Source organism: Tiliqua scincoides, chromosome 1, assembly GCF_035046505.1.
Source record: "Tiliqua scincoides isolate rTilSci1 chromosome 1, rTilSci1.hap2, whole genome shotgun sequence".
In the NCBI taxonomy this organism is placed as follows: Eukaryota; Metazoa; Chordata; class Lepidosauria; order Squamata; family Scincidae; genus Tiliqua; species Tiliqua scincoides.
In genome coordinates this window covers 121,476,733-121,598,628 of record NC_089821.1, presented here as the reverse complement: position 1 = coordinate 121,598,628, position 121,896 = coordinate 121,476,733, and the positions used below count along the sequence as shown (strand labels likewise).

Sequence of the window (121,896 nt, the reverse complement as noted above, 5' to 3'; positions counted from 1 at the left end):
GGACTAGATGGGCCTATGGCCTGATCCAGTGGGGCTGTTCTTATGTTCTTATGTTCTTATGATGTTAGCTGCAATGCCACCCCTAGGCGAGGGAACAAATGTTCCTTTACCTTATGGACGCCTCCATAACTACCCTTCTATCACAGGATGCAGCGCAAACCCCATTGGCACAGCTATACCAGGGCAGGAAAGTTGGATAGGATTGGGCCCGAAGACTTGTATTGCTTTCACTTTAGCACTGGGGCATTTGTGGAATTCGGCCTTAACTAATGCACCAACCCCTGCCTCTCCTGAAATCTCTCCAGTACTGGTTTGTGTTTCCAGATCTGTCAAAGTCCTGTGAAAAATGAAAAGAAATTGGAGATCATATCATTGCACAGTATTGGAGTACAGGTGCAAATGGTGTATGTACGAAGCTTGCATGGGTGTAAGTTTTGGAAGATTAGACTTCTGTTACTTTGAAGAGATGCTTACTAGATATGGCAAATTACGATTGCTGTATGAACCGGGTCGCGCCCCAGCATTCCCTGCTTCCCAGCTTTTCGCCAAGCAGCCTCGTGCTTGCAATAAAAGCACTTTTCTGGGGCCAAAATAAATTTGTTAGCTAAATAAAATTATGCTTTGACACTCCTCTAGTTTTTTTAATTTCATCCATGTTCTGGTCCCTAAACAGATGAAAATGCAAGGTATTTCTGCCTTCCAGTAGAGGGTGTTGCTGGTTGCTCAGCTAAAACTGATAAAAGGCGCTGTGGCCCATGTATGTAATATGGACCTCCAGAAGCAACATTTGATCCAACAATGTCTGCAACCTATGAACCTGAAAATGTCCAAAACAGACATTTTCCCCAGGTAAACTATCTACTCAGTCCTCTTTCCCTTCCAGCACTCTTTCTATCACCTAGGATAAGTTTAAAGTTAAATCTAGTTCTTTAAGAACAAAAAGAGTAAAGAGCAAAACTTACAGAACAAAAATTGTCTCTTGAGCTTACTTTTTCTATGATAGTATGCTGTGTACTATGAATTACCTTTATCAATCAATTCCATGTTACTAAAGCATACTCTAAGCTTGAATGGATGTGGTTGTTTAGGTTTTGTTAATTCTAACATTAATTTTCTATGCAGTGGAATAATATATTTTTCCACTTTAGCTGTTGGCAGTAAAAGGATTATTGATGTATCAGTTCAGAATGAGAAAATATTTGCATGTGACTGAGCACGGGTTAGTCAGAGTAAGCCTATTATCAGCTATCAGGAGATTCAATTCATATGACTCTAATTAGATTAACTGCATGGTGGAATTTTGAAAGCAAAAAATTATTTCATATGATAAGCACATGATCACTTTAGGGCCTGCAATTTTCATCTTGAACTTCTCTCTCACATGTCCCAATTATGACTGGGTTGCCTTCCCCCATACAACTATTTTTAGCAGAAAGACACACTTCTGGTTGGAAGTATGCCTCCCTGGCTTGTGTCTGCATGTGCACCTTACTTAGCCCTAAGCCATCTTTCAACCACTGTCTTTTTATCTGATGGAGACACTTCAGAAAAGGTTTTTTAAAAAATGGCTCTTTTCTCAGATGATAAGTTTACAAGCCATTCCTAAAGCCTGGAAGTATCTGGTAGCAATACTGTTGGATGCAATGTTTTGCAGTTTCTTTAATATGGGGCATTGTTATCCCCGCTGCCTCCTTCCTATGGGGGAAGCACTACCAGGGGTATTGAAAAACAGAACTGGTCATCCTTGGGGATTTGTTTGCACTTGAGTCTCTTAAGATTCAATAACACTTAAGATGCAGCGAAGATGGTTTACCAGAAAAACAGGGAGAGGTGATCTTGTCAGTTTACCTCTAAGTAGAGGTCCATTGTCTAAGAGTAGCCCAGGGTAAGTCCTGTGGGTGTGGCCATGTAAGATCTTGCACAATCCAAGATGGTGATGCCCTGAACAGCCAGGAAGAGGCTGCCATGAAAAAGGATGTCACGAAAAAGGGTGCCATATACAGTATTGCCCCTCGAGGAGATAAAGCGAGATATAAATTTGTAAATAAATATTGCCCAGATGGCTGGCTCTATAGCTCTGGCGCCTTGTCCAAAAGGGGACTTATATTGGGACCCTGCCTCCACCCCCATGGCTGTGTGCCAGAATGGAGCCCCCTGGATTGCCTCGTTCCCGAGTCCTTCCCAGTCTTTTTCCAGATGCCAGTAGCTCCTCTTCATTCCTCTGTCCTTCTCTTCCTCTCTCCTGTCTCTGAATTCTCCCTTGTCTCTTCCAGCCAGCTCTCTCTCTTTCTCTCTGCTGCCTTCCAGTATATCTTGCCTCCCTCTTCTGGCTGCTTCATGTTTTCTCAGCTTTTCTCTGTTCCCCATCCTGCTTTGGTTGGCAACAGCTCTCTAAGGCCTTGGCAGTAGTGTCTCCTGACCTGATGCCTCTAGCTTGCTGGGATCGAGTTCAGGACCTCATGCATACATACTACTGACCAGGACTCCACAAACTAGTTCTAAATGGCAGCCATTTTTTCTTATGGTAACATTGCCTCCCCTTGATACTCAACACAAAACCCCCTTCCCCAAACATTAAAGAGTACATTTTGTACTAGGGTTTGAAGAAGATAGAAAGGTAGGAATCTCTTGTACTGCTCAGAAGAGGCTCTTGCTGTTCTTGTCTCCGTCTTACCTTCCATAGTTGAGAGGAGATCCTACCTCTTCCCCTAAGCCCAATAAATACTCCAGAAAACTCCAGGGGCAGTGCAATCGCAAATAACAACTGGCTCATACCTAAGCTAAAACTTATGGATTCCTGTCATTGAATGAGGTTTCAAAAGTTTTTCTTTAATAATGGTTGATTTTGCAAAGACATTACAAATAAACATTGAATTGTGGTTATTTAGTTGCTGAACAAAAAAAACGCTGGATTTTGCAAAATAGTGTTTATTTTATAAAAAGAGAAACAACTTCTCTGAAGTATAGTATCATGCCATTTAAACTGTCAACTTATTTTTAAATGTAAGTCTGGAATTTTGTATGTGCTCAGGTGCTCAAGAGATAACATCTATGTCCATATTCTATGGTATCATAATGTCAGATCAACAATACACAAGGCCACTTTTCAGCAAAGGCAAGAGTGCTAAACCCATTGAAATCAAACGTGATCTGATTGTGGCTACCAGCACTTAGAGAAACAGCAATAACATCACAAATTACTTGAACCTGAGAGTGAAATATCTCAAGTTTTTAATCTGTAAAATAAAAATCATCAGAAAAAGGACTCACAAGGTTGAAAAACTAGGCTGCATTCAATGTATCTATAAATTCCAAGTTGAAGAAACAAATAACTTACCCAATCTTATATAAAGCACAGAAAAAAATTAAATATTAAGATGTAGTTTGCTACTTAGCATTTGATTGATTTTGAAGATTGTTTGGGCTATGAAATTCGGTCACATCAAACAGAACTAAGAGGTTTGTTCTGTACAAATAATTTAGAATTCATATAATTTGAAAATAGTTAAGATCTTTACATGAGCACAAGTACCTCAATTAGAGACAAACAATAGGATTGACATGATATTTTAATTTCCTAATACTGACTGTCTGACAAATGACAAATTGGACAGTAACAACCATGTGATATCTATATTGATATCTTCCTGCAGTTTATTGTTTTTAACACAAATCTGTTTGCTCTACTAAATACTGGCTAACTAAAAGCTGCATTGTTATGACAAAAATAAAATTGAGTATACTGAGCAAAGCCTTCAAAGTACAAAACAAGATATGGTTAAGAAACCTTTCTGTAAATTTGGTTTACCACAATGTAATATTTTTCACAAGCTATTTTTGCTAGCATTTCAAAAAAGCACCTTTACTGAGAAGCTAAGATGAGAATGCATTAAATTTGCCCATTTGTCTTTTTCACTTCTCAGGCCACCAAAGTCACAGCTGGCACTGAAAGGACAGGAGCATCGGTAGAGGCTTCTATTCTTGGAGGGCATAAATTGCACTGAGAAACCCTTGCGATATTGCCACAGAGAGGTCTGGGCTCTGTTGGACCAGGCATAGGATACTTTCGCCGTGCTTTTTCTGGGTATGTTAGATGTTCCATGCTTTTGGCAGGTGTAGGCTGCTCCTGAGTTTTAACAGAGCCTTTGTTTTTTGGCCTAAAGCTGTTGTGGTGTTGTCTTCTATATTCATGTCGGGAGTTACTCTTCATGTTTTGATCTGTCTCGTTGCCGGTGCTTTGTGACTTAAGAGATCCGTTGAGTCGAATGTCATGATAATGTGCATGAAATCTTCGTTTCTGATTAGAAGAACCATTCTATCAAGAAACAAAATAAAGGATTGTTAACTTCAAACGGAGCCTGGGATACTGACCTCTCTTAGGGCACAATCCTAACCCCTTATGTCAGTGCTTTCCAGTGCTGACATAAGGGCAATGCAGCTCTGAGGTAAGGGAACAAACATTCCCTGACTTTGAGGAGGCCTCCGTGAGTGACACCCAACTGTAGGATGCAGCACATGTCCCATTGGCATTGCTATGCCAGTGCTGGAAAGCACTGATATAAGGGGTTAGAATTGCACCCTTGGAAACACACTTCAGAATCCAAAGAAGCATACCACTTGGGACTGCATGACCAAGGGCTTTTGTGTGCTTCCACTACCACAGGCCACAAGACAAACAGCTTTCAAAACTGTAAGGAGTAATTTGGAGAGAAACTGGGCATGCCCAGTTTTGGGCATGATTAAGGGCACAATCCAGCCCTTAACTTGGGCCAGCGCAAGGCCCAGGAGGGTCACAAACATGATGTAAAGCACATTTGCGCCTCCTCAGGAGCTAGCTAGGCCAGCGCGCAGAGGTGCACCAGCCTGCGGAGCCTGGAAGAAGCCTCCATGCCAACGGAGGCACTGAGGCTTGTGTCGGCCCAGCTGGGCCAATGCAAGCCTCTGAGGTAGGTGAGGAGGGGGTGGGGAGGAGGCAGGAGGGAGGTGTTCATGGGCGGGGAGGGCAGATGGTGGGCATCCCATGGTATCCCTGTGAGTTCACCACAGCACCCAGTGTGGGAACTACTGACGTAAGGCACAGGATACAACTCCACTGTGCTAGGATGTGGGATTAAGAAAAAATTATGCACCAAAGGCACATACCAGTTTTAATTTGTATTTTTATACTGCAGTTTAAATGTTTTAGAATGGATTAAGAACGCTCTAAAATGTCATTCAGTGAATTTAACAGACCTCTACAGATTGGACTTTGGAAATAATGGACTCTATTGCCTGATATCTACAGAGGCCCCTTAAACCCCTTCTTTAGAGAGACTCATTAGCACTCTCTCAGGCTGAAAGCCTATGGACACTTTCGTGGGAGCAAGCCCCACTAAACACAATCGGACTTTCCTCTGAGTAGATATGCATAGGATTGTACTTTAAAGCAGTTGAGGATTGCAGTGGGCTTGAGGGCAAGCTTACCTACTTTCCAGAACTCCACTGGTGCTGACGCTGTCCATTCCTAAGACACGCTGAGGAATGGAGGAACACTGGTCATCAGCAGCACCAGTACTAGCAGAGCCCTGGAAGAGAGGCAAGCCTGACCTTGAGTCTCTTCCCCCACTTACCTGCCTTAAGGCCCAAGACTATTCAGAGGCTGTGCCGAAGGTGCACGGCTGGTAGCATGACATCCGTCATATTTAAGCCCATCCTGGCAATGCCACACTGTTGCTGGTGCAACAAGGGTCATATGATAAGTCTATACTGGCACATAGCCTGGTATCCATGTTAAGGTTTCTTGCTGTCACAGTTGGAGCAGCAGTGGAGCAATCTCTGTGTGTCATCAGTGTGATATCCAAGGAGCTAGTCACCACATCCAGTTAGCCCTAACACTGGTGGCCAGAAAAGTTCTGCCATGGTGAACTAAACAGGAGGCAGAAGCAGCCACAGGGCCAATGAGTGGCCAATGCTGGGGGACACCCTCTCCAGCCACTAGGAATCAATAATGTAGCCACAGGCACCACCTCAACCATGCGGAGATACCTCAAGGACACCACACACACCACAATGCAAGGATGCTGCAGCACATCCTCTGCCCCACAAGAATCGCAGTGGCATCAGCAGCAAAAGGGCAAAAGCAAAGAACCACTTGAGGATTCCTCCTACCCAGGGTCCAAGTCCTGCAATCTCCTCCATATAAACACATTCCTCTAAGGCAGTGGTTCCCAAAGTTACCTGGGTCATGATGCCCCCACTGCTGCTCTTTCTCAGCTCAGCCAGGCTCTGCCATCTTGGCACACCCAAATCTTGCAAGATCCAAGATGGCAGTGCCAAAATCTCACAATATTTTGTGAGATCCAAGACGGCCGCCATCTGGGATCTTGGGAGATTTGTTTCCTTACATCAGTTGTTCCCTTCACTTGGGGCTGCATTGGTCCTGGAAAGATGGATAGGATTGGATCTGTAGTCTTCCTGGCAGGAGCTTTAGTACTGAGGTGGGTATGCTATGATTGGCCGCCAAAGGTAGTCTGTATCCTATGCTCCATCATAGAGAAGTGGGCAGGGCAAAGGGGTGGCAATTTTGTGCTTTTTCCCTTCACTATTGTTCCTTATAGAATTACTCCTACCTATGCCAGCTCCAATGTTAGCATAGTGTTTTTCTGGCATCATGGTGGTGTCCACTATTTGAAGGGGGGTTAGACTGTGGTGTACATCAACTCCTCCTTATCCCTCCTATGTCATTCTCCAATCTCCTCCCTAGTTTGGCCTCCCACCAGTGCGGTTGCACTGGTGTCCAAGAGATGTCTGAGTTAATGTTGGCACAGTGTTTTTCTGGTGTTGCACTGGTGTCTATGGCACATCTGTCAGTGGACTTTTGTTGCACTGGTGTAAGTAGGGCAACACTGGTGTATCTTGAGGATAGAACTGGACCTTTAGAGAGCTTCCTTGGTGCTGCTCCACTCTCCACCATGGCCCTCTATTCCTAGCCTGTCTTGGTGGAGAGTGGCAGCCCTCAGGTTGTTCTCTAAGTCAGACATTTAATGGACTAATGGGGGGAGAGGTGTCCAGATTTAATCGACTTTCAGCATTGACACACCTTCCCCCCTCCAGCAGAGGGTTTGCTGTAGTGGTGAAGTGCTTGCACTGTGATGCAATCTCCAATATTGGAGACCTTTAAGAGCAACCCAGGTGAGCTTTTGCTTTAATTGGATTCAGTCTCTGAGGCAGGAAGATGAACTGGAGGACCTCTTAAGGTCACATATGAAAAGCCCTGCAGAATCAGACCAAAGGCCCATCTAGTCCAGCTTCCTGTAGGTCACAGTGGCCCACTAGATGCCTCAGGGAGCACAACAGGATACCTGCATCCTGTTTCCACTGCTTTGCACTTGGCCTTCTGAGGTAGCCTACTTCTAAAGCAGGAGGTTGCACATATCCATCATGGTTGGTAACCTATAATGGACTTTTCTGTCACACAAAGACTTCAACCAGATCCCAGAGTGACCATGAGCCCTTTAATAAGGATTGCTTTGAGATGGATTCCTGCATCTGGCAGGATAATGCACTTGAACCCAAGGACCCAGGAAGTCCCTTTCAGCTCCAAGTTCTTAGGACTTAATTTTGACATCCAATTTTTAATCCTTGCTCTCAGTTGCACCTAGTGAATCACTGTTCTCTTCTGAACCTCACCTGTTTATTTGTTGAAATGATCTGTGGTGATGATTCTGTGGCATTAGTGACAACCTGGCCTGAGGCTTTAGGCATCGTTGCTTTACTGTCAGGAGTCTTGGCACGACTAGAAGGTTTCCGAACGTATGTATTTTTTATGCTGGTTGCTGTGTGCAAAGTTGCTGACTGCAGCAGCGTGCTAGGTGGTGTTCTTGAAGAATAATTGTTCTTTGGATGAAAAACTAGAAGAATAAAAGTGTTCAGGGTGAACAACAAGTGACAGCACATACTGGCATTTGTTTCAGAGTGGCATCATGGATCAGAGAGCATAAGTGGCATCAGAGAGAAACCATCATGGAAGATATTCTCATGAACTGTAAATTTTTTTCCAGGTAATTTATGGTAAAGCTACATGTTATGTACAAGAGACACGAAACTGCTGCCATTCTGTATCTCTTTCTTCCCTCTTCTGGATAATTTATAGTGTAACAGTACATGTTACATGACATAATTATGGCTGGCAAAAAACACACAGCATGATGGCATCATGTCACATGTTAACGTATCAGGGTTAGAAAACAACCCGGGGAAATTTGGCCTGGATAAGGTAGGGCCTAAGCTGTGTAAAATGCTGAGTCACCAAGAATCAGGTGAAAAGAGAGCTCACTAATAATAATATAATAATAATAACTTTATTTTTTACCCCGCCTTTCTCCCCGAAGGGACTCAAGGTGGCTTACAACATATTAAAAACATAATTTAAAAACAAATAAAAACATATTAACACATCATAAAAAACAGCAGTCAGAGTAAAAAAAAAATAGGTAAAAAGAGCATAGAGCAGCAGCAAGTCATAAAAGAATCAGGCCTGTAAAAAATATTAAAAGATGTTAAAAAGATGTTAAAAGGCCGAGAACTCAGAAGGCCTGTTTAAACAGAAGGGTCTTCAGGCCTCGCCGAAAGGTCTCAAGAGAGGGAGCCATTCTTAAGTCAAGGGGAAGGGAGTTCCATAGCGTTGGTGCCACTACTGAGAAGGCCCTATTTCTTGCAGCCGCCCCACGTACCTCCCTAGGCGGCGGCACTTGTAAAAAGGCCTTCTCTGATGACCTAAGAGGACGAGCCGGATTGTACGGGAGCAGGCGATCTCTAAGATACCCTGGTCCAGAGCAGTATAGGGCTTTAAAGGTCACTACCAGCACCTTGAATTGGGCCCGGAAACGAATGGGCAGCCAGTGCAGCCGCTGGAGAAGCGGACTGACAGAGTCGAACCGCCTACCTCCAGTAACCACACGGGCCACCGCATTCTGCACTAATTGCAGTTTCCGAACCGTCTTCAAGGCCAGCCGCACATAGAGCGCATTACAGTAATCTAATCTAATGAGACAGGTGATGAGCAAGCATCAGGAGGAGGAGATACCACCCTTCCTGATGCACGCACAGGGCGTATAAAAAGACTGTAAGAGCCCTCATGTGGTAGAAGGCAGGGGAGGCTGGTGGTCATGTATGTAGCACGTATGTATGCTACGTTGTAGCATACATACGTGCTATGTATGTTGTGCTGTCTCTATTTTCTTTGCTATGCTGCTGTTATTTCCATTACCTTGTAAATACAGACTGAAATAATGAAGGATTTGTGTCTGAAGTGCTCTCTATCGTGCGGGCTGAGTCTTTGAGGCTGCATTTCGCAGGCAGCAACAGACAAGAGGCTGCTCCCTCCTCGACATTACGTTAAGCTAGACATTACCAAGAAGAGGAGAGACAGAGCATGACCGTAAATATATAATGGCCAACTTGTAGCAAATTTGGGGAAGTTTGTTTCTCGGATATGTGGTGAAGTGCAGCAATACAGAGACTGTGACTGGCTTGACAGCATTCTGTGGTTGCTGTTGATCCACCTCCTGAGTTCTGTGATTGTGAAGACCTACTTATCCCTCCATGCATTGCTGCAGTATTTTGTCACTACTTCCTGGCTCCTTGCTTAGTTGGTTGATCTGTTCTTAAACATTTGACCAGACTGACACTGGTATTCTTTCAAAGAGATAAAGAAAATAGTCTAGAGCAAATAACTGCTGTGGGGAGAGGACAATGTTCAGTGTGAAGCTGATGCACAGGAAAAGAATTATAGGTTGAGCCTCATTATTCATGTGGGTTCTGTTCCAAGCACTCATGTGGATGGCAAAAAACACGCTATAGCAAATCAATTTAAAAAACAAAGTTTCTTTGCTCCAGTGATTTAAAAACAGCCTTGCTGACCTTTGTGATGTAAGATAAGAGTCATTAAGAAGACAATCCATCAATCAGTCGTCCTCCAAGAGCTTAGAAAGGAGCTTCACTCAACCCCTTTCTTCACCAATGCAAAGTGACCACCTTTCTTTCACATGCTCAGGGGGAAGGGAGGGGTCTGCTGGAGAGAGAAGGATTGATGGATTGTCAGCCAGCTGCCCCACTCTCTCTCATTAAGGAGGCTATTGTTAAAGCACTGCTCAGTTTTTTAAACTGCTTTTAAAGGGATGTATTTTTCCCCTTCTCCAGGGATCAGCACATTCCTTCTCATTTGCAGGGGCCATTCGTGTTGAGTCAAATCCATGTATAAAAAAATCCGTGTATAAATAGTCTGGACCTGTATATCCACTCTTATCATGCACAAGAGTCCTGGACTAGATGGGCGGGGGGTCTGCAGCAGATTTTTTTTTTAAGGTAAAACAAGAACTTTCAGTCTAAGATGATCAACCAGTGAAAGGTGTAGTTTGGCCCTAAACATGTTAAATCAGATCTTAATTAATTTAGGACATTGGAAAATGTTCCAATCCAATATTTTCCAGGAAACCGACATCACTGATTGTGACGAACATTTAGCTTCCCCCTGGACTGGGGGCAAACTTTAGCACTGCTGTTTCAAGTTCAATTCTACAGGGACATGAAATTTAAGTACAGGCATTCTTCATTACTTTGCCTTTCTAGCCTGCCTTACAATAGCTAATAGAAGATATTCATATAGCAGGTTTACAGGCCTCTGCAACAGGTACACCACTTAGAGAAAACAGTGCAAATATCCTCATTGTATTTTCACATTTCCTCATTGGTAACTGTTTTAGCAGTAGGTCAGTTGGGATGGAGGGCCATAACTTCCACCCACTCAGAGTAACCTGTGCAGAAGGCTGCAAACCTCTGTGTTCCTTCGCATTTCCTGAAAAAGGGGAGGTAGGTGAAATGAGGAAGAACATGAAACACACCTTTAGGAGGAATATCTTTCCTCTACTGATTTCAACCCCCCTTTTCAACTAGCTTCTCCAGGAAGAAATTCATGCAGGAAGGCACAGGCTGGGCCAAGCAATGGAGGTCTTATGTAGTTTGTTGTCCTATAAGGTTTAGTCAGAAGTACCATGACTTACTTTCTCCACACTGCTGAATCTGAGTCTTGAGCTGTTCAATATCACAGGAAAAGCGGGCTGATCTACCCAGTTCTTCATCATATTTACGTTCACTTACAAAGTGCTACAAGGAGAAACAAATACCTATTTATATGTTGGGTCTGTGACTGTAAATAAAGAATGATGATGATGATACCTATTTATTAATTGTACCAAGTGATAAAGTAGATGGCAAAGAAACCTGGCCAACCAAATCATTATAAAGCATCACCTGCTGAACTGCAGCATTTTAGAGAGATGTGTACTTCAGTCTTAACAGACTTTGGGAACATTTTATCATTTGTGCAATACGCTACAGGTGCTGATTCAGCACCAATATCATGGTCTTCTATCCCCACATACTTGGGGGGGGGGACTTCTTAAAAAACACAACCAGATACATGTATGTTCCAGTGCAGGGAAGATGGAGCACTGACCCTTAGAATAATAATTATAATAAAAATAATACCAAATTAATAGTAATACCAAATTATTATCAAAAAATTAGGGGGGGGGGAGAAAGTCTTTTTCTTGTTTCTCATCATGAATGACTCTGCAGGCAGTATACAACAGGTGTTTGTGATTCTCATGCAACATTCCATGTTTTATTTTTTATGAACACTCCATCATTGTTTCAGCATGAAAGTTAGTTCTTTACAAAGACAGTACTGTATTAACTTTATTGCAATTGTACTTCCTGGTAATTTGAAGAAACACTTTCATCCCCCTTACCCTGGCCATTACAGTACTCAATCTTTCCACCATAACCAAAGTTTCTTTTTCCGAAGAACTTACTAACTGTGTAGAAGTTGACCCTTTCATCAATTCTAGGGATGGACAAATCCAGGGTGGCTTGAGTCACTAGTCACTGCCCCCCGTAACTTCACTTGAAAACAAGTCATAATGGGGGCACTTTCCCAATTGCCGAGTCACCTTTTCGTGACTCTAAAAAATTCGAGTTGAGTCGCCCCCTTTAAAAAGCCCACCTTGACTCCATAGAAAAAAATGGAGCTGCTGCCGGGTGTGTGTGTGTGTGTGTGTAAGTGAGAGAGAGAGAGTTCTCTTTAAACACTCTCCTGCTGCCCTGTCTCATCTGTAAACAGGACGGGAGGGGGTGGGAGAGATTGCGAGAGAGCAGGGGACAGAAGTGGCAAGCAGAGACAACAATGGGAAGCAAAACAAGATTTTGAGAATTGTATCAAAGGCTGTGCATGCCTGGTTTGGAAAACATTCCTCAGTCTAAGGGTAAATCTCAAGGTGCAAAAGTCTAAGGACTCAATCCTATCCAACTTTCCAGCACCAGTGCAGCCGCAATGCAGCCCCAAGGTAAGGAACAAATGTTCCCTTACCTTGAGGAAGCCTCTGTGACTGCCTCCCCACAACAGGATGCAGTGCATGCCCCATTGGCACAGCTGCACAGGCATGGGAAAACTGGATAGGATTTGGCCCTAAGTCTTGCTTTTCCCAACTGTTGCTGGTGAAACCAAAAAAGATTATTGAGATACTAAGGAGGACAGATTTAGACTTGGTTTTTGAAAATTCAATTATGATTTGCAGTGTTGAGCTCTTAAATGTCTGGCCCTATTATTGCTGTACAGAGGCACAATAGAAATGGCCTGACAAACCAACCTTAATTTCAGCCCTGAGTTCAGCCAACTGTGTCTCGGCCATCTGACTAGCCAAATCAGTTAGTCTCTTCAATTCTTCTGCTTTTTTCTGACGAGCAGTTAAGATTTCCACTGTTAAACAAAAGAAGATAATAATGCAGAGAACTTTGCTGTGCTCTTGATATCTGGACATAAACACTTTATATCAGTAAGCAGAACAGACAATGATAACTTTACAATTTCACCAAGTGTTATCCAAACACTTTTAAGCTACCCAGTAATAGTTTCTGGATTTGAGTAGTGTGAATGCTAAATGCGTGGCAACATTGATTGTTCAACACTGTTTGAATTTTCAGGGTAAAATGCCTGACTCAAAACTTAAGTGCCAACGTGTCCACAATCCAAAACTTGTACATCATGTAATACTTAGTTCTTCTTGTGAATGCAATAATTTTGTTTTTATTTCTGCTAAAGCAGCAAGACACAATGCTTTCCAATTGCTGCAGACATAAAATACACCTTCTGGTTCTACTTACTGGCTTCTTCCTTAACTTTATCAACTTCTGCCATCAAGCCTACCTCTCTGTCTATGATGCTGAAAATGAAAAACAAAATAGTTGAGATCAGGATCATAGGAATATAACATTTTAAGTAATAATATTCTTTGAAAAGCATTCTAAACAATAGTCTTGGCAGTTCGGGTAGAAACATTTCTGGAAACTGATAAATGGGGACAAATTTAAGATATTAGCATGGCTTGATTGGAATTCATCAAAATATACCATTAGTTTAATTAAATCATGCCTGGTTAATGCTTCCCCCCATCCAGTATTAAGTATTATCAAACTTAGGGCACAATCCTAACCAGGTCTACTCAGAAGTAAGTCCTATTTTGTTCAGTGGGGCATACTCTCAGGAAAGTGTGGTTAGGCTTGCAGTCTTAGTTTCCTGTAACCAATTAAACAACCAAAAAACAATTAAAATGCTATCTGGCTAGATTCTTAAATCTGATTCAGAAACTAATCAGACTAAAGGTGCAATCCTAACCCCTTACGTCAGTGCTTTCCAGCACTGGCATAGCAGTGCAAATGGGACGTGTGCTGCATCCTACAGTTGGGTGTCACTCACAGAGGTCTCCTCAAAATAAGGGAATGTTTGTTTCCCTAACCTCAGAGTTGCATTGCCCTTATGTCAGTGCTGGAAAGGGGTTCGTCAGTGCTTATGTCAGAAAGCTTATGTCAGTGCTTCGAAACCCTAAGGGGTTAGGATTGCACCCTAAGAGTCCAATTTTATCCAGCACAGGAGTAGCGGCGCCAAACAGCTACTGCTGTGTCCTGTGCTGGAGTTGGCAGGTCATTCGTCCCCTTATCCTAAGCAAAGCCCCAGCCTGCTTAAAGAGGCTTCCTGGGGCAGCACCACCTATTAAGCTGGTGCAGACTCAAGAAACCCTTTGTCAGGCTTTTAAGCTCGGGAGGGGGAACAGGATTTGGTGGAGAAGGCCTCAACCTGTCCCACCCCCTCCCAGGCCTATCCCACTCTCGTTCCACCCTCTCCTACCCAGGAACGCCTCCCCCATGCCCACCCACTACCTTCCCCATGCCCCCATACTGCCCTGAACTTACCTGGTCTCTGCCAGCAGCTGGAGCTTCAACTGTGGCATTGACAGGGTGGCACAAGCCTTTCCACCAGCATTGTTTACTCCCTGGGTGGTGCAAATGTGCCTTATGGTGTGTGACACCAGCACTGGCGCTGCAGTTGCAGCGCCTGTGCAAGGGAAGCATAGGATTGGGTTGTAACATTTTAGCCACTTCTGTCCCCGAATTGCAGTAAAGACCAATCCTATGTTCCACCTCACTGATGCAGCCATGTCAAAAAGGCTCATGCTGCATCCTGCTTGGGGGGGGGGGAGCACTCCTGGAGGTCTCCTCTAGGTAAGGGAACATTAAACATTTGAACATTAAATTGCATTTAATTAAACTATTCCCTGGAAGCAAGGTCTCTGGTTTGTGTCCTTAATTTGATTTAGGAATGCCACTTCTGAAAGAATTTATACAGCTGCAGTGAATTTCCCAGTAGATGGCACTCTACACCTAGATTCTCTAGATGATGTTGTTCAAGATGTTGTTACCTATCAGGCATGCCCACAAAAATTTGGAGGACCGGAAGCTGTGACCTAAATAAACTACAGATAGTTTTAGGATAAACATATTGTTTTTCACCACAGTCGCTCTTCTCATATAACCCTGATAAGGCTGAATCTTCAACATACCAAAAGTACAGACATTCAAAACTCTTTGCAGAAAGTAGGACTTGTTCAGTCTTGAGAAATGATTATTTGCAGAACTTCAGATCCCTAAATATTGGAGGGCATTTATTTTTGTATGTTTTAATGTGCTTCTATCTACATGGTTAGATGAGAGATTTGGAATGATGCCCTATTCTAATAGATTCTTTCCCTGTGGAACAAAAGAAATTGAAATACTAAGTCACATGGTTATTTCTTCCTAAGTTCTATACTGACGAACCCTAACCCTAACAAAACAAAAGTTGACTGACAGCCCAATTCTATCTAGAGGCAATGCCAGTGGAAAGTGTGTTCCACGGCCACAGGCTGCCACAAAGCAGCCGTAAAGTGCTTTGTGGCAGCACAAGTAGCTGATGCGTTAGCAGGAAGCCCAGAAACTTCCCACGTGCTGGCGTATCAGTAGGTCTCTCGACCATAAGGAACTTTATCTTGTTGAATTTGAATTGACCCTTGTGTACTGTCAAACTGAATGTGGGAGATGTCCCAAGCGTTTAATTAGTGATGTTGACAAAGTTCACAAACTAAGAATCAAGTCGCACAGGGCGCAATCCTAACCCACTTTCCAACACCGACATAAGGGCCATGCAACTCCAAGGTAAAGGAACAAACATGGCCTAACCTTGAGGAGGCTTCCATGACTGCCCCCCCAACTGCAGAATGCAGCACATGCCCCACTGGCACAGCTATGCTAGTGCTGGAAATTTGGTTAGGATTGTGCTCATAGAGTCACATAGAGAGCAGACCTTTCAGAACCTTTAGACCAGGAATCTCCAAACTCCGGCCTGGGGGCCAGATGTGGCCCAAGGCGAGCCTCTATCCGGCCCGCAGCCAGCCTCTGATCAGCTGAGAGCCTCTGGCCCAGCTGACCAAACACAACCAGAGTTGTGCTTGTAGGGTGGCAGAATGGGGGTCTGTTTAAGTGTGTGCTTTGGGCTATCTTGGTGTTTGGAGAAATCCTGGACATTTATTCATTCATCTAAGTTCCATCTGTAATGCATTTATTTAAATTTTATATTTAATTATTTTTTTTTGGCCCTCGACACCGTGCCAGACATTTGATGCGGCCCTTCGGCCAAAAAGTTTAGAGACCCCTGCTTTAGACAAATTAAAGATTAATAAGTCACCAGGCCCAGAGTTCTTAAGGAATTTTGGTGTGAAAGTACTGATCTTCTGATTAAAATAGGATTAAAACTCCTGGATCGCCAGGTCATGGCTGTAGCTTGGGGGGCCCAAGCTTGGGGGGCTGCTTTGGTCCAGCTTAAGCTGGTGATGACTTGTATGTTATTGTCATGTTTTGTGTGTGTGTATATGCTATATATGCCATTTATTTTATTTATTTATGAATATGTTTTCTTGAATGTGATTTTTGAGCTGTGGAGCAGTATGATATGAATCTTTAAAACAAATATTGCATTATAAAAACATCCAGGATTTCTGATCAGAGCAACAGAAAACGTAGGAAAAGTTTTTATGCATTTTTGGAGCTAGCTGTTGCCCACAACCCATTGAGATAAGCTTGTGGGGAAGGCTGAAAAATATCTGCACTGGCATGATGACTGCATGTTGATTGAAAAGTAGAATTCAGGAAAGGCACTAACTATACTCTAAATGCTTAGTACTGGAAATGCTTTTTAAGATTTTCTTAAGATTCTTAAGATTTTTAAAGATTTTTCTTATGTTCTTATGTTCTTAAGATGTTGTTATTTAATCATCAAAATGGCATGTGAAAAACCTCTATGTGACAAAGCTATTTTTTAAAATCATGAGACAAAAAGAGGTACCTTCAAGAGTACAAACTTTGCATCTATTCAATGAAATGTACAGAGGGACAAAGAATTACATGTGTGCTTAATGCAATATATGAATGATTGCAGACCTAGTAAAGTGATAGAAGCTTTGTCAAATTACTGATGAATAGAAGTGTTGCCTGGCTAAGAAAAAAAAATGCAGGCAGACTTTCTTTTCAGCTAAGATCCCAAGAGAGTAGTAGTTGTTAAATTACATCTTTTTGCAACACTTCAGAATAAAACATTGTCTTATAATTAACTCAACTGTATCCTATTTGCATGGTTTGCATACCGAGCCAGATTATATCTCATTCTTATTCTAGTGGAAAGACGACTCAAATATAGAATATACAGCAACAACTGGACTGAAATTCAGAGTAAACTACTTGGTAAATGGTTAAGGTGGGTGAACACAGCCAAAAAAACAAGGGAACCAATCCTAACAAAAACATGTATGCTTCATTCAAAAAGTTAAATGTCAGACTTCACCTCTGCCAGGGAAGATTGGATCTGGAGCTCTTCTTGGTGACTGAACCTTAGGGGAGGGACTTACATTGGTGGTAGGTCAGCAGTTAACCTCTTTCCAGCAGTCACAATGGCAGCTGCCATCATTTTTTTGTTCCAGCAGTTACCCCTCACAATGCACAGGAGATGACTGTGCATAAAAATAGATGGTGGCCTAGAAAACATCCACTGCTGCCACCCCACCCCACCCAAGACTGCAAAATGCTGCCCCTCCAACAGTTGTGCCTATAGGCCTTTGAAGGGCTGGAGAGGCTGCATGTGGCCTCTCCGGCCCTCAGAGGGCCTGCTAAGGCCTTCGGAAATCTTTACAAAGGTACTTCCACTTTTTGCGGGGGGGGGGCAGAAGTACCTTTCTAAAGCGGGGGGGACAGTGCCGCCTCCTCCAGCTGTGCTACCCAGGAGTGCTTGCACCCATGGACCCCCCCAGGTACACAGCTGGGTTGTTACTCCACTCCTGGAGACTGCCGGGGGGGCATCATCTGGGTGGCCGCTCATTGTACATGCCACTGCCACTATCCCCTGCTTGGTTCACTCCAGAAGTGCTTCTCTGGCTGCCAGTGTTTGGCTGGGTAGCTTGCGGTGACTGGCTCCATGCATGTCAGGCCAATGTTGGTCTGATACTGGGCCAGTGTCCCATGATTAGTGAGCTGTGTTGGGGTTTCCCAGGATGCTGGCAGTTACTGGGAGGGATGTACCAGTGTGGAGCTGACCAGACTCCTGCTTTCTCCGCACCCTTAGTGCTGGATAGGCTTAGAATAGGATGGATGTTGCACTGACATAATAGCAACATTGGGATAGGATTGCATTGAAAGAGAGATCATATTTGGCTCCTGGACCCCCTCTTCCCATATTCCTGTTTGCATTCTGTCAAATGTGTGGTATGATCTTGCAGCCCCTTTTCTCCACCTTTCCTCTCCCATCTAGTAATAGGTTTTTTCTCTCTCCCCTGTTTGCCCTAGAGCCTCTTATTCACACATAACCCAGAAAATCCAGCACTCTGCATACATGCTGGCTCGTACAAGAGCCCTCGTGCTAATTCCCTGCAGACAGAAGCAATGCCTGTCTTATACCACAATTCCATATATTTTTACTTAGAAGTAAATACCATGGGGCTTACTCCCAGGTACGTAAATAAATTTCAGTCTTAAATCAATTTTTTTTCAATTCCATTAAGAACTATTATCTTTCTCCAGCTGAAAAGGACACAATGGGAGATTTATTGCTCCCAAGCAACTTTAACTTGAATGACTCCTACAAACAGGATATATTATATCCCCAAACCAGAGTACCTTAAAAACAAAAAAGACCTCCTGGAGTAATCTGGCAGTAAAACACAAGATGTCTATTCAACATAAAGCAACACCAGAAGACTGGCAATATATTTGAAGCAACTGACGAATGGATGCACTTTCCACCTTAGCAATGCTTCTGTACAACTTTCCTGAGCCTATTGCAACCACAATCTGCCAAGCAGCTGGTTTCATGAACATGCTCAAGTCTCTCCTAGACTGGAGCACCATTCTCAGCAAAACCAGACAAAATGGAAAAGGTGCATTCCATCTTGTTTTGAGTATCACAATAAATGGTTGTTAAACACTCTCTCTTGCTCTAGAATTCTCACAGCTAGCAGCACAACTTTCCACCCAGAATTCTTAAGGTGAAGCCTTAAGAATTAAAGCCTTGTTTTAATTTTTTTTCTCTTCGTGTATTTAACTGAAACATTCTAACAACACGGCCTTTTGCTTTCCATCCACTTCCTATTCTTTTATAGCACAGAATTTCATTCAATGAGTTTTTTAGAACTGATTATGGTGTCTGGAATTATTTTCTCCTCAGTTTTACTCTGGAACCAATTTTTTTAAAGCTTCTGGGGAAGCTATTAAGTGCTGTCTGAACATTTTAGAAGTTTTAAATATGCTGGCTTTAGTGCACAGTCTAAGCTTTTGCGCATATGAAAATATTTGAGAGGAAAGGAGGGGAAAACATTTTTTCAAAACAGTTTTGCATGCAATGTAATTAAATCAAGGCCATACTATTTTCTACAGTTTATTTTCCATAGGTGGTAGAGAACAGACCATAGGAATACATAACAGATGTTTTCTTTTAATTCTCCACATGATGGTGTCAGTATGCATTTGATATATAAACTTAAGTTTCTTAATGAGAGGTGTTAGAAGCACCATGGCTTCTTGGGCAACCCGATCTTAAGCCAGGGCAGCGCCAGCAGCTCGCACACGGCCCTGGCAATGGCTGTCACAAATGTGCTTCTAGGCATGTTGCCTGTGGCGGTACACCTGCAGTGCCAGCACAGAAGCCAGCGAGTACAAGGAGGACATGCCAAGGATCTCCAGCGGTAAGTTTGGCCACTGGTCAGCAGTGAGGCTTTTTGGGATAGGGGAAGGCAGAACTGGGTGGGGGGAGGGGAGGGCCCATGAGGGGGGTGGGAAAGTGGCAGACTGCTACTGAATCCTATGCCCCCTCCTAAACCGTGGAGATTGGCATGGATCTCCTTGCTTCTGCACCCATTAAATAGCGGATGCAGAACCAAGTAGACCAGTTGGGGCTGCCAGGCATTACACTGGGTAAGAGAACCAAGGTTCCCTTATCCTGAGTAGACCTCTGGCTGCTTCCCTGGCCCCAAAGGATACAGCAGAGACCATTTCAGCACCTCTAGACTGCTGTATGCTAGGGAAGTATAGTATCCAAATTTCCAGCTCTGGTGCAGCCACAATGCACTCCCATGGTAAACGAACACATGTTCCCATATCGTAAGAAGGCCCTAGTGACTGCCCCTCCACCACAGGTTGCAGCACACACCTCACTGGCACAACTGTACCAGCACTGGAAAACTGGATAGGACTGGGCCCTCATTCTCTGTACATTTTAGGATATTTTCTACAGTTTATTTTCCATTCAAGTTCCTCAATCACAGCCCAATCAGAGCCCTCAGCAGAGCCGCTGAGAGCAGTGGCACCAAAATGGCAGCTACTATATCCAGCAGCCCCACCGAGGCCACCAGAGGTCATTTCGGGCAAAGGGGACTTTTGTCCCCTTCACCCAAGGAAAGCCCCAGGTCCCGCAATGGGGCTTCTCAAGTCTGCACAGGCTATTTGGCCAGCGCAGATGAGAGAACCTCCATCTCGGGCTTTTCAGATAGGTTCTGGCAGAGCAGGGCTCCGCTGGTCCCACCCTCCTCCCAGGTCGGTTCCTTCCCCTGCCCTTCCCCCACCCCAAAACCCTGCACCATTCCCACGGTGTCCTCCATCCAACACTTGGCCCAGTGCTGACTGACACGGCCCAGCGTCGGCACTCCCTCCTCACAGGTTGCTGTAAACATGCTTTACGGCATGTTTACAACACCCAGTGCTGGTGCTCAGTGCCAGAGCTAGGGCTGGATTGGATTGGGCCCACAGATATCTTAATTAAAAAGGAAACATATAGCATGGCACCTTGGCTTGGAAGTTAATTCCATCTTTCTCATTCTATGATGTGAACATTCCCAACTGAAGTGTAAACCTTTTAGATGCAGATACCTTTGTTCAATTGAGATCCCTTTCTTTGCATAAAAGGGGGCAATGCAGAATAAATAAAACTGCACAACACCCCCACTAGGTAAAATCCTAGGTAAAATCCTTGTATCAAAGATTCCCCTTATTTGGCAACTGTACTGCAAAGGGCTGTATGGTATGGACTACATTGGCATCTTATCCCATTTTCCTGTTTGTTTAAAATATTTATACCCAGCCTTTCCACAATCAGGCAGCTGACAGCATCAATGCAAACAATTTATAAAACAACTCCATATAATAAAAGAAAGTACACCTAAACAAACATTAGGACCATAAACATTAAAGCCTCAAATGGCAGCAAGACCAAACACGTGAGCACATTCCACCCTCCATCTAATCAAGGGCCTTCCAAAACCGATGAAGCTTACAAAAGCTTCTTAAAACCAGGGGAGATCAACATGGATTAACCCTCTGAGGGATATCATTGTACAAAATTGGAGTCACCACTGAGAGAGTCCTCTCTTTATCACTGGCGACTTAAATTCCAGGCAAGAAAGTACGTAAGACAAAGCTCTTGATGGTGACTTTAAAAGGTAAATGAGTTCAGCCTAACAGGACTTTAGACCTAAGCCCAGCAGCCAGCGTTAGAACTTGATGGTTTTGCAGTAATTTTTTACCCTTTTGATATGCTGTACCCAGTTCCGCTCCCTGATCACAAGGCCTGTATTGGTATTTCTGTGGATCAGATGATTGAGATATGGGAGACTCCTGTAGGGTTAACTGACTACTTAACTCAACTGTACCAAACTCATATCTGGTCATCAGGAGCTGTCTGCATTTTAACACTATCTGTTTTATTAGGTACCATCAGTGTAACCTGCTGCTGCATGCAGTAAGGTTTAGATCAGGGTCACTATCTATAATGGCATCAAAAACTCTCTCTTTCTCGGTTGTGTATGTGTATAGCTTTTTATTCTGGCAAATTTTTATTTTTAAACATTTTCTCTGATTCAGAGATGGAAGAGGGCAGGTGATTATTTGCAAAACAATAGTACAGGAGGGAATCTCAGGAAAGCACATCCAGAAATAATTCTTCCTATCAGAAGAACACAGTGTGAATGAGAAAGCCAGCTGTAGCAACAAGAAGCCAGGGTCTCAGGATGAAATAACATGCAACAGGCAGCTGACTGTGTTTTCATGATGTTTTTTAAAACCAAAAGCGGCTGTGGTGGGCTACAGACTGTACGCATGAGAGAAGGAGGAAGGTTTAAGCAGCCCTGCCACCAGTCTTCAGCTCAAGATTACAGCTTCACGCAGCTGATATTGGATTTAAAAAAAAAAAGGGAGAAAAATGCATGCAACTGTATGCTACATCACATTTTAGCCTCAAAATATATGGGGCAAATGTAACATTCACAAAGGTCCCAAATGCTCTAGACCACTGGTTCCCAACATGTGGTCCGTGGATCACAGGTGATCTGCAAGACCCTGAGAAGACTGTGGAAAAAAATCACTTTTGATCACTTCTAGTGGCTCTCTGACCAAGCCATCTCCCAAAGACTACCAGAGCGGGTGAGGAACGGACTGACCACAGCCACTGAAGTATCTGCTTCCTCTCTGATGCTCCATGAAGGAGCACTTGGGAGATGGACCACCAGAGAGGGTGGAGAGCAGACTGTCCACAGCAGCATGTGGTCCATGATTCCAATTTTTTCCTCAGTGGTCCTTGGGCACCTAAAGGTTGGGAACCACTGTTCTAGACCTTCATAGAACGAGCATCAATGAGATGATGGGGTTCTGAATTCTAAAATGTCTACTCTGGCTTCCTGTTCCGCACCTACGTACCAGCTATGTAATTCAGCGAAGGCAGCTTTGATCTTCTTCACTGAATTATCCACCTCCTCCTTAATCATCATACGATATCTTGTTAGTGAAACAGTGCAGCGCTGAAGATCCTTTACAGATTTTTCAATATTTGGACCTACAAACACAAACAAGCATCAACCACTGTTTCTCTGTCAGGTGTGGGCTAAAAGAAAAAAAGGACTGCAGCCCACCACACACAAGGACAAAGCATATAGTGGAACTGGGAAAGGTGCACAAGAGAGTGATCAAAATGATTAGTGGATTGGGGCACCTCCATTATGAGGAATGGTGGCACCATTTTGTAACTCTTCAGTCTAGAAAGAAGGTGCCTGAGGGGGAACATGATTGAGACATATAATATTATGCATGGGATGAAGAGAGTGGATACAAGGAAGTTCTTTTGTACAATGCCAGACGTTCACTAAACACTGAGTGGTCAGAGAGTTAGAACAGACAAGAGAAAATATTTCTTTACCCAACTAGTAATTAATCTGTGGAACTCTTTGCCACAGGATGTGGTGATGGCACTGGCTTAGATGCCTCTAAGAGGAGATTTGACAGATTTATGGAGGAAAAATTCATTTCAGGTTACAAGCCACGATGACTGTATACAAACTCCCAGTTTTAGAGGTAGCCTATTTCTGAATGATGGACGCAAGGGAGTGGCAACAGGATGCAGGTATCTTGTTGTTTTGTGTGCTCCCTGAGGCATCTTGTGGGCCTCTATAGGATACAGGAAGCTGGACTAGATGGCCCCTTGGCCTGGTCCAGCAGGTGTTTTCTTATGTCACATCAGAAACCACCATTCAGCTTGCTGTGCAGCAAATCAATTCCTACATTTGGACTTATCAGTGCTGACTGTAGCGTTGCCAATGCTGTGCTGCAAACTACATTACTTCAACACTGCTGGGGCACGACGGGCAGATTCTGCAGCATAAATGGTTAACAGTGGCCTGCCAGTCAAGAAAGCAATGTTCAGTCATAATCTATTCTCATGTCTGATCGTTGATGAAAGGAATTCAGAAGAACCTAGGCAAGTCAGTTTGGTAATGCTATGACCCGATCAAATGATCATTCATTGCCCTTGCCAGAAGGACAAGTTTAGAGTTATTTTTATTTTTAACATTTTTATTCCACCCTTCCTCCAAGGAGCTCAAGGTGGTATACATAGGTCCTCCCCTCATTTTGTCCTCACAACAACCCTGTGGGGTAGGTGAGGCTGAGAGTGGCTGACCCAAGATCATTCACGAAGCTTTGTGGCTGAGCAGAGAAACTTTTAAAAGTTGATGTGATACCTCCTTTACAGCCTACTAGAACTGAATAGCTGTGTAACACTTACATTAATGTTAATAAACACTATGGAAACAACAATAAATGTACGTATATTGGATTGCATTAGCAGGCAAGCAAATCACTGTTACCTCTTTTCTTGACTGAATCCCCTGGTTTTATTTCAAGATGGGTCGCAGAGACAGGTGACTTAACAGCAGGTGGTTTTGCCTTCATTCTGCCTACATTGCACTGGGACTGGAGAGTGGTTTGGAAAGTATCAGGCAGCTCTGTGCTATTTACAAAGTTGTGGTCTGCATCTATAGATATTTTCTTGTGTCCTTCCTTTTTATCTGCAAAAACACCAGAGATCCCATAAAAGAGTCACTGTTACGAGTTTAGGAAAATAAATGAAAGGCTCTTCTCGGAGAAAGAACTACTAAAGCATGAAAAGAAAAGAATTACAAAATTTCCAGGATTAAAAATAAATGTCTGTGTTTTACAAATTGCCTGAAAGAAAGATGAGGGCTGACACAATGCTAAGATTAAGCGTGTATCATCCAGGAAATTAGCACTGCATTGGTCTTTCAGTAGAGGCGTTTGTTTCTGGTGAGCAAGATAGAATTATAGCCCAAGTTTTACTGAACCCAATGGGCTGACTTCTGAGTCAAATAAATAACACCGTTTTCAAACACCACTGTCTTTCAGCAGTCAGGATACCCTTCAAGAAGACAAAATAAGGTGAAATGTATTGCAGTGCTTTATTAGCACTAAGCTTGATCTAGTGTCATGATATCTCATGCATATGTATGCAAGGGTATCACTTCTTCCTACAGCAGGGGTCTCCAAACTCCAGTTCACAAGCTGGATTAGCTGGATCAGCATAACATTCTTGCACTCGGTGCAGCAGAGCCTTGTCGTTTTGGGCCGCATCCTCCTTCCTTCGAGGCTAATCTTTGCAAAGCTTAATGCCAGGCAGCCACTCCCAAATCCCAGAACTCTGGGGCAATGTGCAGTGGAAGCAGCTGCCCGGCACAAAGCTCTGCAAAGATCAGCTGTGAAGAAAGGAGGCTGCAGTGCAAAACAGTAAGCTAAGTTTTGGAGCATTCACAACACTCATCTGGGCATTCATATTGATCGGGGCCCATAGTTATATTCTCATAAAAATGGAGTCAAGAAGTGGAAAATCAAACAGTCCTGTTTAAACTTACAACAGCAGGAAATTACTGTTATAAGTAGAAAATGGTGTTTGGTTCAGGTCTGATTAATGACGGGAAGACATTTCACATGTTAGAATACCTAAGGAAAACTGAAGTGGGGAGGCAGGGAGAATACAGGCCTTTAGAATTTCAGATGTGCTGTTATTGCTTGGATTTCAGGCTAATGCTGTTGCTAAACCTATTGCTCATGTTTAAAGCATTTCAAGGTCCTTTATTTAGATGCAGGATAGTACAATATTTATTAATGAGATTGGCAAACATAGTTCTAATTACATAGGCCTACAAAATTGAGGGTCAGAAAAGTTTTTCCCAAACTTTATGGTGGTTTGATATGAATTTGGGGCAGGGCCGTAGCTAAGGGGGACCAGGGGTTTTTTGGCCCCCCCCAGCCAGCAGTTTGCCCCCCCCGGCATTTTTTCCACACTTGTCATGTAAATGTGGTTGAATGTCCTCCAATTTAGCTCCTGTTCCTTGAGAGCTCAGCCCCTCCCTGCAGGCAGCCTCCTCCAATCAGATCAGGCTGCTGATGCTTACTAACTCACCTTAGGGGCCAATCATAGCAACGTGCTGATAGTCACAGGACACCAGAGAGGCAGGCATGAAAAAGCCTGGAGGAAATGTGCTCAGTGCCTTCAATCACCTTCCTGGGAGCTGAGTGGCTGTGCAGGCACTTTGCAGGACCCTGGAGGCTGCTGCTGAGTGACTCTGACATCATTTGGGGGTGAGCAGGCAGGAGATTTTGAATGGGCCATTTCTGCTGTTCGGGTCTGGTAGGGCCTTTCTCTTTGGGGGGGGGGAGAGAAAAGCATGGATCTGGCATCTGAGATTTTAGATGGACTATTTTTGCTGTTTGGGTCTGGTAGGGCCTTTCTCTTTGGGAAGGGGGAGAGGAAAGCAAGAGTCTGGCAAGCAAGAGACTCACGTGCAGGCTATGTTAATGTGGTCTAAAAGAAACCAAAGAACTGATTCAAACACATCTATTTCAACTCTAATTAATGACAATGTGCTTGAAAAACATAGGTATTACATTTCAAGCACTGCTGAAATCATTCAGTTTCTTGTAGCTAATGAGCTTCCAATGAGGGGAATATACAACATTGAAGAACTTGTGGAGGAAAGTTTATTTAAAAACCTTTTCAAATATACCCTCAAAAAGGACCCAAAACTAGCTGAATCTTTTAAAATTATTCCACAGAATGCCACTTACCAATCCCCAGAAATTCAAAATGAAATAGTTAAAGTAATGACTGATCTCATTCAAGAGGAAGCTTCCAATGACATAAATAATGCAGATGTCCCATTTGGGTTAGTTATGGATCTTTGATGTTTCTCCTTACTTAGCCTTCATTTTGCACATCAGTATAGATACCTGACATAATTGCCCTCCCCCTGAAAAAATGGTTGCCCCATCCCACCTCTAGAATCCTGGCTACGAGCCTGATTTGGGGTGCCAATTCCAAAAATGGCATCCGTTTTGCCCTATCACGTCTAGTCTTGGAGATATAATATAGCCTGATTAGTGAATGGTTCAAGCAGCTTCCTCATGAGGAAGCCACGGTGTAGGGTTCCTCATGAGAAAGCTGCTTGAACCATTCACTAAAGAGGCTATGCCGTGTCTCCAAAACTAGATGTGATAGGGCAAAACGGATGCCATTTTTGGAATCAGCATCCCAAATATACCCAGGAATTGGTGTAACGTTTAAGGAGGCAAAATGTATGTTGGCCTGTGTTATTGGAGTCTTACAAAGGGCACAGTCCTAACCAGGTCTACTTAGAAGTAAGTCTTGTTTCATTCAATGGGGCTTACTCTCAGGAAAGTGTGGTTAGGATTGCAACCAAAGAAAAGTGACAAAGTTGGTTCTGCACTTCAGACCTGGTCATCTTACTGAACACTTGAACAGAGGGCACCTACATGGGATTACTGCTTCCTGAATGAGAAGAGGATAGGAAAGGGAGAAGTGCCAAGTGCTGGGGTAAGTTGCTCGTACCTGGCTTATTGCTGGTATCTCTCTCGATGAAAAAAAATGAGTAATCCAGGGAAATGCAACAAAAGAAACAGAAGGGATAGAGGTTCCTTTGGGTGTATAGATGGAGACTGTAATGGATTTTAAAGGAGTGAAGGTGGTAGGATAAAGCCATCATTGCTGTGTCCATTTTTTTTTTTTTACTAGAGCAAGAGTGTCAAACTTGTTTCATACAGAGGGCCAAAGTTTGCATTCATGGTGCCTGCTGAGGGCAGGAAGTAACATCATTAAGCAGAAAGTGACATCATCAAGCAAACAATGGCCAGAAATAAGCACTTGGTTCTCACATAGAAGCTCATTAGCTGCAAATGACAGAAGAGAAAATGTGCAAGTCTTGTTCATGTTTTCAAGATATGAGGGAGCCCACTTATCACGGTGGGAGAAGCCAAGTATAATGGGGACCAGATAAAATGTTTCCAGATAAACATTATTAACCTCTGTATATTGTTTTTACAATCTCCAGGATGGATGGCTCCTTGTGTTCAAAACCCCCTCCTCCACCATCTCCCCTACTTGCTGAATAAAATGGCTGCAACGACTTGTCTCCTCAAAGCAGAGCAATAGGATAACATTGCTAAATGCAGGTGGCCATCTTTTTCTAGCTCCAAGCTCACTCAGAGAAATTCTAGTGTGGCTAGCATGCTAGAACCTAAAAAAAGAAAGTGACCTTAACATGCTGGAACCTTTAAAAAAAAATGCACCCCTAGTCTCTTCAGGCATTCAGACTGCCTGCAGCCTGTCTGTATGTTGCACTATAAGCTTCCATGCTCACAGCATCCTGTATGCTCCACTGGGTGCTCCAGGATTCAGCACTGGTGGGATGCTGCAGGCCTTCCCACCAGTGCTGCCTACTCCTGAGTTGTCACAAACATGCTTTAAGGCACATTTGTGACAGCTAGCAGTGGCACAACAGCCACTTCGCTGGTACTAGCAGCTCTTAACATTAGGCCTTACGTGTCTGGTGGGAGGGGTCGCACCTGCTCTTCTACCATGGGAATTCATAGAAAACATTGTGGTGTTTATGATGAGCTTTGAACCAGGTTGTTAGCTAAGCTGAATATAATTTATAGAAAAGTGGAATGAAAATATTCTGAATATAAAAAATAATTATCTTATCAATCTCTCATCTCAAAAGTGAATCAGAACCATTAATTTTTGCAATAGGAAATTCAATCTCCATTTTCAAATTTTACCAAGGCACAATCAAAATATATAGAAAACTGGCAGCAAAAGAAGGCTTAAAAGTAAAATTAGAAGACATCAGAGATGCTACCAACATTATAAATATCTAAAAAAGAAATCAATTGCTTGTGTAACAAGTGCTAGAGTATGCTTTATGTTCTGTTTCACAAGGGGCTGAACACTGACTGAGATGCTGATTTCCTGTGGCTTAAGGGCTCATCGTATCATTTTAGCTGATAATGGGATGAGCTCAAACATTCTTGCTATCAATCCCAAACTGCCACATGTCAAGGACAGGATGTTTTATCTTTTAAATACCTTGATATTTTCAAACCCCTAAAGGAGAAGAAAAACTTGCACTGAAACGGAATCACTATCTTTGAAAATCTACCTTGAAAGGCCAGCTAGAAGTTGGGAAAGTTGTTGATTGTCAAGGGGAAAAAAAAACAACCTGTTCAAAAAGTGTGACCTTCAAAAGCTACCCAGAAGAACTGTGAGCATTGAGCTGCTTTTTTTCTATATGCTTTTGTATAGCAAACTATGACCACCAGGAACATACCCAGAGTAGTCAAAATCCAAAACAGTCTAATGATGGATAATTTTTTTCAATCAAACAAGTACAGGATGGACAGCTATAACATTAGTAGAACAATGGACTAGTTTGAATTTAAGAATCATTACTGTGTTCTTTCCAATTGGTTCTCCAGAGCTGAGTGCTGGGAAAGGAGAAACAGTTTTGTAAAATTACAGAAAAATCTGTATTTTCATTCAATGAAACTGATTCAGTACAGACAAAAGGAGGTACTTCTTAAAACAAAGCATAATTAGTTTGTGAATTGCCTCAAGATGTTGTGGTGGCCACTAGCTTGGGTGGCTTTAAGAGGGTACTGGACAAATTCATGGAGGACAGGTCTATACCTCCAAGTTCAGTGACAGTATTGCCTCTGAATACCAGTTGCACAAGGGCAGGACAGAAATATGCCTCCTCTCATGTTGTAGGCTTCCCAAGGCATCTGGTGAGTCATCCTGGGAAACAGAATACTAGACTAGATGGGTATCTGGCCTGATCCAGTTGGGCTTTTCTTATGTTCACAGAAAAGATGCTTTCGAAACAATTTCCACATTAAGCTCTTTCTTCTATCTGTGAGCCAGTGGGTGGTTGAGATCAAGTAGCATTCTAGTAAAGTTCAGGGGTAGTGACACCTTCGGTAAATACTGCCACCACTCAGGTCACAGTGAGCCAAGTCATATGCCAGAGATGCAACACATTAAATCCAACAAAAAGATTGCTGGAAGGAGAACTGCAGGCTGTTTCTTGGACAAGAATAGCAAATAAACAGATGAAGGACTGTACTGTTCTGGTTCATAAACCAGGACCCTGAGAAGCTAACACCAACTATTTGGTCATTCTTCTGCTGTCACCACTTTGCATCTTACCAGGACTCCACTCTCTAAAAGGTCTTGAGGGAGTACAGATACCTCACTTCTGGATTCTCAACCCCTGAGTCCAGCTCACTCTCTGGTAATCTGGTGCTCCACAAGAATTTAAGGCAGGAATGAAAGCAGAATCAACATAGTTTTTTAAAACAAAATTGGGCTTGGTAGTGATGTTCCTCTCAATTCAACAATGTGATCTGGTAGTGATCTGGTTCTGTGATACAGCTCTACTCTTCCAATTCCAATGTCTCACACAGTATGGTTAGGAGCTGGCCCTTAGATGCTCTATAGGGTCACTTAACTCCTCCCCCTTTCAGTTAGCTCTTTGAGAGGGAAATGCAAAACCAATTGCCTTTCCCATCTTTTTCTAAACTAAAGGGTTTTGGAGGGAAACTCATACTTGGACTTCTAACAATTCTTTAACCTTATCCGTGACAGTGTTCCTACTAAACGGTGCAATGCGATGAACATAGAAGAATAGCACCTTGTGTACATCTAGGGAGTGTAGAGTTCGCTCAGCATCAGATGAAGGCAAAGAAAGAAAATAGGGAGAATGAGGTCCTGGACAAGGTGAAAGAAAGAGACAATCTTTAATAAAAAGGCAACATCTGAACATGGCAACCGTATCTTGATGGAAGACAAGAAATGGCGAGTTGACTTGCAGAGCTTGCAACTCTCCTACTTTCCAAGACAAAGTAATCACCACCAAAAAGTCTACTTTAAAAAGGAACAATCACAAATAACAAGAGGTGAGAAGTTTGAGGATCTGTACATCAACTGGGACAAAGCCAACTGAAGGTCCCATGCTGGAGGCTGGCAAGAAACAACTGGAGATTAAAAAAAAAAAAACCAGACTTTTGAAAAACCGCTTAAGTAAAAGGTCTGAGAACGTGGAAAGGTCCTCAAAGGAAAAAATAGCTAACACAGCTAGGCAGACATGGAGCAAGAAAATACTGAGTTTTTCCGTGAAAGCAGGTAAGGGCTGATAAGAGCAATACAGCAATCATCGGCTGGCCATCATTTGCTGTAGCTGGAAAAGAAAAACAAGCTCATGTACTGGCGTAAGACAACTTTGTGGAAGGTTTGTGTGACTTGAGATGAATCCAAGGGAGAGTTTGAAGTAGACCTAATAGTGTTAAACAGGAAAGGAAAAAAGACCAATGAAGAAAAAGTTAGAAGAAAAACTAAAAGAAAGCTAACTGGCCAGGCCTATCTGCTGTGCTAAAGAGACCAGACAGATGGGGAAGATTCCTGTGGATAATATTGCTATAGCGGCTGAAGAAGAACTGAGCATGTAAGCATGGGCCAAAACTACAAAGGCATGCTCAGTTGGTCCAGCTGGGTAAGACTTGCACTAGAAGCTTTGAGCTAAAACCCTAGAAGGTCCTGAATGAGACTCTGCATAGGCACAGATCCCCATTGGTTTAAATAGTTATAGAGCCTATTAAGTATGTGCCTATCTGCCACTCCCATTAAAGAGCAGGAAATAGTAATAGAGTCAACTAAAAAGGAGTTGGGATTTGGGGGTCCTGGTTGAAAAAGATGACATGCCAAACAATAGACCCACATAAGAGGAGGAAGAAATGTGTGAGTCTAACCTCGCTTTCCTCCAGGCCAGTGTTTCCCAAACTGTGGGTTGGAAACCACCAGCGGGTTGCAATCCGATTTTTGTCTAAGCAACTCCTCTCCTACAGCGCCCTTGTACTTTCCTCTCCTGCCCTGAAGAAGAGGACAGAATGAGGCTGAACAGTTGGGCTGTGCTCAGCCAAGGTGTCAAGGGTACACACATTGAGTGCAACTAAAGCTCGCTCCCCACACCCTCATCAGAGGGCACCAGCCCACTTGCCATGGCAAGGGTGGTAAGCCACATTGTGGGTGCCTGCTCAAAAGTAAGGTCTGTTTAAGGGATGGTGGGAAGAGAAGCAAGCTGTTTATCCCCTAGACCAGGGGTCTCCAAACCCCGGCCCGGGGGCCAGATGTGGTCCACAGCAAGCCTCTTTCTGGCACGCAGCCAACCTCTTGTCCCCTGAAAGCCTCTGGCCCACTCAACTGAGCATAACCAGAACTGTGCTCTGATTGTGACTGGAGGGTGTTCCGAGGGCCAGAGAGGTGAATGAATGAGCCGATTCATTCATTTATTCACTCATCTAAGTTCCATCTCTAATTTATTTAAATGTTATATTTAAATTTTTTTTCCAGCCCTCCACACCACGCCAGATATTTGATGCGGCCCTCTGGCCAAAAAGTTTGGAGACCCCTGCCCTAGACAAAAAACACTGGAGCACACGTGACTTCTGTAAAATGAACTGACCTGTAATGTATGGTTTTGTCTCTCTCATGTCCTTGCATTCCAAGCTTTTCTCTTCTTTTATCCTTGATTTTTCGCTAACAGGTTTGCTGGGCAAAGTCTCTTTATCACAACAATTCATCAGGTGGCAGTCATTTGGCTCTTGAGATTCTAGAGACACCTTCTCTTCCCCATCATCTTTATCTTTCATATCTTTGCTACAGTGTTGTTTAGATTTGCTTCTTTTTCTTTTGCTGTTCTGCACAGAAGATTTCAAGGATGGAGGCATTATTCTGTATAGGTCATATTACAAAAGAAATAAAAATCCTCTGCCACCCATATTCATTTTCCAAAGTGAAACACATATTCTATTCAGCATCTTTGCATTTTACTAACCGTACATCACAGTACATTGTGTACAATGTAGTGTACACTATGCACAATGTACACTTAACTGCAAGAAGTATCTTTTCTTAAAAAAATGTAATATATTTTAACTCTTTTAAGTAGCTGTTTTGAATTCTAAACACAAATGTTTACTCTCTCAGAGTAGTTTTTAGACATTGGAAGTGCATGCAAAAGGGAACTGTGAACTGACCTTGAGGTCAACATATAAAGAGAGAAAAGTTTATTCACTGGGCTGAGGGTAGGCTTTCAGGAGCATTTTGGTGCATTTGGAGATCTCTTCGCTTGAGATGGAGGCATCCTCCACGCTGCCCATATTGTTTCAGAGACACACACGCTGTACTTTGGAGAGCAAGCAATAAACATCCATAGCAACTGAATTTTGGACTGCATACACACTCAGCTGAATACTAGATTCAGACGAGTTTTATTTCTCTGCCAAACACCTGCCATTTGGCCCACTCAGGAGAATTTGTAGGACAGTAATCTGGAACGCTTTCCATACCTGAAAATTGCATATTGTGTGCCCCCAGCACTAATTGCTTATCTATTCTCTCTGCCTTTTTTTCTTTTGCTTCATGCAGATACCTTTGAGCTGACAATTGTGTGAGTCTTGGATAATGAAATTTTTGAAGAGAAGACTGATTTCTTTGCAGTGACTGGGGACTGTAATATAAGTGTGTTAAAACCTACATGGTCCATTTACATGGCCACTTTAGTACTAAACAAAAATGGTGAGTGCCATGTTGAATCTAGCATCAACAATCTCAGAAGGAGAGATTCAGACTGGCTTGAAGTCTCCAAAGTGGGAAGCAAATGCTTGGGGATGTGCCAGGACTGTAGATGCAGGGAAAAGGGAGGGGCAGACCAACCCACTTTGGGGCCCATTCAAGAGGTCTGGGGGACACAACAGAGTCACACATACACATTTTCATTGGACTGCTGTCAACAGCTCTCTACAGCTGCCAGTGGTAGAGACAAAAGATCCAATTCTGAACATGCACAGACATCACAAAGCAGTAAAGACTGCCAATCCCGAGGATGACGTATGCTTCTGAATCCTAGATAAAAGTGACACATACACAAACCACCATCAGGTGCTTCATTATGTATAAAAGCAGAGCTCCTGCTCTCTGCACAGGTCCCAAAAGAGCCTGGGGAGAGGAGAGAAGTATGGATACTAAGCTGTCACTGTGGTCCCGTACCTTAAACTTGCATTTCACATGCCTGATAAGGAAGTCTCAGAAGCTTGAACATTAAAAAACAGGTTCTTGAGGTTAGGCTGTAGAACAGCAGTTCTAAAACTCTCAGGAAGTTTGAGAACCGAGGTACGTTGTAGTGGGGGAGGAGGGAAGGCAACAACAAAATCCCCAGGATCACACTGCTGCTAGGGACTTTTCATTTATATTGCAAACGAGTGGGGTTTGTTTTTTTTAACTTTTTCAAGACATCTGGAGGTTTGGGGAGCCCTGCAGAGGGGTCCCGAGGCTCCCCGGACCCCCCCGGAAGCTGCTGCAGGTAAGTGGAAACCCCCCCCAACCCTGGCAACAGCACGATTCCCAGGACTGCGTTGCCCCTTCTCCACCCTTTAAGGGGCCAGAGACAGGGCTTCACAGGCTAGTGAGTCTCACCTCTTTGCATCTCTCTCTGAGATAGTCACTTCTACACATGTGAACATGCACATCTTCCACATTCCTTCAGTACTTCACCCCCATCAAAACAGCATATTTGTGTCACATATTGTGTGCACATATAATAATCCTTAGGCCAGTGTCTTCACTCAAATGTTTCAGATCCATAAACCTGGTATGGGGCTTACTTAAGAACATAAGAACTGTCCTGTTGGATCATACCAAAGGTATATTGAGTCCAGCAACCTATTTCCAGCCAGATGGCACTGCAAAACTCACACAGAATTAAGACAGTAACCATCTCCCTTTCTCTGTCTTTATTACTGGCTGCTTAGAGGTATATAGCCTCACACACAGAAGTTCTATTTAGGTATTATGATTAGTAACTATTGATAGATCCACCTCCATTAATTTGTCCTTTTTAAAAGCCATGAAAGGGCTAAAGCAGATAAGGCATGGGAAATTTGTGACACGACAGCACCAGTAAACTTAGGGCCCAATCCTATCCAATTTTCCAGCATCAGTACAATTCCCTCTGTGAGGCCTCTGTGACTGCCCCCCTCCTCAAGATGCAGCGCATGTCCTGTTGGCAGGACTGCATCAGTACTAGAAAGTTGGATAGGATTGGGCCCTGTGTTTCTTATTAATTTTTTAAAAATCAGTTGCCAGGTCCTCCAGTATTGTGGAAGAGGTTAACCTGTTCCCTCTATGCTGTTTTCCTTATGTGACTGCCATAACCCTCCCCCCAAGCTGCTATGTGCTCCACTAGGGAAAACCTATGGGTTGCTCAGACATTTCCTCTTATGGGGCTGACAGCTGTTTTGGGGCAGGGGTGTTAGTTCAGAAGAAGGAGCAGGAGAAAAGGATTAATCTCCTCTTCCTCCAGCACTGAGATTCTGACCCAATTACCTCCCTGGACTGCTTCGAAAGAAAGAAAGAAAGAAAGAAAGAAAAGATCTCAATCATGGATTTCAAACATCTCATCTACTTTGGCTCTGAGCTAGTGGCTGTCAGTCCGTATTGTTGGAGTGCGTTCTAAAAGTTAATTATGCTTTGTATGATTTTAATCTGTTAACCAAAACTCAAGCCAGTGAAAAAGTTCATGCATATTAAAACTGCTATAATATCTTGAAGAACAGTTTTGTGATCTCTAAATAAATTCTTTAGGGCTCAATCCTAACCCCTTATGCCACTGCTTTCCAGCACTGGCATAGCGGTGCCAATAGGGCATGTGCTGCATCCTGCAGTTGGGTGTCAACTCACGGAGTCCTCCTCAAAGTAAAGGAATGTTTGTTCCCTTACCTCAGAGCTGCATTGCCCTTATGTCAGTGATGAAAAGCACTGACATAAGGGGTTAGGATTGTGCCCTTAATTATTCTGAACAATATGGCAGGATAGGAAGCAAAACCGGTGGATACAAAAACAGCAACAGCAAAGCAGGATTAAACATAAAAACAACTGTGTGTTTTGAAGCCTCCTGGACGTAGGTTTGGAGCAAACTGTTCATAGTTGTACAAAACAGACACCAAAGTATGGCAACAAAGACGCTGCTGTGCTCTAGCAATTCTGTGCTGACAATGTCTTAAATCTTACTCAGAAGGAATCCCTTACCTTCTTTTTCCCTGTCATATTCCATTCTTTGAGAACTTGATGTGCGCTGCCTGGAGTAGAGAAAGATGAAAAACACGTAAGTAGTGTTCATATCTGATAACGTGTAACACTGGCTCAAAAGTAATCCCTTTCCTCCTAGGCTGGTGACCATTTACTGAATATATTTTTATTGGCTTAAAATAAAAGCCTCTCTAGTCAGATGAAATGTTAATTTCCTTTTAGTTAGAAAGATGCAAGCTTTAATCCTTATTGTATAATTGCATCACTGTCATATCAATCAGAATTTCCCATTAATGTCAAGTATACACCATTAAGAAAGATGCAGAGAACAACTAAAGAAAGTTGTGCATAAATGTTATTTCTAGTGGAACTGACTACCTAAAATTCCATTGGTTTCATTCTATTACAGTCTATTTGAATGGGAAACAAAAACAAATGGAAGTTGCACAATAAATGAAATAATAACGAATGAATAAGAAAAGCAAATGTGATTTTCCCAAATGAATAATCAAATGAATGACGTTCCTAAGGGGGTAAACATGTCAGCAGCAAAAACAACAAACAGATTTGTGACACCTTAAAGTCAAATACAGTTATTGTAGCATTTGCTTTTGTGAACAAATGAAATTCTTTCTAATGAAAATGATTGGAATAAGTATATTTACAAAAATGTCTTGCAAAAATTCTAGTTGACAAGGATTTATACATATATACTATATTTTTGTTTAGCTGACCCAGGGCCCAATTCCATCCAACGTTCCAGCACCGGTGTGGCTGCAATGCAGCCCTGAAGTAAGGGAACAAATGTTTCCATACTTTGAGGAGGCCTCTGTGAGTGCCTCCCCACCACAGGATGCAGTGCACACCCCACTGGCACAGCTGCACTGGCACTGGAAAATTGGATAGAATTTGGCCCATAGGTAGTTACACAGAGGGGATGGTTTTTATGATACAGGATTTCTGTTACCCTGCTCTCAGATACTCTAAGAGTCATGATGGGCAGTAAGATGAACTTCAAATATAACAACAATTGGTTTCGCAGACTTTGTGTACTCCACCATATCTATGCTGTGAAACTGCTTTATTTACAACCCAATCCTATCCAGGCTTTGCACTGATGCAACTTGCACTCAGTGCAAGTTCTATCCCGCGCAGCTGGCCCGGCAGCTGCTGCAACAGCTTGTGGGCTGGGCCAGTAGCGCAATCAGCTGGCAAGATGCACACCAGTGCTAATCACTACTGTAGCAGGTAGGTTGGCAGAGGGGGCATTCCAGGGAAGGATTGGTACAGGGATTGGCCTGGGCAGGGAAGTATCGCAGGTAGGCTGGGAGCGGATATCGGCAGCAATGGCAGAACCAATATCCTATGCCCCTGGCTTGGGCTCATCACCCCACCCTGGACCCACTCAGATTTGTGCCAGGCAAATAGCTGGCACAGATCTGAGTAGGCAGTGGCAGAAAAACATTTTTTACTTACCTCTTTATGCCTAATAAAGGTTTTGTTGACTGTTGACTGTTTTACTTACCTCTCTGTCATTGTCTGATCCCTGGCTAGCATGTAGCATGCAACAGAGACTGCACCAGCACCAGTACTGTTAATGTATATCACAGATGAATTCACCCTGAGCATTTTAGACTCTTCTAAAAAAAAAATCTAGACCTTATAGCTGACGGGACACCTCAAAACACCTCTAGACGGTACACCTCAAAACACATGATAACACCTTAGAGATCTCAGATAAGTACCTAGATTAGTCAGTTGCAGTACAAATGGCCTGCTGTATCTTTAAAGGATAATTCGTTTTATTATACCATGATCTACCAGCTGAGTAGATCTGGGTTCCTGATTTAGCTTATGGTCTCTGTGGCCAAATAGACTTGGGCCTGGGCTTGGAGCCCAGATCTACTGGCTGGGTAGATGGGCGCTCCCACCCAGATCTACTAGCTGGTTAGACCTGGGCTCCCATTCCAGACAGTACCATTCTGATTCCAGCTCCAAGACCAGGCAGGAGTCCAGGTCGAACTGCCCAGCGAACTTCAGCCATGGAGGCCATAAAATCAGGAGCCCAGGTCTACCTGGCAAGTAGTCCTGGCAGAAGAGCAGGTCTACCCGCCCAGTGAACCTCAGCCACGGGGCCATCTAGTTGACCTGGGCTCTGGAGTTGGTAGTGATGATGCCCCCCCCCCAACACACACAAACACTAGAGTAGCACTCTAGATTAGCCTGGTTAGGCATGTGTGAAATTTCAGCTTTCTAGGTGGTCTCAGACTACTGTAACCATCAGGGCAACACTTGATTTCCCCATTTTCCAGGAAAGTTGTATGAATGTCCTTTTTCAACCTTTTGTAGTAATTGGAGTGTCTTATAATACACACATACTAATGTTCTGGGTTCTTGCTTACAGAAATATATTTTAACAATTTCAGTAACCATATGAGTGTTCCTCCCACTCCATACATTGAGACATGGGACCAAGAGGGCTGTTTCTTGACAATCTTGGTATCTTTTCCTGCAGCAAAGGATTTGTTACAAATTCAAGGAAGAAAGATTTTAATGGGAATTAAAAGTTACCAGAGCTATATTTGTAGATAGAGGTGAGTTACTTCATTTCACAGCTTTTTCATAGTTTTCATCATGGATCTTCAAAATTCCAACCTGGCCTGAGTACACTAATTATTTTGACAGAGAGCCCAATCCTGTGCTCGGTGCAACGGCTCCGTTGCAAATGTGGCAAACCATTGCCAAAGTTGCAAATGTGCTGTAAGGCACGTTTGCGGGGCTCACTGCTGGGCTCCCACGGGTGCTAGCCCAGTGCTGGGCTAGCACCCGGCGGAGGCCCAAGTTCCATGGCTTGGCATCTCCTGGACTGCAGGGCTGCGGAACGGGAGGCGGGGCGTGGACAGGGGTGTGGGGAGGCATTCCGGGCAGGGGGGAGGCTGGTGGGGGCGGGTGGGAGGTGTGCGGGTGGGCGGGCAGTTGGAGGATTCGCAGAGCTGAGCTCCGCAGGATCCCAGGCGCTCGTGCAGGGCTGCGAGCCCTACACGAGCACCTTTACTGCCGACCTTTTGGTAAAGTGAGTAGCCCCACTGTGGGGCTGCTTACCTTACTCAGGGGAAGGGGACAAATGTCCCCTTCTCCCGAGGAGCCTCCTGTGGTAGCGCATGAGGCGCAGGATTTGGCGGCAGCCCTTTTCGGTGCCGCCAAGCCTGGGTGCTCCAGACAGCTCAGGATTGGGTTGCCCGCCCACTGTGAAAAATAAGGGCCATGTGGCAAAACTTCAAAATGAAGTTGAAAGCATGTGCATTCAGCTAAATTCCTGTCTGCTATCCACTGCTGTTTTTCCATGGGTATTATCCTCTGACATCCATTGATGAACACCCATGAGGCAATTCAGTAATACAGAAGAGGCTCCTATAGTGGTCTGTCACATTCATTCATTCATTCGGTTTATATCCTGCCTTTCATGCCAAAGGGCACCCACCACCTGAAATATTTGCTTTCCGGTTTCTATCTTGACTTTGGCGCTAGCCTCAATAATGTGAGAAATTGCATACAGAATCTATATAGGGCTTGATTGTACCAACTTAAGATATTAAGAAGGAAGAAACCTTTATGGAAACCAAAGTTTGGACAAAGACTTCTAGAACTAACATGGACATCATCGCTTTCTCAAGAGATGCTGGAGACCTACACTTTAACAGAACATAGTTGTTCTCTTCATGCCATGACAAACAATGAGCTATTTGGTGCTTAGTGCTAATGTCTGAGATGCCAGTAAAATGTACAGACCGTCCATAAAAGCTTGTACAGCCTTGTCTATGTTGTTATCAAACTGCTGCAGAACCAGAACTATTTCATTGTTGCTTTTGTTAGGAACGATTGACCGCACTGCACTGATCTGCAATGAAGAAAAATGAACAGAGACATTTTAAAATACAGGCAACACCACTACAAAAGAAACACGTATTTTAAACAAATGGGTTGCAAAATTCTAACGGCCTGGTTGTGTGGAACAACCAGAGCATCTTAAGTATATGAACACTACAAGCAGTTTCTAATGACCGATACTCATAATAAAATATAAAAACATATCCTCTTTTATTTGCAATTGTCCATTCCAGATCAAATAAATAGAATCTGGCCACTGGATTCAATTCCTGGCTATATTATTCAGCGGCTTCTCTTACCTTGTTTATATATCTGTAAAATACAAAAAATGCTTCCTCTCCACAGTGCTACACTGAAACTGGATTCAATAACATATGGGCATTCTATTAATAATACATTATGTTTATATCTTGCCTTCACAATGGAATACAGTGTGGCTGGCATACATGAGCATGAGTTGCCAAGCAATTTCCCACTGAGCAGACCAGACCCAGACCTGCTTAATTTTACCCAGGTGGCTGCATCCTATGCCCTCGGACCAAACCCTGGCACAGAGTGTAATCCTCACTGATCCTTACAACAGCCCTATAATGTGGATTCAGCATTATCACCTCCATATAATAACTGCCTTAATTGACCAGAGAAATATTTTTTCTCATAGGGGACTGTACTGTGAAAAAAAAAAAAAAAATTCTGGTACACTTCAAAGGAATCTGAATTTGGACTACAGAGAAATCTGATTATGATTTAGTCAGGTTCTGGCATTAGTTCACTGAGGTGAGAAAAACCATTTATCAGACTATCACAATGGCGTTTTTGCTCATTTACAACACATTCTGCTGGGTCCAGTCACCAGTGGAACACACATTCTGCTGACAGCAACTGTTGCAAAGCAGCCGTAAAGGGTGCTCTTGCAGCATGCAAAGTAGAGTGCTGTCCAAAAGCTGGCAGGAAGGTGAGAGCCGTCCTTCAGAGGATGGCAGGTTACCCACCAGAGCAGGTAAGACAGCAGGCATCAAGGGGGTGGGGGAAAGCAGAACAGGGGCCAGAAGGAGACATGGAACAAGATGTTTTATTATCTGTTTTTTAAATTATGTTTTTAACCTTTGTTGTAAACTGCCTTGAGTCCCTCTGGGGGGAAAGGTGGGGTAAAAATAAAGTTAATAATAATAATAATGGGGAGACCGCAGGAGGGATGGATCCAATGGCAATGGCATGCGCCGGATCCTGTCCCCTCCAGCAGCCTCCCCACTCCCTTTCTCTCTGACTTATGCCAGTGAAATCATTGGACCGGGTCTGAGGACACCCACTGTGGAGTTCAGTGTGTGGCCTCCCTAACCCCTCAGAATACCGGAGGTGATGAGAGCACAGCTCCCCTTGCACCCATGGAGAGAGGTTGCAGGAGCTGGCTGGAGGTGGTGAGTCTGCAGGTGGAGAGACTTCAGGACTTGGCTGGAGGAGGAGAGCCTGCTTTGGACAGGTTTGAAAGATCTTTTCCACACAGACTCCACAATTCCCCTCCGTTTTTCAAAGTGCTTTTGGACTGGTTTGCAAGATCTCTCCCCCCCCTTTCCCTCTGTTATTTTGAGAATGATTTGGATTGGGAGGGAGTTATGCCTCTGGGGGGCAAGACTTTTTTTTTTCCCAGGAGAACCTGTATTAAGTACTTTGGGCTAGTTTTTCAAGAGATCTTTGCTTCCATCTCTTCCTCTGTTGTTGTTCTTTGGTGAATTGTGTTCTAAGAGACTTATTTCTTTTCATTTAAGTAAGCTGCTTTGAGGGTGGGGAATGGGAGTTCATTTAAGTGTGTTTTTTATTTCTGTAGTGTATGCTGGGGCTTGGAGAAATCCTGGAACTTTGAGCCCATTCGTTTATCATTCATCTAAGTTCCGTCTCTAATGTATTTAATTATTTAAATTTATTTTTCTGGCCCTCCACACTGTGCCAGATATATGATGCAGCCCTCCAGCCAAAAAGTTTGGACACCCCTGTCCTGGAGCAATAGCCCTCTGCATCTGCCCTCTGTATCTCTACATTGTCCTCTTGGTTTCCTCTGGGCTTCTCCTGGCTGCCAGGAAGTGCCTGAACAGTCCTGATCCCTGAGTGGCCCGTAGATAAGGCGAGGAGATGATTTACACTTGATTTATTGGCAGAAATTTCTTGCCTTATAGGCAAGTATCTATGGTAGCTGCATCGCTTTGGCTTCTGATCCATTTCTGATATGACCCTCAGCACAGTATTAATCTTCACTGCAGTGTCCTCTTTTTGAAACAACTTTTCCCCTTCCCACTAGAAATGGTGCTGACATTTCCAATTATTTGCCTCCTATAGGCTGCCTATTAAGTCAGACAATGGTTCATGAGCAAAGCTGTTAATGCATACAAACTGTGCCAATGTGGAGATGGTTTTGACATTTCAGATCTGCTGGAGCAGCATTTTCATGCTGTAGATTTTCTACGAAATTAGATGCACCAGGGGGCCTGTTCCCCTGCTTTGCTTCAGCTGCCCAACCTATTATGCCCCTCCTATTATGCTATGTGAAGTGCAATGTGGCAGATTTAAGCACTTGGAAGACCTCATCTAACCTTCAGGTGCAGTCTCAGGACGTGATCTCTAATAACCAACAGCTGACTCAGAGATCATTGATGAAGTGGTTGCGACTAGATTATTCAGCAGCACAGGAGCAAAGAACAGAATATCACAGTTGGTATAAAAGGTTAAGAGAAGGTACAAAAAAGTGGAGATAGTGGTGAATGGTAATAATCAGTCTGGCGATTACATATTTGCTCTTCCTATATCTGCCATGTCATTAAAGAAAAATAAAATATGACATTTGCCTTTCATTACTAGAATGTTTCATTAATTTTTCACAATGAAAAATTGTTGTTCATTTTGGTATCAATCATTACAATATCAACAGTCTTGGTATCTTGATTTGGTATCAATAGTCTTTCGAGACTGAAGGTTGCCAACTACAATCATTACAGTTCAAAGTATGCCCGTCAATATGTGACCCAAACCAAATGCACAAAAACCCATGTGGAAACGAGCATTTCTTATGGAATAACTGCACACTTGGATGCAAAGGCCATGCGGGCTTCTTATTCACAGGTGCTTTCCCATGGGATACGCCAAGTACCTTTTTCACTTTTTATTCTGTGCGTTCTGAGTCTGCCACGTGGGTTTTGAATGTACGATTGCAAAACTCTTGTGGTAGCCGATATCTATGAGTTTTGAATCCTCAGAGAATGTTAGATGGTGCCCTAGACCAGGGATGTCAAACATGTTTCATACAGAGGGCCGAAGTTAGCATTCTTGGTGCCTGCTGAGGGCTGGAAGTGATATCATTAAGTCGAAAGTGACATTATTAAGCAGATGTTGGCCAGAAATAAGCACTTTGTTCTGGCGTAAAAACTCACTAGCTGTAAATGACAGAAGAGAAAAGGTGCAAATCTTGTTCATATATTCAAGATATGGGTGAGCCCAATTATAATGGGGTCTGGTTAAATTGCTTCCAGGGGGTGCATTTGGCCCACCGGTCTTATGTTTGTCACCCCTGCCCTAGACTGTCTCTTGGCAGAGACCTTTACCACACCTCATCCTCTTCTTGTTTTTGGCTTTAAAAGGTAGTCATCTCCTCTCTTTTGCTTGTAGAGAGTAGGAAAGGAAAATGCAAAACCAGACTTGAATTTTGACTGAATTGCACTGACCTGTAAGGACTTGCAGTGGAGGAAACCAGTGTTCCAGCTGCTTCAACTAGTCCTTTCAGTGGCAAAGAGTTTCCTCACCATCTGAGAAATTCCTCATGGGGTTAAGAGGAGTTGAAGAGGAGTTTGTGAGAACAGCCTAGAAGATGTCATCCAGGCAGTTCTTGCCAAAGTTACCAAAATGTGGAGCAGTTCCACTACAATTTGGAGAGGCTCAAGGATAGGGGTTACTGGAGGGGCCCTGAGGCAAGCAGGCGTAAATCTGAGGAACTACCGAGGATGTGAACTACAAACTGGTGAAGGACGGCAACAGCCATTTTGGGGGTTCCAGGACAAGCCTGCCCATCTCTAACACAGTTGACAAGTTTATTGGGGTGGATTGTGGGGTGGCTGTATCTAGCATGAGTGGTTTAGGGGTACTGCAGCACAACAGGTGTACTGCTGCACCAAGGGATGGGGGGAGCAGATGGGAAGAAGAAGTGGTTTTGAGCAGGGATTCTCAAACTTCTTGGGAATAAAACTCCTGAGTGTCGCAAACTTAGGGGGGTTTGGGGTGCTCAGAGTTCTTGGTTCTCAAACCCTAAAGCCCTCAAGGCCCCCCCCGTCCAGTAGTACTGCCACCACCCTGTATGTGCCAGTGCCTCAGTCCAGGGACACTGAGACCCTCTAGGCTTAACTCTATCCCTTGCAGGCACTGAGCGCTTTCTCCAATTAAAGCTTCAGTCCTCAAGTTACTAGACCTCAATGAGCACTTGGTAGCTTGCTGAATGGCTAGGGAGGTAAGTCTTTGCGAGGAAGGGGGCGAAAGCAGTGACGCAATCCCCAGAGTCATGTCCCTAACGGGGACAACAGGGGTGTTTTTATTTACTGAGAGCTGCTGCAAGCTGCAGAAGTTGCAGGGAGCCCCACACAGCCCTTTACAGGGCTCCCCGAGTCTTAGAATGTAAAAAATAAGCTATCGCAAACCACTTCCAGTTTGCTATTGTGAAACCATAAGTGGTTTGCAATCACTTTTTTCAACATTCTAAGACTCGGGGAGCCCTGCAGAGAGCACATGCCCATTGATTTGCATACAGTGTTGCTTGTAGGCTCCCTTCCCTGGTTCTCACTGGAGTACATCATCCTGGATGACCAGCAATCAGTTAGCTGGCTCCGCCAATCAATTTATGGGGATCCTCCCTGCTTTCAAGCAGGGAGGGGAACTGAATTTTTTCAGTGATTGAAATGAATTTTTAACTGCTTTCCTGGTTAAAGAAGAGAGCTAAACAAGGGAGGAGGGGGAACCTCTATGAAAGTTGGAGGAGCAAATCACATGATATGCCCAAACCAGGAAGTTTTCTGCCCTCTGAATGGTAAGTCCCTATGGGGGGGGGGTTGCCCCTTTTGGTGGGCAAGTGCTGCTTGGATACATGCAGACAAAAGAAGTCTGCTGAAGGATGACTGACAGTGCTGGAGGTGGGACTAGCATGGCTTTTATCACAAAAATACCCCTGGATTGGAATGAATGTGTGGCTGCAGGTTCCACTTGCATTGACATTCAGGATTTGACTCACAGATGCTTTTTTCCATAGACTAAGTGCATGTCTCGTGAGGGTCACAAATGTGCTGTAAAGCATGTTTGCACCTCCTTGTGTCAGCTGGGCCGGTGCAGGGATGTGTGTTGGCCCGCAGAGGCCAGATCCAGCCTTCATGCCGACAAGGACAGGTAGGTCTGCGCTGGCCAAGATTGGCCAGCTCGGGGTTGGGGGGCATGGGGAGGAGATGTTTGGGGGCGGATGAGTGGGTGGGAAGTGATGCCAGGTTCAGGCAATTATACCAGTTCCTGGAAGGCACGGAGTGGCTCCAGACTGCTGCTCAGATATGCACCAGCTCTTTAGGTGATGCAGATCCAAGTAGACCCATTGGGGCCACTGTAGCTCTCTCCAGGGTAAACGGAACTTTTTCCCTTTGCCTCAGGCCAAGCTTCAGTCAGCTTGAAACTTGTGCTGGATACAACACAGATACTTTCCTGCATGTATTACCATTTTATTTAACAGCATTTTAAAAAATGCTGTGCTCTCTTAAAGGATCTCATGTTTCAAATATCTTATCAACTTGCTAAAAGATTTTCTTTTGACTTTGGCTTCTTTTTATTCCCTAAGCCTTCATCTCAGTTTATTTTCCTCTATTCTGTATTTTATGTTTGCAAAATGTGGCACCTCTGCAGGTGGGAAGTGATGAGGGAAGTGGAAGCAGGCAGATCAGGAGAGAAAAGAGGGCCGAGCATATCCCGCCACCCTTTTTGCAGGGGCCTCGCTCATGGGGGAGGGTTGACATTGCACCCTGACCTTCCTCCTCAAGACAGGCCAGACAAATTTCACTGGAGTAACTGGCCTGCTCTGCCCAACTGCAGGGAAGGAAGGGTCCTATAGCTTGCCCTCAGCTTGTGCGTCCAGTTGTTCTGCCCAGGTCATCATCAGCCAGCATCAAGATGCTTATGCCCTGAGACCAACCTGTACCACTCCCTCTCCCTGTCCCGACCCTCTCCTCCCACATGAGACCTGAATAGGGTGTCCCTGTCGCTGTGCACTCCAGGTGCACTGCTGCGTAGGAACGCAACCCCTTCCCACTGTGCCATGAAGAGAAGCCATGTTGTTTAGGGCAACCAGCAGGTAAGCCTTGGCAGCCCATCATCATTGGAGCAGAATATGTCCAACACACAATTTCAGTTCAATTTGGAGGGTACCAAATAAAACACACACAGTCTAAGAGGTAACCAATGAAGTGACAAAGAAATTGTTTGGAGAATTAAGCAGAATTGGGACACAAATTTTAGCACATGGAGTAGGTTCAACTGAAATAAGTAGGAGTTTTTTTTTTTTAATAAACAAAAGGTAGTATTGAGCTGTCACCGAATTCAGGAACACTGTTAGCTGAGGAAGAAGTGGGATTTGTATGTTTGGGTACTACAAGCAGGATTGCCAACTTGAAACAAGTTAAATTCAGGAAAAATATCCTGAACATTGATAGGAAAATATTGCGCAATATATGATGTAGACAGCAAGGGCATGTGTTTGTGAGTGTGGTTTTCCCTTTATGGTTCAGGCAATTCCAAGCTTTTTATTACAATATGGTCATAAAAAAGAAGGGAGGATGAGTTAGCTATCAATAACAGAGAGTTATTGTGCCAAGAAGCAATTTTCTGTCTCTTTATTGAAGCAGGAACTGAGAGTAGGGTTGCAAATTCCCAATTACTTATACTGTATCTAATAAGGATTAGCTGATAAAATATCTAACCTTCAGGAAAGCTGAAATGGTCAGTATTAAGTTATCTGTAGGAGGTCTCGGCAGACACACAGTTTATATGGTATACCATATATAATTAGGGATCCTACCTTTTCCTTGATGTTTGCGGTTGAGCAGATTTCTGCCATCTCTTGTGTAAAGTGAATAATATCTGCAAGCTAGAAAAAAATGGCAAATTTAAGCATCATTTCGGTTGTTAAATTGCTTTCTTATTAGGGTCCTATATCTGCATTTGTTGATGTAAGTACATTTTTAAAATGCACTGTATTGTCAAAGAAATGAATAATGTTTTATATTCAGCTCCTTTAAATATTTCTTTTTTTAGACTACTTCAGACATGAGTTACACTTTAGGTAACACACTAAAGATCCAATCCTGAACTAGCAAGAAATATGGTTGCCAGCTTTACTATCCGTTGATCTTGTGCCTCTTACAGCAATCAGAACTGCAAGTGTTATGATTTCAACACTGTGGAAAGATTCATCTGCTTGTTCTTGCAGCTCAAACTGCTTGTGAAAACGCAGGAGCAGCTGAGTGAGTTTTTTTTCTGGTCTGCTGGCAACCCTGGCAAGATAAGGCATTTTTAGAGACTATTGGCACAATCCTATCCAGCCCCTGCACTGGCGCAGACTGTCACAAACATGCCATAAAGAACACTGGGACAGCACAGTCTCCACAACCACTGGCAGGAAGGCCAAAGTCTTCTCATGTGCACCCACACAGTGGAGGATCCCCACCAGAGTGGGTAAGTGCTATACTGTGTAATGCAGGGATAAGGGAGGGCAGGGAGGGATGTACTGAGGCAGGGTGGACAGATTGGGCCCAGGAGGGGACAGGATCAACGGCGCCAGTGCACACGGTATCCTATCCCTTCTTGGGCCTGGGAAATTGTGCAAACATCACTAATTCACCAGCAAGCACTTCTGTTGTAATAAAACATTATTTCTTATTTTTAAAGAATCAGAAAATTATTCATATCAATTCTTTAAAAAAACTGAAATAATTAAAAAAAGGAATTGAGAATAAAATGACCAATATTATTATGCCTTTGTACAAATCAACGGTGAGGCCACATCGGAAGTATTGTGTCCAGTTCTGGTTGTGGCATCTGACAAGGAAATAGTGGAGCTAGAAAAGGTGCAGACGGTTCTGAAGAAAGCAACCACAATGATTACAGGGCTGGGACAGCATTCTTATGAGAAAAGGATGCAGAGTTTAGGGCTCTTCAGTCTAGAAAGAAGGTGCCAAAGGGGGACACGACTTATAAAATTATGCATGGTATGGATAGAGGAAAGTTCTTTTCCATCTTGAATAACACCAGAGCCAGGGTCATCTACCAAAATTGACTGGGAGAGATAGAAGAAACAAAAGGAAATATTTCTTTACCCAGCACATAATTAATCTGTGGGACACCTTGTCACAGGATGTGAGGGTGGTGCCTTGCCTAAATGCCTTTAAAATGAGATTGGACAGATTTATGGAGGAAAGGTCCATAACAGGTTAGAAGTCAGGTTGACTGTATGCAATCTCTGGCAGACTATCTCTGAATGACAAGTGCAAGGGAGTGGCAACAGGACACATGTATCTTGTTCTCAGTGTGCTCCTTGGTGTGCCACTAGAAGATACAGGAAACTGGACTAGATGGGCCCAGGAACAGGACAAATCTGCCTTGCTATCTTGCCAGCAGGTGGGTGAAGGGAATAAGCAACAGGGTTTCAGGTTGGAAACATGGCAACCCTATCTCCCACCACAGCAGCAGAATGAAAGTTAAAAGGAATCATCTGGCTGGCAACCTAAAAACCTTACCTGCAGCTCTCATTTCCAAGCATTTTAACAGAAATAAAATTAGCATTTCTGAAACCATAGCTGCCATTAAAAGCACAAGTAGCCAACAGAGTATATATTATTTATTACCAATGAGTGTAAATCTTTGGAATTTAGGAACCTATGATTTTTCATTGGAATCTTTGGAATCTTTAGGAACCTATGATTTTTCATTAGACAGTTAGTACAACCTATATTACATACTGCTAATTTTATTTCCTTTAGCAAAGCAGAGCAGGGATGTTCAGCAATTCATTATGTGGGATAGAATTTCTAATGGAAAGTGCATCAGAATCAGGCCTTTAAAACAAAGCCTTTTAAACTGACGGCAACAGTGGAAACAGAGCCTGCCATGAAAGACCTTGAGCTAAAGATTTTTCCTCTTCAGAGAAAGAAGACACACCATTCCATTTAATTCAAGCCCTGAATACTAAATGCACAAAGTATAGTGTATGTATAGAAAGGTTGCCTGGGAAAAGCTTTTCAAGCCTGAATGTCAGCTTCAGTGCTTTGCCTCTTTCTTTTGCAGCACCTCATTCCTGCTTCCAATTCTGAAATGTCACTGCATGCTTAGGCTTGTGTGAAGGGAAAAGAAAGAAAATCTTACTTAAACAGGGCCTCACCTTCTGATACTGATATTCAAGCACATGTTTCCTGAGATAGGAAAATGCTTTCTATTTATTTTACATAGCAGGAACAAGAGGGCAGCTGATTGTAAACTTTCACATTTTGTATATTCTCATTCAAAGTATCCACCTTGACCTTGCAAAATGGAACTTGTTTAATATAATAGCCATATATTGGGAAAGGCTATAGAAAGCTTTCCCATTTGGTGACATTTTCCTCCCACAAGAAAAGCGTGGCCACTTTCTCCTTTCTCACAGAATAAGAACAAAGACATTCAATGAATGGTAAAGTGGCAAACTCTATACTGGGGGGAGGGGGGAAACCAAAATGGTAAACAATGTTGGAATTTTTCAGAGGTTGGAAGGGTGACAGCAATTTTTTTTTCAAAAGGAAGTCAGATTTATGGATATCTTTTTAGTTTAAACATGGAAATGTTTGTACTCATACCTTTCTCACAAACTGCTTAAGAAATTTGATGAAGTAAGAAATATTGAGAAATTCAAAGAAACATCAGAACTGATGTTCTTGCCCAGAATTATTAACAACAATAATATTTTATTTTTTTTTACAAGAATGGCTCACCAGACACCTCTAAGGTGCTTAGAAGAAAGGCCAGAAGATAACAAGCTTCCTCTGTCCCCTGAATCTAACTGCACACTTCTTCTGAATAAGCTTCATTTCACATCACAATTCACTTTGCAAAATTAGAAACTATATCAGATGTCATCGTTCCAGCCTCATTTAGTGACTTACAGTCCAGTCCTGAGTTTCCTGGTGCTAATGCTGCAGCAATGCCAAAGCGACTACCACTGTATCCAGTTGGTGCCAGGAACTGGCCAGGGGTCTCTTTAGGACAAGGGTGTCCAAACTCTGGCTTGGGGGCCCAATTTGGCCCTTGGGAGGATTTGATCCGGTCCCGAACCTCCCCAGCCTCTCAGGACTAAAAATAACTCAAAAGACACACTTCCTGGTATATACCACATTCAGGCACTAGAGGTGCAGAATATAATGTAATGGAAAGAAATTATTCTATCTATTACATTACATTACGTTCAGCACAGCTAGTGGCTAAATGAGATATATAGCGATGCTGAGACACCTGGAACATATATACAGAAATATAATGTTAAATTTAAAACGGAGCAGAAACTGAGACAAAGTTTGAGGTTTGTATCATAGGTTGCTTGAAGCTTCTTCAAAATCCATTCCCCCCTTTTTCTGGGCAAATCAATTTTGCCCTCTGCTCCCCTCCACATTTCCACCTCACCCACTTATTGTATTCAATCAAACTCTCAGCACATTGGTCCTCCATGTACTTATTATTTATTTTCTGGCCCTCAACACTGTGTCAGATACGCAATGTGCCCTCGTGCCTTAAAGTTTGAACACTTCTGCCATGGGGAAGGGAACTTTTGTCCCTTTCCTCCAGGGAAAGACAACACTGACTCATGACCCAAATAAAACAGATTCTATATAAAGGCCAACAAGCCTGAACCCCTCAAGGAACACATGTCCCCAAAGCATTTGTGGTAAGGCATAGCAACTCCTTTGAGGAAAATGTTCTCCCCCCCCCCCACCCACCCAACATGCATGTTTTCTTAATCTTTGACCATTGGTTGTGATGCATTGGTTGTACATGCTGGTGCTAAGAATGGGAAGGGGAATAGTGGACGTCTGATTAATAGTGAAAGGCTGATTAATTAATCAGCTCAAAATGCTGTTATTGTGTGGAATTACTATAATTAGCAAGAGTGAAGGGAAAAAAACATACAAACTTAAATGACAAACACGGTCACACAATGGTGCCACATATGGATGGCCCTGAAGGTAAAGGAATTTAAACAGGCCAGATGGATTGACTGGCTTTGGGGCAGGACAACAGAAGGTAGGTGGCCTGTTGGCAAAATCACAGAAGAAACTGGCAAGGTGTGCAGCGGGAAAGAACAAGTGGAAGAGATATAGCACACATGCAAAGCATAATTTCTCCCAGGAGTGACTAGGGCTCCAGAGTGAAGCTAAGCTTGAAACAAGGAAAACAGAAAAGGGGGAGTTTGGGGTGACTCACATGAAGGGACTAACAGCGCAATCCTAACTTACGCAGCAGCAGGCAGAGTGCAACTTTGGGGCAATCCCAAAGGCAATCCAAGGCAAGGAGAAAACTTTCCCCTTACCCTGTGTCGTGCTGCACTGGCCTCAACGGGTCTACTTGGGTCTGTGCCACCTGATGAGGTGGCACAGATCTGAGCAGAATGGAGCAGCCAGGGGCTACTCCATGCTGCCTGAGAATGAGGTCAGGATCCGGAGTAACCTCCAGATCCTGGCCCCGCCTCCTGCTCCCCACCCGCCTCAGGGAACACCTGCCCTCCCCCACCCCAAAATGCCTCCTTCCTGCCTTCCCCACACACAACCCCAGACCGCTGCATTCCTCATGTCCATCTTTCTTTGATTGTGAGCTTGCAGGCAGGGTCTATCGTTAAAAACAAATTATGTAAAAGTACTTAGGTACAATCTCTGGTACTGCAACTTGTCAAAGTAAAATCTGTTACCTGGGAGCTGTCCTTCGTTCTGCAGATCCTATCTCTTACCTCCTCTGTTCTTACTTCCTGACCTCTCTTAAGATACTTCCCTGCTCTTTTCTACTGCCTCCTAGTCTGCTGTTGTGTGGGTTCATGTTCCGACAGGCTATGACTAGTTCATTGTACCTCTCTCTGTGGTTCATCTGTGTGGTATTTGCAGACTAGCGTCCCAATTCTATTTCCAACCACATTATAGCATGCATTTGTGCCACACAGAGTGTGTGCTGCATGCAATAGGGGGCAAAAATACTTTGACTTACCTCTGGGTCGGCCTCTTGACCACTTATGGGTCTCCTTGGACCCATGCAAGCTACATAGCTGGCATAAGTCCAAGGAGAGGAAAGGGACAGGACAGGCTGGAAAAGAGGGTATAGGACTTTGGTTCAAATTGCTACCACTGGGATCTGCCCCCGTTCTCCCCCTTCCCACCCCAAATTTCCCCTTCCCTCTCCTTCTCCACCCATAACACCCCCCCCCCACTTTTGACTTATGGGGGTCAGCACAGCCCAGGCTTTGCAAAATTAGGTGTGCAGAGCTGCTACCAAAGTGGTGGGATTCCAAGAGGCCTGGCAGCTATACAATGTTCACACATCACAGGGCCTTTTATAGATGTATAGGGCAGTGCTTCCCAAACATTTTAGCTCCAAGACCCACTTTTTAAAATAACAATTTATCAGGATCCACATATCTCTACTGGACAAAAAAAGAAAGAGATCTACGTAGAAAGAAATATTTTAATTTATTAATAGTAATAAATAAAATTTTAATTAATAATAACTGGGGTCCTGTGATCCCGAGGCTGCTAGAGACCATACATATAGTATGCATATGTAGTCATTTTTCTAGATTCTCCGTAGAAATGGAGTTCAAAGATTACTCCCCCAAACCTTTACAGTAATTCCAGGGTACCCAGAAGGTTGAACTGTAGAGCAAGATGTGCAGTGAGGGGCTCCCAAGTCAGACAAAAGGCTGAAACCGGGTTAACACTAATTACTAGAGAAATTAGGAAAATGTGACGTTTTAATTTGGGGATACGAAGAAGATCTCATAGCACAGGTTAGCATTCTAACCACAAGAGCAGTCTCTCCATCTGGATTGTATGCTGCTACAATTTTCTTTTGCAAACTGGGAAAGGGTGCTTGCAAGGTTTTTGTAAATATATGTCACAAACTTTTCATGATCCACCAAAAACTGGCTTGTGACCCACTGGTGGGTCCAAAGCCACAGTTTGGGAAACACTGGTATAAGGAGATACAGCATTGTAAAAAGCCCATAGGATTGAGTAATAAATGAACTAGATAAAAACAAATATATGACTTTGTACTCGTTATAGGTCAACAGAGGTTATGTTTTGGTATTAATTCCCAGGTCTAGAACTAGAAGGAGCCAGCTTACCAGTAGTAACCAAATTTCCAAATAAAAGTCTAGGGAAATACTGGAAGGCTGGCATAGAAAGAGGAGAGAATTAAGTTTTCAATTGTTCGCTGCTTGTGTTTAATTATATTCCACTCTGATAATACATTTTAGTTATGAGCTGGTATTTCTTTAGTGCTATTTTCAAGTCTCAAGGGCTAGAACTCCACCATTATAAGCACTTAAACTTTTTGTGTAAACCCAAATACTGTAAACAAAAATGAATCAATAAAAGTCATTTTCATGAGCTTTTGGCTCAAGATATAAATCCCATTATATCCCCAAGCCCAGGAATTTTCAATCATGCATGCAGAATATTTGATAGGACAGGAAATAAAAGTTAATAAACAGCAACATCAAGCCTGACTCTAAGCTGTTCATTGCTTTGTGTAACTGTTTTAGGAAGAGTACTGGCTCAGAAATCACTCTCATGTTGAAGAGTAAAACCTTATTTAATAAATCTATGATATATATAAAACACCTTGATTCTCACTTGTTCAATATCAGTGTAACCTTGTGCAAACTGAATTTGCCAACACTTGTGGAAATACATTGGGCTGCATGAAACTAGCAAGATTGTACTATACTTGTTGATATATTCTTATGGTCCAGTACTATGAACCATTTATGTCAGCAGATCTATTAATCCACTGTTGTAAATGCCATGCAACAGCAGAAACATCATGCTGCCATTGTGTGCAACAGAGCCAGTAGCTGAAATGGCTTGCCCAGATGCTCCACCTGTCCAAGTAAGGTGACAGAGGGGTGGTTCGTGGATGGTTCAGGAGAGATTCAGTATGGGAAGCAGGCTGGAGTGGGTGAGTCTTGGTGGCAAAGGTACCCACTGAATCCTATTCCCAATTTTTCAACATGCCTTGCTCTGTTACAGCCCAATCCTGATCTACAACACAAGTTCTGTCAATGTGGCAGAATGGTGGAAGATGCTGGGGATAGGATTGGGTTGTTAGGGCCTGTTTAGATGCTATTTCTCCCCAGTAATTTTATTCAGGCTAAATTCTGAGCAGGGCACAGATGCGGGTGCTCCATGCATCACAGGGAGAATGCAACAAATAAACTACATTATGCTGGATCTCCATGATAACCCTGCAAGACAGGATCTGTTGGAAAGATAAGTTCAATCTTGTGGAGTCAGAGAGGTAAAATGTCCAAATAATGTAAATGTCCCCGGTACACCCATTACCTTATATTACAATGAAGATAGCAAAGGACAGAGCGTAAGAGTCTGACACTTCCTCCCTAAACTCTTCTCAAATCAAATTGTGGCTTGAAGCAGAATCTGGGGCTGGGACAGGCTCTGTAATGTGGAAAATAAGTTTCAAGAAATGGGGAAGATGGGCAGGGAAAGTGTTCCATGATCTTTCCACCTGCCTCTCTGAATGAAATTTTCCTCTCTGCATTTTATATATGTCAAACTGCAGCCCATATTTTAAAACATTGTTCTTATCATGTCCAGATACATCCGTAGTGAGAAAAATGCAATGAAAAATAGCATCAGTCAAAACTAAATTATGAGACCCCACAATCATGTTTCTACTTTGTCTCTCTCATGAAGGAGGAATACTCAGTGTTCAGTTCTTACAACCTGCCATGTTATCTCTGCTTCTCTTTCCAGGCACCTGAATCACTCAAAAGCATTCACATGGGTGTTGATTTGCCAAAAGTCCAGCTGTAAATCAATTTGTCTCAGTTGTTTCAGCCCAGGTGTATTTTTTTTAAAACTGACATTTGATTGCAGCTTGTGAATCTAGGGCCAAGACTGTCTGACAGGATATTTTTGCCTATTGTTGCAGTTAAAATATACATAATAAATTTCACCCAAAAGCAGAACACCTCTCTCCCCACCACACAATTATTCTTTCCTCTCCTTCCCTCACCCATTTAGCTGCTGTTCCAGTTGGCCTGCTACTCCCTCTGCCCCAGTGCTTCTACAACAGTGAAGCAGGCACCACAAGCACTGGGAAACATAGTTCCCAGCAGAAATATAATTCCCCCATGCTCCTGGTTTCTGGCTTGCTGCTGATCTGCCCCAAGGCTAGGTTCCTGGGACAAGGGGAGAGAGAGGCCCTGTGTCAGAGCAGGAGCAAAGTTAGCAGGCAAGCAGATGGGAGGGGATTGGAGAGAAGCAGGTGGGGCTGGAGGTAATGGACTGAAGACAAGTAGGTGAACACGTCCCATTGTGCTTCCATTAATGTCACTGAAAAGTGTGTCAGGGTCTTACTTGGTTCATAAATGGGCTTGGAATAAACAAAGCTAATTTTCAGTTTTTCAAAAAAAAAAAACAGGTCAGTTTGCCAAGCCCAGTTATAAATTGAACCAGTGAAGAGGGGTTGTCCATCATTAAAATATGGTCTTCATGTGAAACCAAAGTATTATTCAATACATAAACATATGCCACAGTGTTTCTACCTGTTTTGTAATTAATTTGTGTTACATGTCATATCCACTTTAGCCAGTTTACATGGATTGCTTCTACAGTATCTGCCAAAAGCTGTTCTTTTGTTAAACAACACTGTCAAATCACAGGGCACAGTTGCATTTTTCCCTGAGTACTTTTAAAAAAAGCATTTGTTGAGTGACAAACTTAACTGAATTAATTTAAATAACACTTTCTGTTATGCTGAGAGAACAGTATAAAAAGGAAGCCAGGACTTACTGGGGTGCAGACCTAACAGTCAAACCAGTTTTCACTGATGCGTAATTTGGTGCCCATTTACCATTCTCATCATGTAAGCCTTCATTGTACAATATGTTTGTGTAAACCAAGCCATGGCTTTGGCTGCTTTCTTGCAGTCATGTACAAATGCCAAAAAGGATATCCTCTTAGAAGTCAGAGAAGCAAAGAGACTGCTAAAAGATGGTCACAAACCAGGCTGATTCTGGCAACTGAAACAAATATTAAGTGAATTTTAAACAGATCTTTGTGAAAAAAAATGTTTGGTATGGAATCCTAAAGTCAGTGACTCATCAGTGTGGCGTCCTTTGTCATCAATGTTATGTCTAAGGGGCCAATCACCATATTTACCCAGGTCTAACTTTCTTAGGATACAGCCCAGAACATTTCATTCTTAGCAAGAAAAATCAAAATGTGAAGAGGACAATCACCACATGCTTGGCCAAAATCTAGAAATAAAGAACTTGGTTCTGTACTGGTTCTCTTCATACCATCAGGTTTACGAGATTTATGTTGTGGCCCACACCAGGGGTAATTATTTATAGTTTCTGGATTTTCAGTCATGAACTTTTTTAATAATGGGAGATTCTGTACACAACACAATCTCTTTTTAATCATTCATATGCAAATCGATTTGGATTTTTGCCATGCAACAACATTGTTTAAGCCTGTCAAAGAGCATTTTCAAAGGAAAACACCACTGAAAAAGCACCACAGGTGATTTCCTTTTATGGCACTTTTATGGCATAATTAAAATTTGTCAGGCTTCTTTAACCATTGAAGAAAATGAATATGTTGGCAAACACGCCAGAGAAACAAAGTTGGGTTTAGTTTCACACAATTAACACACTGAGCTGTAGGCATACATTCTGTGGATCTAAATGGGAGAATATTCTTGAAGAACACACATAATTATAAGATATAAAATGTTGTATTCTAATGTATTATTTATTACAAATAGAGTGTTGTGAGCCAAAATGGGATATGATAGAAATTAGAAACAAAACTTCATGTTCTGAGCCACACAGCTCTGGTTTTTGAACTAAAAAAACTGAAGATTTTGTTGTTTCTTGCTGATGGTTGGTGTAGTGAAAGGTGCCAGTGTTGGTGCTGCTGCTGCGCACCTGCCAAAACTGCAGGAATAATCGAGTCGCTCACCTCTTTACTTCCGGAATGATCCTTTATGACAGTGGTTCTCAAACTCTGAGGGAGCTTTACTCCCTCAGTAAGTTATTGCGGGGCTAGGGCTAAGGAGGGGTGAGGGGGATGCTTGTGACTTACTTGTGCTTGTGAAGGCAGGGCTGCAGCAGGCTGCAGGAGGTGCGGGGAGCCCTGCGCAGCGATCCCTGAGGCTTGGAACTTTCCCTGAAAGCAGGCGCAAAGCACCTCCTGCAAAATGGAAGTGTTTTGTGCCCGCTTTCAGGGAAAGTTCCAAGCCTTGGGGAGCGCTGTGGAGGGCTGCGCAGGGCTCCCCACACCACCTGCAGTCTGCTGCAGCCCTGCCTTCACAAGCAGAAGCACAAGCAAGTCACAAGGGGCACCCCCCTTGCCCCCACATATGGATGCGATCCTGGGGGTCGGTTCCCTTCCTCTCCTCTTCCCCCACCCCTTAAAGGGACGGGGGAACCTTTATGTGAACTGGTGGGTCCATGACCCACCAGTTTGAGAACCACTGCTTTGTGACAAACATAATTTAAAGGGACCGTACAGAATGAGCAAGGTGAGTGGGGAAGGAAGTAGATTGATATGGCAGCTGGAGGAAGGCAGCAGCAGACTTGGGGCAAGGGGCAACCCAATTCTGCCGTTCCCCCTGCAACTTGCCTCATCAGCTGGCCTTCCCACCCAGCACATGCCTGACAATTTACATGTTCCTAAATTTTAGAGTGGAAGATAGGAAAGAGTCTTGCACAGAAGTAACTGGGAACATCTACTCTCTTGCCCAAAGATATCTTCTCCAAAGTATCCCATCCCTTCTTCTCAAAAGGCACTTCTTATTTAGGAAAGAAAGTGGTGTTCAGGGGTGTGGCAGCAAGCATGTCAGGACAAATGAGGCCCCGGGTCAAGGAGAATCCAGAGCAACCTTATGCACCTCTGCCATTCTCTGAATCAAGGAAAACAGCGTGTGACTAATGCAATGTATTCATGTGTTAAATCATATGTGTAGTCCTATGCTTTGACTAAGGGCGCAATCCTAACCAACTTTCCAGCTCAAAGGTAAGGGCAACAAACATTCCCTTACCTTGAGGAGGCCTCTATCACTGCCACCCAACTGTAGCACATTCCCTAATGACACAGCTGTATCAGTGTGGGAAAGTTGGTTAGGATTTGGGCCTAAGTTGTTCAGCATCCATGGGTTTGTTCCTGCTTTAGCTTCACAACAACTCTCTGAGATAGGTTATGTTTAGACATACTGATGAGACAAAGTCACCCAATCACTTTCATGAATGCATATGAATTTAAATTGGAATCTTCCCAGTTCAAGTCCAATACTCAAGTGTACAGAGAGAAGGGGGGGGGGTAGGACTCACTGCCAGGTGTCCAGGCAGCTGCATTTATCCAGTACATTGACAATGGTTCCTATCAGATGGCCTCTCTTTCTCAGGAAACCCCTGGCCTGAGTCCTACAGAGAGTTGAACCCTAAAGAAACAACACAGATATCCTGCACCAATGTTTCACAATCAGGATGCCAACCAAGGGCAGGGAAGCCACTAACAGCAACTCATTACAGATTTCTTGCCCAGTATAGGACTTCTCATATTCAATAACGTTAAAGTTCAGTAAAGTTATTTGGAAGCTGAGAAAAAGGCCGATCTGCCACATACATAAGCCTGTATGATTTTTTGACTGAAGGAGAGCAAACAATTAGAAAGAATGAAAAAACAAGAAGGGATGACCCTCAACAATGAAGGCATTTTTGGTAAATGTTGTTAATGCATCAGAAGGGAGAAATAACCCATACTCGACCAACTCTTAAAGCAACCGATTAATACTCAGAGTGTCAGAGTTTTATAGTGTCAAAGGACCAAATCCTATCCATCTTTCCAGCACTAATGCAGCCACAATGCTGCCCCAAAGTAAGGGAACAAATTCCCTTACCTTAAGGAGGTCTCCTTGACTGCCCCCCCCCCACCATTGGATACCACACATTCCCCATTGGTACAGCTGCATCAGCACTGGAAAGAAGGATAGGATTGGGCCCAAAACGGGTAATTCCAATTCGTGTTCAAAGGACAATGTCACAGAACTGCAAGCATCTGCTCTGTGATTTTTCATCCTTCATTCGCCATCATAGCCTATGTCTATTTGATCCTGTATACGTGTTCTGTTTGAATTCTACTCTATTTTCACATGAGACATGTTCCGATATCATCTCTGACAGATATGCATGCTGAAGTGCACATAAAGTTCTCTTTTGTCAGTCCATGTCCAAAACCAGGCCCTAGAGACATTTCCAAAATGCTACAAATACCAGTAAGTAACAAAACATAAGACAGATACTGGTTTTATATATATTCTTTATATGTTTAGGAAAAAAAAGTGTGTTCCTCAGAGAGAAAAATACTGGCAGCAGGTCATTTTTAGCTTTTAGTACTTATATAACCTCAACTTTCCCAAATGTATTGCCTGATTTTGTTCATTTTGTCCTCTTCTAAGCAGCTGGCACATGTCTATTTTCCCAAAAAGCACAAGAAAAGCTTATAATGCAAATACAGCACATCTCCCTGAAATAGAGAAGATTGTGCTGGGTACAGACAATAAAGCAAAGGGCAATTGCTTCCCACTTCATCTAAAGGCGACAGGTATGGTGGTGGAACTGACAGATAAAACTATGAGAACAAAAAAATAAACAATGAGACAAAATGAGAACCTAATAGATCTGAAAATTGCTCAATCCAGCTACACTACAGCCATAACAGGCAACTGAAATTCCTGATATGAACACTTTTGTGTGGGAGTATTGAGTGTGAGAGAGCGGTTTGCAAAATGAACTACCATGACCATTTATTTTGCACTGCTATCAGCATACATACATTGTATGTACATAGCTATCAGCCCACTAAACAACCAGCATCAACACTCATATAATAAACCCCAACACCCTTGTGTAGGGTGCCACACCCTACCCAGAAATCTCCAAAAGCATAACAGAAGCACTCCTACGTGGGTCCTCACGTATTCTTGTATTCTGAATACAGAATCTTGTATTCTGCAACAGCAGTGGAACTGAAGTCCAGGGAATTGATTCATGGATGGAAGAGGCAGAAAGGCTCTGATGGAGGACACTGCAAGGACCTGAATGTTGCTGAAAATGTATATTAAGAATCCAAAGATAGTTGATCTCTCCAATGCAGTTGGACCATCTTCTTATCAAACAGTAGGTAGTAGCACATGCAATTTCTGAAATACAGTATTCAAGTTTTAAAAGTCCTGCCACACTACATCATTCCTACATGTTTCCCCTCCCTCTAAAACACTTCTGGCATTTTAAGGCTAGGTCGTGGGCAAAAGAGTACACATGCTGCAACCATGCTATGGTTGCTACCAGTCTCAGATTTCAACAAATGCAATTTGCCAGTTGGCTACCCATCTCAGGGCAATTGCAACTTGCTCCTAATGAATGGGGGATCGCATGCTTGGTTTCTAGGCACTAGGATCCTTGCCTGCTGCCTCTAACTATCACAGGCCAACACACATTTTGCTTCCTTAAATGTTACACCAATTCCTGGGTATATTTGGGGTGCCAATTCCAAAAATGGCATCCGTTTTGCCCTATCACGTCTAGTTTTGGAGACACGGCATAGCCTCTTTAGTGAATGGTTCAAGCAGCTACCTCATGAGGAAGCGTACACCATGGCTTCCTCACGAGGAAGCTGCTTGAACCATTCACTAACCAGGTTGTACTATACCTCCAAAACTAGACGTGATAGGGCAAAACAGATGCCATTTTTGGAACTGGCACCCCAAACTCATATCAAACCAACATAAAGTTTGGGAAAAACTTTTCTGACTCTCAATTTTGTAGGCCTGTGCTATCAATGGGATCTTTTGCTATTAACTTACTCTTCTCTCTACGACCAGGCGATCTGTTTGCTCCCAGCTGTTTCTGAGCAGCAGAAACATTGACAGCCTTGGTAGTATTGGAAATGTAAAACCTTGACTGCATACTCTTTCACAAAAAGGTATTACCCCTTACAAAGTACTGCTCTGCCAGTTGCCTAGGACCGCGTAACAGTAATGCCATCTCCTGCTTGAAACTCTTGGAAGCAAGAACAGATTTAAGGCCATTGTTCCATAGTGAAATCGTGAGGTTTCATATTGATGAGAAATACTATATGGGAGGTGAATTAGCACATCTGCCTATTTTCACATCCTGCTTTGTAGTTGTTTCCTTATGGACATCTTTTGCACAAAGTCTACAGGGAAATGCTTGGTAGAGAAGACAGAAATATGCCGAACTCTACATCTGCAATACGCTTTGTGCCTAATGCTGCAATCTAGGCACATTCCTGGAAGTATGCCCCACTGAACACAAGGTACGTACTTCTGAGTAGACATGCATGGGATTGTGCTGTCAGACAAGTATATTACAATGAATAGCATGCTGCACTGGTACTCAAACGGGTGGGTCGCAACCCAACAGCCCATGTAACACTGCCCCTTTCCCTTTAAGAGAGGGGGCAGGGGGAAAGCAGCAACGCGATCCCCAGGGGAAAGGGGGGACTTGTTTTAAACTTACTTTACCCACTGCTGGGATCTGGGGGGATGGGGGAGCCCTGAAGGGCACTCTGCAGGACTTCCTGCAGCTTGTAGAAAGTGAAAGTTGCAATCGCGACCCACTTCTGGTTTTGCGATCGCAACCAAGAAGTGGGTTGTGATTGTTACTCTCACTTTTTACAAGCTGTGGGGAACCCTGCAGAGCACTCCCTGGAGCCCAGCAACAGGAATAGCAAGTTTAAAAATTGCCTCTCTTCTCCTGCAGCAGCACAATCCTGGGGATTGTGTCGCTATCTTCCCCTCCCCCGTAAAGTCTTATCTCAGAAGATTTACTCCCGAGAAGTTTGAGTACCAGCGGCATACTGTACATGTTTCATGTTTGCAAGATAATGTGTCTGAAAGAAATGGTCTAGACTCCCTAATCATTCTGTGAAGATTAAATATGGGAAATATAAACCATTTATGTATGTTGACCACAACAAAGTTATTAATCACTCAATATGGAAAACCAATACGATTCTTTCTCGTTTTTTAAAGTATGGGCTTAAATGTATTCTCCTGACTAAATTCAAAGAACAGAAAGTTCTTTTTACTGATGAGTGGCAGGAGTTTAGAACAAAAAAACAAAATGAGGCTATTGATCAAGACTTGGAGGTCTAGAGTTAAATCAGAATTGTTCTTCTTCTTGAAGTGCATGCGGGTGCATAAGTGCGTGCTGCTGTACAATTCTGAGTACAATGAACATTTTAAATATTTAATAACATTTTAAAAGGAAAATACATTAGACAAAGATGTCCAGGTTTTCCTATCTAGCTATCACAGACACCATTAATGTCTCTCAGTTCCTTTCAGAGAAAGTTAGGCAGGATTGAAGTGGACAAGGTTGAGCAATTTTTTTGGTGAAATGGCAAGATATAAATATTTTAATTAATTAAATAAGGTGCCTTGTGTAAGAACATGAAGGGAACTCAAGCACAATCTGAATATAAATGTAGAAGGAAAAAACCACCATTAGCAATTCAAAGCTAAGATATGAGCTTGCAAATATGTCATTTTACAAAATGACATGTATTAAAAAGGGTGACTTTAAGATTGTTTATGCTGCATAGAGGGTAGCAATGCAAAATTACAGTAATTGCATTTTACAGTATTATTATATGTGTTGGTAGTGCTTTTCCATATAAGACATTCTGCATTAGAGCCCCAATTTTGATCTCTATGGTTTGTCCTTAACATTTAACAGGGTACCGTATGTCAGCCTGCTTCATTTGGGCTTTAATGAATTTTTTAAAACACTGTTGAAAAAATACACTGGGCAGCACATTTTAAAGGATCCAGAAATACTAAGGGCACTGAGAGTCACTGAAACAAATTAAGGCCTCAATTCAATTGTTCCCTAGTGCCGCTGAAATGAGTGTTCCAACAACACTAACCACTTTCCAACTGTCGCAAAAGGTGACACACAAGCAAAGTTTCTTAAGACATCTGGCTTCTTGGATGCTGCTGATATATAGTGACTGGGTGAAATAGTTATAAAAACCTTTGTTCTTCTTGAAATAATAATAGTTTAAGCCTTCATAAGATTATAGTCGTCATCTCCAAATTAAAATGGAGATGCAAGATTTCTTATGTATATTTCTTGCAAACTTTGATTCCAGTGTACTTTAAAAATAGTGTAGCCACAACTATGTTTTCTCTTGCAACCTTTTATTCCATGTTTCCACTTCTCTTAAGCTTCAGAGAACATCCAGTCCAACATCCTGACTAAGGTCCCAATCTGACTGGGGCTTTGTGCTGCTGGAACTAGCATTCTCCCAGCACAAGGTCCATTTTGACAGCATGAAAGTCAGGCTGCTTTGTGCACTACTGGGCTGCAGCTGCTGACAGCGAGAGGTGCAGCACATGCAGCAATGGCACCAGGAGACTCTGCAGGCACTGGAAAGATGGCACTGGGAACAGGCCATGGGCAAAGAGGGGGAGTAACAGGTCATGCTGTAGGAGGAACCAGGGGTATGTTTGAGGAGGAAAGGGGTGGATTCAGTGGCAACCACACACACCAAATCATATACCCTATTTTTCTGTCTGTCCTGCCCCCTGGCTCTCCTTAGATTTGTGCCAGCAAAATGGGTGGCGTAAGTCTGAGGAGACCCATAGGCAATCTGACAGTCTACTGTGGGATAAGTAAAAATATTTTAACTGCAAGCTGCAGTTAAATTCTACTGCAGGCTGTTGAAATTGCTCCCTTCCTCCCCCAGCATAGCAAGCACTGCAATGCAGCCTCCACTGGCATAGCTGCATGCTGTAACATGGCAGGGGATAGAATTGGACCTAAGACAAACTTTCCCTCTATCCAAACATTCTAAATGGGATGGGCCAACTTAGGTCTCGTATTTTTGTTTCAGTAGAACCCTTATGATCCAACGTTATACTGTATTTAAAATTTACAAATAAGTGTATACTTAGAGTTTCTTTAAGTTAAGGCACAACTAATCTGCTTAAGTACTTGAGAAGTACCTTCATATATCCGGGCAGGGTTTATCTATTTCAGCACTCTCTGCCAGAATCAGATGGCAGCAAGCAAAAACTGGTTCTCCAGGAACTAGCCAGCAGTCCACGGATGTGGTCTACTTTCTAACCCAGCCATTTTCAACCACTGTGCCGTGGCACACTGGTGTGCCACAAATGGTCCACAGGTGTGCTGCAAGAGTTTGGGGGAAGGGTCATTTGTTAATAGGGCCAATGGGGATGTGAGCGCCCCATCAACAGCATGGTGTGCCTTGACAATTGTCAAAAAACTGATGGTGTGCCTTGACAATTTTAGGACCTTGTCAGTACGAAAAAGGTTGAAAATCACTGTTCTAACCTCTAACATCTTAAAGCAGTGTTTCTCAAACTTTGGGTTGGGACTCACGAAGTGGGCCGCAATCAAATTCCAGGTGGGTCCCCATTCATTTCAATATTTTGTTTTTGATATATCAGACTTGATGCTAAAATGTATGTGACTGCATTTGGGGAAATGTTACAGATCTGTACTTTTAACAAGCTACTATGTATATACTTTTAGCAATGATAGTAAATGGGACTTACTCCTGGGTAAGTATGGTAGGATTGCAGCCTAGGATTGTTAAAAATAATTTTCCTGCTTGATGATGTCACTTCCAGTCATGACATTGCTTCTGATGGGTCCCAACAGATTCTCATTCTAAAAAGTGGGTCCCGGTGCTAAATGTTTGAGAACCACTGTCTCAGGGCCCATAAGAACATAAGAAGAGACTCACTGGATCAGGTCAAAGGCCCATCTGTTCCAACTTCCTGTATCTCACAGTGACCCACCAAATGCTTCAGGGAGCACACAAGACAACAGACACAACATATGTCCTGGTGCCCTCCCCTGCATCTGACTATCAGAGGCAGCCTACCTGTAAAACCAGGAGCTTGCACATAACTATCATGACTTGTAACCTGTGATGAACTTTTCCTCCAGAAGTTTGTCCAATTCCCTTTTAAATGCATCTAGGCAAGATGCCATCACTACTTCCTGTGGCAAGGAGTTCCACAGACAAGCTACACGCGAGGTAAAGAAATATTTTCTTTTGTCTATCCTAACTCTCCCAACTAGTGGATGTCCCCTGGTTCTGATGTTACGTAAGAGGGAAAAGAGCGTTTCTCTATCCACTCTATCCATCACCTGCATAATTTTGTATACTTCAATCATGTCCCCCCTCAGGTGCCTCTTTTCCAGACTGAAAAGCCCCAAACACTGTAGCCTTTCTTTATAAGGGAGGTGCCCCAGCCCAGTAATCATTCTGGTTGCTCTCCTCTCCACCTTTTCCATTTCCACTATATCCTTTTTGAAATGCAGCAACCAGAACTGGACACAATACTCCAGGTGTGGCCTTACCATCGATTTGTACAAAGTTCTCTCTGCAAGCTACTTCGCCCAGCTCACAGGGACATAATTCCAAGTGTGACTACTGAAGCCTAGCTAAACAAATAGTTAAACATTGCAACATATCTATCAGACTCACTAAATATGGGGTAGTTATCATTTGGCTGGCTGGAAAACATTAACAGCACAATCCTATGCATGTTTACTTGGAAGTCCCACTGTGTTCAATAGGCCTTACTCCTAGGAAAGCAAGCATAGGATGTGATCCAAAGAGTGACAATGCCAGGTGAACCTCATCAGCAGTTATAAGGTAGAGAAGGATTTGAAGCTGTTGGGGGAAGGCTTAAGGAAGTGAGAGAGAGGAGTGGAGGTGAAAGAGCAAGAAATTGAAAGTGGCAGTGAGAGGCAATGAGAACATGAAGCTGGGAAGAAAGACAGAAAGAAAGAATGGATTGAGACAGCAAGAGTATAAAGCCAGCAAGAGAGACAAAGGAATGGAAGCCAGCAAGAAAGAGGCACATGCAAGAGTACAACGTCAGTGAGAGAGAGTAAGAAATGAGTGGAAGTGAGGGAGAGAACCAGAAAAGGGGAAGCAACAGAGAGAGAGAGAGAGAGAGAGAGAGAGAACATGAGTGCAAAGAGGCCTGTGCCTCCTCCAAAGAGGAGGGCAACGGGTGGCCAGGGGACAAAGGAGAATGAAGGGGTCTGGCAGAAAAGCGGAGAAAGAATAGAAGACAACTTCAAGAAAGTTGGGGCAGAAACCACAGTGAATAAACCTATCAGGCAGCAGGATTGTGTTCTACTTTCCGATGTTGTTACTCACTTCCCCATCTTTTCCCCTTATGGCAGTGGTACTCAAACTTTTCCAGCCAGTGGCTCCCTTGACCCCCGTGGCTGTTGGTCATGAATCCCCATCAGGTTCCTGAGGGCTGGAAGTGACAGCATTAAATAGGAAGTGGCCAGAAATATTAACTATATTAATATTAATTATATTAATCATATCATTAATTAAATGCAGATCTTAAAAATATATTATTAATACACAGCAATATACGTGCTTTATAAATGATCAGCTGCTGATCACTGTTGGAGACAGGATGCTGGAGTAGGTAGATTTTGTCTGGTCCAGGAAGACTCATTTTTTTAACTTTGTAAGCATACCAATAGAATGGTTTTATCAAATGAACTTTGTGAACAACTGGTCTGACCAACATTATACACACACACACCCCTGTGGACCCCAATCCAACTAGTCATTTCTCCCGTTCTCCTTGGATGGGATTGAACCCTTTATTAATTTAATGAAATTAAATTTTTCCAGCAGCTGGTGGGAAAAACAAAAATAGACCATGAAAATATATCAGAGCTAATAAGGGTTTGCTTAGGAAGCTGATTTGTCTCCTATACTAGGAGATGCACAGCTCAAGCCTATGCATGTCTACTCAGAAGTAAGTCTCATGAGAGTCAATGGGGCTTACTCCCAGGAAAGTGTGGATAGGATTGGGCTGGCAATCACTTTATCAATGGCTGATAAGTATTCCCTTCAAATAGCAAGATTCATCACTTTAAAAATAACAGCCTTTCCTCTTCAGTCAAACAATAAGGTTAATAAATCATTTTCAAAACATTACCCTTTTTCTGCTCCTGGCCAAGTAAAGTGTGTGCTTGTCTCTCCCCTCCAACTTTGCCAACTGCATGGAAACAACTTTAAGGGGAGGGGGAGGAAAGCAGGAAGGTTTGGAGATCGAAAGGGGGGAGTGGAAGAGGGAGGGGTTGAAAAGAGAGATTTCACTTTGATGAGAAGTGATCCCAGGCTGGGAACTAGGAACCAACCAGACAGGGATCAAGGAGAGCTTTGCAAACAACATGCAGTGAACACAGAAGGCAGCAGCCTTGGAGTGGAGGGAGGGCGGCGCAGCAGCAGCCACTCTCGCAGCTGACGGAGAGGGAGAGCTGACTGAGACACAGAGACCAGAAGACGGGCTCGTATTCTGCCCAGGGGTGTGACTGTATCGCTGCGAGAGGCCATCCCGTGCCTCCCCTTTCAGTTCCTGGAGCCCCCCTAAAGACCCGCGCTGCACAGTTTGAATAACACTGCCTTACAGACTCTAAATAAAGGAAAATAAAACCTCATTTTGGTCTTCAGCTCAGTCAGTAGAGCCTGGGGCATCCACTGTGTGACAACATAAACCCCCTGAGACAGAAATGCCCTTATGGGGGAGGAAGAAGAGAAGACCAAAAGTACAGTGTGCCATTCAAAGAATATGCTTAAAATTTTCCGAATGTCACCAGACTGTGTGCTTAACTGTGCTTCAGAATAATTATATCTTTTCTGGATTGTACTCAAAATTGTCCAGTTGAAATCAAGCAATGTCAGCCTTTTTCCTTGTGTTATCAGACTTTATTGCCAGCAGCTTCTTTTCGTAGCGCTTGGGGGCTTTTCAGGAGGATATTACTGCCTTTTTTTCCTGTCTCCCTCACAGTGACAGAACTGTCTGGTCCCAAGTTACACCCACATTATTGCCCAGTTCTGTTTGTATAATGGATTCTTCTGTTCCAAAACCAAGGAAGTGCATGCATTATAAATGCGCTGCCTGATAAGAATGTCTCTAGACATGCTAGTGTACAAGAAATAATCAAAACAGAGGGACAAAGAAAAAACTTATCATGTTATACACTTTTTCAAAAAGCGAAGCATTGAGCTGAAACTGTATTGTCTGAACTGATCAGTAAACAGAAATGAATACTGGAACAATTATACGTAGCAGCATAAATACAGTATCAGACTTTTGTTTGAATTAAGGAAAGCAAAACTACAGTAGGAATTTGGTTGGAATAGGTCATAAGTATAAGAAAATACATTTCTGTGTGGCCAACATTTTACATTCGAAGAAACATGAAACCTCACACATAACTTTCTGAATCCCAACCAGAGTCACTATGGAATAATAATAATTTGACCATCAAAATAGTAATTTTATGGGAATTATACACAAAGAGATTGGAGCAAATTTAAAACATAACATTACCTTGATATTTCTCAACAGTTTTGCTGTTTGAACACCATTCCTAAAAGTCTTTGGAAGATTCCCCCCCCCCCCATGCAAGCCAATAGCATTATACTACAGATGAAGTAACTTGGATAAAGTATGAGTTAAACTTTCACTCTGAGAGGAATTTTCCAGAGACCCTTTCCCTCACTTGTCACAAATAAATTTTTAAATGTTAGAAAGATCAGATTAGAAGATGCATTATTTTCTTTAATATGACAAGTTATAAGATATATGAACTTTTGGAGAATAAAATTAATATTCAACCTCTAATATAAAAAGAGAAATGATAACTGGATAGGAAATGTTTGTGTAACCCCAAAGATTTTTTTGATATGAAATGAGACAAGAAAATCACCTCAAAGTCAAGATTTCAGATTTTGGTTAAGAGGCTGACCCCAAGACCTCCTGTGGTTTGAAAAAGATCATTTCACCTATTTCTTTTGTAAGTTAGGCAGTCTCCTCCTCCCATACAAATGACATTACACAACAGTTATTTTAACAGTTAGTTTAAAACAGTTGAGTACTATTGTTGCTGTATCCAGTGGGGAAGGGCAGATTGGGAGCCTCTGGAGAAGAGATTTACCTCTCTGTAAGCCTCCTGCTTTGTAATGGGTTTCCTTGGAGCTGCACCAGCTCTTTAGCTGTCTTAAGTCAGAAGACGAAAAGAGAACAGAGAGGCTGCTAAAAGAGATGATAGGGTCTGGCACGTGTGATTGCAGCTGGATCCATCCCCTCCCACAGCCTCCCTGCTCCATTCCTCCCTCCTTCCTGCCTAGTTTCTCCCCTGTTGCTTTTTCACCTGCTCCAGCAGGTGCAACAAGGTCCAGCAACTGCCAGGGAGTGCTGCCGCCTCTTGTGGCAGCTATCTCAAAACAGCTGCTGGCGGACCACTCTGCGCTCCATTGGCAGCCATTTTCTGACAGTGGAATGCTGTAGCGCAGTCGCAAACTGCTATAACCAGCAGCCCGGTCCAGCATAGGATTGGAATGCCTGAAACACTTACTAGGCCTCCTGAAATGCAGACCATTTCTTGTGATTTATCACTAATGGTAAGACTTTTAAACAATTTGCAGCTCTCACTTATTATTTGCACCTCTCACTAAGTCAGTCTAATGAATTAATTGGGCTTACTCCCATATAAGTGTGCTGAAAATTGTGGGCTAAGGGCCTAATCAGTTGTCATTTTGAGCAGCAGAAGAAGAACATGGGATTGCATCCAGGGCTTCTAGCACTGATGCAAAAAGAAGTCTATTTCTTTTGCTCTGTCTGGGATATATTTGGCACAAAATCCAGCCAAAGTTAAACATATGCTTAGCTCTACCATTGGAAAAAAAACAACTTGAAAATGCTTGACTTTGGTTGAATCACGCCCTTAATTCTGAAACCCAAATTTTATAAAGCCCATGAAAAAAGACCTAGAGCAACAGGTTCTAAGGAAAATTATAGCTTGACTACATAATCCACAACACACTAAACAGGACAAAGAGCCTGTCACTTGCAATGGTCACCCACATCACAATTGCTGCATTTAGTAACAAAGAGCCACAAGCAGGAAGAAGTTTTTGATTGCAGATTTCCTTTCCATGTACGTAAAGTATACTGAGGGAGAGGGAAGAGACAGCCAATATCCTAGGTACACGCAAGAAAACAGCTGTTGGTCATCTGGTTATTTAAATTTAGGCTTTTAGGTACATTAAGAAAACTTTTAAGGGCGCAATCCTAACTGCGCCTTATGCCGGCCCAAGTCCCTTGGGTCTTTATAGGAGGGTCGCAAACATGCCGTAAAGCACGTTTGCACCTCTGTGGAAGGAAGCTGCATTGGTGCATTTAGATGTGCTGACGTGCGGAGGCTGGCAGAAGCCACCACGGCGGCTTCTTTGCTGCTGCCTGTGTCAGCACACCCGCGCCAACACAAGCAGCAACGGGAGGCATGGGGGGTGGGGAGGAGGCGGGAGAGGGTGTTTCTGGGTGGGGGGAAGGCAGGCGATGGGTGGCCCCAGGGGCTGGTGCGCGGGGTGCCAGGAGCAAAGCTGGGACCCAGCAGTTATGCCAGATCCCAACCCCCGTCCCCATGGAGAATGGAGCGGCTTCAAGCTGCTCCACTCTCCTTGGACTTGTGCTACCTCCAGAGGTGGCACTGGTCCGAGGAGACCCATTGGGGCCAGCAGCCCTTGCCCAGGGATAAGGGGAAGAGCTTCCCCCTGCCCCTGGCTGAGCCACTGCAGCCAATGAACCTGCATTGGATGCAGCGCAAGCCTCCTGGCTTGCCTGCTCTAGTGCAGGTTTGGATTGCGCCCTAAGTGGCTTCCAATAAGCTTCCAATATAATTGTCATAATCAGTGCTTTTTTTGTAAATAAAAAGGTGCAGGAACTCACAACTTGTTAATCTTTTTATTTAATTTATTTATTTATTTATTTATTTATAAACCATTTTTATTGGAGAAATAAAATATTTTTTATGTGCTTCCCCCCTAAAGATGAACTTACTTCTGAGTAGACATGCATAGGATTGGGCTGTCAATCTCCACATCCCCTTTTCCCCTAGCTATTTTTTCTACACATGGGGAAAAATACTGTACAGGTGCACTTGTAGCGTGTAGTATGTAGTGTGGCACTACTTCCAGGAGAGGAAGCAGTAATGGATTCTGAAAAATGGCCTACATGAGTTCCATGTAATAAAATTACTCTAAGCAACTGTGGGAGTAAGAACAAAAAAGGAATTCTTACAAGAGAGGTGTCCTTAGGTGCACATAGAAACAGCTACGTTTGCAAACAAGCGATTAAATATGGTTTAATTCAGGTATCAGAATACTCTGTGTCTTTGGGAAGGCGCTTGGCATGCAATTGTATGTTCTCTGTTGCCCTGAGCAGCTGCTGTGCATTGCTGGAGAGGAGCTGCAAACGCTGGGTGGCAGAGGGCATGCTTATGGGGGAAGGATGAGGAGGCTCTCTGGCAAGGCTGGACAGCATGTTGTACACAAGTAGAATCCCTTTTCACCTGCCCTTAGCATGTGAAAACAGGTGCAGATATATATCTCTGCCAGGCTTAAGAGCCCAATCCTAGGTATGTCTACTCTGAAGTAAGTCTCATTCTAGAGAATGGAGCTTACTCCCAGGAAAGTGCCTAGGATTGCAGCCTAAGAGCCCAATCCTATGCATGTCTACTCAGAAGTCCACTTTAGTGAATGGGGCTTACTGTGGATAGGATGGCAGCCTCAGGGCCCAATCCTGTGCCTGTCTCCTCAGAAGTCAGTCCCACTAGAGGCAGTGGGGCTTCCTCCCAGGAAGGTGTGGAGAGGACTGCAGCCTCAGAGCCCCTCCTCTGCCTGTCTACTCAGGCTGCAAGGCTATGACACTTTCCCGGGAGTAAGCCCCATTGAACACAATGGAACTTACTTCTGAGTAGACATGCATAGGCTTGGGCTCTCAGGCTGCAAGGCTATGCACCCTTTCCCAGGAGCAAGCCCCATTGAGCACAATGAGACTTACTTCTGAGTAGACACACCTAGGCTTGTGCTGCAGATTGGCATGGGGGCTGCACCAGCCAGCTTCCTTCCCCTCCTCCTCCACCAAGCCAGTACCTGGGCATTCCATGGGTGCCACAGCCTGTTTCCCTGGCTGGCTGGCTGGCTGTCCGTTGTCCTCCTCCTCGGCGTCGGCGCGTGTCCCCCGTGCCCTCCACTGGCTTGGAAGCTGCGCTGGGAAGCAGAGTGCGGGGGGAGGGGAGGCAGGCTGGGCTCAGGTGAGAGCTTGGAGATGGGGGCAGGAGGGGGTCGTTGTGCAATCAGGCAGGGGCCAGGCGCCCGCCCACCCTGCACCCCCCAGCACCCACCCAGCAAATGCCTCTGTTTTGCTCCCCCCCCCATGCCTCCAAAGGGGAGGGGCCCCTGCAAAAAGGTGCCAGAACTCCGTCCCCCCGCGTTCCATTAGAAAAAAAGCCCTGGTCATAATGCAGCAGTTCCCAAGCTGTGGGTTGCAAGCCACTGTTTGGTGGGTCAAGAAAAGCCTGTTACCCAAACCTCTGCTTGGCTGTCTTGACCCACTCTGAGCCTTGTCACAATGATAACATGATGCAACAGGGCCTGGAGAGGGCCAAAGACAGCTGAGCGGAAGCTCCGGAAAAGCTCACTCCCAAGCCAAGCAGAGACTGTCTTCGCCCGCTCTGGGTCTTGTCGCGATGATAACACAATAGGCTAACACAATGATAACACAATAGGCGATATGCTTCTTCTGAGCCAAGGCTTGTCAAACTATCTTCCTGAAGTTGCTTAAGACTTAGCATTTGTTACTGATGCCTGCAATGCAACACAATGCAAATAGAAAAAAAAAAGTTTGTATACACTGAAGAAGAAATGTTTGTATGCACAGAAGCTGTTGGCCTGGTGTTGCCAGCTCACAAGTAGCCAGAAAAGTGCCTTATGAACTGATGCAGAGGCAGCTGTGCCAGCTCAAAAAGAGTTAGGATTGAGCTGTTAGTTGCTTGAACACAGACCCTTTCCTGATGGAGCAGGAATGGATGGTAGAGAGCTTGCCTGCATAGCTGAGATGCTCTGATTGCCTTAGAAAAACAATGAGTGACCAAAACATTTCCAGACTTCTTCTCAACCACTGAGCTGGAGAGAGAGTCAGGATCATCTCACATCTGCCAGGATGATCTCCACCTCCAGTGCAGGGAAGAAAGTTTAGTTTTATTACGCTTGCCACATGACAGTGGCTCAATCACCATAGTATGGTAAGTGAAAAAACAGAAGCCTGCTCTTAAGGAGCTCTAAAGTAAGAATCACTATATGCAAACATGACCAAAATTGACTCAAAATATTAAGATCAAACACACAACAGGAACTGTATTATGATAATATAAATTTACTGGCTTTTATTAAGTAGTCTCTAGATGATGACAGTTTGTACAAAAATACAATGGAAAACATGCTAGATCACAAAGAACTCGGTGAGTTCCTCTTTTGAAAAGAATCTGTGCCAGCCACTTTTAGTTCTCAATTCCCTTATGTTCAACAAGAATATCTGGATTTCTCCTTTTGTTCCAGTCCCTTTTAAACATAGAAGCTAGAGATTTAAGTCTGATCTGACTGAGGGACAAGTATCCTATAACTTTTTGTATTTGGATATGGGGTTCTCAGTTTGGCTCATTTCTGGTTTCACGATACCAGTTATGAATTATACAAAATTTATACAATTATACAAAAATTACCAATTAACACCAAGTAAAACAACAGTGCAGTCACTTAGGCAAATGTCCTGTCTTGAGGCCAGTAGCTTTCATTGGAAATTTTGCCTAAGCTCTAAGCAAAGAACCAAGCTGTTATATATTTGTATATTTTCCAGTATATCATATGCTTTGGGGATCTTAAATTTCCTGAGGAAAGCACTTCCCTGATTGTGCTTCCAAAATTTCAAGTGACAGATGGTGTTTATGGCTGCTATGGAGCTTGATCCTAAGGGGACCTATATGCTAAGTACTCTTGCTGGGGTAGTGAAATGGATCTGGGCTTTCTGCCAATTAAAGGTGCTTTTGTGTGGCCATGAGTGCTGGTTCTAGAGAAATGAGTCTCTGTTATTTATAATGGCTATATATGACCAGGTTTAGAGGTAATACGCCTCCGAATACCAGTTGCTAGGAGTGGGTGAGAGAAGGGTATTCCCTTCATTTCCTGCTTGTGGATTTTTCAGAGACACTAGTCACTGTGGGAAACAGGATGCTGGTGTGATCCAACAGGGATCTTCTGATGCTAACAGCCTTGTAGGATACTTAAAACCCAACAAAAGGTTGCATGAATCTCCGTAATGGAGAATCTCTGGAATGGTCTGGAATCACCATGTATTTTTCATACATGATGTTTTTCCTAAACAATGATGTCATCTGTGGAGAAAGGGTGGCAGATACAAAAGACCTCAGAGCTGTTTTTATCTACTAACTTTTGTATGTTTTTATTTTTATTATTACTATTGTTATTGTTGGTTTTTGGTTTTTAATGGAAGCCACTTTAAAGGCCAACATAGGTGGAAAACCAGCCTAAAAATAACTAAGGGTGCAATCCTAACCTCTTATGTCAGTGCTTTCCAGCACTGGCACAGCAGTGCCAATGGGACGTGTGCTGCATCCTGCAGTTGGGTGTCACTCACAGAGGCCTCCTCAAAGTAAGGGAATGTTTGTTCCCTTACCTCAGAGCTGCATTGCCCTTATGTCTGTGCTGAAAAGCACTGACATAAGGGGTTAGGATTGCACCCTTAGTCACAGTTAGTTGTGATTAACTCCGATTGAAACTAGTGGAACTAATTCAAACCCTACTTTTGGCCTCACTATCACTTTTTCTACATCTGCCAGCTGAGGATAATACTGCATAGATCTCATGAAACGGGTTCTTATCCATAAAAGCTTGCATTACAATAAATCTGTGTTAATCTTTGAGGTGTCACACAGGACTCTTTGTTGTTTAAATCTCACTGTTTTAAATGGGACTCAGTCATGACTGACTAGCTAAAATTGCATTGAGTCCTTACAGTAGGGGAGGGATGCTAAAAATATAGTATATGGAGAATTCTGCCCTGCGAAGTGTCAAGTATATGTCTTTTTTCCACCATGTGCACATCACAAAAACAGGAGCCATGGAGCTGGAGCTCCTGCAGCTCCTCCATTCCTCAGAGTGCTTCTGTGCTGTTTGGGAGTAAGGTTTTTTGTTTGTTTTTGTTAATGCAGGCAGCCATTCTTGAAGGTAGGTAGCCAGTTATTCCAGAGACAGAAATGGGAAGCAATTCTATTGCTTTCTATGTATTTTAACATGTGCTGCCCACATTTTAGACAACTTCAGATAAACAGGTTAGTTTGTAGATCAAAATAAATAAGACATTGGGCCAGAGCATTCTACCTAGTAGCTGTTGACAGCTGAAAGCCTACTCCTTTATATGCAATCTATGCATGTCTGCTCAGATGTATGTTCCATTGTATTCAGTGCAGTTAAAACCAGGTTATAGGATTGTATCCTTGAACATCCTTACACTCCGTCGCAATTCTCATAAGGTGTGCAGCCAAGTCAATGGAGGATATACAGCTGACATTCCTATACACAAACCTGAGGACACCTTTCATCAATAACTGGCCCAGAACCACTTTACTTTCTTTAAAGCATGCTTAAAAGCATGACAGCAATACAAAATCTTATTTTGACAGGCAGCATCAACTACTTCCAGTGAGTGAGAAGGAGAAAGTCCAATACAAACTACAGCTGTAACTGCTCTCTAACAGCAGTCCCAGCTGTAGCCTCACACAAAGTGAGCCAATTGTGTCATACCCTGGATGGAAACAGACAACCAATTTTGTGGTAACTCTTATTTTGACCACATGGCAAATTATTCTGTATTGCTACATGATGTGAGGCGTGTTTGTTAATGAAGGTGGGTATTGCTAGCCTAAAATTGCATGCCCAAATTTCACTACAGTAACTATGGTGATTTTAATGGTTCCTTACTGACGTATCGAACACCAGTCAAAGAACTCATCTTTAAAGATTTTTCCCAAGTTTTATTCTTTAAAATGTAGACCAAATTAAAAGCTAATAATCTCATGAGCCCAGAGTCCCAGAGTGAGGATGCTGCAGATGTTGGAAGCAGAGAGGCCCCTCCCTCTGCAGAGCCCTTCTCTGAGACCAGCTGAGGTAAGAAACAACTAAAATGGGAAGAAAGGATCCCTGTCTGCTAACAAGGAACACGGAGTGTGATGCAGTCAAGGTTTTATTGCATGGTATAGCAGTATCTGAAAAAGAAACACACAATTGGGGTTGTCAACCATCTCCTTCCAGCAGAGCTGTTGTGCTATTGCAAATCATCTGACAGCCAAGTAACAGTTGCCAGAGGCCTGGCTGCAGCAGTTGGTTAGTTTTTTCAATCATATGCACCTGAGTCTATTATTGTATAGATCAGAGGTTCCCAGACTGGTGCATCACAATGCCCCAGCCAGGAAAGCCCGGTCTCTGCCCCCTTAAGGGACGGGGAAAGGGCAAGTCAGCAATGTGAACACTGCAGTCATGCTGCTGCTGGCAGATAAAGGATTTTTCCCCCTTACCTTGGACAGTGCCGGCTTCCTGGGGAGCCTGCTGACTCTCTGTAAGGCTCTCCATGCCTCCAAACTTCTGAAAATAGTAAAAAAAACTGGCACTTCCGATTTCATTATCTTCTGTATTGTATGAGTTTGGAATAACTGAAAATTGGTTACACTGAATTTGCTTTCAAAAGGCTGAACTAGAGAACAGCACAGAGAGCTGCCTTGGAGAGATGCCAACTGAGCCATGATGACCAAAGAGACTCAAACAATGTGAAAGGAGAACTTGCTTTGCTTGATAAGGAATACCTGGGACTACAGTATCTTTAAAAATTGGAATGTTGACACTAAGAGAACCTACTTACCTGTAGGCCTTTATAGACAGAGTTGGGAGAGGGTCAACTAGGTAAGGCAACAAACATGAGGACAGTCAGAGAAGTTAACTAGCCAATACTAGAAAAAAGTCCTATTCTTAAAATTACATCATTTTCAGGGACTATAAAAACAGCAAGCAAGATCCAAGCCAGAAAGAGAAGCCTACCATCAGCAATAAAGAGAAAAGTTGCAATGTTCCACCAACTTCTCCGGCCTACCACTATGCTCACTAAAATTTGAATTGTATGCAAAAGTGAGTGAGCAAGTATGCTTATTGTTTAGATTGCATTGCACAACTTGACATTATTTTAGGTTGCAAGAACCAAAAGAAATTGCCTTAACTGATTCATCTTAATCAAGTATACCAGTGGATCCCAAACTGTGAGCTGTAGCTCCCTGGGGAGCCATAGAAACCAGCCAGGGGAGCTGCAGAATCCTCTAAAAAACAAAACAAAACAAAAAAAAAACCTACCACCCTATACAATGTATAAGATTGTAGCCCTAGTGAGGAGCCGCAGCTAATGACCCAGTAGGTCAAAGGAGCCATCATGCAAAAAAGTTTGAGAACCACTGAAGTAAATTTATGCAGCACCAAGTTAAATAAAATCAATTAACTACTCCCAGAGTGTGGTTTCTGTGCTGGCTCCTTAAAGATCTCTTGTTGAACTTTGACAATCTTTTCAGAAAAATAGTTCTCAGAAGCCAGGAAGGTGACAGGGTGGCATATGTTAACTTCCCACCACCTGCCAGGGGTCCCAACAGCACAGGACACCACAATAAGAGGGAAAAAGGTTGGTTGAAGGGAAAGCACAAACAGCATACATTCCTCTAGCAATTCACTTTGGGAATGAGCATGGAAAACAGAGCACAGCAGCATTTCTCTCTTCTGCTCAAGTCTGTGCTCCTGCTTGACTGGAAATCACAGCTTAACATATCCAAACTCTAGCTCCAAGGTTGATGGACAGCAAGGAATCAGTGAAGCTGGGCACAGAAGAATCAGCACAGCAGTGTTCCTCCACACTGGGACTGAGCAGAGGTAATTGTAGCAGAGGAGGAGAGTGCTGCTATGCTCCGAGAGCCCCTCTGATTGGCTAAGAACCAAATCTAAAGTCTGAGCTGCCTGCTGAGTAGCAAGGGTGTGTAGCGGAACTAAATCTCTGTTCCACCCTTCTCCTCCATAAACTTTTATGGTTCCCTATTTGTTTTGAATAGTTTTAATGTGGATGGTAGTTTCATAGCTAAACTACATTTACTGCTATCTTGCCTCTTTGAACAATAATCTCAAACATCTGGTCTTACATTGCTCTTTACAATTCAGTTTCCATCAACACTGAACTCCCTCCCCTTACAGTAACATTCCAGTTAGCAAGCCACATTCTTAATCTGTAATTAATGAATTCTTTATACATATTAATGCTTCCCAACACTAAACTGTTAAGTGAATGATAAATAACACCAGTAACCCTGATCATTTGGCACACTGGAAAGCTGTTCATCCCCCCCCCCCCAAAAAAAACAGCCCCAAATCAGTATTTGGGTTAAAGAACATGGCAGTGATCAAACCATACTTCCAAAGGCCACATCCTGTTATTATTGAAAGCAGAGGACAGAAAGTATACATGCTAGAAGGATCAAATGCATTGAAGATCATATTAACTATTTCTATGTGAAAGGTCACACTGGGTCACAGATATCTTCTCTTATTACTTATAAACAGTCCTATGCTCAGAGCTGTGTGTATTCTGCACAAATGCAGAACTTGGGAAGTGGAACATCTCAGTAGTCATTAAAAAAAGTTTCTAGCCCATATGGCTGCAAAAATAGGCCTGAAATACCATAGATACTCACCTATAAAATGTGAAATTTCTGCCAATAAATAAAGTGTAAATTATCTCCTAGTCTTATCTGCAGGTCATTCAGAGGAAGAGGACAATGCAGAAATAATTAGAGGGTAATTAGTCTCCATGGCAATGAGGCTGCAAGCTGCAGCCAAAGTTAACCTTTTCACTCCTCCTGTGAAAAAATGTAAGCCAGGGCTCAACACTTCCATTTAAATCAAACAAGCCTCATTCTCTTTGGCAGGATCACACTCAACCCTTCTGCACCCTTATTACATTTCGAAAATGTTTGGCAGAGGTCTGGTTTTTTAAACACTAGGATGTAAGCCTCATTTCCATCTGAAACAAAGTCAGAGGTTACAATTCAGCACACCATTGGAAAGTATGGAAAGCAATGGGTCTACTTCTCAATAAATCAGGTTACAACTATGTATAGTTGTGCTTGCTCACACTCAGTCCTTGTCCCTTTGCTGTGAACTGAATTGCACACTCCCAGATATGTGTTATATGTTGTATGTTATATGTAGAGTCTCTGACTTAATACTCCAGGTACCTTAAAGAAGGATTTGATTAATGGTTCTACTGATATATTGTTTAGAGTGCACTTACTCTGATAGCGTTTACAAAAAGATAGTGAAGACCAGAATTTAAAAAGTTAATGAATAAAAACGTATCTTATTATCTTTTACCATATTTTTAATAAATTAGGGCACAATCCTAATCAGGTCTACTCAGAAGTAAGTCCTATTTTGTGCAATGGGGCTTACTCTCAGGAAAGTGTGGTTAGAATTGCAGCCTTAGACACTGTACAGTTCTAAGGTAACAATTACTGGTAGGTTATTTTTCAGGATCTGGACTTGGGTCAAATCAGACAAAATTATAGTCAGATACCCCCCCCCCTCCAAGTTTATCTGAGGGTCATAGAACTTAACCAACTTATCCAAGGGTTATAGAAAATTTTATGATTTGGGACTCAAGACCTGCCCTCAACTTATCTGTGAGATTGGCTTGTGCTTGAGTGTCTATGGTAGATGGGTGACGCTTGGTGTTATCTCAGAAGCCAGAGGAGCTTAAAGACAAATATCCAGTAAACACAAAGCAAGGTTTTAGTGATCAGCTGTGAGGACTGAGATGGCATATATCCATCTCCTCCCCAGGGCAAACCCCTCCAGAGGAAGAGACCATGTGTTATAGGTAAGTGCGCAGACAAATGTTTATTCTCTTTTCATTTATATGGAGGTTCTCCCCTCCCCGATACCTTTCTGAAGCCCTTGCCCCACTATTCAGGTGTTATCAGCAGGATCAAGGTAGAGATGATACCAGTACAACTTGGAAAGTACTCCTGTTCAAAATCAAATAAGGGCCCAATGCTATCCAATTTTCCAGTGCCAGTGCTGCTGTGCCCATAGGGTATGACCTACTTCCTGTGTTGGGGAGCCAGTCACAGAGGCCTCCTCAAGGTATGGGAACATTTGTTCCCTTACCTTGGGGCAGCATTGTGGCTGCACTGGTGCTGGAAAATTGGAAAGGATTGGGCCCTGTGTCTCCCCAACAGAGGAGGGGCTCCCTGCAGTCCCTCCTGCTGGGAGAGGAAAAGGTCAACTGAGTTCCTGTGTAACTCCTATGGTTTGTTGAGGGCCAAACCAGAAGTGCTTACAATAAGACCTGCTTGCTTCAAAAAATAAGTAGTGAGGGTTTGACCTCGATTGGGACTGCAACACATCAGGAGAAGAGGTCTGTTTTTCCTTTACTGATTAAGTGTTTTCCTGTTGAAGACGCCCCCCCCCCCAAGCACTTTGTTCTAAAGTGCTATTTACAGCTGGTTCCTCAGAGAAATTACCAGGGATTACCATCAACACCTCCTCTAGTGATTCTGCTATTTCCTGTTGGTAGTTTCCCTCATTCTGCTTCTTCCAGTAGCCTCCCTAGATTCTGCCTCCTCGTTCCCAAGTAGCCAATAGTGTAGAAACATATCTCCTGCAACACTGGTTCCCAACCTATGGTCCGGGGTCCACAAGTGGTTCACGATTCCCTGAGAAGTGGTCCATGACGTCCCAGAAAAAAGACTGCCTTCTATCACTTTGAGCATCTCACTGAGCATGCGCTCCTCCTCTGAACACCAAAGAGGGTGGAGACTGGATCACCCACAGCCACAACTGGCAATGAAAGTGGCAAACCACAAATCTTATCTATAAATAAATTTCTGCAAAACCTCTAATTATTACAAATATAATTGTATTTTTTGTGTGCAGGGAGGTGAGGGGTTGCATGTGGTCCATGATGATTCCAATTTTTGCCTCAGTGATCCACAAGTTCCTAAAGGATGGGAACCCCTGTCCTGCAATCTCACTGTGACTTTTCACCAGGGTTCTACTTTTTTCCCTAGAGCCCAGGAAAGCAAAGTTGGAATGCAATGATTTACACCACCAGATAATAATTAATGCAAATGTACTTGATGTTATGCAAGTTACAGAACACAACTTTTCAAATAATTTAGGATACTCTGTCACAGATTTTTTTTTTTTTAAAGAAGTGGGTACAGTTAGTCCTGCTATATCCTCATATGTGGATATAAATTACACTGACTCTCTTTGAGTGGAACTGAAACAGTCTGGTTGCAGAAGCTTACTAAACTGTATAATTACTATTCTAATATATAATTACTATTTTGTATTGGACAAATGTTATTTTGGGTTACAAATGTTTATACAATATTTTTGAAGGATTTGTGTAGGACCAAGAATGAAGGTTGCATGATGTACAATGCCTTCATGAACATCATGAATAGATTCTGGGGTATGTATTGTGAGGATATCAAAACGTTGTAGTAGCAGCACACCAGGCAACCAAGGTTCCTTCTTGCCTTCATCTCCCTATCCCTTAAAAAGGAAAGAACCAGCACTGTCTGTTTACAGTCGTGCAGCAAAGTAAGCCATACACTTGGACTAATACGGAAGAAAACAAATCCTGCTGCTGCCAACTGTCAGTAGACATAAAAGCATCTCAAAATAGCAATTGCAATTTTTCATGCTCAGTAAAGGAAGCCATTGAATGCAAAACAACTTCAGGAAAAGCAGTTTAAAAACGAAGGCATCTCCGTGGTAATCACAGTTGCAGCTCACTCACCTTTGCAGCTGCCTTTTATCTCAGCAATTTAGAGCAACGTTTGGGTAGCTCCTCCAGAATATGTAATGCATTAAAAAAATTACAGTGCTGCCTCAGCACATTTTGTTGCAGCTTCTGGGGGCAGCACCTTCTTTTACTTTTAAGACTTCCTTCTAGTCATTCAGAATTAAGTAGTCTACGAATCCATCCAGCCTCAGTGCTGCTCTCCTTTTGCTGGGGGGGGGGGGGGAGGCAAGAATGACAAGGAGGGAGCTCAAGAAATGTGGGTTATCTATGACTCATAACATTCCACTTGCAGAGCACTGGATTGCATCAATACTGTACTGTACTGTAAGATGTACTAGACCAAAAACAAAACAAGGGTTAGCAGCTACAGCCCTCCAGTAGCTAACAACCAGGGGCCCGATCCTGAACTTCTGGTGCACCTTCTGTTGGGATCCAACAAGGGCAGAGCCAAACCCAGATCCTGTTGCTCTTCATATTGGGCAATCCCCAGCTTTCTTTAGCCTTGCACTTTCCAAAAGCTGCAAGTGTGTGCGTGTGTGTTCCAAAAGCTGCAAGTGTGTGTGGCGTGCGCTTGTGTGTGTGTGTTCCAAAAGCTGCAAGTGTGTGTGTGTGTGTGTGTGTCTGTGTGTTCCAAAAGCTGCAAGTGTGTGTGTGTGTGTGCTTGTGTGTCTGTGTGTTCCAAAAGCTGCAAGTGTGTGTGTCTGTGTGTGTGTTCCAAAAGCTGCAAGTGTGCGTGTGTGCTTGTGTGTGTGTGTTCCAAAAGCTGCAAGTGTGCATGTGTGTGTGTCTGTGTTCCAAAAGCTGCAAGTGTGTGTGCTTGTGTGTGTGTGTGTTCCAAAAGCTGCAAGTGTGTGTGTGTGCTTGTGTGTGTCTGTGTGTTCCAAAAGCTGCAAGTGTGTGTATGTGTTTTCCAGACAGAATGCAGAAGAGTGACACTGCATTTCAGAGGAAGGGAGAGGAGGGATTGGGTCCCCTATTGATGAACTGATCTCAAGCAGCAACAATGCCAGATTCGGGGCCCCCCCAACACCCCCCTTCATCATTTGCACTCTCAAAGGCGGGGCTGGCTGCGGGACCTTCCTCCCCACCCCACAGAGCCCCTCTTCACGGGGGGGGCAACACCCCCAGCCTCACACGCCCACAACTGCCCTCAGCCCGCAAGCGCCTGCTGCCCCCGGGAGAGGGGGCGGGGAGGCAGGAAGGCAGGGGGTGTGCAGTGCAGCCAAGTGCCCGCGGCGGGCGCCTTACCTGCCACTCCGCCAGCGGTCCGGGGCGTCGGGGCCGGGCTGTGCGTCGAGGGAAAGGCGGGCTCCAGGCTCCAAGAGGCCGACGGCGCGCCTCTGCTTTGCCCCTCAGCGGTGCGCTCGAGAGCGGCTGGAGCGAGAGCGCCGTCCCTCGCCTGCCTGGCTGGCTGCCGCTGGACTCCAAGAGCGATGGAACTGCCCTCCAGGCAGCAGATGCAACTCCCCTTCTCTCTCTCTCTCTCTCTCCTCCCCCCTTTTATTCAAGGACTGCTCAAGCCCCCCTCCAGCTGCCTCCAACCACTCCTGGCACCCACCTGGCACCACAGTGCTGAAGGTGGCCAAGGGGGCGCTTGTATGTTCAGTGGCATCTGTGGATTTGTGAGGGAAAGCGTGAGAGGGAGGAAGGGAGGGAGGGGGAGGGCTGGTGATCATGACAGCCCAGTGGGAAATTGCCAGCATATTTTCAAGATGAGGCACTCCAGAGCAAAAAAATAACAAGGACTTTCCCACAGCTGAGAGGGAAACCAGAGAAAGTCTTTCTTTCTTTTTCCCTAACTGGAAAGGACAAACTCCTTCCACTTTGGTCGCACTGCATGATTCATTTAATGCAGTGGTTCTCACACAGTTAGCACCAGGACCCACCTTTGAGAATGAGAATCTGTCAGGACCCACCGGAAATGATGTCATAACCAGAACTGACATCACCAAGCAGGGAAATTGTTCACAATCCTAGGCTGCAATCCTACCCACTCTTACCCAGGGGTAAGTCCCATTGACTATCATTGTGAAAAGAATAGACATAGTAGCTTGTTAAAAGTACAGGCCTGTAACATTTCCCCAAATGCAGTCACATAACTTGGCAGGCAGGTAGCAAAAATGAAACATTGAAATGAATGGGGAGCCACCTGAAATTGGCTCACAACTCACTCAGTGGGTCCTGACCCACAGTTTGAGAAACACTGATTTAGTGGATGGTGAGATCCCAGGGTGCTGGAGCTTGTTGTTGGACTCCATTCCTCACATGGCAAGGTGATTGTGTGAGGAGGCATGATTTTCATAGGGATTGAGCATACAGTTGCTGGCGCTCAGATCCAACAAAGGTCCAATCCTATTCAACTTTCCGGTGCCAGTGCAGCAGCAAAGCAGTCCCGAGGCAAGGGGATAAACATTCCCTTACCTTGTGCAGGCCTCCGTAACTAGCCTCCCACCACAGGATGTAGCACACATCCCATTGGCATGGCTACACCAGGGCTGGAAAGTTGGGTAGGATTGGGCCCCAAGTCCCTTTTGCTTGTGACCGGGTAGGGATGTGGTAAACTCCCACCCCTCAGAGCTAAGTTAAGCCACTTCTGCCCAACGTTGCATATATGCAACAGGGACCAAATGTGTACCCCTGTGGGCTGGGCAGAAATGGGTTAAATGCTGGGCTACATGGGTGACAGCAGATCAGTGGGCAAGAACTGGCAAGCCTGCGAACTGCACAACAAGCCTGCAAACTGCACAAAAGATCCATGTGGTTGTCTTGAGCAACAGCCAGCAACCTCCTCAAAAGAGCCCTACAAGCTCCTGCCCAGAAACATCTTTCTTCCTGCCCGTCTCCTTCTCTAATTAGGAGACATAAATAGATCATGTTTACGTGCTCTGAATCTGCTTCACCAAATTACAGTGATCCATTAAGGCAGTGGTTCCCAAAGTTTTTAGCACTAGGACCCATTTTTTAAAATGACACTCACACACAAGACCTTTATTGGCATACATAACAAACACAACAACAGTGAATACACTATTATATAAATAATAAATGATACAGAGAAATACATGACAACCAAATAAATCAAATATATTTGCCCCTTATAAAACATACTGGCAGTTTGATGCCATCTCTTGGTTCTACTTGCCAAGTTTACCATACTTTATTAAAAAAAAAAAAGATTTGGAAAGAAATAATATTTATTTACGTATAATAACCAGGAATAGACCCTCAAACATTTTTCTCTCTCTATTTACACATGCTTGCAAACTGCAGGAGCTGAGCTCTTTGCAGGGAAATTAGCAACCACAGTGTCTGATTTCTGAACAGCCTCAGGGCTTGAGGTAATTAGTTATCTGATTTTTCCATCACCTTTGGGAACCCACCAAAAATCAGGTCGAGACCCACCAGTGGGTCCCAACCCACAGTTTGGGAACCTCTGCATAAGGAATTTGAGAGTTTCTCCACAATTGTTTGTGATGTAAACAGCAGCATGCCTCACTAGTTTGAAGTTACCCAGAGGTATCAGACCCATTCTGGCTGCCTGCAGCTCAAAGTCTGGGTCAGATATGTGTATATTCATTGGTGGGTGCTTAACACCATGCTTATTAACCATATTTGGTTCATCAAGTACCGGTTGAGTACTTTGGTAATTGTTAACCAATGGGAAAATATGGCTGTTGGGGCGGGGGGGGGGCGTTTCAAAACAAATGCATTTAGAGCGACTTCTGCCCAAAATGAACTGTATCCATCCTATAGCAGTGCAACAGAAGCACTGTAACAGTTCAAAACCGTCTTATTTCTTGTCCCTTCAAGGCTGAAATCCTGCTCTGTGAAAACCTGTAGCAATTTTGCTCTTCTTCATTAAAAAAAAATTATTTTATTTTTGCCATTGCTTTCAATAAGTGTGCAGTTTCCAACAAGACTCTTCAGGCTAAAACCAAGGGATGCTACACAGATTACATTTTTTAAGGAACACCAACAAAATGTTCACATAAATATGTGTGCATATCATTTGGGTGTATTTCTAGAAATGTATTTGCCCAGAAACTCAAATTGGGTGAAATTCTTCAGGTGAGGAACATTGACCTTTGACTCTAGACTGCAAAGTCATTGGATAGCCCAGTAAAGTATAAGCAAAGACAGAACCATTTTAAAAGTCTGGCTAAAGCATAAAGGCATACGCTTGGGAGTCTCACAGAAAAGCTGCTTGAAAGAATTATTTAGAAGCTGTTTTGCCAGTTTCACAGAAGCTGGGATTTTGGGGCCTCAGAGGCTATGTTGATGCACTTTGGAATTTGGAAAAGGGAGTCGTATCTAAGGCAAAGATAGATAAGCCAGAAGCACACATCTTACCAAGGACATTACAATGCTGAGAAAACACATATATGGAAACATTGTAGTTGAAACAAGTAAGTTTCGACTGCTTGATTTTAGAAAAGCCTTAAAATTAGACAAAAGCTTCAACATAAGGCTTATCAGTTGGCAATGTTTCTTGGCAAACTAACAAAGTGTCTAGCTAGCTAACCATGGAAACCTGCAAGGGATGAATTCTAGAGGACAGCGGACAACACAAACTTCTGCTTTTAGAGTCTCTTTGTTTGAATTGCAACTGAAATGGAGACGTATGTTCAGAGGGATTGGTGCAGGTTTGTTAGGAAGGTGCAGAGAAAGAGAGAGCGCGCCTCGTATTTGTTAAAAAGGAAAATGTGATGCAGTGAAAGTTTGATATATGAACAAGCAGGGAAGGTGACATTGTTGTGATGCTTCAAAGATATAAGAGAGCAAAGAGCTGGCTGAAGCCTTAGCTCAAAGAGATTACACTTTAGCAGGTGCTAGGCAACCACTAAAAGGGAAGAGGTTGCTTCTTAGCAAGGATATACACCACTATAGATCCCTCAGTACCAATGTACTCAAAGTGACTAGTCACAATAATCATATAGAATTATGTCAGTAAAATTGTTAATAGAAGTTTAAAGGACTGAGATTTGCAGGGCTCCACAGTGTTTACTAAACCAGGAGAAGGAATGTAGAAGAGATAAGCAAGGCCATCCTAATTAGGAAGGGTCTGAAGGGAATATATGCCAAATTGGGGTCTCCACACCTGTGTTTAAGTGTTCTTGTGTTAATGAGGATGTTACAGCGAACCCTACTGCTTTTTGAAAACTTTTGGAAATTGTGTAATTTTGGCTAAGTTTTAAGGTAAAACCCCACCCGTATGTAAATCAGAGCCAATCAATGGTTTTGCTCACTTGTTGCCCACCTATTTTCTATCTTCTATGTAAATGGTATTTTATCTATATCCTATTAGGAATTAGCCCCATTTATGATGTCGAACTTTCGGCGAATAGGAAGTCTGGATTTTCAGACAAAGAGCCAAGAGTCGTATAAGAGTTCCGGACACAGTCAAACAGGGGCCCATGCTTTGGACATGAGTCCCGTGGACCAATTGTATACAATTCAAATAAAAGCCTGTGAACCTTCATCCCTGTGTACCGAGTCGTTCTGAGTTGCTTACTTGCGTTGCTTATCTGCCTTGCAACACAGGGAGTGCAAACATGGGTTTGTTAACAATGGCCCAGTTTAAATTTAATTGTTTAATTGTTTAGTTGCAGAAAGCCTCAGGTTCACACACTCCCTTGCTTTCTACTCTGTACACAAAAGGAAGAGGTTGGACACTTTTGTTTACACTCTAAGAACTAAACATACAATACAGTAGTTCCATTTAACATATGAACTGGGGGCAAAGAGCAGCAGTGGCAGCAGGAGTTAGACAGGTGCAGCTCTGATTAAGGGCCCACATCAGTCAGAGGGCCCTTTTGGTCAGACATACCTCTGACCTGTCAGTACTAGTGCCAGTGATCCACATAAGATGCCATCAAGGTGGGCAGGGTCTCCTTAGGGAGCCTGATGCAGGTGTTTGCCCCAGGGCCCCTAGCAATTTGGCAACAGTACTGGGCAGGGGTGGCATATGCCTGTGCAGACCCCTGAACTCTCAATACTCACGTCAATAGTAGTGCCTAGTGCACCCGAAGGGGTGGGCAGAGGGTCCCCTCAATCATTTATTGATTTATTTTGCTATGCAAACTGCTTTGTGGAAAGCAGTGTATAATTCTTCATCTCAGGGTCCAGTCCCTGGGGGCCAAAGGACTTGGGCTGGGCCAAGCTTGCCACCCCATCTGCAGTTTGCCAGAACCAGGTGCCTGAGTGCTCTATTGTTTAGTGCCTATTCTCTAAGACATTTCATATATTATACTGAATGTATGTAGGGAGAGTGGACTTGTGTGCCCTCTGGCCCTGGCCCTGCGCATTGGTCCCACCTCCAATGGAGGCAATGCAGCCCTGCTGATCTAGCACTAGTTAGGATTGGGCTGTGATTTTCCTATTGCCATTCGCAACTACAATGGGGATTTGAATCCAGATTGCTCCAGTACAAATTTGCATCCTGCGGCAGTGAAGAAGGCCAATTCTATGCTTGGGATCATTAGAAAAGGTATTGCGAACAAAACAGCTAATATTATAATGCCGTTGTACAAATTGATGGTAAGGCCACACCTGCAGTATTGCATCCAGTTCTGGTTGCCACATCTCAAAAAGGACATAATGGAAATGGAAAAGGTGCAAAAGAGAGCAACTGAGGGCGCAATCCTAACTGGCACTTATGCCGGTATAGGAGCCCCGAAGGTGTCACAAACGTGCCATTAGGCGGGAGCTGCATCGGCGCATTCAAATGCGCTGACATGCAGACGGAGGCAGAAGCTATACTGATATGTACAATAAAATGTTTCTTATATTGGTCTTCAATTTCTGATATCACATTTAAGAGGAATATTTCCGGTTTGAACAGTACTACACAATTCAATATCTCTTGTAACAATATATATCATTTTCCAATATTTCTTTACTTTCCACATATCCACCACATATAATAAAGAATTCCCTCAATCTCTTTGCATATCTAACAGTTATTTGATGACCCAGGGTACATTTTTGCTACTTCCTCTGGAATTAAATATCATCTATAAAACAATTTATATAAATTCTCTTTAGAAGATACTGCTTTAATTATCTTAAATTACCTTAAGATAAATTTATCTTAAAGTACCACCATTCAGAGCGTGATACCATACTCTTTCGAGACTGAAGGTTGCCAACAATTTTGGTGTTCAAGGATTCCATTCATTACACCTCACTGGCTGTCATTTGTATACTCTTTAAATTCTTTGGCATCTTATTTATAATACATAAATGAAGATAACATACATTTATATCTCACTTTGGCTTCTTGGATGTTTTAAGACATCCAAGGAGCCTCACAGCATATAAAGTCACAATAAAACCGATCAAACAATAGCAACACCACAAATACAAAAAATGCATACATGAATCAGTATTTTGTATTGGCAACCTTCAGTCTCGAAAGACTATGGTATCGCGCTCTGAAAGGTGGTTCTGGCACAGCGTCTAGTGTGGCTGAAAAGGCCAATCCGGGAGTGACAATCCCTTCCACACCGGGAGCAAGTGCAGTCTGTCCCTGGTCTGTCTCCCTGGCTATGGGCCTTCCTTCTTTGCCTCTTAGCCTCAGACTGTTGGCAAAGTGTCTCTTCAAACTGGGAAAGGCCATGCTGCACAGCCTGCCTCCAAGCGGGCCGCTCAGAGGCCAGGGTTTCCCACTTGTTGAGGCCTTCAGATCCCTCTTGCAGATGTCCTTGTATCGCAGCTGTGGTCTACCTGTAGGGCGCTTTCCTTGCACGAGTTCTCCATAGAGGAGATCCTTTGGGATCTGGCCATCATCCACTCTCACGACATGACCAAGCCAACGCAGGCGTCTCTGTTTCAGCAGTGAATACATGCTAGGGATTCCAGCACGTTCCAGGACTGTGTTGTTTGGAACTTTGTCCTGCCAGGTGATGCCGAGGATGAATCAGTAACATACAATTTACTAGGGACACAGGATAAAAATAAATATACTTTAGAACGTTTGCATGTTTTAAACTTTTAGTTTGTTTGCATTACCCATACATTTTGAATTTCCGGATTGCAGTTCTTTTCTCGTTACAAAGTTCATGCATACGTCTTATATTATACACTACAGCATGATGGGAATTTGGGGAATCATGGAGAATACTTATGAAAGAAAGCTGTTATTGCAGACCACCTGGCAAAACAGGATTTGCAAAATACTTGGACAACAGTCCTTAGACAGAATGCTCACTATAAGATAAAAGGCTCTAAAAGCTTTACAAATTATACTTGGATGTGGGAAAGTGAAAAGAAAAATGTAGAATACTGAGCAAAAAATGTATCCTGCTATTTAGTTTAAATATCAACTATATGTGTTCAGCCAAAGGTCAATCATCTTATTTTTCTGTTCACTTTCGAGAACACATACAAACTGAAATACATTAAGCATTACTACAAAAGTAAGGGAACAGAATAATATATTGTTCAAGAGTTTTCCTATCACTTGTAATTGTCTACAACTCTACAACATTTATTTTTTATACTGGAGTTTTTCCATCTTAACTCCATAGCTGGATGAAAAAGGCTTTTAGTCACTTGGTTCATGTGATAGGAAAACATTTTCCATTTGATCCAATTCTTCTGTCTGCCAGGAAAAGTTCAAATATCAAGAAACGCCAAAATCCCATAATGGTAATTTCAAAAAATTCACTTCTTTATGAAGCTAACTACACATTGCATGGTAAGGCATGCAACACTGTTCCAACACCAGTTTTAGGGCCCAATCCTATCCAACTTTCCAACACTGGTGCAGCCGCAATGCAACCCCAAGGTAAGGGAACAAATGTTCCCATACCTTGAGGAGGTCTCTGTGAATGCCTCCCCACCATAGGATACAGTGCACACCCCATTGGCACAGTTGCACCGGCATTGGAAAACTGGATAGGATTGGGCCCTTAAAGAGGAAACCGACCAGGGTTGGTGAGGGAATTAGAGTGGAATAACAGCGGCGAGAGGAGAAGGAGTAGTAGCGCTTTAACCCTTTCTTCACTGGCTGTTTTTCTATTCAAAGCCACCTACCAGCCCGCTTCTCCTCATAGTCTTCCAAGTGCATCTTTGTTAATATGAATTCACATCCAGATTCCTTCTAGAAGGAAAATGACAGGGGATGAGGGTGGGCAATTGGGTGCAGAAACATTACCACCAAAGAAATGGTGCCGCTTCTTCGGCCTCTTCTTTGCTCTACGTTGCTCCATCTCAAAGCTCTTTTGATCATTTAAAATGGACACTGGGACACTGCTACCCAAAGTTAGCATGTAACATATGATTAGCCCATATGAGCTCCTGCTGAAGAAAGGGAAAGCAGTGTTGACACTGAAGATCATAATTAACCGCCCACACACAAAGTACAGAATGATAAAATCATGTTGCTTATGTAATCTTTCCCTAAAAAGAAATTTATAACTGAATGCAGCTGTGTGCAATCTGGCCAAAATTGTCCATTCACTCATTCCCCCACCCTAAAAATAACTCAGCCAGGTGACGTTTATGGACTCCTTCATAGCAGAACTGCAGACTCTAGTTCTTGAGCAAGTATTCATTATCAAGCATTAGCACTCACAACTCTGCATCCATAAAAATACAGATATATAGTATGTTGTTTTTTTCCCATTTTGTTGAAGGCTGTTCAGGACTTTGAGACCAGAATGGTGTACTGGACAGTCAGGAGTAGTGGTTTGGGAGTTGGACTTAAACATGGAAAATCCAGGTTCAAAAGTGACCTGGGGCCAATTACTCTCTCTCAGCCTCACCTACCTCACGGCGTTGCTGTGAGGACCAAAGGAGGGGAGGAACCATGCACACCACCCTGAGCTCCTTGAAAGAAGGGTGAAGTGAAAAATAAATCAATAATCCAAAAGAGGAAACTGGCTCAGGGCTGGTTCAGATGCACTCACAGCCCAATCCTGAGCTGCCCAGCGCGAAAGGCTGCAGCAGCACAAAAAATGGCTACTGCGGCATCCTGAGCACGTCAGGCAACTGCTTGGGGGAAGGGGACATTTGTCCTGCAATGGGGCTACTCAACTCTGTGCCAGCTATAAACATGCCGTAAGGCATGTCTGCAACCATTACCATTGGCCCAGTGCTGGAGCTGGCCCAGTGCAAGCCCACACTGGAACAGTGCCAATTGGAGGCCGGCAGACCGCCATCTGATGCTCCATGAGACAGGGTGAGTGGGGACATGGGGGAGGCTTTCAGGGGCATGGAGAGGTGGGGAGAAGGCAAGAAGGCATGATGGGGGAGGGATGGGTCCAGCAGAGATCTGCTCTGCCGGATCCAGAAGACACCTTTCCTCGCACAGAGGAAAGACACCTTGTGTCTAGCGGCGAGAACCAACACAGGGCTCTGGATCCGGTGGAGCAGAAATCCACTGAACCCACCCCTGCTCCCTCCCCATCACGCCTTCTTGCCATCTCCCATGCCTCGTGCCCCCATGCCCCCACTCATCTCTCATCACTTGGCTCTTCTCATAGAGCATCAGGTGGCAGTCCGCTGACATTCGACCAACACTGTCCCAGTACGGGCTCATGCTGGGCCAGCTCCGGTACTGGGCCAGCAGTAATGATCACAGACACGCCTTATGGCATGTTTTCAACAGTGCACACCAGCAGTGAGCCGACACACATTCATCAGGAATGGTCTCTTAACGTGTCTGATTTGGGGATTTCAGTACCACAGATGCACATAGTGATTGAAATTGTCTCTGCATGAAAATAGCTAAACTTACTACACTAGAAAAAACAACCATCAAGAAACTTGTGGCTTATCTATCACAGTGAATCTACCAACTTGAATGTGCCAAAGGACATTCTCCTTTGGCACAGGACAAAGACTCCTTTGGTAGGGAGAGTGTTGATGCAACAGACCAACCTGTCTACCCCCTCCTTGGAATTTTTCTCGCCAGAAGATTGTTCACACACTTGAAAACTAGTCTGCGCTGCCCCAGAAGGTCACACATGAAATGACCTTCAAGGTAGCTTTATAAAGAAAAAAATAATTATCATAAGAACTGTCCCTGTGACTGCTTTTGTCACATCCATGTCTACCTTTGATATATTTTTAATTGAGTTGCCCTTCAGATTCTGGGTCTAAGGCAGCATACAATTACAGTATTGCGTAGCTTAGTGGGATTTCCCCTTTTCTTGACCTGTGGAGATAATCTGAGAAGAATGGTGAATTAATGGTATCTTGTATTTGGGTTCAAGAAATCTAAAAATCCAAATGAAACATAATAAACTTTTCATCAGAAAAGTGACAAGTCCAACAAAAATGGAAATATCAGGAATCTGGCAGCTGGTGTTATGCTGTTGATATAGAGTGGATATGCTATTTTTTTTTTACGCAGTTTGAAAAGAGATGTGTAGAAGGCAGAAAGAACGTCAGTGCAATATCCATACTAGCTTCAATTCAATAGTTCTGACACTGTCATTTTAAACAAGTAAGAAGAGTGCTCCAGGTTCTAAATGACTCAGGGCGCAATCTTGCCCTTCACTTGGGCTGACACAAGTCCTTTACGCCAGCTCAGGATGTCACGGGGTGGGGCAAGTCCCTTTCCCTTTAAGATGGATTAGGTTGGGTGTTGGTTACCCAGGTGTAGTGCATTAATAACTTAAAGAATAAAACCTGGGCTTGGGTGCCTGAAAACAGACAGCAGGAGGAAGGGAGCTAACATCTTTTATATTGGAAGCAATGCTGAGACCTGTAAGATGGTAATTTTAGCTTCTTTTTAGGTATGATCTTTTCTTGTTTTTAAGCTACTGTAATTCATGTAGATATGTTTTCTTGGAGCAATTGAAGCTCCCTTAAAGCTTTAATAAAAATCTTTTATATGAAAAATTGAGTGCAATGATTAACCAAGGACATGTATGTTAATAGGACCTGGGGCTTGGAGTAAGCTAAATAAAAAACATTGCTCTTGGGGGTTTGTGGAGGATGGTTAAACCCTGGTTGACTTGAGAATCTCCCCTGGTCCTTCCCTACCCCAAGGGTGATGTTTGTGACACAGGAGAGTCGCAAACGTGCTGTAAAGCACATTGGCACCTCATCAGGAGTAAGCCAATGGAATGTTTGGAAACCACTAACCCAAGCCCATTTCAGACACTATTGGTGCTAAGTCATTATATTAGATATATATACTATATGTCAGTGGTTCTCACACATTTAGCATTAAGACCCACTTTTTAGAATGAGAATCTGTCAGGACCCACCGGAAGTGATGTCATGACCGGAAGTGACATCATCAAGCAGGAAAATTTTTAACAATCCTACCCACACTTACCCAGGAGTAAGTTCCATTGACTATCATTGTGAAAAGAATATACATAGTTGCTTGTTAAAAGTACAGGTCTGTAACATTTCCCCAAATGCAGTCACATACCATGGGAGCATCAAGTCTAATATATTTTTTAAAAATATTGAAGTGAATGGGGACCCACCTGAAATTGACTTGTGACCCACCTAGTGGGTCCTGACCCACAGTTTGAGAAACACTGCTATATGTTATGTATATTATGCTTTCAAACGTTATGTTTTTATGTTATGTTCCTCTTAGTTCCCCAGCTGTATTTATGGGGATAATAATACAATCTTATCTTACAGGGCTATTATATGGACTTCTCCAGAATAATCCAAGCGATGCACTTTGCATGCTCAGAAAACACTATAGAAAGCGCGATAGAAATGTTAAGCATTCTTCAGCTTCTAATTATTATTGTTTTATTATTACACTCAGGTTATTATATGCTGTTTTCGCTGCATTTTGCTGCAGGGACACATTTGCAGAGGTGCAAGCCTGGACACCAAGTCCAGTAAGAATCTGATGCCTACATTGCCTTGTGTTACATTGATGTGTTAACACCATAATATTGTGGCTAGCCAAAAATGGTGCCACAAGGAAGACAAAGAGGAACACAAAATAGTAAAAGTTCAAATAAGGTGGTTCGTTACCCTTGATTCCTTTGTGGAAGGAAGTCTATGGCTCCTTAGCCGGCATGGTATGATGTTTGGGTGTTAGTTTGAGCTATGAACATGACTATGGACCAGTCACTGTCTCACAGACTAACCTACCTCAAAGGATTGTTGTGAGGATAAATAGAAAGGGGAAAGAAGAGCCATATACACTGCTCGCTCCTCAGAGCAAGTGCAGAATATAAATGTAAAGAAAAATAAAAATCGGGAGGAAGAGGGCTGAGTTGAACCACAAGTAGAAATTCTGGGTCAAAAGCCTGTCAAGTAGCAAAGTGCTGCTCAGTTGTTTTGTCCCAGTCACTTGTATGTGTTCCTTATTATCAGTCAATTAGAGTGCACTTAAGAGAGTATGCTCTAAAGCGGGTCCGCTAGTTTGAGAACAAGAAGCTCTTTAAAAAAGAAGCAAAGACAGAGAGAAAGGAAAAGATAGTTGCAAACTAAAATGCATGGTTGTTAAATGAAGAGTGCAATCCTAACCAACTTTCCAGCACCAAGGTGAGGGCTGTTGGAGGAAATTAAAAAATAGTTTCCTCTTTGGGAGGGAAGCAGAGTAGCTTAAGCAGCGGACGCCCTTTTGGGTATCACCCCAGGGAAATTCCCTCACCCAGCTGACAGCTAATCAATAAAAAAAGACAAAGAGGCAATGGCTTGTTAAAGTTGCAAAAAGAAGTTATTTACTTACAGTTCCATTGAGTGTATATTTACAGCATCTGATTAGAATCAGAGGTTCAGCTAACACTTAGAGATAGCAGGCCCTGGAGCTGCCTCACCCTGCATGCCTTGTGCTCAAGATGGCCTGGGCATCAGAGCCCTGGTGTGTGCCATCTTAACAGGTCAGTGGTCAGAGGACAAGAGGAAGTGCTCAGAGGAGAAGGGAAGGATAAAGGGTTAGGGCCACACCCCACAAGGATCACAGAGATAACAGGTAGAAAGGTCAGAGTCACTGGGCCATAGCTTGACCCCTTCTGGTTAGCATCCTGCCCCCTCTGGACAGCAGAGGGAGTTGCACCAACAAGGGCAATGCCGTTCCGAGGTAAGGGAACATGAAGAGGCCTCTGTGACTGCCACCCAACTGCAGGATGCAGCACATGCCCCATTGGCACAGTGCTGGAAAGTTGGTTAGGATTTGGGCCAAAGTTATGTTAATGTCTAGAATAATTAAAAGGCTTTCAGCAGTTATTTTCAAGCCTGAGGACTTGTCTTACTGAAAACCTTAGCAGACAATATCATCACCAACTCAACTGCTAGTTGAAGAAGGCTCTCGGTACCTCTCCTACCACATGCCCTGGGTGCAATTTCCTTGATCAAAATTACATCCTCATGAAGGAAGCATACAGGTACCCTCATATGGTACCTATATACTTTTCCCCATGGGGCAAGTAACAACTTGGGGATGGATTAAGATCAGGAAAATGATATGGAGGAAGGGTTAACTCCCTTCCTGGTATCCGTTTATAAGCTTTAAAAAAAAAAGGAGATGCTGATCTTGGATTTCTTGCCATCTTATCTAGTTTGGCCCTAATTTTGGTTGACATGATGAGTGCCAATACAGACATATTTTAGGATTATAATGGCTAGCCTTGCTGTGCCACTGCTTGTTCATATGTAGTTCTGTGACAAGTGACACCATCTGAAGTTTACAATGGACTTCACTTCAAATGAGAAACAGGGGCACATCATAGCAAAACAGTATACAGAAGAGCATTTACCTAAAGAGGAAATTGAATGGGGAGCAGGGACTGACCTGCAACTGAAAGATTTAATTTTTTTTTTAGATGAAATCCTGACCATATAAACAGAATCTTCCTGAGCTGTAGGCATGCCTCTTGCGATTTGAGTCATGGGTGAGCCCTACATCTTATTTATAACTGATACAAAATTAACAGTTCTGTGAACTTTGTACACAGGGCTTGAGAATTTCAAATAGAATCATATTCCACAGTATAGAACAGGGGTGTCAAACATAAGGCCCAGGGGCTGGATGCGGCCCATGGAAGCTTTTTATCCAGCCCTCAGGTTCTCAGCTGCTGAGCTATGCTGAGGTGTTACTGCTGAAAGCGCAGCCCACTTGAAAATTGAGTTCTTCCATATCTTGAATATGATCAAGATATGTATATTTTCTCCTCTGTCATTTGCAGTGAATGAGTTCCCAAGTGAGAAAAAGTGCTTATTTTTTGTCATGAACTGTTTAATGACATCACTTCCTGTTTAATGACATCACTTTCAGCCCTCAGCAGGCATCATGCTATTCGGCCCTCTGTATGAAATGAGTTTGACACCCCTGGTATAGAATGTTGAATCATTCTGTTCTCCACTAACAAAACTTCTTATGGTTCCTATAAATATACAGCAAAAAAGACAGCAATGTCTAATACATTTTAATGTATTTTTCCATTAAGAAAACATGTGGAATTTTCTGGATGGCAAATGGATGTTGTTACTTATCAGTACTACATGTGCTGAACATAGCCCTAGAGGCATTACATACTTCCTTTGAGTACAGTGAACAATATCACTGCCAGCAAGTGCTATAATGATATATGAAGAATACAGATGTCAACCCACATCTGTAATTCAGAAGAACCCCTGCTAACTGGTTAAGAGGCACTTTTTCAAGTGGGTGCTCCTCTTTTTAGCAGGGGGAGAGTAACTGGCCCACCTCACCCCAGCAGTGTCTGTTCTAGTGGCTGTTTGCTGGTGTTCTTTTGCATCTTTTTAGATTGTGAGCCCTTTTGGGACAGGGAGCCATTTAGTTATTTGATTTTTCTCTGCAAACTGCTTTGTGAGCTTTTAGTTGAAAAGCAGTATATAAATACTGTTAATAAATAATAAATAAATAAAAGGATAACTAATGGCCTCTACATATGAATGAGTCATCATAGAACTAAAACTACAGATAGAGATGACCGATGTAACTTCAAACTCGATGTTTTTCAATGAAAGCATACAGTCTTTAGAGCAGTGGTTCCCAAACCTTTTAACTTTGGGACCCACTTTTTAAACTGGCATTCTGTTGGGACCCACCTAGCTTACAAACCAGAAAAAAGTGTTTCACTTTACCAGGCACTCAAATCTCTGTTTTTATCCTTTTTACTATAGTGTGTGTGTGTGTGGGGGGGGGGGGGGGATGACAGCGACCGCCTTCTGCAGTATCTATGGAGCTTCTGGGGTTGTTGAGTGTTTAAAACTCCACGTTCATTGGACTGGGACCATTCTACTGACCTTGCATTCCCCCTCACCTGGCCCTAAAGGCTTTATAAAGCCTGATTTATAAATGCCAAGGGGTGTGACTATAATGGTGATTGGGTAGCAGTGCTCCCCCTCCAAGTAGCAGTTTGTTTAACCCTTGATGCACATAGCCTAATCTGCCTTGGAAGTTTTGCAACCCACCAGTTTGGGAACTGCTGGTTTAGAGTAATCAAGTTACATGCATGCACGGCTGAAACAGCCTTGCCAGAGTCCCTTTTCTGAACAACTGCTCCATTTGGGGCAGTTGCATGTAAATGGCCTTGAGGCAAGGCCATAAAAGCCAGCCATTTATGTACATGTTTAAAATTAAACTTAGCAAGTGATTATGCTATGCAATTAAAATATATTATTAGTTTAGCAGTTAATGGGAAAACGTTTACTTATGCTAACAAACCAAATGTATACAAGCTTAATAGTGCTTAGCATGAACAAAAATTGGCAATAAGGTAATTAAACAAATTATGCTCACATGTTTAAATTTAAAACCAAAAAGCATTTTTGGTCTCTGAAACTGAAACAGAGACAAGCTGTAAATCAAGGAATATTTCTTGCTAAAGCTGTCAAGGACATCAGATAAAGTAAACGCTTCATGTAAAAAGGGAATATAAGAAGCTGGAATTTCCATCTGTCAGGCTAATTGCTAGTATGACAGATGATTCAAGCTTCTCTTGGAATCAAATTTACAGCTTGTATATTCAAGCATCAGATAAAGCATTGTCTCTGAATAGAGAGGCAAATTCCACCTTTAAGTTGCTTTTAAGCAGAGAATTGAAAGGGGAAAAAGCATTTTTGCATTTTAAAACATTCAGGCTTTCCTTTTTAAACCAAATACAGTCTTAAATAAAGACTGGGAAGAGTTATAAACACCATAGCAACACAGAAGTGCCAACATGCCTGCATGCCAATAGTTCTTTAGTGCCTCAATAATTATAGAGATTGTTTTTTTAAAGTGTAATCAATATATAAATTGGCTGTTAGAGTAAAGCTTGATTGCCTGATGTTATTGAAAGTTAAATCATAGTATAGAAATACACAGAGAAGGAAAATTGTTGAGTTTTGCTTAAAGTCACAGGTTTGAAAATGTAATTCCAATGCAATCTTGAAAAGGCAAATGTCTGGCAGAAGTTAATTAACAAGGAGATACTAGAACTCTTATCTTAAGAAAAGAATTCCAACTCTGTAGACTCAAAGTGACAGATTTACAGCTCAGGGACGGATTTACAACAGACAGAGGAACTGGGGAGGAGGCAGGAAGCAGGATGCCCTGCACCAATTAATCAGGAAAGCCAATATCTCTTGGCACCAGGAACATAAAACTAAACACCAAGAACATAAAACTAAACATAAATCTCTAAACAGATTCCATATTGGCAACCTTCAGTCTCGAAAGACTATGGTATCGCGCTCTGAAAGGTGGTTCTGGCACAGCGTCTAGTGTGGCTGAAAAGGCCAATCCGGGAGTGACAATCCCTTCCACACCGGGAGCAAGTGCAGTCTGTCCCTGGTCTGTCTCCCTGGCTATGGGCCTTCCTTCTTTGCCTCTTAGCCTCAGACTGTTGGCAAAGTGTCTCTTCAAACTGGGAAAGGCCATGCTGCACAGCCTGCCTCCAAGCGGGCCGCTCAGAGGCCAGGGTTTCCCACTTGTTGAGGTCCATCCCTAAGGCCTTCAGATCCCTCTTGCAGATGTCCTTGTATCGCAGCTGTGGTCTACCTGTAGGGCGCTTTCCTTGCACGAGTTCTCCATAGAGGAGATCCTTTGGGATCCGGCCATCATCCATTCTCACAACATGACCAAGCCAACGCAGGCGTCTCTGTTTCAGCAGTGAATACATGCTAGGGATTCCAGCACGTTCCAGGACTGTGTTGTTTGGAACTTTGTCCTGCCAGGTGATGCCGAGGATGCGTCGGAGGCAGCGCATGTGGAAAGCGCTCAGTTTCCTCTCCTGTTGTGAGTGAAGAGTCCATGACTCGCTGCAGTACAGAAGTGTACTCAGGACGCAAGCTCTGTAGACCTGGATCTTGGTATGTTCCGTCAGCTTCTTGTTGGACCAGACTCTCTTTGTGAGTCTGGAAAACGTGGTAGCTGCTTTACCGATGCGCCTGTTTAGCTCGGCATCGAGAGAATGAGTGTCGGAGATCGTTGAGCCAAGGTACACAAAGTCATGGACAACCTCCAGTTCATGCTCAGAGATTGTAATGCAGGGAGGTGAGTCCACATCCTGAACCATGACCTGTGTTTTCTTCAGGCTGATTGTCAGTCCAAAATCTTGGCAGGCCTTGCTAAAACGATCCATGAGCTGCTGGAGATCTTTGGCAGAGTGGGTAGTGACAGCTGCATCGTCGGCAAAGAGGAAGTCACGCAGACATTTCAGCTGGACTTTGGATTTTGCTCTCAGTCTGGAGAGGTTGAAGAGCTTTCCGTCTGATCTGGTCCGGAGATAGATGCCTTCTGTTGCAGTTCCAAAGGCCTGCTTCAGCAGGACAGCGAAGAAAATCCCAAACAAGGTTGGTGCAAGAACACAGCCCTGCTTCACTCCACTTCGGATGTCAAAAGGGTCTGATGTGGAGCCATCGAAGACAACAGTGCCCTTCATGTCCTTGTGGAAGGATCTGATGATGCTGAGGAGCCTGGGTGGACATCCAATCTTGGGGAGAATCTTGAAGAGGCCGTCTCTGCTGACCAGGTCGAAAGCCTTTGTGAGATCTATGAAGGCTATAAAGAGTGGCTGTCGTTGTTCCCTGCATTTCTCCTGCAGTTGTCTAAGGGAGAATACCATATCAGTGGTGGACCTGTTGGCTCGGAATCCACACTGCGATTCTGGATAGACGCTCTCTGCAAGTACCTGGAGCCTCTTTAGTACAACTCGGGCAAACAGCTTTCCTACAACGCTAAGGAGAGAGATGCCGCGGTAGTTGTTGCAGTCACCCCTGTCACCTTTGTTCTTGTACAGCGTGATGATGTTAGCATCCCTCATGTCTTGAGGTACTCCGCCTTCTCTCCAGCAGAGACAGAGGATTTCATGCAGCTCAGTGACGATGATCTCTTTGCAGCATTTTAGGACTTCAGCAGGGATGCTGTCTTTTCCAGGTGCCTTGCCAAAGGCAAGGGAGTCCAGGGCCACGTGAAGTTCTTCTAGGGTTGGTTCACTGTCAAGCTCTTCCAGCACAGGCAGGCACTCAATGTTGTTCAGTGCTTCTTCGGTGACTACATTTTCTCTGGAATATAGCTCAGAGTAGTGCTGCACCCAGCGTTCCATCTGCTGCGCCCGATCCTGGATGACCACGCCTGTGGCAGACTTCAGAGGGGCAATTTTCTTCTGTGTTGGACCTAGGGCCTGCTTGATACCATCATACATCCCCTTGATGTTGCCCGTGTCAGCTGCTATCTGTATCTCGGAACAGAGCTGGAGCCAGTAGTCGTTAGCACATCTCCTGGCAGTCTGTTGGACTTTGCTGCGAGCAGTTCGGAGGACCTGCAGGTTGCGCTCACTGGGACAGACCTTGTATGCTGCTTGAGCTCTCCTCTTTTCCTCAATGACTGGTGTCAACTCCTCAGAGTGGGCTTCAAACCAGTCTGCCGCCTTGTTGGTCTTCTTGCCGAATATGGACAAGGCGGTGTTGTAAACGGTATTCTTGAAATGTTCCCATCTGTTGGATGCGTTTGCGTCGGCCGGGCCTGGAAGAGATTCCTCAAGCGCTTGTGCAAATTCCTCCACTTTTCTCTGATCCCGGGTCTTGCTGGTATCAATGCGAGGTCTTCCTTCCTTTTTCGTGTGATACAGTCGCTTTGTTTGCAGTTTCACTCTGCTGCACACCAGGGAGTGGTCAGTGTCGCAGGCAGCACCATGATAACTGCGTGTGATCTTGATGCTGGGAAGGCTGGAGCGTCTGGTGAGGATCAGGTCGAGCTGGTGCCAGTGCTTTGATCTTGGATGTCTCCAAGAGACTCTATGTTGGGGCTTTGTGTTGAAGAACGTGTTGCTGACACAGAGACCGTGATGACAGCAAAACTCTAGCAGGCGTTGGCCATTTTCGTTCATCCTCCCAGTGCCAAACTGACCTAAGCAAGTGGGCCATGAACTGTTATCAGCACCAACTCTAGCATTGAAATCGCCGAGGATGAACAATGGCTCTTTTACAGGGATTTTCTTGACAGTGGTGGCCAGGTCATCATAGAATTTGTCTTTGGCTTCTGCTGGAGACGACAGAGTCGGTGCATAAGCACTGATGAGAGTGATAGGTCCTGCTGATGACTGGAGCTGCAGGGACAAAATTCTTTCACTTCCCACAGTAGGTGGGATGATGGATTTCAGCAGGGTATTTCTGACCGCAAAGCCAACGCCATGTTCCCTGGTTTCGTTTGGTGGTTTTCCCTGCCAGAAAAATGAGAAATTTCTCTCCTTGACAGATCCGGAATCTGGCAGCCTAGTCTCTTGAAGGGCGACGATGTCCATCTGCAGTCTGCTCAGCTCCATGTCGATGACAGCTGTTTTGCGTGCGTCGTCTATTTCTTGCAGGTCATCAGAGAAGCCAGGTGTCATTGTCCTAACGTTCCAGGTGCCCAGCTTTAGGGCAGTAGTTTTCTGTTTTCTGTTGCATGGTGCAGAGTTGTCGATCCGCTTGTCGGTTTTCACCCTAAACCCCACGCACCCCATGAGGTTAACGGACCGTGGCGAGGCAACACCTTACTGGCTGGGGACTGCCCAGCTTAAGGCGGGCGGTAGCTGCCCAATGAGATGCAATGATCTCTCCCACCGTCGGAAGCAGCCCCTGGCGTCATGCTCTACGCCAATCGAGCAAAGACTTATAACCGGTAAACTGCTGCTTCCCGTGTTGTGCCGACGCCGTATGGCGAAGTTGGAGTGTCCTCTCCAGTGCGCGAAGCCTGGGTAAAGAAGGTATGGAGGATAGGCTGTTACCCATGCAGCAAATCCCCCCTCTCCACGTCGCTGGAATGGTCCAATGGAAAGGCAGAAGCCAATACGGTTGGTTCCAGCGGCGTCGCAGGAGTTGCCAGAACGTGACTGTGTTCAGCCATGAACTGCCTAAGGGACTCCGGCTCCTGATTTTGCCTCGAGGTTGACTCCTGAAGCCTTTTCCAGAACTGGATGTAGCCACAAGGCAGCGGAGGTTTGAGGTCAGAGTTTCCTTCTCTTAGATGAGCTGCCTTCCTAGGCTGACGAGTCCCATCTACCCGGTGGCTGTTTAGTCGCCTCTTACGACAAGTACAGCCAAACTGAGGGCCTATTCTTAGCCCCAGCCCCCAGGGTTAAAACAGATTAGAGACATTTTTAATGAGCGAAAACTAGCAACATTAGATAAGTTGACAGCCTTGGCAAAGACAGTAAATCTGTTGCTAATTAAAAAAGAGTACTCTAAGATACAGACATCTGCAGAGATAAGCAGGGACATACCAGAGAGAGTCCCTGATAAGCCAGCAAAACATAATGAGAGCCTCTAAGTTAACAAAAGGGGCTAGATTTAATTGAAATAAAGAGAAAGGTCTCTTAAAATCCTTATTTACAATAAGAAGTTAGTTTGTCTTGTATTAAATATAATTATACCACTATGCATCACAATAACAAAGTCACATAAAGAGAATTAATAGAGGGAAGACAAAAGGCTTAGTTTAACCAGTGATTGATGAGACCAGACAGAAAGGAATTTGGAAGCACACCAGTTCTGTAATAAATGAGTCAACAGTGCCGTCTAGTGGTTGATTGGAAACAATGTCTCAAATGTAAATTTTGACTATATTTGGAGTCTGTAACTTGAAGCCAACCAATCAAATGTTTGTAAATTTATCTGTGACCAATCCTGAGAAAGCCCCCATCTCTGATGTCACACAATGACACCAATGAAATGTAAGACTCCTCAAACAAAGGAGCCAGAATTGAATATAAGGAAGAGGCACACACTGGAAAATTGCTTTTCTCTGAGAGCTCTGGGAGTTCCCACATAGCTCCCATTGCTCTCTTCATTTGGACAGGAGTCCCTGAGAAGTCCGTTGCTGGCAACGAAATAAAGCTTGCAGGCGATCACCACTCTTGCCAACTGAGTTTGCTTTTGAACTTTGCTCTCGACCTTGCAACAGCCTGGCTAGGAAAACCATAGGCTGCACTTTGAAATCCCAGTAGCTGGACATTGGAAACCTCACTCCAACACTACATGCAAGTAACCTAGGAAAGACCTAGGACTAAGGGGAATCTTAAAGAATAACGACACCTGGTTGCTAAGTGCAAAACAAACATGTTAGTAGTCTAGATAATTGGAGTACTAAGGGCTGGTGGCCTTTGTGTGTCTCCTGAAATAAATTCCACCACCATTGCCATGAAGACTTTTCTGTAGGTTACGTTAATGTCCTCTTTCTTTCTTCACTGAGCCATTTATGTCAAATTCCCTTTTAATCTAAACAGGAAGACACTGCTCTGGTATCCCTGCTCCCTGAGGTGCCAGGGTGTCTTTACTCAGAGACTGCTCCTTGCTTTCCCTCCCTTAGACCACCTGCCATTTACCTTGGTCTATCTGAATCAGTCCTCAAGAACCCTGTATCACACACACACACACACACACACACACACACACACACACACACCAGCTTTCTGGCCCAAATTGTTCAAGCTTCCAGGATTGTGCGGTGCATATTGTGGTGCACCAATGACCTGCTGGTGCCATGCTAGTGCATTCTGATCCTCTGAGCTGAAGTAATGGAATCACTATTCCACTGAGTGGAAATCCCTGGATCCCTGAGCAAAATAACTGGATCTCTGAGTCTGATCACAGAGCGCCAAGAACTGAATGACATTTTTTTAGGGAATATGTCAATATCAAGAAAGAATAAGGAGGGGGCATTAGGGTGTCAGAAAGGGACACTATTTGAAACAAGCAACTATTCACAAATCAATCTTGGACCTCAGGCAGATTGCAGTTGTGTTTTGCTATGTGAGTGTGATTGCTGCAACATTCCTAACTGTTAGAATGAGGCCTGTGTGAGCAGGTGTTCTTCCAAAGTAAACAAAAAAACATTGGCAGCACTAAGAATGACATGGTAGGCAGGGATCATAGCAGGTCAGACCCAGCCTTGTGGCTAACTGAAGCAGCTCCATTGAACAGTGGGCTGCAGAAGGCGGCAAACTGAAAGTGGCGTCCCACTCCCTGTATCTGCCTGCCACCCTTTTCTGGCCGGCTGCCCACCCAGTTGCTGCACCCCATGCTCCAATCCTTTTTACAAGAGGAAGATGGGGCAGTGGCAACCCATCTCTTCCTCCAGTGGAAGCAAGTGCAGCAGTGCTGGAGAAAAAAGCAGCAGGGCACTGCATCAATCCTGTTCTGATTACTCCCCTCCCAGCAGGGAGATCAAAACAGGCTCACTGTGCCTCCAGACCAGCCTCCTTCCTGCCTACCCAGCCATTGCCAGAGCACTGCCCTCCTTTACCATTACATCTGCTGCCTCCTGTTTTTTCCCTCCTGGCTGTGACCAATTGACTGGGGGGCACGAGCTGGGGACAGAGAGGCCTCTGCTTGAAACACAGCAAGGCAGAAACAGGCAGGAAATGTGAGCAGTAAAGGTCAGGAGGAGGGGGGGCACTCTGGGATCACTGTGCTACCCTCTCTTCCCCTTGCCAGCCCAGCTGCTTCTTGAAATAGCCAGGTGGGCAAGGAAGGGGAGGAAGGGAGGCAGAGGAGCAGCAGCAGCAGAGCACCCCCCACAAAAAAAGATGCAAGAATTATGGTCCTGCTTCAGGCGTCACTTAAACTGGGTTGGTGGGGAAATGCATGCTGGAGGGGGGTGGATCCAGGCCATTTTGGGCAATGGATCCACTTAGGCTGGCATGGCAATCCTCTGCATTGCACAGAGTGTAGTCTCACAAGCTGTGAAAAGAGATTTTCAGGCTACATCTCAGCAACCTTTTTTAAAAAAGAGCTGATTCTGGCCCTGGTTGCATATGGTCATGTTGGCATCCTTCAGTCTCGGAAGACTATGGTATCGCGCTCTGAATGGTGGTTCTGGAACAGAGTGTCCTCTCCAGTGCGCGAAGCCTGGGCAAAGTAGATATGGAGGATAGACTGTTTCCCATGCAGCAAATCCCCCCTCTCCACGTCGCTGAAATGGTCCAATGGAAAGGCAGAGGCCAATACGGTTGGTTCCAGCGGCGTCGCAGGAGTTGCCAGAACGTGACTGTGTTCAGCCATGAACTGCCTCAGGGACTCCGGCTCCGGATCTTGCCTCGAGGTTGACTCCTGAAGCCTTTTCCATAACTGGATGTAGCCACGAGGCAGTGGAGGTTTGGGATCAGAGTTTTCCTTCTCTCAGATGAGCTGCCTTCCCAGGCTGAAGAGTCCCATCTACCGGGTGGCTGTTTAGTCGCCTCTTATGACAAGTACAGCCAAACTGAGGGCCTATTCTTATCCCCCAGTCCCCAGGGGTATGCATATGGTACACTCCATATGCATACACATATGCATACACTTGCATACATATGCACTCCATACATATGCACTCCATATGCATACACATATGCATACACTTGCATATGGTACACTCCTTCCAAAATGGGTAACATTAAAATCCTATTGAATTTAATTAAGCTGGTGCTGAACTCTTCCATTGAACTGAATTTGTCTGAAAACTGAACTTTGGCTGGATCATGTCATCCTTTCTGAACAGTCAGTAGAATGTAACTTCAGAATAAAAAGTCATCAGTTGAGGAATCAAAACAATTAAGTCCAATGTCTGCAAGGCACCAAGCGCTGTATCAGAAGTGGAAATGAGATCACAGAGCTGTAAATGGATTGCCAAGTTGCCTCCGGCTGATGGATGAAGGCTGAGGAGAATGGGAAGATGAAGAAATATGTCTCAACGGAACATTTTAAAGGCTTCTAAGCGTATCTTAGTCAGTCTTTTTCAGAATACTGAACTGATACATTGTCAATATTATTTAAACTGCACTTTGAAAGGTATGCTTTAATGGCTGTTGTGAGAAGGGTAGGCATCATGTGTGAAACCTGCGTAGGACACTGCCTGAATACCCATACCCATCAGAGGGACTCCCTGGCTGGGCTGATTTCTGGATCCTCAATAGCAGTGGTAGTGCCCAATATTCCATCAGAAGTTCTGGTGGATGCCACAAAGGGGGATCACTGCAGGCTGTGCCCCAGAGCCCCCAGCAACTTGGTGCTGCTCCAGATATATGCTCTGTCATGCTCCTCTCCCTTTCTGTCCAGAGCAGCTCATTTGCCGATTTTGGTAAACCTCAAGATCCAGTATTGACTGAATGACTTCAGCAGTGTTTATTTACTTGCATGGGCAGTAACTGATCCATGTGTAAAAATATATACAGCTTCTTCTATGTCATAAAACATAATTAGTGAACCTGTCACATGGGTACAGAACAGTTCTTAGTAGTGCTGTGTCTCATTTCACCGTAAACATTACATGCTGTGCATCATGCCAAATTGGGAGTTAAACGATGAATTATTTTTATTTCTTGTTTTAATTATCAAGATTGAAATCTGTGAAGTACATTGTCTGCCTTCCTAAATGTATTTTTTATAACCCTGCATGAAATTTATGCTAGATTTTGGCGTTTAAAATAGCCATAATAAAAATGTGAGTAACATCAATACCCTGAATAGGCTGTATTACTAGCTTGGGATTAGTAACTAGAGTGTGAGGCCTGCAACATTTCTGCCTGGACCACATGTAATCCAGAAGAACAGCTGAGCAACTTAAATTGGATGATTATGTCACTTGTTTAGTTTATTATAGTCAAACCTGGAAACTAGGGGTCTACATTTGAGTTTTCAGATTTCTGCTATTTGTCAACAAAAGCTTCAGAACCTCAGAAGAATCCATGGCAGACCAGTAACAGTAAATATGACTAGTGGAAAATTTTGTTTCTTTTCCTATCATTTTTTTTCTTTAAATTTGTGTTCCATAGTTCAAAGCGCTTCTTAACAGTGACCCTAATGTTTTGTTTATGTCTAAGCTGAGACATCTGTAGATGTTAAATCAGGATCCCAGCTTTAAGTAAGCAATTTACTTTTCTGTTTCCTGGAGCTGTGATGTACTCTGATGTGGGGCTCTGACCACTTCATCTCCCCATATTGCTTCGCCATATTAAGCCTTCACCATTTATGTCAATGGAGGAAGAACAAACATGTGGGAATTCATCCACTGATATGAAGGCAGGATCCATTGTCCCAGAAATTATGTGATATTCAGTAGACCAGGCTTTGCTGTATATGCAAGAATTTGGAGGATTTTACAAGATTTTGGCTTAGAGTTCATTTTTATTACATATTACATATGGAGCATATTATAAGATTTTGGATTAGAGTTCTTTCTTTCTTTTTTTCTTTCTTTCTTTCTTTCACATGTACAGTATAGGAATACTTTAATAGCAGGCGGATATGTTCCCAGAAGGCTATGTGCTGTGTGAACGGTGCTATAGGAGTTCCGTGATGTCTCCTATACATCATTGTATACAAGATGGGCTATAGCACTACCCAGTATGATTGGCTAAGTGCTACCCAGGATGCACTGCTTCCACTGGCTTGAATGGCTGTCAGTCACAGCCAGGACACATAGTGCTATAGCAGCATTTGGGAGGTTTTATAACATCCTAACTTGAGTAACAAAAGTCAGAACAAAATGGTGCAGGATTCTATTATTTTGTCATTTATGATGAAAAACACTACGATGAATAAAGTATCAAATGTCTGAAATGTGCATTTGGCAGGTTAAACAATCACAGCAGAAGCAGAAATTTGCCTGGCAGAACTAAAGCAGAATTTTGCCTACTGAAAAGTCAAAGCTCCTAGATACCAACTCCAAATGTACATATCTGTTTACAAACCACATGCACATGCACATGCACTACACTTTTCATGGACAGGGACAACCCTACTGTTAGACAAAATTAGATGGCTCAGTGCAGGGAACAAATTGTAAATGATTTATAGCGCAATCCAAAGAAACTTCCCCGGCACCAGTGGGGTGTGTGCTGCATCATGGGGAGATGTTTCAAGTCCTTGAGGCCCTTTCAGGGCCTCAATGAGGTAAGTAAACACCTGATCCTTGCCCTTGGACAAGCTTCCAATTCAGTGATGGTTCTACTTGGATCTGTACCAATGAATTTGCTGGTGCAAGTCTGAGTGGACCTGGATAGGTGGGTCAAGGACAGGAAGAGGGATGGAATATTTGCAGAGCCGCTGCTGCTGCTAACTGCCCCTTCCCACCCCCATACCTGCCCCAGTCCCCCCCCATTCCACCCACCTCCCACCTGCCCCCTCACAAAGTGACTGGCGCCAAGGCTCCCCCAGTGGCAGCTGTCATCTGTCCACCACTGTCTATCATTTTCAGAGGCTATCAGGTTGTGCTCTATCGTGCATAGCCATATTTTGCAACAGCCATAAAGCACCCTGCATGTGCATTCCAGTGAAGTAGTGGCAGGATAGGATTAGAGCCTTAGGGCCCAATCCTATCCAACTTTCCAGCACCGGTGCAACCAAAATGCAGCTCCGAGGTAAGGGAACAAACGTTCCCATACCTTGAGGAGGCTTCTGTGACTCTCTACCCACCACAGGATGCAGTGCACGGCCCATGGGCACAGCTGCACTGGCACTGGAAAATTGGATAGGATTGGGTTTATTATAGTTGTTTTTTTTTCTACTCTTAACAGTACTGTTTGGATGTCCCGCCTCAGACATCCCTGTGTCTTGAGCCAGCTTGTTGGTGAAGCATTCTGTTAAATATTTGTGCTTCCATTTAATGCAACTCTGATTTATAGATAATAATCTCCGGGCAAATCAAAGCATAGGGGGACCACTGCTGAATCAGAGGAAATGTCCATCAACTCCAGCATCCTGTTTCCCAGAATGCCCAACCTCTGGGAAGCCCACAAACAAGAACAGATAAATGTCAATAAATGCATTTAATCCTCCTTTAAAATCATCAGTTTGAAGTTAAAACTCTGCATCTCACTCTGAAATTTTAAAAACAATATTTAGCTTTATTTGGAATGAAACAAAAAAACAAAAGGAGAATAGGCTAACGATATATTTCTGAAGAGTGGAGTTTTTTTAAAAATAAAAGAGTACCATGTGCCACATACTTTGGAATTGTGAGAGATGTCTGGTATTTCTGGCTCTGGGTGAAAGAATGTAAGATTTAATACCAACATTTCTTTAAGACGATTTTCCCATCATCCCATCACGAATAAGATTCCCATCCCAGCACTGCATCTCCAAAGCAGAAAAAAAGAGATGCACTGATCAAGCTTCTACTAGTCAGCTGCTAAAGGCACTGAACTCCCCATAAAAGAGGGCAACCTTGACTGGAGAAGGGAGGGATAGCAGGAGGGAACAGAAAAGACCAGTAAGGCTGTTATTCATGCCGCACTCTCCTGTGCACGTTTACGGAGAAGTAACTGCCCAATTCTATCCTCCTCCACATTATAGCATGCAGCTACACCAATGGAGGCTGTGATTGGACAGTCTGCAGGATTGCAGGCTGTGATTGGACAGTCTGCAGGAAGTAAGAAAAAATATTAAATATTTTTTTACTTACACCCCCCCCACACACATGATTGACATGCATGATCGCCTATGGGTCTCCTTTTGATTAGGTATTGGGAGACAGCCCAGTTCAAAAGGTTCCTATTCTCCTCAGCTGTCCAGCTTTAAAAGACTGAAAAGGGAAAAACAAATACCATAGATACTCACCTATAGTATGTGAAATTTTTGCCAAGTAATCAAGCTCAAATTATCACTTCGCCTTATCTCTGGGTCACTCAGAGGGCAAAGCCTTTCAACTCTGTAAAGTTTCTTCTTTCAAGAACAGACAGGCACCAAGTTTCTCAAGCAGCAGGCAGGCTTAGAAGCATTTTGTTTCTATAGCAACTGGGACCTTCCAGCCAAAGTTAACCTTTTATTCTCCTTCCTTCTGCTGCAGCCTGGTTCTGCTTTGCAAATGCTTGTAAAGCGGGTCTATTTTTTGAAACACCAGGATGGGAATCCTCCTTTCCATTTGGAGCATGCTACAATTCAATGCACCCTTACTTAAGAATAACACCCATGGAAACTAGTGGGTCTACTTCTGAGTCAAAAGGGTTGCAAATATATGCAGCTGCATCTCTCTGCTGCGAATTGAATTGCACACTCCCAGTTATGTGTTATGGGTTGTATGTTGTATGTAGAGCTTCTGGCTTAACACACCAGACACCTTAAAGGTGGATTTGATTCATGGTTCAACCTTTTACACTGGCATATCCCTTGGCAGCCCATTTCCATACATTGTACCCTTCCTATTAGCAAAATGTGTGTAATTAATAATACAAGCCCTCATCTCCCCATATGAAAACTCAGACTTCATGTATTCATCACAGTGTTTTCTCTTTTTATCTGTTTGAAGAACAGAAGACTCTGCCCTTGCACTGTTTTGCACCAGAAGTGTGCTGAGAAATTCTGGGTGATTGATCACTTTCCATATTATGTTTCAGCTTTTTTACTGTGCTGGTTTTCAATCACTGGTGCATACATGAATTGATGACCAAAAACTAGCTATTGGTGGGGCTTTCCCAGCCAACTAGCTACCTTCCTTCCTGCCTTGCTGGCCCTGCAAAGCATTCTGGAACACGACCTGCCTTTTTCTGCCTTTATGCCATTCTTTTTCAAGTACCCAAAAAGGTCCTGTTGAGTGTCCCTGGGAGTACATGAATCCCTGGTTGGGAACCACTGTTTTACTGGTATGTTGTTTACAGTGCACTTACTCTGATAGTGTTTACAAAAAGGTGGTGAAGACCAGAATTTAAAAAGAATGAAAATGTATCTTTTACTACGTTTTTAATAAATTAGAGACTACAGTTCTTAGGTAACAATTAGTGGTGGGTTATTTTTCAGAATCTGACCTCGAGTAAAATCAGACAAAACTATAGTCATACACCCCCCTAAGTTTAATCCCTGACTTATCCGAGGGTCATAGAAAATTCCATGATTGTTGGCCTTATAGGCGGGTGTCTGCAGTGTATTTGCCCCCCCCCCTGCTTTCCTGTCAGTAGCCATATTGACTGCTCCAGCCATCAGTGTTGTCTCATGCCTATATCCTGTTACGCTGTGTCCCTTCCTAAGACTCTGCTTGGTTTCTGATTTTATTAAAGGTCTGTTACATTGTAACATTGCTGTAGTTGCTACTAATTAATTCTGCCTCAAGTTAGAGCAGGCCTGCTTTCGAATCAGCTTACAGTTAGGGCACAATCCTACCAGGTCTAATCAGAAGTAAGTTCTATTTTGTTCAATGGGGTTTACTCTCAGGAAAGTGTGGTTAGAATTGCAGCCAAGGTCTTATAATATTTCTCTATTCTCATTTGCAGTGATGGTGCATTTTATGGTAATGAAAGGTTTACACACACTGCTGTAGCAGAATCTTGCAAAGGCATACTTCCTTTTCAAATAGTTTTGTGCTGAGAAACTTTCACAATGCCCCATAAATCATTACATTTTAATCCTCTGCAGCTGGTACAGTAGACATGTTTATGCATTTTTTCCTATTGAAAATGGTCTTTTCAATGCATTGCTAGATCAGGATTAGGAATGCAATGTGTCTTTGGAATTGGATGAAACTTTTATAGCACTCTGCATAAATGTCTGGAAATGTCACTTGAAAAGGTTGTGGCTCTGATTCAGCAATCCTCTTTAGCTTCAGGGTAAAATCTTGACCCCATTCAAGGCCTGTGATAAATTCAATGCACAGAAATTCAATTTCTTGCTCATATGAGTAGCCCTATTCTTTTTTTATTTGACACAGTAGTTGGGTTCAGACATAACATGAAACCATGGCTTGTTTAGCTAAGCAAGGGTTTGTTTTAACCTTTGACCCAAACCAGCCAAAAATCATCCTTTGAAGTTGGTTTGTATGCTACAGTTTGTGCTAATTGTGGTTTGCTGTTAAAAGGCCCTGTTAAAAGCTCCAGGATTGCTTTCAATAGTCACCTAGAGAATGATGCTGATCCCTGGTGACCCCAGGCCAATCCTGGAGGGTTGGCAATCCCACCATGGAGGCAGGAATCAGTTTATGAAGTCCAAGCAGATGGGAAACAAAAACAGACAAGCAGCAATAAATCGTAGTTTACCTCTTGAATTCCTAGAAGCTCAAACTATGGTGTGGATCATAACTATGCTTAGTATAAAACATGGTTTCATGTTATGCCTGAATTCAGCCCATATTAAAAGAAAATATCTACATTAGCCAGACAATGTGCCGATGAGCATTAGCAAGTTGAAGTGTGCACCTCTGAAGTTGATCATTATGGTTAACTGCAACTAAAATAATGAAGGCCAGATCTTCTTTGCCATCATCAACCTGTTCCAGGGCCTAGGACTGTATGCCCTGTTTGAAGGCTGAATCATGTTCTACAGTTGCACATGCTGAAACATCTTCACATTTCTCTGTGTGACGACTGCTGTGATACAACAAGCCATTTACATGTGGAAACCCATCACACACATAAGCTGTTTGGCTACATATCACTACCTATGGAGGGTAGTATGCAGGAAAAAAGGGGTCTGTTTCATGAGCTGCTTCACATGAATGACTTCACAATATAACAGCATCACTCGGATTGATTTAAAGAGGTTTTTACATAATGGTTGTAGCACATCAGTTGTCCTTAAAGGGATATGGCAAAGCTCCAAAATGTTTCTTGATTTGTGTAAACTAACTATGACAAAGTTTGAGAACTGTATTATAGGCTTCTGTACTCAGGACCCTGTTCCCTCATTTTTCCTTGATTGTTCTGGCCCAGTGGCTGAAATTGACTTGACTGAACACAATTTATTATAATTTTTTATTGTCCTTTATTCAAGGAACACAACGTGGCAAACATAGCTCTTCTCTGCATCTCCATTTTAACGTCATAGCCCTGTGAGGTAGAGAGAATGATTAGAGCAAGGTAAGCCAAACTTCATGGCTGATAAGGATTTGAACTCAGTTGTTCTAATATTATCTAATATTAGATAATATTAGTTCTAATATTAGATAATATTAGATAATATTAGTTCTAATATTAGTATTAGTATTCTAATATTAGTTCTAATATTAGTTCTAATATTATCAACTACCACAGATACTCGCCTATAAGTCGACCCCACAGATAAGTCAAGGGCAGGTTTTAAGCCAACAATCACGGAATTTTCTATGACCCTCGGATAAGTCGGGGGTTAAACTTAGGGGGTGTATGACTATAGATTTTACCCGAGGCCAGATCCTGAAAAATAACCTACCACTAATTGTTACCTAAGAACTGTAGTCTCTAATTTATTAAAAACATAATAAAAGATCATAAGATACATTTTTATTCTTTTTTAAATTCTGGTCTTCACCACCTTTTTGTAAACACTATCAGAGTAAGTGCACTGTAAACAACATGCCAGTGAAAGAGTGGTTCCCAACCAGGGATTCATGTACTCCCAGGGACACTCAACAGGACCTTTAGGGGTACTTGAAAAAGAATGGCATAATGGCAGAAAAAGGCAGGTCGTGCTCCAGAATGCTTTGCAGGGCCAGCAAGGCAAGAAGGAAGGTAGCTAGTTGACTGTGAAAGCCCCACCAATAGCTAGTTTTTGGTCATCAATTCATGTATGCACCAGTGACTGAAAACTAGCATAGTAAAAAAGCTGAAACATAATATGGAAAGTGATCAATCACCCAGAATTTCTCAGCACACTTCGGGTGCAAAACAGTGCAAGGGCAGAGTCCTGGCCATTCATCCTGGCCTGGAGGACCCAACACGGGTCTCCTCAAATCTGTGTCTGCTAAATAGAGGGCACAGATCCAAGGAGACCCTTTGGGGCCACCTGGGAATTACATGGGGTAAGGGAACCTAAGCCTAACCTACCTTCCCCCAAGTGGACCCAGCACTGCTTCCTAGCCCCATGGGATGCAGCGGTCACCCTTCTGGTGCTGCTGCAGCCCTGGGCACTGGGAAGCGCAAATTGGGCTGTAATACCTTTAGGGGTAAAATGCTGTCCATAGTGAAATGGCTTCAACAAAACACTTGAGGTTCCTACTTTAAACTATTAAAGAAAACTATTCCTTCATGTAACAAGAATGCATGCCTTGTTATACTCTTGAAATGAATTTAATTAATAATCTTTTTTATTAAAAAAAAAAAAGGGAGAAACCAACAGAACCTACAAAACCCTAATAAACCAATTCCCTGAGTGCAAGCTGATGTCATCAAAATGCAAATGAAACAATTCTGGTAATATATTTATACCTGTCAGTGATGTGGCTGATTGTGGATGTGTTATTTAATGCTGTTGGGAAAAAAGAGAATTTTTTTTTAAAGCATTCACACGATTAGCACATTGGCATGGAAATGAGCACCACTGGGAGATTATTCAAAAAAGTAGCGAGAAGCAGATTAACAAAAGCTTTCAAATGCCACGAAGCAGAAAAGTGGTGCATCTGTCTCACCATCATCCTGGATGTAACATTCTCAAAGAAATCTAAGCCAAAAGACTTAATATCTAAGATTTAATCTCAGCAAGTGCCTTCCGGTTAGTAATGTAGGTCACACACATTTGGCGACCTACAAAGGTTTCCAGCTGTCTGCCGATGAATATAGAAAGGGGAAGAAGGCATTTCAGTTACAGAGTGCATTTTGAATTAATGCTATACAAATATCTGTGGCTGACAGTGTTGAACAGAGTGAATTCAACTCTCCTTGCGGGTATGGTCATGGTGGATAAGAGGAGTTCAATACAAGCTGTGCACCTTCTGCAGTTTCATGTGTGTGGAATTTTGACATAGAATTTGGCCACCTAAGAATTTTCATTCTAAACAAGCAGCATTTTCCCCGCTCTTCTGGTTGAAAATGTGCATGCAGATACTGTACTGTTTTATATTTTGCACTTAGGTACGGGCGTCTGCTGAGAACAAAATACATGTGCCTCACATGTATAGAATAGATATAAGACTATTTTATAGGAGATTGAAGAAAGAATAGATAGGTAGTGCAGTAACTGAAGTGAGATATGTGGGTTGTAGCATGTGAATTCTGAAGGAAGGGAAGGAGGTAATGGAAAAGAACAAAAAAACATTTTGCCCCTGTTTACTGGAGCTCTTAGCAGGTTCTAATAGATGACCTTACTTCCACAGGGGTGTTGGCTTTAGGAAGTGCAGCATGATTATGGGCAGCCCAATCCTGAGTGCCTGGGACACGGGGCTGCAGTGGTGCCAAAAATGACTGCCGCCGCATCCTGCATGCTCCGGGCAGCCACTGGCGGCTCCTTGGGAGAAGGGGACTTTTGTCCCCTTTCCCCAGGAAAAGCGAGTATGACTTGCTTTGCAATGGGGCTATCAAAAGCCTCCGCGTAGTGCGTGGAGGCTCTGGATCCAGTGGAACGAAGCTTCACCTGCCCCACCTCTCCCCATTCCCTCCCCCCAGAACACCTCCTCCCCGCCCTCCACCCACCTCCATCCTTCCCGGAACGCCTCCCCCCCACCTCCCCCCGTGCCTCCACTTACCTCTCCACTGCTCAGCGGTCTGTGCGACCACCGAGGAACGGAGGTCCGGCAGCCGCCCAGCAGTAGCCCAATGCCCACCAATGCTGGACTACCACTGGCGCTCACCCAGTGGTAGGGTCCACAAACGTGCCTTATGGCATGTTTGTGACATTACGCACCGGCGGTTAGCTGGTGTGCAATGTTCAGGATTGGGCCCTAAGTTGCCACAAGTCCGGTTGCTTGCATAACACGGTTTTTGGTGTAATGCCTTGTGCTTCCATGTAAACCTTCTGGGGAGATAATCTTGTCTTCCATGTGCGAATATAATGAGGATTGATTATACCTTGTCTCAGAAAGAGCTCTAGCCTGATTTCAGATTCATCTTCATGGATTCAGCTCCAGGAAAGGTAGATGGAAGATTAATCCATACACAAGTGCTCATGTGATTAAGAACATAAGAACATAAGAACAGCCCCACTGGATCAGGCCATAGGCCCATCTAGTCCAGCTTCCTGTATCTCACAGCGGCCCACCAAATGCCCCAGGGAGCACACCAGATAACAAGAGACCTCATCCTGGTGCCCTCCCCTACATCTGGCATTCTGACTTAACCCATTCCTAAAATCAGGAGGTTGCGCATACACATCATGGCTTGTACCCCATAATGGATTTTTCCTCCAGAAACTCGTCCAATCCCCTTTTAAAGGCATCTAGGATTGCTTTAAGAATGCCATCTCTGAGAACAAACAGTTATGTCAAAACTTGCAAGAGCAAATAAATCAATAAAGAATGTTCTGACCTCACATTAGAGGTAACTTGATAACTGTAGAACTCCACTGTGCCAGAGCAAATTTCAATTCAGGAATGCTTCAATGTTCCTATATTGTACATGACACCTTTCTGCCAAGGCATTCAAGGCAGTGTACAAATTTTAACATACTTAACAACAAGTTACAAAATATAAAATAGAGTTGGGGACAAGCCTTGACTCAGTGATAGAGCGCCATACACTGCATGCAGAAAGCAGGCCTGAGGAGAAGAATGGCTGGTGGGCAAAATCCCTGGGAACTCTAGGGGGCCCAGGCCATGACAAGACAAATTATACAGTACAAAACTAGACAATAAATGTGGGTACCTCGAGCTCAACCTATCCAGGGCTGCATTTCCAATACAGCTTTAATCAACTTTCAATGCACTTCGATTACCCCAATGCATTTAGGAAGGGGAGGGGGCAATCAGACATCTTGTCTCAGTGGTCCTTGCAGAAGGTCCCAGGTTCAATTCTTGGCATTTCCAGCAAGAAAAATTCTTCTCCAAAACCTGGTGAGCTGCGGACAATACAACCTAAGTGGACCAATGGCCTGATTTGAGTGAGAGTTGTCTCAGGAACTGATAAGGTGAGCGTATCAGGTGTGGACCCCTTCTTTATGTCACCATCATGCCTCCTGTAGGAAATACATAAAGACAGAAAAATGGGTGTGTATCCTGAAACTCCCAGGTAGATGTGCCAGGGAGGCTTGCACACATTGGGCTGCATACACAGGTATTTAAGGGCCCTGAGAAGTATACACAGGTATTTAAGGGCACATGTCTACCATTCACACTTTATGTGTTAGCTGCAGCAAAATACCAGCGTAATTCTGATGTGTTATCAGGTAGCAGATTGGTAGGGAGTGTGTCTACCCACTTATCTCCACTGCTCCCATTTCCTGGATTGGAAGAAAAAGAGGGGGGTGGAGAAGAAAACATGTGGAGAAGGGGAAATTAGTGGCTAAAGTATCAGAGCACTGTATTCCACCACTTTCCTCTCCTCCATACTTCCTCCTTACACTCCTTACACTCTATCTCCCTCTTCCTTTTCCAGTGCAGGAAGAGAAGGAGCACAAGCTGGTACATCACCAAGTAAGGGGGGGGGGAAGCATTTGGTTTGCTGCAACAGGTGACAGGAGGTCTTGGGCCAGCACTGCTCCTGTTAAAGGGACAGCTACTAAAACCTGTCCAAAAGTTGGCAACATGTAGAGCCCCTGATATACACACAGCTTACAATTTAAAGAGGTTGACTTTAGAAACATCATTTCTGTTTCGTTATTAGCATACCTCCTTTCCTGCTAATCAGGAATTAGTGCTCTGCAAGCTAATCAACTTGCATGCTGTCACAAGTGGCATAATTACACAAGCAATTAACACTTCAGTTTCTAAACAGGCAAGTAAACAGATCGATTTGTACATGAGGGAGGGGTCCTTAAGTGAACAGTGAATTGGGGTAAATTGCAAGAGAGATTTCAGCCAGAAATGTGATCTGCACTTATTACATCATGAATTTAAGCAGAGGGTTACCCAAAAGGAGTCTGAGAGATGCAATCCTAACTGCACTCTCAGTCAGCACAGCAGCCACTGCGCCAGCTGAAGGTGTTGCAAATGTACTGTAAAGCATGTTCACAGCACCCAAAGAGGAGGCTGCACCAGTATCCAGCTATTTGGCTGGACAGCACAGGTAAGATTGCTCCAGGCAGTGGAGGGGAACAGGGAGGGTGGCAGTGAGGCAGGGAGAGGGCGTTTCTGGGTGGAGGGAGGAAGGGGCAAGGATTGGCGGAGGCCTTCTCTGCCATATCCTAACCCCCCTTACTCTCTCCGTGTTAGACCACACTTCCTGGATTTGCCCCAGCTATATAATTAGTGTAGATCTGAGAAGCCCTCTAGGGCAGGCTGGGGCTTGACTTGGGTTAAGGGGGAAAATATCATGTGCAGTGCAGATCTTTTTATTTGCATGTTTAGAAGCTGAATGAAATGATATTTCTGGCATTATGTTTCTTGTGACAGCATGGAACTCGATTAGCTGGCACTGTCCTGATGAGTCTGAAATATCAAGTTTGAAAGTGGCAAAGTATAATAGGATATGCAGATAAGCTGTAGGGTATGTCTACTGGCATAATGAAACCAAATGAACACCTTTAAACATTCAAATGAAAGGAATTCTTAATTGTAATCTCGCAGATGAGGCAAAACAGCATCCATGATGAATATGCAAATCCTGCTTTGCATTCCTAGTAATAAGTGACATAATTTTAGAGTAGTCAAGGGTGTAAAGGAAAATGCTATATTCATATTGTTGTTATACATACTAGGTGTACCGGAAAACGGACCCCACAATATCAATTACATCCAGGTCAATTACTCAATTATGAAAGGAAAATAATGACACTGGTACACCTACTCCAGGAGGGGTAGCTTGTGTCTCCCTGCCACCTGAATCCCCAATTTGCTGCCTCTGTGTGCATACCCCCACCTCAATTTATAAGGAGGGAGAGTGAGTAACTGCTTCCCCTATGGATAGGGAGTGAAGGGGGGAGAGTGGCACCTCCACTGCACCCCTTCATTTCACTTAACTAGAGCTCAGTACCTAGCTTCCCTCCTTCACACTGCTTCTGTTTCTAATGAATAGAAGCAGGGTTGGCTATCTCTGAGGCCAACTGAAGCAGTTGCCTGAGGCAGCAGATTGATGGGGGTGCCAAAATGGTTCTGCTGCCTGGCTGCCGCCATTCGCAGCTTGTATTTTGGTCATGCTGCTCCCGATGGTGGGTTATGTTTGTGATCACCATAAAATACTGTACCCTGCCAGAACATGAGTTCCAGTAGCATATGGGCAGGATAGGATTGGGTTGTGAGTGGCACAACTGCTGTGAAATAATGGGTTATGCCTCTGGTGATCTGTATATCGACATACCTGTCCCTAGAAGTGTTGAAGAGCTAGCCCCTAGTTAGGGGAGACACCCCTGGGTACCAGCAGGAGCCGTCTTTTGGGGGCGCTGGGAGTTCCCTCCCCCTGCAGCCTGCCCAGCCCAGGCAGAAGCCCAGCAAGACTGAAAGGGCCTGGGCACCATTCTTGGCAGGCTTCTGGCAGTGGAACTAAGCCCAGCAGCACCACCTTAGAGATCCCCAGGCCAAAGCCCAATACGTAGCCTCAGCAACCTCCCCCTCCAACTTACCCAAGACAACTGGGGTGCAGAAAAAGGTGGCAGCCCAGGTTCTTAGGCCCCGTCCTGATAGGACCTATGAAGCAACAGGGACCTCCAATGAATGTCAGAGTACTTACCCGATTAAACCACACTGGAAACTTACTTACCTGAGCAAGTAAGTCTGTGTATCTTCCTAGGCACTGGCGATTGGGTAGGGCAGCCACATTGCACTTATCCCTACTAGTCACCCCACTACCCCTGGAGAAAGGGGCAGCAAGGCCAATGGACATCACATACCCACGGCATCCACGGCATCCACAGAGCGTAGGAAATATGAAAAAAATAATGACCGTGCTGCTTGAAGATTTTGGATACCAAAGTACAAACGCCAGAAGGTCATTCTTCAAATATGCTGTTTTATTTTCCTCAGTGCAATTATATTTTCACAGTACACAGCTTCTTAAAACATACTGCAGTGTCTTCGCATGGAAATGAGTTCTGTGACCCCGCACTGAAAACAGTGTTTACATATGAGGTTTGTTGAATGGACTTGACTGAGTCTTTTTGACACTGAGCTGACCCCTAAAGCTGACAGCAGTACATTTGTTGTGCTTGCAATTTGTTTGAAGTGGCCATTGATTTCACTGTAGCATTTAACATCTATCAGGTTGTTATCTCTAGGCAAACCTGCTAAAGGCAGTCCAAAGCACAGAGGACAGGACGGAGACAAGGGTAAGTCATCTTACTCTTTGTGAAATAATTCTGCTGGTTGGGCATCAGTGAAATACCCCTAGGTTGGCTGGGGTTTTTTTTTGTTTTGTTTTTTTAAAATGGAAAAACCCAACATTTGCTTTTATTTACCATGTTGCTAACTCCACAGTTCCTCCAAGGATCTTCACTACCATCCTGTGATGTTGATTAGGCTGAGAGAGTGATTTGCCCAAGGTCATACAGTGAGTTTCAGCGAACTCAGCGAACTCAGGACTCCCAGATCCTCGCTAAACCTGCCCCAGCCTCTGGTTCACCAGTGGAATTATAAATCCCTTCTATGTTAAATAAGCCTTGCAATTAAGGTTTTAGAACAGTGCTTCCCAAACTTTTTAGCAAGAGACCCACTTTTAAAAACAACCACCTTTTGCCACCCACTTGACAAGAAAGAAATCTAGAAAGAAATATTTTATGTATTAATAATGAATTAATTAAAATTATTATTATTATTATTATTATTATTAATAATAATAATAATAATAATAATAATAATAATAATAATAATAATAATAATAATAATAGGAATCCTCTGCTCCCAAGGCTGCTAGAGAGTTTACATATGATATGTGTGTGTAGACATTTGCTCGACTCTCCGTAGAAATTTTCTTCTGCATAACAGCCTAGGGAGCTTGCAAAGTTGTGTT

The 121,896-nt window shown here is 43.5% G+C and overlaps 1 protein-coding gene across 3 annotated transcripts; it reads right to left on the bottom strand.

Moving 5' to 3' along the window:
• Positions 1-2,912: 2,912 nt before the first annotated feature.
• Positions 2,913-83,278, bottom strand: SPATS2L (spermatogenesis associated serine rich 2 like). 3 transcript variants are annotated; one of them, XM_066636120.1, is made up of 12 exons: positions 83,039-83,278; positions 46,692-46,760; positions 39,512-39,620; positions 35,723-35,772; positions 32,100-32,334; positions 24,078-24,278; positions 22,636-22,771; positions 13,201-13,259; positions 12,687-12,796; positions 11,040-11,142; positions 7,669-7,889; positions 2,913-4,315 (listed from the first exon to the last, which is right to left on the bottom strand). In XM_066636120.1, exons 2-12 carry the CDS (start codon positions 46,728-46,730, stop codon positions 3,920-3,922), a joined length of 1,659 nt encoding a protein of 552 aa, XP_066492217.1. In that variant the 5' UTR covers positions 46,731-46,760; positions 83,039-83,278; the 3' UTR covers positions 2,913-3,919. The 3 variants fall into 3 exon arrangements, with proteins under 3 accessions (XP_066492217.1, XP_066492197.1, XP_066492207.1); XM_066636100.1 differs by lacking the exon at positions 83,039-83,278 and adding an exon at positions 76,470-76,533; XM_066636110.1 differs by lacking the exons at positions 39,512-39,620; positions 46,692-46,760; positions 83,039-83,278 and having other exon boundaries at positions 32,100-32,368.
• Between the last annotated feature and the right edge of the window lie 38,618 nt (positions 83,279-121,896).

Bases quoted from the DNA above. Each gene is read 5' to 3' on its own strand.
- SPATS2L (XM_066636120.1), bottom strand. From the start codon at position 46,730: ATGGCAGAAATCTGCTCAACCGCAAACATCAAGGAAAAG. The intron at 24,279-32,099 runs GTCAGTTCATTT...GTGTTTTTGCAG, and splicing joins GACAAAACCATACATTACAG to ATAAAAAGGAAGGACACAAG. The intron at 7,890-11,039 runs GTAAGTCATGGT...TTATTCTTCTAG, and splicing joins GATTCAGCAGTGTGGAGAAA to TTTTTCATCCAAAGAACAAT.